This window comes from Passer montanus, unplaced genomic scaffold (genome assembly GCF_014805655.1).
Source record: "Passer montanus isolate IOZ18808 unplaced genomic scaffold, ASM1480565v1 scaffold38, whole genome shotgun sequence".
NCBI lineage: Eukaryota > Metazoa > Chordata > Aves > Passeriformes > Passeridae > Passer > Passer montanus.
The window spans coordinates 174,736-307,929 of NW_024368596.1; the positions used below are offsets into that span (position 1 = coordinate 174,736).

General features: G+C 53.5%; 12 protein-coding genes across 21 annotated transcripts in view; 6 read left to right on the forward strand and 6 right to left on the reverse strand.

The window, feature by feature from the left end:
• The first annotated feature begins 10,800 nt into the window (after positions 1-10,800).
• LOC120506163 (glycine receptor subunit alpha-4) lies at positions 10,801-19,849 on the forward strand. 3 transcript variants are annotated; one of them, XM_039717395.1, is made up of 10 exons: positions 10,801-10,974; positions 13,364-13,497; positions 13,845-13,912; positions 14,596-14,819; positions 14,950-15,032; positions 15,234-15,374; positions 15,457-15,671; positions 15,914-16,063; positions 16,859-16,963; positions 19,192-19,849. In XM_039717395.1, the coding sequence occupies exons 1-10, from the start codon at positions 10,892-10,894 to the stop codon at positions 19,477-19,479; spliced, it is 1,491 nt and encodes a 496-aa protein (XP_039573329.1). In that variant the 5' UTR covers positions 10,801-10,891; the 3' UTR covers positions 19,480-19,849. The 3 variants fall into 3 exon arrangements, with proteins under 3 accessions (XP_039573329.1, XP_039573331.1, XP_039573330.1); XM_039717397.1 differs by lacking the exon at positions 19,192-19,849 and adding an exon at positions 17,096-18,054; XM_039717396.1 differs by lacking the exon at positions 16,859-16,963.
• Positions 19,850-25,733: 5,884 nt separating this feature from the next.
• Positions 25,734-31,168, forward strand: GLA (galactosidase alpha). The gene is made up of 7 exons (XM_039717399.1): positions 25,734-25,917; positions 26,030-26,204; positions 26,373-26,550; positions 28,033-28,124; positions 28,956-29,117; positions 29,695-29,892; positions 30,043-31,168. Exons 1-7 carry the CDS (start codon positions 25,748-25,750, stop codon positions 30,304-30,306), a joined length of 1,239 nt encoding a protein of 412 aa, XP_039573333.1. The 5' UTR covers positions 25,734-25,747; the 3' UTR covers positions 30,307-31,168.
• Positions 31,169-32,214: 1,046 nt separating this feature from the next.
• RPL36A (ribosomal protein L36a) lies at positions 32,215-35,224 on the reverse strand. The gene is made up of 5 exons (XM_039717400.1): positions 35,168-35,224; positions 34,825-34,930; positions 34,134-34,201; positions 32,370-32,492; positions 32,215-32,284 (listed from the first exon to the last, which is right to left on the reverse strand). The coding sequence occupies exons 1-5, from the start codon at positions 35,168-35,170 to the stop codon at positions 32,264-32,266; spliced, it is 321 nt and encodes a 106-aa protein (XP_039573334.1). The 5' UTR covers positions 35,171-35,224; the 3' UTR covers positions 32,215-32,263.
• A 935-nt stretch (positions 35,225-36,159) lies between these two features.
• On the forward strand, positions 36,160-47,134 carry BTK (Bruton tyrosine kinase). 3 transcript variants are annotated; one of them, XM_039717394.1, is made up of 20 exons: positions 36,160-36,223; positions 37,176-37,253; positions 39,104-39,284; positions 39,447-39,545; positions 39,790-39,858; positions 40,387-40,468; positions 41,892-42,020; positions 42,127-42,194; positions 42,780-42,961; positions 43,245-43,307; positions 43,564-43,618; positions 44,033-44,115; positions 44,225-44,352; positions 44,501-44,575; positions 44,930-45,101; positions 45,371-45,587; positions 45,839-45,903; positions 46,370-46,488; positions 46,595-46,752; positions 46,859-47,134. In XM_039717394.1, the coding sequence occupies exons 3-20, from the start codon at positions 39,144-39,146 to the stop codon at positions 46,928-46,930; spliced, it is 1,977 nt and encodes a 658-aa protein (XP_039573328.1). In that variant the 5' UTR covers positions 36,160-36,223; positions 37,176-37,253; positions 39,104-39,143; the 3' UTR covers positions 46,931-47,134. The 3 variants fall into 3 exon arrangements, with proteins under 3 accessions (XP_039573328.1, XP_039573327.1, XP_039573326.1); XM_039717393.1 differs by having other exon boundaries at positions 36,169-36,223; positions 38,977-39,284; XM_039717392.1 differs by having other exon boundaries at positions 36,171-36,223; positions 38,838-39,284.
• Positions 47,135-47,947: 813 nt separating this feature from the next.
• TIMM8A (translocase of inner mitochondrial membrane 8A) lies at positions 47,948-49,187 on the forward strand. The gene is made up of 2 exons (XM_039717468.1): positions 47,948-48,112; positions 48,443-49,187. Exons 1-2 carry the CDS (start codon positions 47,990-47,992, stop codon positions 48,602-48,604), a joined length of 285 nt encoding a protein of 94 aa, XP_039573402.1. The 5' UTR covers positions 47,948-47,989; the 3' UTR covers positions 48,605-49,187.
• Positions 49,188-50,069: 882 nt separating this feature from the next.
• LOC120506188 (magnesium transporter NIPA2-like) lies at positions 50,070-54,573 on the reverse strand. Of its 2 annotated transcripts, XM_039717464.1 has the most exons (6): positions 54,422-54,573; positions 54,274-54,330; positions 52,844-52,934; positions 52,630-52,720; positions 52,326-52,395; positions 50,070-51,328 (listed from the first exon to the last, which is right to left on the reverse strand). In XM_039717464.1, the coding sequence occupies exons 1-6, from the start codon at positions 54,537-54,539 to the stop codon at positions 50,700-50,702; spliced, it is 1,056 nt and encodes a 351-aa protein (XP_039573398.1). In that variant the 5' UTR covers positions 54,540-54,573; the 3' UTR covers positions 50,070-50,699. The 2 variants fall into 2 exon arrangements, with proteins under 2 accessions (XP_039573398.1, XP_039573399.1); XM_039717465.1 differs by lacking the exon at positions 52,326-52,395 and having other exon boundaries at positions 52,560-52,720.
• Positions 54,574-54,596: 23 nt separating this feature from the next.
• TAF7L (TATA-box binding protein associated factor 7 like) lies at positions 54,597-60,163 on the forward strand. Its single transcript, XM_039717463.1, has 11 exons — positions 54,597-54,765; positions 55,670-55,748; positions 55,905-56,038; positions 56,365-56,491; positions 56,672-56,730; positions 57,739-57,811; positions 58,210-58,326; positions 58,428-58,616; positions 58,718-58,830; positions 59,108-59,167; positions 59,751-60,163. The coding sequence occupies exons 1-11, from the start codon at positions 54,700-54,702 to the stop codon at positions 59,793-59,795; spliced, it is 1,062 nt and encodes a 353-aa protein (XP_039573397.1). The 5' UTR covers positions 54,597-54,699; the 3' UTR covers positions 59,796-60,163.
• A 139-nt stretch (positions 60,164-60,302) lies between these two features.
• LOC120506189 (aryl-hydrocarbon-interacting protein-like 1) lies at positions 60,303-63,133 on the forward strand. 2 transcript variants are annotated; one of them, XM_039717466.1, is made up of 6 exons: positions 60,303-60,740; positions 61,338-61,517; positions 61,709-61,897; positions 61,971-62,147; positions 62,270-62,411; positions 62,759-63,133. In XM_039717466.1, exons 1-6 carry the CDS (start codon positions 60,645-60,647, stop codon positions 63,001-63,003), a joined length of 1,029 nt encoding a protein of 342 aa, XP_039573400.1. In that variant the 5' UTR covers positions 60,303-60,644; the 3' UTR covers positions 63,004-63,133. The 2 variants fall into 2 exon arrangements, with proteins under 2 accessions (XP_039573400.1, XP_039573401.1); XM_039717467.1 differs by lacking the exon at positions 62,759-63,133 and having other exon boundaries at positions 62,270-62,658.
• A 3,450-nt stretch (positions 63,134-66,583) lies between these two features.
• DRP2 (dystrophin related protein 2) lies at positions 66,584-95,101 on the reverse strand. Of its 2 annotated transcripts, none has more exons than XM_039717596.1 (24): positions 94,689-95,101; positions 86,602-86,723; positions 82,588-82,721; positions 81,638-81,794; positions 80,483-80,603; positions 79,608-79,876; positions 78,582-78,728; positions 78,000-78,078; positions 76,660-76,720; positions 76,191-76,252; positions 75,862-75,936; positions 73,762-73,963; positions 73,045-73,130; positions 72,071-72,228; positions 71,780-71,946; positions 71,362-71,473; positions 70,851-70,987; positions 70,535-70,600; positions 69,785-69,850; positions 69,358-69,501; positions 68,503-68,740; positions 68,246-68,366; positions 68,005-68,091; positions 66,584-67,264 (listed from the first exon to the last, which is right to left on the reverse strand). In XM_039717596.1, the coding sequence occupies exons 2-24, from the start codon at positions 86,692-86,694 to the stop codon at positions 67,245-67,247; spliced, it is 2,802 nt and encodes a 933-aa protein (XP_039573530.1). In that variant the 5' UTR covers positions 86,695-86,723; positions 94,689-95,101; the 3' UTR covers positions 66,584-67,244. The 2 variants fall into 2 exon arrangements, with proteins under 2 accessions (XP_039573530.1, XP_039573531.1); XM_039717597.1 differs by having other exon boundaries at positions 66,584-67,887; positions 67,961-68,091.
• An 8,577-nt stretch (positions 95,102-103,678) lies between these two features.
• CENPI (centromere protein I) lies at positions 103,679-120,986 on the reverse strand. The gene is made up of 21 exons (XM_039717495.1): positions 120,830-120,986; positions 118,686-118,996; positions 117,891-118,028; positions 117,436-117,554; positions 116,237-116,344; positions 115,095-115,143; positions 114,736-114,782; positions 113,977-114,066; positions 112,410-112,538; positions 111,996-112,160; positions 111,637-111,757; positions 111,345-111,433; positions 110,918-111,035; positions 110,755-110,819; positions 110,147-110,232; positions 109,597-109,732; positions 108,730-108,854; positions 107,638-107,686; positions 107,246-107,479; positions 105,384-105,425; positions 103,679-104,595 (listed from the first exon to the last, which is right to left on the reverse strand). The coding sequence occupies exons 2-21, from the start codon at positions 118,882-118,884 to the stop codon at positions 104,464-104,466; spliced, it is 2,241 nt and encodes a 746-aa protein (XP_039573429.1). The 5' UTR covers positions 118,885-118,996; positions 120,830-120,986; the 3' UTR covers positions 103,679-104,463.
• A 2,402-nt stretch (positions 120,987-123,388) lies between these two features.
• On the reverse strand, positions 123,389-127,048 carry TMEM35A (transmembrane protein 35A). The gene is made up of 2 exons (XM_039717472.1): positions 126,711-127,048; positions 123,389-123,920 (listed from the first exon to the last, which is right to left on the reverse strand). The coding sequence occupies exons 1-2, from the start codon at positions 126,828-126,830 to the stop codon at positions 123,534-123,536; spliced, it is 507 nt and encodes a 168-aa protein (XP_039573406.1). The 5' UTR covers positions 126,831-127,048; the 3' UTR covers positions 123,389-123,533.
• A 1,595-nt stretch (positions 127,049-128,643) lies between these two features.
• TRMT2B (tRNA methyltransferase 2 homolog B) overlaps positions 128,644-133,194 on the reverse strand; it is a 6,383-nt gene continuing 1,832 nt past the window's right edge. For all 3 annotated transcript variants that reach the window (XM_039717615.1, XM_039717614.1, XM_039717613.1), the window contains 9 exons: positions 132,716-132,815; positions 132,497-132,567; positions 131,911-132,057; positions 131,693-131,787; positions 130,953-131,167; positions 130,753-130,854; positions 130,466-130,585; positions 129,474-129,573; positions 128,644-128,901 (listed from right to left, as the gene is read on the reverse strand). In XM_039717615.1, coding sequence (XP_039573549.1) covers positions 128,775-128,901; positions 129,474-129,573; positions 130,466-130,585; positions 130,753-130,854; positions 130,953-131,167; positions 131,693-131,787; positions 131,911-132,057; positions 132,497-132,567; positions 132,716-132,815 — 1,077 coding nt within the window. In that variant the 3' untranslated portion in view covers positions 128,644-128,774. The remainder of the gene's footprint in view (positions 128,902-129,473; positions 129,574-130,465; positions 130,586-130,752; positions 130,855-130,952; positions 131,168-131,692; positions 131,788-131,910; positions 132,058-132,496; positions 132,568-132,715; positions 132,816-133,194) is intronic.

Consider the following 133,194-nt stretch of genomic DNA (forward strand, 5'->3'; position numbering starts at 1 on the left):
CCCTGTGCCTGTCCCTGTGCCTGTCCCTGTCCCTGTCCCTGTCCCTGTCCTGTCCCTGTGCCTGTCCCTGTGCCTGTCCCTGTCCCTGTCCCTGTCCCTGTCCTGTCCCTGTGCCTGTCCCTGTGCCTGTCCCTGTCCCTGTCCCTGTCCCTGTCCTGTCCCTGTGCCTGTCCCTGTGCCTGTCCCTGTCCCTGTGCCTGTCCCTGTGTGTGCAGCCACAGTCACCACGCACTGTCACCTGTCCCATCACTCTGGTGGCACAGCACAGCCTCCTGCTGGTCCTCCCCACTCCCAGCACAGGCTGGGCGGGCAGGCAGCCCTCCCAGGGCTGAGGCAGGAGGCCAGCTGCCAGAAGGGCTTTTCCTGCACTTTCTGGGAGGATTTGTATTCCCTGCTGACTGATTTCTTTGCTTACAGCCCCACAGGGGCTGCACTCCTCATTTTCTGCACTCCCCTGGGCACGGGGCTGGGCTTTCAAAGATGCCAAAATCAGTGTGTGCTGACCCTGCAAAACCCAGCCAGCACCTCCACTGTGCTCCCCCACAGGCAGGCACAGCCCTGGGTACCCCAAGAGGCAGCAGCAGTGCCCTGATCCATTGTGCAGTTCCTGATCCATTGTGCAGTCCCTGATCCATTGTGCAGTCCCTGATCCATTTTACATCTGTCAGCAGGAGAATTCCCAGCCCATCTTGTCACAGCTCAGAACCTTGCTGCTATTTTTAGCCACTCACTTCCCCAGTCAGGATGAATTTCTCGTCATCTGCTGCTGATTTTAACTCTGCTCTGGAGCAGCTCCCTGCCCCATCTCACCCACCCGAGCAGGGGGATTTTCCTGCCCTGCACTCCTCTGATTTCCCAGGGGATGTAGGAATGCATCCCTTGTTGACTGAGTGACAAAATTATCTTTTGTCTCTTTGCAAAGGAAAAAAAAAAAAAAGCCTAGAAGTTTCTCTCTTTAATTAGGTAAAAATACAATTTATAGGACCTTAGGAACTTCATCTCGAATTTAAGGATAGCCAATTGGACAGGAGCCAAAAATTCAGTAGAAAAAGAAGAGAGCAAAGGAAGTGATGGCTTTTGTGAGGTGTTTTACCAGGGGCAAGAGGCTCGGTTTTTCTCTGTAAAGAGCTTTGCTATTTTGCCTTTTATGAAAACTTTTCCGTTTCCAGCAGTGCCCCAGGAGCCATCCTGCTGATGTGGTGCCACCTGAGGTGGCTGAGCTGTCTCGGGTGTGACACAGATCTCCAGGAGCTTATGAGACCTGCCTCCAGGAGATCTTCATATCAAGGTGGCTCTGACCGAACCCAGAGGAGGCAGTGCCCGTGGGCTGGCTGCAGATCTGTCCGTCTGTCCGTCTGTCCATCCCTCCGGGGCCAGCCCCGCTCCCGCTGCCCGCCTGGCTGTCCTCACTGTCCTGTTGGTATTCCCGGCTCGCTGCAAGGCTGCAGAATGTGCTAATAAAAATTAAATTTAAAAAGGAAGGAGCTGGTGGAGGCTGTCAGAGGACAGGGGAGGCGTGCTGAAGGACAGACAGACAGACAGACAGGGGAGGGGAGAGGAGAGGAGAGGAGAGGAGAGGAGAGGAGAGGAGAGGAAGGGCTAAACCCTTGTGAGGCTCAGCAAGGGCTGAGCACAGGGTGGGACCCTGCATCCTGAGCCCCCCAGGGATGCTCTGGAGCTCTCAGGACCCTCCCCAGCAAGCAGGGCTGCAGGCAGTGCAGCAAAGCCCAGCTGGATAACCGGGGGCAGAGCCCTCCCTGGCACCAGCACTCACCTCCTGCTGCCCAGACTTCACCTGGGACCACAGGGGCAGCCAGGAGGTGCTGGCCAGCAGGGATGGCACCGAGCTGAGCTCACCTCCATGCAGTCACCCTCCAGAGGAGCTGAGCAGATGTCTGCCCTTCTGTTTTGGTGTCTCTGGCTGATGTTCCCCTCTGCAGGAGCCTGACTTTTTAAACATACTAAATTTTTCAGTTTGGAAGATCTTGTCCAGCCCGTGCACCGTGCCTGGGCTCGCTGGGGCAGCAGGGAGCACCAGGGGCAGGGTGACACTGCAGGAGCCTCCCTGCTGTCCCCACAGGCTGTGTCACCCATGTGGGTGCGGGTGCTCAGGCTGTGTTTGTGCCTGGGGGGGTCAGCTGCTGGCAGCAGAACCCAGGGTACACCCAGGAGGTGCCAGCAGTGGCACCTGCAGTGCCCTCACCCAGGGCCCAGGCACTGGAACATTTCCTGGCTTCTCACTGCTCCTTTTACCCACCAAACATCCCTGTTATTTACTGCAGAAACCAGGGATAATACAGTGGTGCAAACAACTTTCTGAGCCTGGTTTCTAATTTCGAAAGAAATCCCCACAAAGCTTCTCACTCGGTGCAGTGAGTCCCTCAGATTAATTACAGGTCTGTGGAGAAGGTGATTTCTTTTCCCCTGGCTCCTTTTCCAGCAGATTTGCCTTTCACTTCCACTGCCTTTCTCCTTGATTTCCTTCCTGCTGGAAGGTAAACAGATGCCTCACTCTGATGTTTTCCAGGCTGTTCATCACTCTCCCACTCTGCCATCCGTGGGGTCACATTCTTGAACTGCTCTCATTTACTTTTCAGAAAATCCTGCAAGGAAAGACAAATGTCATGCTGGCTGCTTGAGGGGGATGGCAGCCAGCAGCAAACACAGCCCAGGATTGCTGTGGCCCCTGAAGCTGCAGTGGAGGGAGGCTGCAGGCAATGCCAGCACAGCCTCAGCTCTGCGTGTCCCCGTTTGCTTCTTGCTGCCCTGGGGACCCACCTGCAGAGGCTCAGGTGAATTCCTGTGCTCCCAGAGCCAGGGAGGTGTTAGCCTGGCCCACAGGGCCCCGGGATGCTGAGGGAGGGCTGGGTCAGCCAGAGCAGCCCCTGAGCACAGAGCTGTGCCTGCAGGGCTCAGTCCTGGGTTGCTGCACACACAGAGCCTGTCCTGCACTGCCCCCGAGCCCAGGGGGATGTCCCCGTGCCAGCCCCATCCCCACACCTGCCAGGGTGGTTGGTGCCCCTCTCAGGACCAGGGGACAGTGCCCAGGCACTGTGAGCCCTCTGCCCAGGCTGGCAGGGTGCCCAGCAGTGCCAGCTGCTGCAGGGCTCTCCTCAAGGATGAGCAAGGGAGCACTGGGAGGGGATGGCTGGGCGGACAGTGACAGCCCCAGGGTGGCATTGCTGTCACAGCTCCCTGTGCCTGAGCCACAGAGACGGTGCTGTGGCGTTTCCTGGAGAGCAGAGCCAAGGGCAGGGGCAGGAGGTGGCTGTGAGAGGGGCAGGCATTCCCCAGCTGGCACCCACTGCCCGTGCCCAGGGCTGCAGACCCAGGCACTGCCCAGAGAGGGGCTGGGGACAGCAGCCATGAGCCCTCTGTGCCCCCTCCAGGCAGGAACTGCCCTTGGACCCCACAAGGGCCTGGGGGGCTCCTTTGTGGCTGCAGGCATCCCTGTCCCTGTGCAGCCCTCCTGTGCCAGGGCATGGCACCTGGCATGGCGAGGAGGTGACACGGGGACACAGGAATGCTTTGCCAAGATGCCATTGCAGCAGGACCCCAGACAGACAGCCCAGAGCCCAAAGCAGAGGGAGGCAGAGGACAGGGGGATGATCCCAGGATCCCAGGAGGATCCTCATGGCACCATCCTCTGCAGCCACACCAGCACCACCCGAGTGGCACCAGCGTGCTGTCCCCTCCAGCCGTGCCCTCCCTGGCACAGTGACATCTTCCAGCTCCTTGGCATGCAGGTGCCACCGTGGCAGCTCTGCACTCTGACTCCCACAGCCAATATTCCCCTGGAACCTGCTGCTGTTTTATCTGTCAGCAGTGGGAGCATTTGGAATAAATCCTCCATCTCCACCACAGAGACCGTGCTGGGCAGGGAGGGGAGCAGCAGGGGCACGGGGCACAGGGCCTGGTTGTTCCTTCTTATTCTTTCTTATTCTTTCTTATTTCTTATTCTTTCTTGTTCTTTCTTATTCTTTCTTATTCTTTCTTGTTCTTTCTTATTTTTTCTTAATCTTTCTTATAATTTCTTATTCTTTCTTACACTTTCTTATTTCTTATTCTTTCTTGTTCTTTCTTATTCTTTCTTATTCTTTCCTATTCTTTCCTCCCTGCACTTGCCACCTGATGTGCAATGTTCCATTTTCCAAACTGTCCCTCCTGGGGGTCTCCAGTTGAAGGCAAAACCAAAGCCAGTCCCATCCAGTGAGGTGGGGCAGGCAGCCTGCAGGGAATGGCACAGAGCCACCCCAGGTCTGCTCCTGGTCATCTCCTGATGTCACCACAGGACACAAAAACCACGACGCAAACACGCTGCTGTTCTTGAGGTAAAAAAGGGAAGTTTAGTTTCTGACTCCAACATTTATAGATTTCTAAAGGTGATAGCATATTGGAAGGTGAAAGTGACACTGGACCAACCAACAGTCCATCAAATTTCTCCTCCTCCATAAAAGAATGTAAAACAATAAGGTATTTACAGAAAGGGTGTGAGAAAGATTGCTACAGGAATGTAAACATCAGAAGGCTTAGAAAAACTCAAACAATCAGAGCGACATCCTTCTGCTTTGCTGCTTGGAGACTGCAGGGCTGAGGGCAGGGGAGCTGTGGAAGCCAGAGCAGTGCACAGAGCTCAGCAAACCCCAGCGCTCCTGCTGCAGGGAGAGATGTGCATCGCCATGGCAACCGCGGCCAGGGATGCACAGAGCCGGGCACCCCAAACTGGGGACCACGCTGAGCTGTCCCCATCCCCAGTGCCACCCCGAGCCAGCCTTGCCGAGGCACTGGCTGGCACAGCAGCTGCTCCTTCCCCTGCTGGGCAGGGCACAGCTTAGGGCTGGGGGGAGGCACAGCTTAGGGCTGAGGGTCCTGCACTGTCAGAGTCCGTGGATTTTCTCCAGGGACACTGGAAATGCTGGAGGCAAGCAGAGCAGGGGTCAGGGCAGCACCCTGGGGAAGCGAGGTGTCCTCTGTGGGTTTTGGGATCTGTGCCAGGCGTTGCTGCTGTCCCAAAGAGCCTTGCCTGACACTTATCTAAATGAAATCTCCCTGTTCATCCTGCTGGCTTGCCAAGGTCACGGGATCAGGCAGCCTTGCCTCTGTCTGCAGCTCTGTCTGCAGGTACAACCCACAGGGTCCCCCAAAGCAGAGCAGCTCCAGGGCACAGACACGAGGTCTGCAGCCCATGGACAGGCAGAGGAAACTTGGACCTTCCAGGCCATGCTTCAGGCCAGGGTGGGAGCCACTTGGTTGTGTTAGGAAAATTAATCCACAAACACCAGAGGTTTGTGTCCAAAAAGGAGACAGAGGAGTCTTTTTGACTTTATTTAAATAAAGGGAGAGGCCATGGGGCATTCCCCTGGGACATCTCAAATTTTTGAAGGATGCAGCCTCCTTTTTATCCCAATTTCCCGGCCACATTTCCCTTCTCTCTTTCCCCATTGGCTGAGGTACTCGAGAGGTACAGGCTTCCCAAAACACCTGATACCAAAGATTTCCCTCTAATGTATAACCCTCCCTTTTCATTATTAATTCTTACAGAGTTTAGGGGTTTTTCTTCCCCATTGTTTCTTTCATCTTTCAATGTCTAATTTCATTTATCAGCACACCTAAAGTTTATTTGTAAAAGCAAATATCTTTTTCCATTCATCAATCAGTGGAATCCTTCCCATTGTTTCTTTTATCTCCCAGTGCTGGTTTTATCTACCAGCAGACCCACAGCTTGTTTGTAAAGACAAATCTGCTGCTCCTCTCAGCTGGATATGATGGGTGGGATGTACACAAAATAACTCCTTGAGGACCTGCCATAAAATAACAGAATATGTTAGATGAGGATAAGCACCTGTTGGTGAGGGGGCGGTTTTGAAGAACAAGCCCTGGACTCTCCTTTCTTTGGTGGCCTTCAGAACAGCTGAAAGCCCTCCAGCCTGCAGGGAAGGGGCTCAGGGGCTCCAGGATGCTCTGAGTGCTCTGTCTGGAAGGGCAGGGAGGAGCAGCACTGAGCTGCTCCCACACTGCTCCCAGGAGGGCACTGGGTGGGATGGGGCTGGCCCAGCAGGTTCCTGCCACGCTGGGATTGCATCCCAGCCCCGGAGAGGCTCCAGCAGCCACTCCAGAGCCCCAAACCCAGCTCCCCAGCAGCTCAGGGGACACACAGGGACAGGGAAGTGCCCTCTCAGCCCAGGGATGTCCCCCACAGCTGAATGGAGGCTCTGGGGCACATTTCCCCAGCCCCCACAGCCACAGTGATGGGCTGAGTCCTCAGGGCTCACCTCACTGCGCCTCGCTGGGAAAATGAGCCCAGTCACAGCATCCCACCCCTGAGATGAGCCAAAGGGACCCTCTGGGATCGGCAGAGACCCCGTGTGGCCTGAGACACAGCTCAGAGTGCTCGCTGAGGGTGCTCTGCCCCCACACAGTGTTTTGGGGACTGATGGATGAGCAGCTGTGTCCTGGAGAGCCCTGGAGAGAGGAGCCAGGTCACTTGGAGAGGGAGGAGAGGTGACCTTTGTGCCTGGCTGCTCCCAGAGCACAGGGGCAGCCCCGTGGCTGCTGGCAGGGCTGGCACAGCCGCCTGGTGCAGCTGCCCTTGGCCAGTGCCACAGCACAGAGCATCCCCTGGCAGCCTGTGCACGCACAGCCCACCCCAGCACCAGCAGCAGGGGTATTTTTAGCCTGGAAAAGTGCCACAAAATCAGAGAGCAACATTTGCTGGAGTTGGGACCGATGTCTCCGTTCACCTTGCAATCCTCTCTGGGTCACCCTGCCCTGCTTGGTGAGGCACAGGGCCCTGCTGGCACTGCCACACCAACCCCGAGCCCCCCCTGGGGTCCCCAGGGCCACCTGTCCCCTGCTCTACACCACGGTGCCACCTTCCTTTGGAGCAGCTCCAAGCATCCACACAACCTGTGACCTTCCAGGCCCCAGAGAGGGGCACCCTGCCCTGTCCCTCTGGTGCCTCCCCTGAACCCAGAGCCTGCTTGTCCTGCTAAGGAGCAGGGGCATGTTTGGGCCCTCTGCCCACGCCCTGGTGCCCGTGGGGCCCTGTCCCTCCACCAGAGCACCACTACAGCTGCTCATCCCCTCACTGCTTATTGCAATGAGATGATTTTTGCTCCTGCTGGGGAAGGAAAGCACCCACAACCTATGACACAGCCTCTCCAGGAGAGGCAGGGAGCAGCAGGACTCTGGAAAAGCAGTGACATTAGGTGACAGCACGGTGCCCAAACCAGGCTCACGCCAGGCAGCGTGGAGAGCTGCAGGCTGCAGCAGGGCACAGCCACCCAGCAGGATGTGTTTTCTCCAGCATTCATTTCACACCCCATTAAGTGCCTCAGAATGTTTGCTTTGGGGGAGTCTGCCTGGGTGAGGGGATGTTCTCTCCCCCAGAGCAGGCACGTGGGGTTTCCTCTTTGTTTTGCTGCTTTCCTTAGAAACAGTGAGGAGACTGTGCCTGCTCTCCCTTATTTTCTCTTGTCAGAAGATTAAAAAAGGGGAAGGAGAGCTGACATGGCCCTAAACTGAAGGCAAGAGAGAACCTGAATCTTTCCCAAGGACTGCTTTGCTCCCCAGGGCTCATTAAGCATTTAAGCAGTTGGTCCAGAGCATGCACAGCAGCCCTTGCACGCTGCCTGGCAGAGCCCTCTGCAGCTCTGTTTCACACCTTGGCTTCTGCAAAAGAAAATCCCAGTCCTGGGGGGAAAAGGAGGATGTCCAGAGCTGGCTGGGCTGGCTGGGATCCTTGGGAGAGGGGGAGGAAGTCAGGAGAGAATTAAGAGAGAGGATGGAGGTGCCTGTGATGTGGTGTGCTCTAATTACAGCAAGCACAGCCTCCCAGAGCATCAGACTCTGTGCCTGATGAATTGCAGGGCTGTTACCCTGCCCAGCCCTTCACTGGGTCTGGGGCTGAAGGATGCAGAGCAAGCAATGCCCCCAGAGCAGGAGCTGCTCTGAGCTGCTCCCAAGCCCTCCCCAGAGCAAATGACCCACCAAGCCTGCTGGTGGGGGGCTGCTGCAGCAGTTTGCTCAAAGCCCACCACAAACCTGTGTCCCTCCTGATGCTTCAGGTCTTCCTGGCTCCAGGGCAAAGGCAAACCTGTGCTCACTCCAAGGAGGGACCAAGGAGGAGTAGGAAGCAGCAGGATGACTTTGTGCTCCTCCATGAAGAGCAGAGTGCCCTCCTTTGCCTGCTGTCCTTGCCCTCCCTCACCCCTCAACACAAATAGCACAGGGCTGGTCCTTATCCTGAAACTGAGCTTAAGCACCTGAACCTTTTCTCTGGAAAAAAGCCCAAACCTGTTTTCAAGGGGTTGAATGACTCAGCCCCACCTCACAATGGTGTTGTCTGCAAGTGCACCTCAGGGTTTCCTTTATCAGACAGGATTCCACCCATGGATGTGGCCGTGCAGGGCTGAGCAGCAGAGAGGGGCTGGGGTACAGGACTGGCACAGCCTTCTCCAGGCTCTGGAGCCAGGCAGATTTGAGGCAGGGAAGTGTCTGGCCTCAAAGAAGCAGTTTGATGTGAACTCAGAGACCGTGGAGGGAAGGGGACAAAAGAGATCCCACTTTTCTGCCCCTCTGAGCAAACCCAGCCCCTGTTGCCTGCGTGTCTCCTGTGGGCAGAGCTGGCACGGTGACAGGGACGGGGGATCCCCGGGGGGCTGCACCGGGCTGGCAGCCCCTGGATCAGAGCGTGGGCTTTGCCCCCTGCCCTGGCCAGCCTGGCTGCCTCTGGGGCTGGCTGCCTGGAGCCCAGCCCTGACAGCTGCCTGCTGGCTGGAACCTTGGCCTTTACACAAAAACCACCTCCAGCTTTGATTGGAAGGACGTGGGGGATAAGCCTATCCTTGTCACTCCCAAAAATCCTGCTCAGGAGAGGCACCACCCTGCATCCCCTGGGCACGGCTGGGGCTGGGGCTGTGCAGCTCCTGCTGCATCCCCGGCCCGGCAGCAGCAAATCAGCAGTGCCTTGTCCCTCCTGCCGGGATGCTGGCTGCCTTCGTGTGCTCAGAGCTTATCTTCAGCGCTGCTCTCAGCTCTCCTCGCGCTGCTGGCTGCAGAGCTGCAGGGCGGGCAGGGGGCTGTGCCCGAGCAGCCCCCTCGTGCTGCCCACCAGGGAGCCACGCTGGCTCCACCAGCCTCTCCAAGAGCCCTGTTAGCCGGCCCCAGCGCCCTGCCGAGCACAGCATGGGCACTCATGGCTTCTTGCCCCTTTCCTTGAGCTCCCATGCTCGTGGCCACCCGACTCGCTGGCCCCACAGCCGCTCTGACCATCCTCAGCCCCCTCAGCTGCTGCAGGGACACCGTGCCCGTGCCTCAGTTTCCCCAGAGAGCAGAGAGGGTGCCGTGGCTCCCCTCCTCCCCGCAGTGTCAGTTCTGCTTAGCTCGGACAGTGTCTGGGCGAGGAGCTGTCACACAGCGTGCGTTTGCTGTGCTCCCCGGGGCTCCGCGTGGTGCCCTGCGCCCCCCAGCACCGCGGCACCGCGAACATTAATGGCAACGGTAATCAGAGGAGACTTCTCCAGCTCCTGCTGCTGGGAGAGCCGGCCACTGGGGACGAGGAGCCCTGCACAGCACCCCGAGCCATGTGCCCGCTGGCCAGCAGCCCCCTGTGCCCTGAGCAGCGCCCCGGGGCAGCTCCACACAGCCTCACCCACGCCAAGCCACTGGGACCTCTCCAAGCCCTGTGCAGCCCCTGCCTGCCCTGCGAGAGCAGGCACAGGGGGCACCGTGCTCTCCTTCCCCCTGAGATCCTCCTCTGTGCCCCACTGCAGCAATGGCTCTGTACAGCAGCTCCCAGCCATTACCAGGCTGCAATTAATACAAATAAATGAGATGAGCCAGCCACAGCGGAGTGAACAGAAACCTGACTGACACATCTGCCAGGAATCATTTATTCTGCGCTTTTATCTTTTTTAAATACTGTTTACTTCCTTGCAAATTAATCACAGATTGCCTTGGACCAGAGGCGACTCTGCGGCTTGGCCGGGTGGCCTCAGGGGACAGGGCAAAGGCGGCCGAGCAGCCCGAGTGCCGGCCCGGGCTCTGGTTAACCGGCAGCTCCCTCCCTCTGCCTCGGTTTCCCTCTCCCTGGCGGCCGCAGCAGCTCCGGCATCTCGCAGACATGACTGTCGAGCTCGCCCAGGACCGACCTGTCCCTCTGCCGAGCCTCGGGGAAAGGCACGGGCAGGGTCCCAGCAGGAGGAACCCGAGCTGCGGCCCCAAGGCCGGGCAGAAGGGTTTAGGAGCCTGGTTTTCCCCAGGCGCGCCCCCCCATCCGACGGGCAGTTCCTGTGGGACATCCTTCATCCCGCACATCCCTCATCCCGCACATCCCTCATCCCCGCACGTCCCTGATCCCGGCTCGGTCCCCGTGCTCCGAGCGTCCCCCGCCATCCATCAGCGCTGCCACATCCCGAGCCCCCCGCGCATCCCTGACCCCGGTGCGCCCCGAGACGCCCCAAACCGCGCAGGGCTCGCTCCCTGCCGCGCCCAGGAGCCCCCCGGGGGCCGCGGGCCCGGGCTGGGCGGCAGCGGCCCCGAGGGCACGGGGAGGGGGCGGGCACGCACGTCCCTGAGCCCCGCACGTCCCTGATCCCGGCTCGGTCCCCGTGCTCCGAGCGTCCCCCGCCATCCATCAGCGCTGCCACATCCCGAGCCCCCCGCGCATCCCTGACCCCGGTGCGCCCCGAGACGCCCCAAACCGCGCAGGGCTCGCTCCCTGCCGCGCCCAGGAGCCCCCCGGGGGCCGCGGGCCCGGGCTGGGCGGCAGCGGCCCCGAGGGCACGGGGAGGGGGCGGGCACGGGAGCCGGCCCCGGTGCGGCGGGAGCGGGAGCGGGGACGCCGCCGCCGCCGGCCGGGTCATGCCCGTGCGCCCGGGGCTGCGGCGGGATGGGCGCGCTCCGGGCCGGTGCCCTCGCCTTCCTCCTCCTCCTCCTCCTCGGCTGCCTCCTGCCCCGGCGCGGCCCGCTCAGGTGAGCGCACGGCGCGGTGCTCGGGGCTGCGGGACCGCTGCTCTCCGAGCTCCCCCGGCACCCGGAGCCCTCCCCCGGGAGCCGCGATGCCCCTCCGGCACACGGCCATCCCCCCTCGCGGAGACAGATCGCGGGCATCCCCTTCAGACCCGGGCGAGCCCCGGGACCCCTATCCCGACCCCCAGTCCGGACCTGGCTCCGGGCCTGATGCCCCGGACAGGACAGCTCCTACCTGGACCTCCCGCAAACCTGGCCTCGCTCCCCTTCCCCAGCACCCTGACCCAGCACCCCGGGCACCCCGCAGCCTTCCCCCCGCAGTCCCCCTCTGCACCCTGCCTGTCCCCGGCAGCCCCCGGGGGCCCCCGGGCCAGCGGGAGAGCCTTGCCCCCGTGGGAGAAAGGGCGAGCTAGCCCGGGGACAGCCCAGACAGCCTTCCCCGGAGCTGCAAAGCCCCTGAGATGTCCAGATCCTCTCCTGGCTCCTGGTGTTTGGGAGAGGAGAGCTCAGGATGGACCCTGACCCAGACCCTGGGTCACTCGGGACAGTGGGTGGGTGCCCCAGGTCCCGTGGGTGCAGGAACAACTCTTGGCCCACTTGGGTGGAAAATCTAAAGCCCCCAGGTCCCTTTTTCCACCTCTGTCCGCCTTGGGTGTTATCTGGGACAAGGTGGGATGCAGGGGAGAGGGGGTCAGGAAGGGAGGGGTTGGGGGCTGCAGGACTCCAGGCTGAGCCTGGTCCCAGTCCTGCTCCCACCGCTCTGCCAGTACGGCTGGAGCGCCATGGGGGGATTTGCAACATTTATGGCAGAATTGCTTCATGTGCAGAAACTGCTTGTCTCAGGGCAGCGTTTTAGGCAGACACCAGCGTTTTCCAGCCCTACCATGCACAGAGGTGCTGAGAGCCAGGGCCCTGCGGTGCCAGCCCGGGTCGGGGCAGAGGCCCCAGGGCGGGCAGTGTCCCAAGGCTGTGCCCAAGGGCTGCGTTCCAGCACGGCCCTGCCAGGGCTGCCGTGGGAAGCGGCTGCACTCTGGGCATTTTGGCATCCCCCACTGATGCCTGAGCATCCCCGGGGCTGCGGATCTGCTGTGGCTCAGTTATCTGAGCCTCTCCCAGGAGCTACCTGCCAAGGGAGCCCGGGGGCCTCCCTCCCACGTGCTCCAGGGGAGAACCCTCCCTGTCCCGTCCTGCTGAGGAGGAGGAGGACACGGTTCACAGCTGTGTGGCAGGCAGAAGCCTCACTTAACTCCTTGTTAGCCTCTTGCAGCCTCCTCCCAAAGGCACCACACCTTGCTCGTGCACCTCCTGGAGGGGAATTTCCCTCAGCCTTTCGCTCTTGATCAGGATGAATCTCAGGTACCCTCTGCTGCCCTTCTCCAATTCAAGGAAAACCTGCCCCACTAGAACATTTTGTTCACGGCCATTTCTAGCTGGTAAGGTGCATATAAACCCCTCTAGGATGAATTTCACCCCATTGAAAAGAGGTAGGAAGAAGGACCACAGGGTTCCCAGCATCATCCTCTTCTTGTAGTGATGGGGTTGTAGCTCCAAGCAGGAGTGAGATCCACCTGGGCACAGACCTGGTGGAGCTACAAGGCATCATGCAGCAGCACCAGCAGCATGCTCAAAGCTCCTTTTGTGTCCAGAGATCTCTGGCTAATTCCTTTCCATTGCAGCCACATGCCTGGCAATGTGGTGAGTGAACATCTCTCGCATTGTTCCTTGAAATTATCATTATAGACTGACAGGAGGAGACAAGCTGGCAGGCTAAGATGCATTCACAAAAATATCCCCTCCAGAGTCAGTTTGAATAAATCTCCATCGTCATTCGGAGCGCTGTGTGGGAGAGCTCATCACCAGGGCTGGTGTGGAGGTGGGCTTTGCTGCTCCTCTGCTGCCACACCTCCCTGGCCCCTGGCAGGGTGTCAGAAGCCAGCTGTGCTCTGGACAGCTCACTCAGGCAGGGCTGCTGTGACCCCCAGCCCTGCCAGGATGTGAGTCCGTGACAGGCACTGGGTGATTGTTTGCTCAGCAACTCAAGCTGGAGCTGTAGGTGGAACCTGAGAAGGAGCTTCCCTGCTTTCCCCTCCAGCACTGGTTGTGCCCTGTCCCCACCACAGCCCTGGAGCCAGGAGACACTGGCCCTCATGCCAAGGGAAGTGGTGGGGCAGGGACAGGCAAAATGTGGGCATGTGACACTCAGGCTGTTGCAGGTGAGGGGAAAAGCCACCAGGATCCCAGCAGAAGGGATGCTCCCACCATGCTGAGCGGGCACTGGAGTGGATGCAGCACAGGCACAGCCGCCTGCCCTGGCAGCTAAGCGTCCCCAGGGAAGGCCAAAATGTGCCTGCAGACCCCTGGCAGCAGCTGACCTGCCTCCCCTGCCCCGCAGGCTGGTCTCAGGGCGGGAGGAGATTAAAGCTGGCTCCCGAAGCTCAGCCCAGCCCATGTCACCCTCTGATTTCCTGGACAAGCTCATGGGACGAACCTCAGGGTACGACGCCCGCATCCGACCCAACTTCAAAGGTAAGAGGGGAGATGTGAGGGTTCCAAAGCTGGCAGATCCACGCTTCTGGCTGCCCAAACCCGGGGGCTTTGGGGCAGGACCCTGACCATATCCCCATCCCAACACCCTCCCCAGAGCCCCGGCTGCTCCTGCCAGCCCTGTGTGCTCGCTTTGCCTGGCAGCAGGGCGGCTGCAGGGCGTGCTGGGGTTACCCCCAGCCCTGGGGTGGCCCCAGCAGGAGGGGACGCCTGTGTGCCTTCAGGCACGCAGCGTGTCCCCGGTGTCCCCGGTGTCCCCGGTGTCCCCGCGTGTGCCCGCACGTGTCTCCGCAGCCGGCAGCAAGAGGAGGCTTCACGCTGTTTTCCAGGTCCGCCCGTCAACGTCACCTGCAACATCTTCATCAACAGCTTTGGCTCCGTCACCGAGACCACCATGGTGAGCGTTTGGCCAGCCTGTCCCCGTGCCTGGGGGCTGGCAGTGGCTGTGCTGGGCAGCGTGTGGGTCCCAGTGCCCAAGGCTGTGCTCACAGGGGTTCCTGTCACTCCTCTGGAGCCATCCCTGGCACCATGCTGGGGACATGCAAAGCCATAGCACATGGCTGTGGCTTTCCTGGGGTCAGCTAACACAAGCTTGGCTATGTGGGTCACATTTCCTGTGCCTGAGCTGGAAGAAAGACCCCCCGCAAAGGGTCACAGTGGGGTAGATGGATGTAACCCCCTGCCATCCTGAACCTCCTTGGGTGCATGAGGAACACCTCAGAGGAAGTCCCAGGGCAAAAATTTCCTATTGGTGCTTCTGCTAAAGCCTTAATACTATCAACAGGCCCACAGAGCCTGTGCAGAATGCTGCAGGCAGCACTTACTGGTCTCCCACCTCCTCCTCCTCCTCCTTCTCTCAGCTGCTTTGGCCTTGGCTTTTTAATTTCCCCTGGCTGCTGACAGCATGGGAAGGCTCCTGAGCTGCCTCGGCTCCCTGCTTTATTAGTGGCAGGCACGCAGCAACAGCAGGGCTGAGCCTCAACAGAGGCAGCCCTTCCTCCTCCTCCTCCTCCTCCTCCTGCTCCTGCTCCTCCCCGGGCACGCCGGTGCTCTCAGCTGAGGCGGTGCCCCGTGTCCCAGGACTACCGGGTGAACGTGTTCCTGCGGCAGCAGTGGAACGACCCCCGCCTGGCTTACCGCGAGTACCCCGACGACTCCCTCGACCTCGACCCCTCCATGCTCGACTCCATCTGGAAGCCAGACTTGTTCTTTGCCAACGAGAAAGGGGCCAATTTCCACGAGGTCACCACTGACAACAAGCTCCTGCGCATCTTCAAGAATGGCAACGTGCTCTACAGCATTAGGTAGAACCTTCCCCTCTGGTGCAGTGCCTGAGTGGGGAGGCAAAGCTTTCCTCTTGCCTTTCATGTGGTGACTTTCCCCCACTGACTGCCCCAGCTCCAGCAATTCTCTCCTTTCCTCTGCCTCCTCCAGGCTGACACTGATCCTGTCCTGCCCCATGGACCTCAAGAACTTCCCCATGGACATCCAGACATGCACCATGCAGCTGGAGAGTTGTGAGTACCTCGGGGGGTTCAAGCTGTGCTTCATTTCCCTCTTCCCATCCCATCCCCTCCCATTCCATGCCATCCGAAAAGCTGGCAGCTCACTTTTTCTGAGGGACATGAGCAGGAAGAAGCAGTTGTTCAGGAAGTTGTTCAGGGTGGGGTTGAACGGGGTACGTGTCCCCATCCCATGGCTCCCTACATCCCCTCCAGTTGGCTACACTATGAACGACCTCATCTTCGAGTGGCTGGAGGAGCAGGAGGCCGTGCAGGTGGCAGAGGGCTTGACACTCCCACAGTTCATCCTCAGGGATGAGAAGGACCTGGGCTATTGCACCAAGTACTACAACACAGGTGAGCACCCCAGGGACCTGCTGCCACCCCCTGCCATGGCCCAGGGGTCCCTCTCGCCCACTGGGGCCGCCTTTCCCTGCAGGCAAGTTCACCTGCATCGAGGTGAAGTTCCACCTGGAGAGGCAGATGGGTTACTACCTGATCCAGATGTACATCCCCAGCCTCCTCATCGTCATCCTCTCCTGGGTCTCCTTCTGGATCAACATGGATGCGGCGCCAGCCCGGGTGGGCCTGGGCATCACCACGGTGCTCACCATGACCACGCAGAGCGCCGGCTCCCGCGCCTCCCTGCCCAAGGCGCTGCCTGCCTGCCTGCCTGGCTGCCCCGCAGCGCCCCAGGGGCAGGGAGAGCCTTTCCCTGGGAATGGCTTGGCTTTGGAGCCTCATCAGCTGGGGCAGCACACGTGCTGAGGGGAAACGCTGGCTGCTCTGGCCAGTGCCCAGGCTGAGAGGGCTGCCACGCTTCTTGGAAGCTGGCAGTGGGGGGGACGAGCAAGGTGGGGGGCAGTGGGTCCCTGAGCCCCCTGTCACCCCGGCAGGTGTCCTACGTGAAGGCCATTGACATCTGGATGGCCGTGTGCCTGCTCTTCGTCTTCGCCGCCTTGCTGGAGTACGCAGCCGTCAACTTTGTCTCCCGCCAGCACAAGGAGTTCATGCGCCTGCGCCGCCGCCAGCGCCGCCAGAGGATGGTGAGTCCCCCTCTTGTGACATCTGCTCGTCCTCAGCCCCTGAGGGGACACCCCAGGGCTGCAGGGACAGTTTCTCAGCAGCCCCCAGGGCAGGGCTGCGTTCCACAGCAGCAGATGGCTCCTCCAGCACCCCGGGGACCCATGGGCACAGCAGCACAGGGCTCAGCACCCATGGGTGCTTCAGGCCCTGCTTAGGGTGCTGTCCTTCTCCTGCTGGGACATCCTCAGGCTGCAGAAAAAGAAACAGTGAGGATGGGGGAAACCAGCCTTTCCCCTTACCCAAACCTGGGCCCTTTGGCAGTGACAGGGACTCGCTGCCGTGTCAGGGAGGGACATGGTGGCACCAAGGGACAGGTCTGGGCTGCAGATGGGAGCACAGCAGGACTGGAGAGGCAGGATAGTTCACTCATGGAAATTGTCCTCCCCTCTGTCAGCCCATCAACACAGGCATCAGGCCTGTATGGAGCTTGGGGAAGGCATGGGCTGCCCCACTCTCATTTTGAACAATCTGTGAGGCACCAGATCTCCACAGAAGACAGGAGTACACACACACACACACATACACACACACACCACAGGCTCAGTACATCTCATGCAACCAAATCCCTTTGGCATGTGCTGAAGACAGACCCCAGTGCCAGGGCACACTGCGGGGCTTTTCCCCCCAACACACAGAGCCCCATCTCCCCACCATCCCCATCCTGGCGCCCAGAGCCGCTGCCCCGGGGCCGGGGAAGAGCCCTGGGTCACCCGCTGTCCTGTTTCTGTTTGGTGCACACTGCTGGATGCCACAAGGGCCTGAGCAGCGGCACGGCCAGCCTGGAGTCCCTGCGGCAGCTGAGCAGCCGGCACAGCAGCGAGCACACCTACGCGACGCTCTCGCAGCTCTCCAGCTCCCGGGTAAAGCACGACCCTGCAGCCCCCGTGCTTCCCCAGCAGCCTCACCCTCCCCTCCCCAAAGGAGCCCCCAGGAGCCCAGCAGGGTCTGTGGAAGGAGCAGGCCAGTGATTCACACAGAAAATGTGCCCGTAGGATGTGGCTGCCAGTGCCTGGGCTCAGAAGTGTTGAGAGGGATGGGAACGGAGCAGATTTCCCTGTGGACAGCCCCACTCCATACCTTGGGTTCCCCTTTTGGAAAGCAGCACAGGCACAGTCCCCTTTGCTGAGGGTGAGCTGATGGCTGCTGCCAGCTCTCCAGCCGTGCCCACAGCTCTGGCAGGGTGAGGGCTCTGCCTCCCTGCAGGTTCCAGGCACTCCCAGCTGCCTGCAGTCACTCCTGCACAGGCAGCTGCTCAGGGAACGCGAGCACTTTGAGGCACAGGGAGAAGTGTGGGGCAGCACAAGCTCCCAGGATGTTGGGGATAGGCAGGGGATCAACCACAGCTCCAGGAAGGAGATCAGGCCTGCTCAGCCTCACCTCCTCTACACCATCATCAGCCCTTGGATGCCAGGAGAGGCATCTTTGCACCCTGCCCTTCACAGATGACTCCTGGAGATCAACACCCAGCCAGGGCAGGGAGGGGGAGGCTCTGTCCAGCCCAAGGACCATGTGCTGGCTCAGAACAGACCAAAGTGCAGCTGCCCTGAGGTGGAGGCTGCAGAGCACCCCGGGGTGCTGCTGGCACAGCACTGGATGCAGCCAGGAGCACCCTGGGGTGCTGCTCAGTGAGAGATGGAAGCAGAGCCCTGCTACAGCTCCTGTGCCTGGGTTTCACAGCCTGAGGGCAAATCCCTCCCGCAGACCACCCAAATCCAGGCTCAGGAACAGGCTGGGCCTGCTGGCTCCCCGGGCTGGGGGAGCAGCTGCTGGTCCCCAGAGCACACAGAGCACCCATCCAGAGAGGCTGCAGGACTCAGCCTGAGGCAGGGAAATAAAACTGTACTGCAAATGAGAACTAACCTCAGCAATCTCAGCCACTGCTGCTCTTCCCACTGTAAAATCTTGCTTAGCTGGTGGATTGCTGAGTTAAATAAAGATGCCAGGGTACAAACTCTCTGCATGAGAGCCCCCGTGCCAGCCGAGTGCCTGCAGGGGCTGACCTCAGCAAGCAGCCCCTGTGTCCTGGAGGACAGTGCTGGCCAGAGATGGTGTTTGGGATCCCAAGCAGCACCCAGACACAAAGTGAGGCACTGACCTGCAGCAGGCCCTGGAAGGAAGGACCCACCACAGCCAGATACAGCACCAGCAAAGGCAGAGGGGAGCTGAGCTCAGCCACAGAGACCAAATGAGTCCAGAGGCTCAGCAAAAAGCCAGATGTGCTGCCTGTGCTTGCACATGCCCATCCCTCATCAAATCTCTGCACACATAACCCTCTCCAAGGCTAAAACAAGGCAAGCGGCTAACAGTGCACAGCTGCGGATGGGGAGGAGGGCAGGCACTGCCGGCCAGCCCCTGAGGCACCCAATCGGTGAACAGTGGCAGTGGGCTGCGGCCAGACACTCTCGCGGCAGTTTTGCAGCCTTGATCATGAACATGCAACTCCGTGGGCACGCTGCCCCCTCTGCAGCAAGGGGAGGGAGAGGGTGAGCAAGGGCAGAGAGACCAGCAAGGAGTCCAGCTCTCTCAGCCTCCCTCCTCTGCTGCCCCAGGCAATCTCTGCCAAGCAGCCATGGGGAGAAATGAGGCCCTGGTTCTTGGAGGGACTGGGGTGCCCTGCAAGCCCTGGTGGTAGCCAGGCTCCTGCATCTGTCCTGCTCTGCCCCAGCAAGCTGCCTGTCCCCTCCCATCCACCATCACAGTCACGCTCCCACCCCCCAGCAAACACAGCACACTCTCAGCAGCGCCTGCACACCTCAGCTCCCTGCACCCCTCTGTGTGCCCCCTTCCACCAGTTCACCCCCCATCCCTCTGGCTGCCGGAGCCAGGCTGGAGCTGGGAGGAAGCCGGGGGGCTGTGTCGGGCTGCCAGGGTGGGGTTGCACCCTGAAACACGTGCTGGACGAGAATGAGGGGCTCGGTGCCCAGCCCTGCCCCCTGCACAGCCCTGGCAGCCCGTGCTCCTGCCTGCATGGCCGGGGCTGTCTGACAGCCTGGCACGGGCACTGCCACCCAGCACCGAGGGTGTGCGGGACGTGCAGCTCACCCTGCAGCACCCGCCGTGCCCCGGCTGAGCGCCTTTCCCTCGCCAGGAGGAAGAGCTCAGCCGCGAGAGCCGCTTCTACCTGCGGGGCTACGGGCTGGGCCACTGCCTGCAGCCCAAGGAGGGGGCTGGGGAGGGTCCCGGCGTGTACAGCCCCCCGGCAGCCCCCGCCGTGCTGCGCGAGGGGGAGAGCCTCCGCCGGCGCTACATCGACCGCGCCAAGCGCATCGACACCGTCTCCAGAGCCGTCTTCCCCTTCACCTTCCTGCTCTTCAATATCTTCTACTGGGTCGTTTACAAAGTGCTGCGCTCGGAGGACATCCACTTGGTGCCCTGAGGCTGGAAAAGTACGGCTGCCTCTTGGTGTGACCCCCGCTGCGTGCCCAGGTGCCACAAGCTCGGCCAGAACTGCATTCCCTCTGTCCCGGAGCTGGGCTGGGCCGCAGAGCCTGGGCATGTGGCAGCCCCCGTGCCCCACTGGATCCCGTGGCACAGAGTGGGGGATCAACAATCACAGGTCCCCGTGGTCAGCTGGAGAGAGGGACCCCTCCTGCTTCCTGCATGGTGTCACCCCAGGTCCCCCGGGATGCTGTGCTGTCAGGGCACAGGGAAACAACTGCTCCCCAGGAATGCTGAGCTGCTGGGGAAGCCCTGGGTAGCCAGGGACACAGGAGAGCCCCAGGTACTCTGGCACAGCCAGAAAACATCACCTCCCAGAAAAATACCCTCCCCTTCTCCACACCTACCATGTTAGGCTGCTGCTTCTCCAGGCAGCATCACTGAGCTGTGTGCCCCAAGCAGCCAGGGATTAGGTGCAGTCCTCTCCTCTGGCCTGGAGCTTGGCTGCAGGGAAGAGCAGGCAGCACCCCTGCCTGCACCTGCACTGTACAGGGTGCAGGCTATGGCCCCACAGCCCCCTGGCCAGCAATGACAGGGCCCTGCAGCCCCAGCCAGCTCCAACACACAGCAAAGCAGCAGGGTGGGGCTGCTGCCCTCCCTGCAGAGCTCAGAGCTGCCCCTGAGGCCCAGGGCTGCAGGCAGGACTCTGGCAGGGACAGTGGGCAGGAGGCTCTGTTCCTCCAAGGAAAGGCCAGCCCTGAGGCAGGCAGCAGGCAAGCTCAGTCCTGCTGAAGGGGCCCAGATGGAGTCACTTGGCACTGGGGAGATGGCACTGCATTATCAGAAGGGTAGGGCCCACAGCCCATCTTCCAAGCGAGATCTCTTGGGATGAAAGCAGTGGGGAAAGCTTGGCCAATCTGTCTGGAGGAGCAGAGTGAGTGGTGGCATCCCCAGACTGCTGCATTCCCACAGCACCATGGTGCCAGAGGAGAGATGGAGGTGAGAATTGCCTCATTCCTCAGCCCAGCATCTGGGTACAGCATCCCCTAGGCAAGTTCATCCATAATACTCTTCCACTGGAGAGGAGAGCAACTGGAACACCAACAGGACAAGCTCAGCAAGGCTTCCAGCCCTCCAGACCTGGATACCCTCCATGCTTTGCAGGAAATAAAAGCAGCAGGTGATGCTTAAGTCCTCCAGAGAGGAGTGTGGTGATGCTCTCCTTTCCCTCTGCCCACAGTCAGCCTGGAGAAGGTTGCAGCCCAGCAGGCCCCAGGGCCATGGGTGCAGGAGAGGGCCCAGAGTCTTCCAGTCAGGGCAGGATGGAAATCGGATTCACCCTTTTTCTTGAGGCACAGTGAGTGCTCCAGTGACCACCTGCCATGGCAGAATGGACCCTGCAGGGCAGGGGGACATGCCAGGAGCCAGCACTGCCTTCTGAAAGCAGAGCCAGGCAGAAACCCCTGCTGTGATCCCTGGCCTGGCTCCTCAGGCACCACTCATCCCCCTCTTCCTCGCAGGACTGACTGGCAGCATCATCCTCTGAGCCCCCTGAGCCCCACAGAGTGCTCAGCCACAGGTGGGGCAAGCAGAGAACTGGGCCCAGGCCACCCCATGAGGGGACTGAGGGACCCACAGGGACAGGCTGAGCCAGCTCCATCCCATTGCAGCCCTGTGCATGCCTCCCCTGCCGTGGGGTTCCCCATGGGGCCCCACTGTGTGTCCAGGCAGACTTGCTTTAGGGGAGGCCCCATTTGGAGGCACCCTTGGCTCCCCAGCACCCGAGGCAGTGCCAAACAGGGAGGTGCCAGTGTCTGAGCAGCACCACAGGCACTGGGCAGCCACGCCAGCCTCCTGCAGTGGTGGGTTTTTAAACAGCATCGATCTTCCTACGCAAATAAAGCTTTCTGGGATTTTCAGTGTCGTGTGCTGAGGATTTGTCTCTGCCAAGAACACTGCAGCCAGCTCCCACTCACGGCGTGGGGAGGGGACAAGGGCACAACTGCCCTGTGGGGACAGGAGCCCTGACCCACCATTGTACCCACACAGATACCAGTACCTCTCCACGGGTGACTTTTCTGACACAACTGGTGCCTGACACATTTAACTCCCACGTGGGAGATGCCAGGAGGGCTGGGCAGGAGCCCCAAACCTCATCACCTTCTCTCCCCAGCCAGCTCTGTGGGGTGCTCCCCAGAGCCACCCCAGCCCTTTTCACCCACCCAGGGGACAGGAAGGACCGAGGATGAGGCGGAGCTGGGGCCGGGGGGTGCCAGCTCGGCGGTGGAGCTCAGACACCCGAGCATGCAGCATCCCCAGGGCAAACCTCCCTGCGCGGCCCCGCAGCCCCTTCACTCCGGCTCGCTGGGCGGGCGCCAAGCTTACAGAGCTGCCAGCTGTCCTGGGGGCTTACGCCAGCCCTGCAGTGCCACCCGGGGCCGGGGCTTTTGTCCCCAGCTGGCGCAGGGGTGGGCAGAGCCCGCAGCTGAGGGCTGAGCGCCCGAGCAAACATCAATCTCCCTCTGTGCTCCCGGCCAAGTGTCACAGAGCAGCTCTGTTGGTACCTCGCAGCCCCATCGCCCGCCCGGCCCCACCGAGGGCCTTCAGAGGCAGGGAAGAGGGAAAGCAAGCTGCACCCACCCCGCTTGGGGCTGGGGTTGTTCTTCAGGTGGGACAAACGAAGCTTCCCCGGGGTCTTGCTGCTGTCCCCACCCCAAACTGAGAGAGGATGCAGCCAAGGGGAGAGCTGGGAGGCATTTCACAGCAGTATGGTATCCCCAGTTCCTTCACTCCCTGCTCTGGAGTCAGGACATCACGTCTGTGCACTCTGTGTCTGTTTGGAGACAAGCACTGCAGTCAGCCCTGAGCCATTCAGCTCCAGGAAACAGCACACTACAAAAGAAAAGAAAAATGTAAAAACCCAACATATCCCTCCCAAGCCAAAGCCCCCAGGTCCCAGGCACTGCTCACAGCAAGGTGGGCAGCTCATTTCTGGCATCACATTTGAAAAGGCTTAAGGAAGTAAAACTGCCCCATGGCTCTGCAGGTTTTGTGGTTCAGGTACCCCTGGGAGCAGTTTCAGAGTTGGGAGCAGCACTCAGGCCCTGCCCTTGGTACTCCCAGCAGCCCAGTTTGAACTGGGAGCCACTGGGACACCCTCAGAGCGGCAGAGGGCAGGGGCTGCCACTGCCCTCCAGCACAAAGCTCCAGAGGGTCCCTCACATCTTGGGATGGGGGTTCTGAGCTCCATGCCCTCTCACAGCATGGCCATGGACCAGCCCAGGTGGCTCAGCCCCTCAGCAAAGCCCAGTCTTTGGACAGAATCAGTTTTTTATTTCCTGTTCAAGGCTGTGCAGTGGTGGGTGCATCCCAACCACCACAGACAGCAGCTGTGGGCACAGGACCAACAGCCATGGCCAAGTTAATTGCTGGTTTTGAAGGAAGTTAATGAAGTTAACACCAGGTTAATGAACTCCAGACAGTAAAATGAGCATCATCAGCACTGGCAGATTCCCAAGTCCTGCTTGCAGCATGCCCAGGGCCAGGAGCACACACAGGTTGGGGACAGCACAGCCCCTTGCCAGCCCCAAGGGCTCCTCGGGGGGCTCATGTGGGGCCAAGGCAATGTGCAGTGACATGCCAGCCTGGCCCCTGCCCCACCAACCACAGAGGGCCTGACCCTGCTGGCACTGAGCTCTGCTGCTGTCCCTGGCAGCACCAGGGTGTCAAACCTTCCCCTCTTCCCCCCCTCCCTCACCAGGGCCTGTCCCCACATGCACAGCCTGGAGCTCTTGTGGGGCCACTCCGAGTGCCAGTGGCTGAGCAATGCTGTGCACACAAAGCAGTGCCTGCAGGACAGCCTGTCCCACACTGACCCCAGCCCAGGGCACTGCAATGCCACAGCCACAGGTGACAGCTCTGCTGGGGCTCTGAGCAGCCTCTGCACATGGCCTGAGCACAGAATTCTTTCAAAGAAAACAGCAAGCTCCAAAAGTCAGCCAGGCAGTCCTGAGCAGGCCAGGGCTGCCCCTTTACAAGAGGAAAGGAGCTGGACTGGCATTGTGCCCTGCTGGGATCGGCCATGCCATGGGCACAGGACCTCCATGGGGACAGGAGCCTGCTGGCACAGGGAAGCTCCAGGTGCAGGATGCACAGCCTCAGCACAGCCCTGCAAGAGCTGTCCCCCTGTCAGAGCATCCCCTGCACCCCGGGGCATCCCCTGCCACTCAAGCTGTGGCATCACACCACAGCTGTCACCTCCACCTGCTCTGAGGCTGCACCCCAGCCTGCCAAAGCCCCACCACCACGGCCACATCCCCACAGCATGGCCTGGGGACCAGCCTGCCCCACTCTGGGGACACCGGCCAGTACCTGCAGGCCCCACTGCACCCCAGAGCTCCCCATCCCGAGGGCTGTGGGGGTGCCAGGTACTCCTGGGGACAGGCAGGACACCTGGGGAGCAGCAGAGGGAGAGCTGGAGCACAGAGAGCAGCAGGGGTCAGCCCTGCAGCATCCAAAGTGCTGGCAACAGGGGACAACTGCCCAGCTCTGGAGTGTCATTTGGCACAGGAGAAAACAAAGCCGTGAGGTTTTGCAGCCTCCAGAGCGTCTTGTTTTGCCCCACTTTGAGAGATCTCTGCGCCTCAGCTCCCCAGGGGACAGGGGGAGGACCCCAGCATGAAACAAGGAGTGATTATCAGCCCACGGGCTCTGAGGAGCTTTTGTTCCCTGGCTGTGCCAGAGCAGGGATGGGAGGACACCTAGCGAGCTGCCTCGGTGGCACCCGAGCCTGCTGTGCTTCCATCCTGCCCCTGCTGGGCCCACAACAACAGCTCAGGGGGCTCCAGGGCCGGCCCAGCCCTGGGAGAGGCACAGGGCAGACCTGGCTCCTCACATCCCATTTCCCACGGCTGCCTCCAAGCCTCCTTGACAGGCCACACGTGCCACCAAGGCTGTGTTTCTCCTGCAAACACAGGGATTCGATGCAGGGCTCACCCCAGAGGTGCTGCCTGGCACACGGGTGCCCTTTCCAGCTCTCCAGGCCCTGCTGGCACCAGCACTGCCCTTTCCACAGGTTCTCATCTCAACTGCCAGTCACATGTAACTGGTGCAGATGGGGTGATGCCCAGTGACCATGACTTATTCCTGTGGCTGAACTTGTTGAAGAGAGACCAAAATCTTTGAGTGCAGGGATCTGGATGGGCCCAAGCATCCCAAGCAGAGACAGGCTGGATAAAACACCACGGAGTGCACACATGCAGGCAGAGAGGCAGCAAACAGCCTGGCCATAATGCACACTCTGGATAAGGCAGGATGTGATCACAGGGACAGGTGCTCGGGAGGAGGGCTCATTCAGGAGCTTCTCACAGAGCTTTGGAGGCAGAGCTGAAAGCCCAGGGCCAAAGCCACGTGCTGAGCCCACGGGGTACAAGCCCCTCTTCCCCAGGACCCTGTGCTGACACAGAGAACACACAGAGCCACACGCTGCACTCACAGCAGCCCCCAGCCCCTCAGGCAGCCCCAGCACTGCTGAGCACTCCATCACTGAGGCCAGAAAAGATCCCTGAGATCGAGTCTAACCCGTGAGCAATCACCAGAGCACGGCACTGATTGTCACGTCCAGCCTTGAACACCTCCAGGGACCCTGACTCCATTTGCTGGGCAGCCCGTTCCTATGTCTAACGGGATACGTTCCTATTCCTTCTTTGTGTGAAGGAATTACTGCTGATGTGCAGCCCGACCCTCCCCCGGCACAGCCTGGGGTTGTGTCCCGCGGTCCCGTCCCTGTTCCCGGAGCAGAGCCTGGCCCCTGCCGGGAGCTGTGGGGAGCGACAAGGGCCCCTGAGCCCCCTTTCCTCCGGGCTGAGCCCCCAGCCTCCCTCAGCCTCTCCTCACGGGGTTTGTGCTCCTTCAGCAGCCCCACGTCCTTCCTGAGCTGAGGGCGCGGGGCTGGACACGGCTGCGGCCTCAGCACAGGGGGACAGCGCTGCCCTGGTCCTGCTGGCCGCTCTACTGCGGTCCCGGCCAGGTGCCCCCGCTCTCTCGGGCAGCTGGGAGGTGCCGCCCGGCCGCGGCTGCCCGCACCGCCCGTGCCCCTCACGGCCCCGCCGCCATGGGCACCCACCCGCTCACGTGACACAGCTACACGTGACCGAGGGGGGGCGGGCCGATGCGCGCCTCGCCCCTCGCGATTGGCGGAAGGGCGGGCGGCTCCCCGAGGATTGGGCAGGCGCGCTGTCAATCAGCGGCAGAGCCGCGGCGGGGCGATGGCGGCCGCACGGTGGATGCTGCGCTGGGTCGCGGCGGCGGCGGCCGCGGTGGCGGCGGCGCTGGCGCTGGACAACGGCCTGGCGCGGACACCGCCCATGGGCTGGCTGCACTGGGAGCGCTTCCTCTGCGGCACCGACTGCGCCGCCGAGCCGCGCCGCTGCGTCAGGTACCGGCGCGGGGCACGGGGAGCCCTCCCCGCCCGGCCCCGTGGCCGTGCCGCTGCTCACGGCGGGCGCTCTCCGCTTTCTTTCCCGGTGGCGCGCCCCGGCCGTGCGCAGCGAGCAGCTGTTCGTGGAGATGGCTGACAGGATGGCTGCCGAGGGCTGGAGGGACGCCGGCTACGAGTTCATCTGCATCGACGACTGCTGGATGGCCCCGACGCGGGACGGGCAGGGACGGCTGCGGGCGGACCCCGCGCGCTTCCCGGGCGGCATCCGCAAGCTGGCCGACTACGTGAGTGCCACATGGCACTGGGAGCGGGGGCACAGCGCGGGGTGGGCATCGCTGCCGAGATGCGGCCCTGCCTGCCGCAGTGGGGCTTTGCTTCCCTTGCTGCCCCAAATCCTGCTCCTCCTGCCTTGGGGCTGCCCCATGCCAGGCTCTGTTTCTCTGCACACACAGGTGCACTCCAAGGGCCTGAAGCTGGGCATCTACAGCGATGTTGGGAGAAAGACGTGTGCTGGCTTCCCTGGCAGCTACAACCACTATGACCTGGATGCCCAGACATTTGCTTCCTGGGGTGTGGACCTGCTCAAGTTTGATGGCTGCAACTCTGACTCACTGGAGCTGCTGGCAGAAGGTAGGCATGGGCTCAAGGCAGCTATTCCCATGGGTGGGAATATTCTGCAGGCAGCAGCAATTCCAGGCCCAGCATCAGGCTCCAGGGACTCGCTTTTTCCTGACCATACTCATTTAAGGGACTTGCTTACAAAACCAAATCTGAGGCTCTGTTCTCAAGCCCAAGGTTTTGAGTGTTGCTGTGTTAAGAGTTTTTATCTGCTCAGTCTCCTGGAGCTGTCCTTCCAGCACAGCTCAGGAAAGGAGCTCTCAGGCCTTTCTCAGTCATTTCTGGATCAAGCTGAGCACAGACACATCAGCTGTGTGCTCTGGGGGGGGCTGTGCTCCCTCAGCTCTTAACTCTGCACAGGCTTTGCCCTTCTGCAGGGGCTGTACTGGAGAGCCCAGAGCATTTCACACACTCAACCCTTAATCCCTTTGGTGGGGCCTTGTCAGCATGAATCAGCCTGAACAGTTTGTGTCAGCCATGAAAAGAGCAGTTAGGAGGGCTTTTAACAGATAAAAATGAAGGCAATTATGGCATAAAAATCCTACTGGGGTTTTCCTCTTAAAGCACACCAGTGTAAATACCACTTCAGAAGTTATTTGCACAAAGGCTGGCGAGCCAGCAGCTGGAAGCTCAGCAGCTCCCTGTGCTGAGGGGATTGGCTACAGCCTCATTTGAGGCACAGGCAAATCCCAGTGCCACAGGAGTAGATTTATGGGAAGAGCACTTTAAGTTAGAAAGCTTTTTGTCTTGACTGGGCTCTCTGGCTGCTGGCACAGTCAGCACCACCATGTTTGGCAGCAGGAGTCCTGCAGAAAGTCCTGTCTGTGCCTGGCAGGGAGAACCTGCCCAAGTGACAGTGCCATGAAGCCAGATGGTGGGGCATATGCCAACTGCCAGAGACAGGAGCACAGCTCAGCTCCCTGAGTGACACTGAGCTGAGAGCTCCTGCTGCCTCGTATGTGTGACCCAGATACAATCCAGTTGCACTGAAGCAGTTCCAGAGGAGAGAGCAGACTTTTCATTCCCTCTCTGCCAATTGGAAGGGACTTAACAGGGCTGTTTGGGGACAAGGACAGGAAAAACTAGAGCTTTTGCATTCCTGCCCAGTCCATATGGCGCAAGGCCCTCACGAGAACCTACTCCTACATCACCCAGCAGAGCTGCACTGCCTGATAGATACTGACTTGTGTTTCCTGGGGATCTAGAGGGAAAATGCCATACAGGAAAGCTTTTAAGCTCCTTCCCTGGCTGTATGTAAAAGGGATCTGCAGTGTTGGAGCGACAGCCTGCCCAAGCAAAGCTCCTGTCCCTGGGAGGCAGGTGACCAGCTGCAGACTTTGAATTCCCCTGTCCTCCCTGTGGTGTCTCAACCACAAAAATGTGTTCAGTCTTAGTTTTGTAAGAGTTGAACTGAAACCTGAACCTGTGCCATTGGCTTAGTTCTGCTGTGTGACCAAGGAGATTGGTTGTGTAACCTCTGTGCTCTTCCTGCAGGATACAAGCACATGTCTCTGGCCCTGAACAAGACTGGAAGGAGCATTGTGTACTCCTGTGAGTGGCCTTTCTACTTGAGGCCTGTGCAGCAGGTAAGAAGTGTTTATCCTGGGGCTCAAGTGGGAAGAAGAGAAAAAATTTTAACATTGCAAAACAGCACCCTGAGAAACTTGCTGCTCTCTGTTCTGACAGAGAACAAGGCTGTAAAATGGAGGAAAAAACCTTTTCTTCCAGAGCCCTGAACCATTGCTCTGCTGAAATAGATTCAGTAGGATTCTGCAGCATGAAGGCACAGCCCAGATGGAGCGTGCCAAAAAAACCACAGCATCCATCTGCTTCCTCCCTCCAAGGAGCCAAGCAGCAAACCATTGGCAATGCAGACACACAGCCCAGCAGACAGCTCAGTGCAATTCCTCCTGGACACAGAGTGCTGCAGGCTCAGCCTTACAGACAGCTCTGGGGACCACGAGAGAGGCTTTGTGACATCCTCCACACTGTTCAGTGACAGATTTCTGCCAGCCAGGGTCTGTGATTGACACATTGCCCTCCACCCACAGCTAGAATTAAATGTATTACTCACGAAAGGGTGTAAACCCAAGAAATGGCAATAATTACTGGGATATTACAGTTTAATCCCACTGGCCTTGTCACACCTTCAGTAAAATTGTGAAGGAATTTTGTAACAGAGCTGGTGGTCACAACTGTTCTCCCAAGGGGAGCAACAGTGTTTTCTGGAACATCAGAGTGGAGTTACTGGGCACAAAGCACTCAAGAGAATCGACATGCACTGCATCATCCAGAGAGCTGGTGATGGAAGGTGTTACCTGGTTCTCCCCCAAGCTACCTTTGGTCCAGTCTAGCCTTGCTGACACTCCTGTTGTACAGCCAGGTGCTCTGTCTAATCACACTCACTGTTCTGGCAGCCCAATTACACGGAGATCAAACAGTACTGCAATCACTGGAGGAACTTCTATGATGTCTATGACTCCTGGAACAGCATCAAGAGTATCTTAGACTGGACAGCACTTCACCAGGACACCATTGTGAAGATAGCTGGGCCAGGGGGCTGGAATGATCCTGACATGGCAAGTACAGCAACACCCACCCCACCTGAAGCATCAGCAAAAAACCTCTCCTCAGCTGCGGGCTGAGAATGGGAAGGGAGAGAACTGGGGGAGAAACATTAAGGGGAGGGACTCTGATGGGACCCTAGGATCAGGATCTTGGTGAGAAGGTCCAGGGTAGAAAGGGAAAGAGAACTGCAGCTATGGCAGTACCAAGGAAGCACCATCTTTGTGTCATGGCAGCCTCCACAAGCAGTACCAGCTCAGGACACAGGTGTGGCATTGGGGGACAGTCTCCAAAGTGCTGATGTCCCACCAGAGTGAAAACCCCTGGGTGCCAGCACTGCAAGAGTCAATCCAAAAGCATTCTCAAACACTGCCTAGCCACTTAAAGAGCTCTCTTCACTTCCACCAGGGACTCATCCTAAACTGTCACGCAGTTATGCCTTGCTTTTCCCAACTGGCTTGTCCTGCTCCTGGCCCTCAGCCTATCTAGCCAGGCTCCAGAGAGGTCCCACCCTGTGATTTCCTGGTACTGGTGGCCCAGTTTGTCCTCAGCAGTTAGTGTTACCAGGCACTTTTTGTTTGCTTGTCGTAGCTGGTGATTGGAAACTTTGGGCTGAGCTGGGAGCAGTCGGTGACTCAGATGGCCATGTGGGCCATCATGGCTGCTCCCCTGTTCATGTCCAACGACCTGCGGCACATCAGCCCCGAGGCCAAGTGGCTGCTCCAGAACAAAGAGGTGATTGCCATCAACCAGGACCCGCTGGGCAAGCAGGGATACCAGCTCTTCAAGGTACAGCAGGAGAGGGGAGGGATGGAGAGGTGCTCGGGGTTTGGGAATTTGGGAACTTTTGTTCCTGAAGCCTGCTGGAACAGACAGGCACAAAGACCACCACTTGAGCCTTGCACAGCCTAAGCCCTGGGTTTGTTTTCTCCTTGGCAGGACAAGAACTTCCAGGTGTGGGAGCGGCCCCTGTCTGACCGAGCCTATGCTGTGGCAGTGCTGAACCAGCAGGAGATTGGGGGACCCCAGAAGTTCACCTTCTCCCTCACCTTGCTGGGCAATGGGCTGGCCTGCAACCCGGCGTGCTCCATCCGCCAGGTGCTGCCGGCCAGCCGCGACTGCGGCGTGTACAGCTGGCTCTCCTCCCTCAGCGTGGAGGTGAACCCCACTGGCACCGTGCTGCTCAAAGTCCTGCCACTATAGGCAGCACAAAGACAATCTTTTCCTAAGCCTCAGGCTCCGTCTGAACTTGTGGCAGGAAATTCATCTCCTTCTTCCAGTCAGGTGCCTTTATTCTCAGGCATTCATTATCTGAACCTTCAGGCTAATGTGACAAATTGCCATCACTCCATCATCAGGAGGTGACAAGGAAAGGGTGAACAGCACAGCAGGGCCCTTTTCCCTGGCACCTCACCCAACTCCTCCTCCAAGGGGCTCGAAGGGCTCCAGCAGGGCACTGCCACTACCGAGCAAGGAAAGGCAAGGGATGCACAGGAAGCATCTTACAGCTGTCCTTGAGCACTTTAGGGACAATAGGGAAACATGCCTTGGCCACCTTGCCCTCTTTTCCAGACCAGGACACACAGTCCAAGAATTGCTGCTCCCACCCCCGCTAAGGAAACCAAACACTTCACTCAGAGCATGGACATGCACTTCCATCTTCTGACAACTCAGGGACTGACATGAACCGTTGCACTTCTTAGCAACTTCCTTGACAGCTGCTATCAGGACTTAGGACTCGAGTTTTTGAGGGTTTCCCCTCGCTCCAGGAATCTCTCACCAGTGGCTGTCACTTCCCTTTAGATGATAATTCCTTTTCCCCCCTTCATATGGCCACTGGAGTCCCTTTCTCCATGAATCCTGCCTCCCAGAAATCTCTTGAGTGCTTGCTTCCCACTGCTGGCAGCAGCCTTTAGGTTGAATAACATGGGCTCTCCAAGACAGGAGATGGATAATCACTTAAGCAACCATCATGTGCAAGTATATTATCTTGTGATTACAATGCAATCAGGATTTCTTTGTTCTTCTGTGATTAAGCACTTTGATTAAAATCCCTTTAAAAGGCTATGCTTTTACTTACTGGCAGTGTACAAGAGTACAGCATGGTATCTGAAATTAAATAATGGTTTAGGAAACAGGCCAGTTTGTTCCAGTCATGTAAGTTTTTGTGAAGTTTGTCATGATTACTAGAAACAGCACTCAGTGAAGCTGATGTAATACAGCCATACAGTCCACCCCACAGGCCAAAGCCACCACTGCCTACACAAATCTGAAAAGGCCATCACATCAGCCAATATTTAATAAGCAAAACCACAGATTCCCTTACAATTCAGTAACTGAGTGCTCTCAGTCATGATGAAGATGTGAAGAGGATCTCTCCATCCTCCAGCTCCACTTTACTACAACAATTCAGTGCTCTCAGTCATGATGAAGATGTGAAGAGGATCTCTCCATCCTCCAGCTCCACTTCTACTACAAGAAAGTTGCCTGTAAGGGTGAACTCTGCATTGCCTTCCCAGCACCTGCTAACAGCAGACTTCCTACTCACAGAAATGTTCCTCTCTAAGGGGAAGCTGTCCTGGAGGCTGTCCCCACAATCTACCACACTCTGGTTGCTGCCCATTTGAAACTTCACTGCTGTGCTTGGCCTTCTTCCTTCAAGGAAAATGCAGAGGAGCCAACAGCAGGGGAGGGCAGCTGAGGCTGTTACACCATGTGCCAGGAGCAGCCACAGGCACGGAGCTGTGCCTCACCTCTTTGAGCTGCCACAGCTCATGGCACCTGCCTAATGGTGCAGGTGCCAAAGCCACTGGCTGCTCCAAGGCCTCTGCTCCTCAGCTGTCTGTAAAAAGGGGCCTGGAGCCAAGTGCAGGGGCTGTTCAGGGGAGCTCATAAACGAGCCTGCACCATGCTCATGCACAGAAGTCACTGGCACCCATTACAGAACACCTCCTGGAAACACAGTAAAGAGATCCCAGCTACTGACAGGGATCTTCCAAAAGCCAGGTCAAAAACTGGTCTGTTAAATGGTTCTGCAAGCAACACCTCCCTGCTGAGCTGATGTACTCACAGCACCCACCCCAAGAGAAAACACATAAAGAAAAGCAAGGGATCAATCCAATTACTTTAATGTGGTCCATAACGATGATCAGGACGATGCTCAGAACTGGATCACCTGGCCCTGTAAGAAGCAAGGGACAAGGGTGAGTTTATTCACCACTGAGTATTGCCCCCCTTTCTCAGCCACTCACAGAATAGCAACTCACCTTTCTCTTCTTGTCTCCTCCCAGCTCAAAGTGCTTGCACCTCTTAATTGCCAGCATCCTCTTGGACCTGCAGTTGGGCTCCACACACTCCAGCCTCAGCACAATCTTCTTGGTGGTCTTGGCCTGGAAGGAGGAGGAGCAGGGTGTTTTAGTGAAACACACATCCCCCAGCAGACACACTCTCAGGGAGAGCTTGTTCCCTGCACTCCTGAACATTCAGTTTATTCTCAAAGTATAGACAGACTACAAACACAGTTAGGCTCCCTCCACTGAAAAGAAGGCAGCACTTTAAGGATCAGGAGGACTGAAGTGGATTGGTATCTTCACACAAAGGGTGCTGGCAAAAGCATTCAGTGGGGCAGGGCTGGTTCCTGCAGGATCAGCCATGCTGGAGAAATCTGTTTCACTGAACAGAGCAAGAAACTCACACTTTTAGTGTGGAAGCACAGACCAGCAGTGCTCAGGAGAAATCCAGAAGAAAATTGGGCAAAAGAAACACCTGGAAGCAACACCACTGGCAAATTTTCTCTGAAGGAGCAGTGACAGCAGTGACACAACAGGCTCAGTGCAGACCTGCAGCTACTCAGAAGCTGGATGAAACCTGAAAGACTGCAGAGGGAAGAATCCAAACCTGGGAGGCTGCTGTAGCAGCTGGACAGGGCTGTAACCACCAGCTAAAAACCTCAGCCAACCATCCATACAATGCTGACTGGGAAAAATCAGAAGTGAGAATTGCAATGTACAGGTAGAGAGTGCCAGCAATGCAGCTGCGTGGTGTACCCTGCTTGCAGAAGCATTTTCTGTGAGGTCTCTCCGCTTCCTGGCACGAAGTCAACTTGAAAACCTGCTGCCTCATTTTTTCCTTCTTGCTGGAAGGCTTCCTGTGCACCTCCAGCAGGACACCAGGGCTTCCAGCAACAAACCAAGCAGCTCTATGAGCATAACTAAATAATTCACACAAAGCAACAAACCCACCCACTGGGGTTTGCTTCCCTGCTGTAAATACACCGAGCAAGCAGACAGCTCCTTTCCCTTTGCCAAGGCCTTCCCCCTGGGCAAGCAGTGAAGGAAACGTTCCCTTCACTGCAAATACCCCTCCCAGAAAGAACCCACTCCCTTGCAGCATCCAAGCTGAGAACCTGCTCTGCAAACACACACCAAGTCACCCTGCAAAAGAGGAGCCTCTCCATGAGACAGGACAGCAAGGAGATGAGCAGTGCTCTTGATGGGAGCTTGAAAGGGAAAGGGAGAATGACTTTGTACAAGGGCACAGAGTGACAGGGCAGTGGGAAACAGCTTCACACTGACAGAGATTTAAAGAGTAGGAAGAAATTCTTCCCTGAGAGGGTGGAGTGGCCCTGGCAGAGGGTGCCCAGAGAAGCTGTGGCTGTCCCATCCCTGGCAGTGCCCAAGGCCAGGCTGGATGGGCCTAAACAGCTTCACACTGACAGAGACTTAAAGAGTAGGAAGAAATCTTCCCTGAGAGGGTGGAGTGGCCCTGGCACAGGGTGCCCAGAGAAGCTGTGGCTGTCCCATCCCTGGCAGTGCCCAAGGCCAGGCTGGATGGGCCTTGGAACAGCCTGGGACAGTGGGAGGGACTGGAACAAGACTGTCCCTTCCAACCCAAGGCATTTGTGATGAAGGGAGAGCTGAGCCAGCACAGCACTGCCCTAACACAGCCAGGAAAGGGCACTGAGGAACCCTCCCTCAGCTGGGCAGGGGCTGCCCAGGGCGTTTCCTGCTCCTGAGGAGCAAACCACTCACCTTTTTACGGAAGATGGGCTTTGTCTGGCCCCCGTAGCCGCTCTGCTTCCGGTCATAGCGCCTTTTTCCTGTGGGAGAAACAGCTCTGCTCAGGCAGCAGCCCAGGGGGTGCTCCAAGGCACTGCCTAAACCCCAGCACAGCCCAGCAGAACCAGTGCCACGGCTCCTGTGCTGTCCCCAAAAGTGGAGCCTTCCCCTCACTGTGCACCCAGCAAACACACAAGGTCAAGGCACTTGATTTACTCAGGGTTCTGTGCAGAGAAGGGTGCTGCGTGGTAAATCCTCTAAGGCAGCACACAAAGGGCTGGAAATATTTATACAGTCCTGTTCAGGTGATATTTCCATGATTAATCCACATCACTGCTGGTGGAGCCCTCATGGGATTCACTTTCTTTCACCTGGACTTGAAGGCCCAGCACATTTCAAACCCACAGCAGGGCTGGCCAGCCTGGGCTCCAGCTGTGCTTTCAGAGCCAGCCAGGTTCACCCAGAGCACATTCCCTAACTAGTTAAACATCTCCATACAACAACCATCTGAAACTACTTTGGGCTGACACGTCCTTAGTCTTTCTGCCTGTGTCTTATTTTTTCAGCTCCCTTCGCTGCCCAGCACATCCCTTGGGCCCAGCCGTCCTCCCCAGCCCCATGTCCCCAGCCAGGGCACAGGACACCCGGAGCGAGCCGTGCTCACCCTGCGCGTACAGCGAGTCCTTCCCCTTCTTGTACTGCGTGACCTTGTGCGGCTGGTGCTTCCCGCACTTCTTGCAGTACGTGCGGCGGGTTTTCGGCACGTTCACCTGGAGGAGAAGGAGGGGAGCCGGTCAGGGCCGCTGCGCATACGCCACATCCCGCTCCGAAGGCCCCGCTCCCGCCCTTCCCCTTCCCTCGGGCCCTGCGCTGCCATCCGGGGATGGGGAAGCCCCCGCGCCGGTCTGGCCGCTCAGCACGCACCCACGGCGGCGGAGGGAGCCCGGCCCGGCGCAGCCGCGGGGCGGATGCCGGCGGATGCAGCCCGGCCCAGCCCCAGCACTCACCATTTTGGCGGCGGCGGCCCGGAGAGAAGGAGCTGACCGGAAGCGGAAGTGAGTGTGAGCTGGGGACCATCGAGAGGAGCGCGCGGGGCACGGCGCGGGGCACGGCGCCCCCTGGCGGTGGGAGGAGCGCAGGCGGCGGCCATGGCGGGGAGGCCGGGTCGCGGTGGGACGGGGGCTGTGAGGGGCGGGGAACCGCCGGCTGCAGCCGACATCCAGGTGTGTGAAAGACAAATCGTGTGTCAGCAGAGGTCCTTGCTAAGGTTTAGGGCTTCACATGTTTCAGCGACCTCAGACCTGGCTGGAAATTAACAGCGCTTGGGAAGAAGGGTTTACCAGTGATAGCGGGCACAGAGAGTGCAGAGTTTGGGAGCACGGGAACAGCTGGCAGAACTCTCTAGACAAGGATGTCACTAGCAAAGCTAACTCACCGACTGCGCTGAAGCAGCTCTGAGTGGATAAGAGACTCCAGATCACAACACCAGCCCTGGACCACCGACCCAAGAAACCCACTGACCCAAACGAAGAGGAACACTGAGCATGTGGCCTAATTAACATAAGTGAGGGAATCATTTAACACTATAAAACAGAATATTAATGAACTATGTAATATGTAGTCAATGAAGATTAACGTTTTCATTTGCTAAATTGTATAAACAGTGAAAAGTTTTGATAGTCACTCTACTGGCTTTGTGAATTTGCCACCAAAACATCTTTCCACACAGAACTGCAAATAAAAATACCTCGGTTCTGTGTGGGGGTCAGCCCCATCGGGTGAAAGAGCCCGTTTTGGGACAACACAAGGGAGGCCAGCCAGCTCAGCCAACACCCGGCACTGCCCGGAGCGCGGGGCAGGCTCCGGCCACGGTGACCCACGGCAATGGCCCAGCTGTCTGCAGGAGGAAACACAAGCGCTGCCTTTGAGTCACAGAACGCAAAAAGGGGAACCGAAAGGGTGGGGTTGGCCGGCCCCGTCCTTCCTCCCCGCGCAGCCCGCCGCCCGTGCCGTCGCTGCCGCCCCGGGCGCGGCGGGCCCGGCTGGCCGAGCGGCGGAGCCCGGTGAGTGAGGAGCTTCTGCCGGGGCCGCGGCCGCGCCGGCGCTGCCTCGGGGCTCCCGGGGAACCGTGGGGCTCTGCTGGGGTGGCTGTGGGCAGCCGGGGCGGCGGGAGGCTCCGTGCGGGCTGCGCGGTGGGCTCACGCCTCTGCGGGGCTCCTGAGGGCAGGGCAGCCGCGCTGGGCTCGGGCGGCCGAGCGGAAGCTCTGCTGCTCCCACAGCCTGGCCGGGTCCAAGCAGCTGGCACTGGGCCTGTCACCCGGCCGTGGGGCTGTGGGGTGCCGCGGGCAGGGATGGGGAGGGGCTGCCAGGGGCTGTGCTGGAGCGGGGATCGCAGCGCTGTGAGGGTGCCGGCGTGGCCAGGAGCAGGGCTGGGTTCTGCCCGTGTCTTTGGCCATTCCTCACCGTGCTTTCACAGTGGGCACTGCTGGGTGCAGCTCTGGGTTCGTCAGGAGTCTCTCCCGTACAGGAGGTTAGCACCTCTGTCCCTCACACCCATCGTTTTCGACACCCTCGGGGCTCAGCCGGCGACATGAGGGCTGTGAAGTTTGTCACTCTGTCGCCCTTCCCCTTGTCCCAGGCATGCGAGGTCCCTGCCAGCCCCACATCAGAGCTGGCCTGTGGCGGAGGGTGGCCCCAGGGCCATGGTGGGACACAGTGCGCAGTGGCATGAGGCCAGCAGCATGTGGCAAGCCTGGTGGAGGTCTCAGAGCACGCTGGGCAGAGGTGTGAGCATGGCAGGAAGTCACACTGGCTGGAGGGGGGACACAGGACGTGTCTGTGCACACCCACTCGTCACTGCTGTCACAGCACACTGCTGGCTGTGGGGCTGAGCCCACCACACCGAGACAGGCAGGGACACAGCGGGTCTGGTGGCAGGGCTGGGGACAGGGAGGCTGTGCCATGATGGGGCACAACAGCCCTCTGAGACACTCATTGTCCTTTCTCCTCTGGCAGTTCCATCCAGAGCACACAGTGAGGACATGTCCCACCTGCCTGGCACTGCTGGCCATGACCCCACTGCTGTGACTCCAGGTAAAGCTCCAGGGAGCCAGCACTGCAGTTGGGATGGGCTGGAGTCCAAGGCCCTTCTGCTCAGCCCTGTGACTGCCAGGGAGGGCAGTGGGAGCCCTCCTGCTCTTGGCACACAGGATCAGCAGCCACACTTGATAAACAGGGAAAATGAGGCACAAGGCTACAGGGTGGTTCTGGGGTCACTGTGGGCTCATCCACCATCCTGCCAGCAGTCTGGGGGTCAGGGGGGCCACACCAGCCACCTGCAGGGACCCCAGAGCCCTCCTCCTGAGGCCTCAATCAGCACACTGCTGTTTTTTCCAAAAGACTCTAATAACTAATTTTAAGTTGTTTAAGTTGGGCTTTTTTTGACCACCCAACAAGCTGGAAGGGTCTGAGCCATAAGAGCCACAAGGAGGGAAGAAGGAAGCCTGGGAGAGGGAATCCTGCTTGTCCCCAGCCTCTGTGGGGGCTGTGGGGGCTGTGGGGCAGGGTCAGTACTGCAGGGGCAGGGGCTGTGCTGGGAGGGTCTGGGCATTGCCAGCAGATGGGAGGACATCTCTGCTCCTTGTCCCCAAGCTGGGGCTTGCCCTGGAGAGAGGCACAGTGTGTGGGACTGGGTCCTGGCATCATTGTTCCCCACCTGTCTGTGCTGTGAGTGATCCAATGCCCATCTCCTGTGTGTGGAGAATGAAAACTCAGCTGGGGAATGGGAGGCTGTTTCTGGTCCCTGTTTGTGGTCTACCTCTCAGCCTCCCCCTGAGGAGATGGGCTGTGGGGAGCAGGGGAGAAAAACAGCTTCTCCCAGGTTACTTTCCAAAGCTGTGCTTATAGGAGGAAAAAAGGGAACAAGGTGAGGGTGAAGGGGAAGCAGGGACTGTAGGTGGTCAGGCAGGAGACAGGGAGCTGGGCTCCAGGGGCTCACAGGTCAGCAGGGGCCCACACAGCTCACTCATCAGCTCCCAGACTGCAGTCAGGTGCTGGTCACAGCCCACAGCTCCAGCCACGTGGCTCTGGGGCTGCTGGGCCCACCTGGAGGTCACAGTTCCTGGGTACAGCATGGAGGGATGGGGTGAGATGCATGGGCTGCTCCAAGAGATGGGCCAGGGCAATTTCCAGTCCCTAAAGGCTGGGCAGCAGCTGGATGCAGGGCTCTCATGAGCCCTTTCCCACACTGCCCTTCCCTGGAGAGGCCATGGGGAGATTTCCTGATGGCTGGGGGAGGATTTAACCCCTCTGCCTGCTGCCTGGCCATTGAAAAGTGCTGCTCAGAGGGGAGTTGAGCTCCATCCTGCACTCCTGCAGGCTCTGTGGACACACAGGGGAAGGATGACTTTGGGGCTACTCCGTGCTCTTGGCAGCACTGTGACTTTTCAGGGCCAGGCCCTACCCACAGCTTTTTAGGGATTGGTCTCCCGTGACCAGCCCTTGCACGCTGCCAAGTCAGCACGTCCCCAGCACGAAGAGGCTGCGGTGGGGCAGGAGGAAACAGCCCACACAGGCTCACATGCACAGAGCCGAGGGGAGGAGCGCCTGCGGGGTGTCACAGCTGGCTCTGTGCTCCTCCCCGTGTTCCAAGCTTCCCCTGTTTCTCTCTTTCTCCAGCTCTCTGTCCATCTTGCATATCCTGGGGGCCTCTTCAGCAGGAGAAGGAGCCATCTGGGTGGTGGCTTGGTCTGCAGCCTGGTGTGGGGGAGATCACATCACAAACAACCCACACTGACCTGTCCTCACCCCTCTGCAGCTCCTCCCCCCCTGTGGGGGTCCCAGCACCCCCTGTCTGCCCCTGGGGCAAGGGGGAGAGTGCACTGAGTGAGGTCCAGCAGGTTTTGGGCTGAGCGAGCGCCGTGCCAGCATTGTCTTGCCCACAGCAAGCCGGTGAGCACAGCACAGGGGACACCAGGGGCTGACATGGCCAGTGTCATCCTGGAGAGCATCTTCTTGAAGCGCTCGCAGCAGAAGAAGAAAACATCTCCCCTCAACTTCAAGAAGCGGCTGTTCCTGCTGACAGAGAGCAAGCTGTCCTACTACGAGTATGACTTTGAGCGGGGGGTGAGTGCAGCCCCAGGGGCAGTGCCATGCCAGTGTCCAGGGGTCACCAGCTGTCCCTTGCCAGCACGTAGCCCAAGGGGTGGTTGAACAGGGAGAGGGGCTGGTTTGAGTCTCTCCAGGTCTCCACTTGGTGACCATTTGAACCAAGACTGTCTCTTGCAGCGCCGGGGCAGTAAGAAGGGCTCCGTGGACATTGAGAAGATCACCTGTGTGGAGACAGTGGCACCTGAAAACAACCCTCCCCCTGAGCGACAGGTCCCGGTAGGAGAGTCCCAGGGTCCCTGCATCTGTCCCTCTGTCCCCTTGCTGGGGGAGTAGGAAGAGTCCCTGGGGTGGTGGCAGTGGGGGACAACCCTGCTTGGCATGGGGGGCTCTGTCCACACCATACCAGGGGTCCAGCTTGATGCAGAGCAAGGGGATGCCAAAAGCTGTGGGCCTGCTCCAGAGGAGATGCCAGCAGCTGAGCAACAGGATGCCAGCATCCATCTCTGCCTCTCTCTTGCAGAGGAAAGGGGAGGATTACAACAACATGGAGCAGATCTCAATCATCGAACGGTTCCCCTACCCCTTCCAGGTGAGTTTTCACTTCACCCTCTTTGCTGGTCCACTCTGCCTGGTGGCAGGTCCTGAGGGAAGGACCCCACAGGGGCCTGGGATCAAACATGGCATCACTGCCCCGGTGCCAGGTGTCACTCAGCTGCTTGGAGGCACTCTGCTGCTGTCCATACTGCAGGGGACAGCCAGGTGAGCCTCTCAGAGCCCCGAGCCAGCTCTGTTTAAGATGGGAACCTGCTTCTGAGCTCTGTCCTGCCCCTTGCAGTCCCCGGGGTGATGCTGTAGGGATGCTGGCTGCACACTCAGCCCCCAGCCCAGCTGCCTGCCCTGCTGGCACCCAGTGCACCCCCGGCACACCGAAAGTCAGAGAAGGAAGTGGAAAGTCTCGGGGGAGGGGGCTTATTTTTAACCTCTGTGTCACGGTCCGCGAGCACCGTGCGGGGCCGGCAGACAGCGGCAGGGCTGGCTCGGGTGGCCGCAGGGCTCGGCTCCGCCCGTGCCTGCCCTGAGAGCCCTGCCCGCCGCACTGAGGTGAGTGTTCCTGCAGGTGGTCTATGACGAGGGGCCCCTCTACATCTTCTCCCCGACGGAGGAGCTGCGCAAGCGCTGGATCCATCAGCTGAAGAGCGGTGAGTGCTGGGCTCGCAGCTCCCTTGGGAAGCCAGCCCGGGCTCAGCTGTGCCTGTGCCTCACCCACAGTGCAGGCTCCCAGGGCTCGCTGGCTCATGGTTACCTGTCCTGTGTCTGAGGGAGAGAGAGCTGCTCCTGCCCAGTGCAGGTGGATGCTGTCACCTTCTGCAGCACCACAGCTGCCTCAGTGAGGCTCCTTGCCTCCTCACAAACCTGCTCCAAAGTAGATCAAGCAGGCTTAGAAATCATTGAGGGCAAGAGGAAATAGCAGATGTGGCCATACAGCTGTGCTGCCTTGGCATGTGAGGGTTGGGTGCCCAGTGCTTTAGGAAACAAGGACCACAAGCCTGCTGGGAGCCAGGGAATATTCCCCAAATCACCTCAAGCCTTGCTCAGTGCTAATGCCCAGATCTGGGTGGGTGCTCCCTCCTCGAGCTGGGAGTGTGTTGCAGCAGCACTGTGCCAAGGGGCTCCAACCACCCAGAATCTGCTGGAGCTGGCTGTGTGTGCCTCCTGGCACATGTGTGTGTGTCTTTCTGTGGCTTTGTGCTGGCAGGGTGGGATTAGCTGCTTGAGTTGACACGGGGAAGTTGGCTCGAGCGAGGCGGAAGAGGGGCAGGCTGATAACGGGGAAGTCGGTTATCTCACAAGAGCCCCAGCAGAGCAGCCAGTCCTCTCCCACTTCCCTGCTGAGGGAGGAGAGTTTCTGTGGCAGCTCCAGCCAGTGCAGAATCCACAAGGAAAGGAGAGAAAATGCTGCTTTTTTACTGACAGGTTGTCCTCTTACTCCACCAAAGAATGGGCTCTCTGCACCCCGAGCAGCTGCTGTGGGCCAGCCCTAGGCTGTTGACAGTGTTTAGGCAGATCCAGTTTTCTCTTCCCTCTAGAGAAGTATGAGGAAGCTGGTCAGCCTGCCTAGCCAGGGAATATTCTCCCTGCAAGGGAAGTCTCTGAGCAGGCACAGGGTGGTGGCAGTGCCCTCCTCTTCCCATGGAAAAGCCAGGCACAGCATTGGCCTCCCACACCACTTCTGGAAAAAAAAAAAGGGCTCAAAAGAGCTGTGAACCATGGGCTGGAGCAGCCTGGGGGTTATTGGATATTTTGGCTGGCAGGAGGGCCAGGTCCTTCTGTGACTGGCTCCAAGCATGCTCATGCTGCCCCTTTGCAGAGCTGCTCAAAAGCTTGAATCAGATCTGAGAGCCAAGCCTGGCCCTTCCCTGTGGCACAGGGCTTACATGGCCACAGCACTGAAACAAGAGTGGTAAGCTGAGGGAAACCTGAACATCGAGGCTCAGGGGGCAGCAGCACAGCTGAGAGGAAATGATTTAATGCAGCTGACCACTTGCACTCAGGGAGCAGAGAGCTCTTGCAGCAGGCTGGGGACACAGCCCTGGGTCACACACATCTTCCCTCCTGCCACAGTGATTCGCTACAACAGCGACCTGGTCCAGAAGTACCACCCCTGCTTCTGGATCGACGGCCAGTACCTGTGCTGCTCCCAGACAGCCAAGAACGCCATGGGCTGCCAGATTCTGGAGAGCAGGAATGGCAGTAAGACACCAGGCACCCTCCCACTGCCTCGTCCCCCTGCCCTGGGGACCACTGCAGCACAGAGCCAGGGCTCTTTTCTCATCTTAGCCCCTCCTCTGTTCTGAAGGTTTAAAAGTCGGGCGGTCGCATCGCAAGACAAAGAAGCCCCTTCCCCCAACTCCTGAGGAGGACCAGGTAAAGGCCAATGTCAGGGTTTGCTCCAAAGTGTTGGAGAAAAGATCTACCTGGAAAAAGCCATCATGTTCAATGACTGCTTAGAGATCTACAGGCCAGGACTCTGCTCTGGGGAGGGAGGTCAAGATGGTGACATAAGGGAGAAGGAGCTTGAAGCTCCTTGGGATGGAACCCAAAGGCCTATAGGGAAGTCAAATGATCTCAACCCTAAGGTTTCCCTGAGAGATTAAAGCCCTGATGTAGGCTGGAAGAGTCACAAGGGGATGGAGCCCAAAGGCCTATAGGAAAGTCAAATTATCAACCCTAAGGTTTCCCTGAGAGATTAAAGCTCTGATGTAGGCTGGAAGAGTCACAGGTTAAGCCAAAAGATAAAGAGAAAACACCTTTTTGTGGAGATGGGGGAAAATATTTGGATAAAAAGTCTAGGGAGAGGAAATGGGTGTTCTGGTAGAGATACACATGGGAGCTGAGACAAACACTGCACTGACCTTGCTTGAGACCACTGCCCTCTCAGCCTGGGAAGGGTCTCATGTGTGTGTGCCAGCCTGACTGTGTCCCATGCTCTCCCTCTGTCCCTGTGGGAAGATGGTGATGAAGCCTCTGCCCCGCGAGCCAGCCCCCAGCACAGCAGGGGAGATGAAGAAGGTGGTGGCCCTCTACAACTACGAGCCAATGAATGCACAGGACCTGCAGCTGCACAAGGGCGAGGAGTACTTCATCCTGGAGGAGAGCCACCTGCCCTGGTGGAAAGCCCTGGACAAGAACGGGTGAGAGCTCCCATGGCCATGGCCGTGGCTCTGCAGCGCTGCCCTGCCCTGGTGCTCAGGCACTGGGGGGCAAACACACCCCTTGGGCACCCCCCAGGGAGGGTAGTCTGCCTGACCACCTGTGGGCTGCCCTGGGGAGGAGGCTGAAACCAGCTGTGGTGTCAGCCCTTCCCAGATGGGTTTGCACCAAAGCTTTTGAGCCCATTTCTATCAGCCTCCTGAGACAGAAATATTCTTTCCCCTTGGCCTCCTCCATCAGTGTGACCAGCCCTTTTCTCTGCAGGAGGGAAGGATACATCCCCAGCAACTACGTCACTGAAACCAGAAATTCCCTGGAGATCTTTGAGTAAGAGAGGGCACGGGCACCTGGCGAGTTGTACTTGGTTGGAGACATTTTCCATTTGGTTGTTACCCTGCACAGCCCATGAGCCCAGCCTGGCTGGGTCATTCTCCCTCTTCCACATCCTCTGACAGCCTCCAGCCCCTGGCAGCCATCCCTGCCCTTCTCTCTGCAGTGCCTGTCCTGGCTGGGCCAGGGTCAGCCTGGGCTGGGGACAGAGGTGGCTGTGGAGATCTCCCTGATGCCTGTGTCCCTGTTCCAGGTGGTACTCAAAGAATATCACTCGGAGCCAAGCAGAGCAACTGCTGAAACAGGAGGTAAGCGTTGCCTCCTGAGGCTGGGTCTGTTCTACACCAGCCCTCCATGGGCTGTTCTCACATTGTGTCCAGCATGGGACCAACCCTGGCTTTTCTGGGAGAGGAGTGTTGACCCAACAGCCCCAGGAACCTTCCCTATCCCAGTGTGAGCTCCTCCAGGCAGCCACTTCAGGAGGTAGCCTCCCATGCAGGGACTGGAAGTAGGATTCCTCTGTCTCACTGGATCCTCTCCAGCCATGGATCTTCACTCCAGGTTTTGCCTGTTAGAGTCACACACAGTCCCCACAAACACCCAGTGCCCTTTCCCCTTTTCTCTCCAGCCATGCTGTGATCTTCACTCACTTCAAGTTTTGCCTGTTAGAGTCACACACAGTCCCCACAAACACCCAGTGCCCTTTCCCCTTTCTGTTGTAGGGTAAGGAAGGCGGCTTCATTGTCCGAGATTCCACCAGCAAGACAGGGAAATACACTGTCTCTGTCTATGCCAAGTCCTCCGTGTAAGTGGCTCTAAGAACAGCTTGTTCCTCCCTTGGAGTGCCCCTCCAGGCACCTCTCACCCTCTGCCTCTCCTCCCCATGGCACTGACCTCATGTTCTCCCTCTCCAGAGACCCCCAAGGCACGATCCGCCACTATGTTGTCTGCTGCACCCCCCAGAATCAGTATTACCTGGCAGAAAAGCACCTGTTCAACAGCATTCCAGAGCTCATCACCTACCACCAGCACAACTCTGCAGGTCAGTGTTCAGGAGGCAGAGTGAAGCCAGCAGTGTTTGCACTGGCACCACAGCGTCCCCACCTTCCTGTGCCAAAGGCAGGGGTTGTGTTCCCTGCTGGAATGTGGCAGGTAAGCCTAGAGTGGCAATCTCTGCTGCTGTGTTTCAGGGCTCATATCCAGACTGAAGTACCCCGTGTCTCAGCACAAGAAAAGTGCTCCTTCCACAGCTGGCCTTGGCTATGGTAAGGCAGCCTGGGCTACCTCGCAGTTCCCTGGTTAAAGTGTTTGTTTCTGCTGGCAGCAGCCTTCCCAGGCTGGGATCCTGGCTGTCCCATGGCTCATAGCCTTCCCAGGAGCCACTTCCCAACTGCCCTCTGGTGACAGTATTGACCAAAAGACTCCACAAGCTACCTTGCTCCTAGCAAGCCAGGGGATGCCTGGAGTTACAGGTCTCAGATTTTGTGGATTTTGTGGATGATTTATCAGGCAGCAGATGCTTGTGAGCTTTTCTTGGGCTTGCTAGATGGGATGACTGGGAGCACCAGGCAGGGTACCCTGTCACCTGTACCCACAGTACACTCACACTCTTGTCCTAGGCTCGTGGGAGATCGACCCCAAGGATCTGACCTTCCTGAAGGAACTGGGGACGGGGCAGTTTGGCGTGGTGAAGTACGGGAAATGGAGAGGCCAGTACAACGTTGCCATCAAGATGATCAGGGAGGGCTCCATGTCAGAGGACGAGTTCATTGACGAAGCCAAAGTCATGATGTAAGTGGTGAGCACCATGCAGGGCAGTGCTGGGTGCTCCTTGCCAGAATGGCTGCACTCCTGGGAGGTGTGGAGGGACAGTCTTGGGCAGTCCCATACTCTGCAAAATGCATCCAAGATCCCACTGATTTTGTGCTGATTCCTCAGTGAGGTTTTCCACTGTCAGCTGGGCCAGAAGCACCTTCCCTTCCCAAACTCTCCTTATTCACAGGTACTTCTTTGCTCCCTGGCTTTCTAGATGCTCAGAATTGCCTTTGTCCCCAACACAGGAACCTGTCCCACGAGAAGCTGGTGCAGCTCTACGGGGTCTGCACTAAGCAGCGTCCCATCTTCATCATCACCGAGTACATGGCCAATGGCTGCCTCCTGAACTTCCTGAGGGAAACACGGCAGCGCTTCCAGCCTGCCGAGCTGCTGGAGATGTGCAAGGATGTCTGTGAAGCTATGGAGTACCTGGAATCCAAGCAGTTCCTGCACAGAGACCTGGTAGGGCTCTGGCTGCTTTGTTCAGGCAAAATCCTGCTGGGAAGTCGCCCCTACATAGATAAACAGGATGCTTGGAGGCCTCAGTTGCTCTCTGTTGAGGGTTTTCTAGCTTGCCCCAGTCCAGGTGAACTTGCAGGACAAAGTGAGGTGAAGTGTTTGGTGGGTGGGGATGAGATGAAGTTCACCTGCTACAGGGGGATGGGAGAGACAAGAGCAGGGAGAAGTAACTGCCTGCACCTCTCCCTTCACAGGCTGCTCGAAACTGTTTGGTGAATGACCAAGGCATTGTGAAAGTGTCAGATTTTGGTCTTTCCAGGTCTGGTGGATGTGTTTGTGTCACTTTTCTGTCTCAGTACCCCATCTCCTCCTTCCATCAATTCTACACTTTGATCTTTGTCCCCACCACCCTCCAGCTCTGCTTTACCATTGTCTTCCCATTTCATCTGCTTGGCTCAACCTTCTGCCTCTCCACTTTCCATCATCCCTTTCTTACTTTCCCTGGCCCTTCCCCACCTCCCTCTGTATCTTCTTTCTCACCCCCAATTCTCCTGGCTGCAGCTTTCTCTCCACATCCCCTTTTTGCTGTGCTTCCAGCAAATTGTCAGCATTTGTCAGCAAATCTCTTCTGCAGTCCTGGCTAACACGCATGTACTGCTGAAACCCATGCATTGCTGCAGCCTCTGGTCATTCTGAGCTGCCATTCCTTTTGAGCTTGGTCAGTTGTGTGGAGGAGGGAAATGTGAAATGCAGGCGAGGCACCCTGATCCATTTTCCTGCTGCAGGTACGTGCTAGATGATGAGTACACAAGCTCCATGGGGTCCAAGTTTCCAGTGCGGTGGTCTCCTCCTGAAGTGCTGCTGTACAGCAAGTTCAGCAGCAAGTCTGACGTCTGGTCCTTTGGTAAGGGCCCAGCATTGCTGATTTGGAGGCTGGGAACCCCTCTGCAAACCAGCTGCAGGCACAGCTGCTCCAGTGCCATGAGCTCTCCGTGCTGTTCCCCCAACAGGAGTGCTGATGTGGGAAGTTTACTCCCTGGGGAAGATGCCTTACGAGAGGTTTAACAACAGCGAGACAACCGAGCACGTCATCCAGGGCCTGCGCCTGTACCGGCCGCAGGCGGCCTCGGAGCGGGTCTATGCCATCATGTACAGCTGCTGGCACGAGGTGAGCGGCCTGCACCCCGGTGACAGCCCTGGCGCGGTGACGGGGCTCCCCAGGGCGTGCCTGGGGCACACACGGGCTCCAGCCACGCTCCCCTCTCGCCCCACAGAAGCCTGAGGAGCGCCCCACCTTCACCGTGCTGCTGAGCAGCATCCTGGACATGGCCGACGAGGAGTGCTGACCGCGGGGACTGCCCGCTGACCCTGCCCGGCGGGACACACCCGCACACCGGGAGTGCAGGAGCCTGGGGGACGCCCACGGCCGTGCCACAGCTCCACCACATGCTCAGAGCTTCATCACATCCCTGGAGCTCCATCGCATCCCCAGAACTCCATCGCATCCCCGGAACTCCATCGCATCCCCGGAGCTCCATCACCATCTTGGAGCTCCATCACATCCCTGGAGCTCCATCACCACCCCAGAACTCCATCACATCCCCAGGACTCCATCACATCCCCGGAGCTCCATCATCACCCCAGAACTCCATCACCATCTTGGAGCTCCATCGCAGCCTCGGAGCTCCATCGCATGCCTGGAGCTCCATTGTGTCCCCAGAGCTCCATCACTGCCCGGGAGCTCCATCATCGTCTTGGAGCCCCATCACAGCTCCGGAGCTCCATTGCATGCCTGGAGTTCCATTGCATCCCCGGAGCTCCATCACCATCTTGGAGCTCCATCGCATCCCTGGAGCTCCATCACATGCTCAGAGCTCCATCACCACCCCAGAACTCCATCACATCCCCAGGACTCCATCGCATCCCTGGAGCTCCATCACGTGCTCAGAGCTCCATCACCACCCCAGGACTCCATCACATCCCTGGAGCTCCATCACGTGCTCAGAGCTCCATCACCACCCCAGGACTCCATCACATCCCCAGGACTCCATCACATCCCTGGAGCTCCATCATGTGCTCAGAGCTCCATCATCACCCCAGGACTCCATCGCATCCCCGGAGCTCCATCACCATCTTGGAGCTCCATCACCATTTTGGAGCTCCATCACAGCCCCGGAGCTCCATCACCACCCCAGAACTCCATCGCATTCCCGTGGCTCCATCACCGTCGTGGAGCTCCATCACGACCCGGGGCTCCCTCACACCCGCTCCGCTCCGCTCCGCTCCCGGACAATGGGCGGCTCCGCGGCCTCCCCGGCTGCGGCCGCTCCGCCGTGCCGGCAGGGGGCGCGCGGCGGGCGGGCGCGCAGGCGGCGCCGGCGGGAGCGGGGCACAGCGGCAGCGCCATGGACCCGCCGTCCGCCGCCGGGCTGGGCGGCGCCGACCCCCAGCTCCAGCGCTTCATCGAGGTGGAGACGCAGAAGCAGCGCTTCCAGCAGCTGGTGCACCAGATGACCGAGCTGTGCTGGGTACGGGCGGCGGGCAGGGCCGCCGGCTCCGGTGACCCGGTGGCGATGGTGGGGCAAGGCGGGCTGGGAGGCCGCGCAGACCTTTGTCCCCGGGGGGAGGAGGCTGATGGGGACAAAACGGAGCCGCCGTGGGAGCAGCCCCAGCTCCGGTGAGCACGGGGCGGGAGCGGGCGGCTCTCCGGGAGCCACGCGTGGGCAGCGCTCGGCTGCGCCCGAGGGGGGCCGGGGGTCCCGGGGGGACCGGGACCCCGAGGTGGCGGGAGAGGCCCGGAGGCGCGGCCCCGGTGGGGGGATCGGGCTGCGGTACCAACGGGACCCCGCTGTGTGCAGGAGAAGTGCATGGACAAGCCGGGCCCCAAGCTGGACAGCCGGGCTGAGACGTGCTTCGTGAACTGCGTGGAGCGCTTCATCGACACCAGCCAGTTCATCCTGAACCGGCTGGAGCAGACGCAGAAGTCCAAGTCGGCCTTCTCGGAGAGCCTGTCCGACTGAGCCGGAGCCAGCCCCGCGGGCCGGCCCTCGCCCATGCCCACCCCGGTCACTCCGCTGCCCCGGGGAGCCAGGATCAGCTCGGGGGGTAGGATTTGATTAAATGCCAGTCTCGGGGAAGTCGCAGCCAGATGAGAGCCCACACCAGACACGAGGACGCTCCGCGCTGGGGTGCTGTGCTGCTCCGGGCGGCCGCCTTTGTGCCGGGAGCCGGTGCCACGCAGGGAGCGTTTGGAACCCTCGGCTGGGCAGGGGGGTGCTGATGCTCGTTTCACGGATGCTCCCAGCTCTGGGTGAGGCCAGCCTGCCTTAAACAGTGCTGCACAAAGCAGCCCTCCTGGGCACATCCTCACCCATCGCTCTGCAGGCTGGGACAGGCACCCTGAGCAAGAAGAGCATGTTGGGAACAGTGACCATCCCAGGCAGTGCCACTGCTGGAAAATACTTCCAGGCTTCCATAGGTAAATCGTTCGTACGGCCAAGTGACCAATTCTCACACTGCAGCACAACTCTGTCGATGCTGACTTGCTCCATTAACTGCTTTCCCTGGGTAAATGTAATAAATATTAACTGGGTCAATTTTTAATATGAGATTCTCCTTTTTTCAGAAAGATGACTACTAAGAATGGAAAATCTGGCCTTCTTGTCACTCCCCCTCCTTCCCAGTTATCCTATTTATGGCAAAATTAGTAGGAAGAAGACATAACTGTCTTCTGGCTAGAAGGCCTTTTCTGAATTCTGATTTGTTGCTCAATTAATCTGTTCTCCTGAATCAGACTTGTTTCTGGGAGAGGCTGTGCCCTTTCCTCTTCTTCCCCAAAAGGTTAACAACTCCTGCTGTCCTGGAGAGTAGTTTCTTTAAAGAGACTAAATGCAGGGAATAACTAACTAGCTGCTTTATAACCTCGTGCACCTTCACCTGTGGAGGTCACTGGCCCGAGGCCTGTGGGTGTGTCTTCTGGACCTCTGCCCCCAGGACACCAAGAGGAGCTTCAAACTGGAAAAACAACCAAGTACTGATCAGCTCTCTGGGAAGGCAGCAGCATTTCAGCAGTGCTCATATGCTGCAGGGCTCTGGGAAGCCTGGAGTGACCCTGGCAGTGGTCTGGAGCTCTACACAGGAGCCTGGTAAAGCAGTGCTGCACACAACCCACTGCAGGGGCTGCTGGACAGCGTGGGAGCTCCTAACGTGGGTGGCTTGGAGCCAGCAGCCTTCCTGGGAACAACCTCAGGGTGTGTTCAGCAGCTATGCAGATGTAAACCCATGTCAGCGAGGACACAGCTGTCCAGTTACCTGTCAGAAACTTACCTCAGTAGCTAAGGACTAGGTTCCCAGAGTAGGTGGTTTCCTCTCCTGTCCTAACCTGAGTTTCTCTGGAGCACTCAGGAGTTCTACCTACCCCTGTGATCCTCCATGCCTTCCAGTGTTCACCCAGCTCTTGGTATAAATGTATCACTCACCACTGGATAACTGAACAGATCAGTCTTTAATAGAACACAGGAAGCTTCATCAACCTGCATTGCAGACATTGCACAAAGAGGTTGGTCCCTCTGTAAGAGCCACAGCAGCATGTGGCAGCACCACTGAAGTTTCCCAGTTTGGGCTGTATTCTGTTTTTGGATGTGAATCTGTAAATAAATTCTAGCAGAGTGAGCAAAATCAAGTACTTGACAGAGGAATTTTTGCATTAATACTCTTTGAATGTCACCTTTAAAGCCAGACATCCATCTTCCCTCTGTGCAACCTTAGCACCATGTTAGATCATTCTGTAACTGTTAATTCTGGGTTTTAAAAAACAGTGTGAGCCTCCCCAGATGTGTGATCTGCCACGGAGTCAGGGTTAGCACTGTGTTAGTGCTGCAGGCCTCTCTCTGCCCTGACGAGGGCAGATTCATTCCTCACATAAAAGAAGAGTGAAGAGGCACAGGACACCAGGAACTGGGCAGTTCCCGGGCTCCTTCCCTGCTGCTCTGCCAGCCTCTTGTCAGCATGGTGGTGCCTGGGGCAGGCAGAGGCTAACACAGCTCCTGCAGCAGCACATTCAGCCTCAGCAGTGGGAGCAGGAAGCCAGCAGATCAGATGCTTCCTCACCTGCTTTCACTTCTCCTCCTCCTCCTCCTCCTCCTCTGCACTCTGAGAGCCCTTGTCCTCTGCGGGCAGCAGCGGCTGGTGCTGGCAGGAGTGATGTCTGTCTGCACTGCTCCAGGGCGGGCGTGGCTCTGCCCTGGCTGGCTGCAGGGAGAGGGGCAGCAGGCTGGGGGTGAAGGGCATGTCCCTGAAGGCGTGCAGGAGGAAGATGCCGGACACGATGGTGAGGAAGCCGCTGATGGAGCCGGCGATGTTGTCCAGCACCACGTGCTGCCACTCCTTGAAGAGGATGGCAGAGCACATCATGACTGCCGTGGTGAACAGCACGTAGTAAATGGGTGTGACCACAGAGGTGTTGAAAATGTCCAGGGCTTTGTTCAGGTAGTTGATCTGGATGCTGATGCAGATCACCAGGCACACCAGGAGCACCCAGCCCAGGGGTTCCTTCAGCACTGGCTTCCCAGAGAACAGTTCTTTCAGGGCAATCCCCAGGCCTTTGACACAGGATACGGACAGCGAGCCAATGGCAGAGCAGACCAAAACATAAACCAGGACGTTGCTCTGCCCATAACGGGGTCCAGCCACAAAGATGAGCAGAAGGGAGCTCACCAGGACACACACAGCAAACACAATGAATCCTTGGGGAAAGAAGAATTCAAGAACTCCATCAGAACACAGCAGCACCAGTGACAGATATGACTGAACAGCAAGTAGAGATGGAGGACAGGCAGGTAAGTGCCCCATCAGCCTTTCTGGCCTCCATCTGAAGGGAACAGGGTTGGCAAGCCTGAGCAAAGCTGCAGAGACAACAACAGCTCATTACAGTGTGATCACAAGTCAGGTTGTTGGGGATACACTCTGCTGGGAGTGGCAGGGGCACAGCCAGGCTCCACAGCACTACCAGAGCTGGGGGGCTTTTGACCAGTCCAGCAGCAGGCCAAGAAGGTGACAGAAGGCTTGGGAAGCTGTGGCTGAACGCTGCAGACTGGTGGGATAAAAAGGAAAGTGCCACATCACAGGAATGCTCTGCAGTGCTCCCCCTAATGAGCAGCAACATCTGCCTGTTGTACCTGGCTGGTGTAGTCTGCTTTGATCCTCTCCTTATGCTGCCTTCCTCCATCTCTTTTGGCTTATTCTGCCATTTGTGCTATTGCCTACATCATATCCTTGTGACTTGATTCATCCTCTAACATAAATACCAGGACTACCTGATCTTGGGCACGACTCCTTGAATTCTTTTGCCTTGAATTCTCCTGACTGAATTTCCTCCTCTGTCTCCTCTCACACAACTTGAATTCTTTTGCCTTGAATTCTCCTGACTGAATTTCCTCCTCTGTCTCCTCTCAGCCACACCACTACCACTCTTATGTACAGGAATTCCCTCTGCAATTCCTGGCACTGCCACAGGCCAATCCCTTCTGCTGACAGCTGCACCTCATTTCCCTGCTCCTCACTTTTTTGCATCTGTACCTCACAGACAGTAAAAAAACAGCGCACTTGGTATTCCAGTGGGGTGTGCAGAACAAGAAACAGCTCAATTGCCATTCAGTTCAGTCTTTTCCAATCTATCCAAGTTGTGTCCCACCTCCTACTGTCATTAGCCTGAAGTCAACAGAAATCCTTTTATTTTAGTACCTGGATCTTTCAGCTTCTCTGCCATTGACTCCAGGCTGGAAACCTCTTCTTCCCGTGGAGCATGGATCACCATGACAGTGGAGCCCAGCATACTCAGGATGCAGCCAATCTTCCCATGAACATTCAGCTGCTCATTCAGGAAGTTTAGTTCAGTCTTTTCCAATCTATTCAAGTTGTATCCCAACTTCTACTGTCATTAGCCTGAAGTCAACAGAAATACTTTTATTTCAGTACCTGGATCTTTCAGCTTCTCTGCCATTGACTCCAGGCTGGAAACCTCTTCTTCCCGTGGAGCATGGATCACCATGACAGTGGAGCCCAGCATACTCAGGATGCAGCCAATCTTCCCATGAACATTCAGCTGCTCATTCAGGAAGATGGAAGACAGAACTGCACTGAAAAAGAAAAAAAAATCCAAAACCGTTTAGGACAAGAAATGGATACCTGAAGGAAGAGAGCAGAGCAACTGCTTTCATCACTAAGGTAGGTGAAGTGAGGCTGTTTCTGAGGCTGCTTACCTAACAAGGACACTCAGAGCACCCAGTGGAGTTACCAGTGTTGCAGGGGCAAAGGCATAGGCGGCGAAATTTGCAGCTTCTCCAACTCCCACTGCAAAAGAAACTCCTGTGAGCATCAAAGTGGGAGCAACTCACCATAATACAAGTTTGAGTGTAGTCAGAAAAGCCTCAGCTTCACGCCTCCTGAGCATGCTGTTTCTCTGAGGTATGTTGAGCAAGCAGGGAAGAACAGCACTAACAAGAACAAGCAGAAGGCCCACACAGGTTCTCTTGGGAAGAAAGGCTCAGTGTTATGCACAGTGATCCTTAGTCACATGTGCCTCTACAGTGAGCAGCAACCACAGCAAAGTATTTCCATAATGTCCACAAAGCTGAAAGGCACCTCTCCTTTTCCTGGAACACCTTTTACAGCTTTTTAAAGGGTAAATCAGTTACAGTTGGTTCTTAACATTGAAAAGTGTAAAGTAAAGCTGCTGAAATTGCTGTACTGGTGCTGGATGTGCCATTATCACTACATCTTCAGGGCAGGCCACTTCAGAAGCACTTAACCCAAACCAGCCAAACCAGCTCCTCAGCTCCTGCTTAGCAGAGAAACTTGGTAATGCACAAGACTTTAGAATAGTTTAATTACAACGAGACCAACATCATCATCAGAAACCTGGATAAAACTCAAGCAATCGAACAAAAATGGTAGTAATAAAACATGAAAGTGACTGGAAACAACCACAACCACACTCTTAAAAGGGAAGGCTCTGGAGTGACCTAATTGTGGCCTGCCAGTATGCAAAGGGAACCTACAAGAAAGAGATACTTTTTACAAGGGCATGTAGTGACAGGATAAGGGGGAATGGGCTGAAACTGAGTGAGAGTAGGTTTAGATAAGATGCCAGGAATTGTTCCCTGTGAGGGTGGTGAAGCCCTGGCACAGGGTCCCTGGCTCCTTCCCTAGGGAGCTGCTCTTGCTGCTCCGAGCAGGAGGCTCAGAGACACCTGGAGGGTTTGGTAGGACTTTCTGTAAGGGTTTAACCAGTGCTGGCTCTTTAGTTGCAGTGGCTGTACATCCCCTTGCTGCTGTTTGTTATGTGCGTAAAGCTGAGGCTCTTTTTGTGTCCAGTGACTGGATGATAGACTAAAACACAAGTTCCACCTCACCGTGAGGAACAACTTTCCATTGAGAATGGCAGAGCACTGAAACCGTGGAAAGGGAGGCTGTGGAATCTCCCTGTCTAGAGACATCCCAAACCCACCCGGCTGTGTCTGTCAGAGAAGCTGTGGCTGCCCCATCCCGGGAAGTGCTCAAGGCCAGGGTGGACACTGGGGCTCGGAGCAGCCTGGGATGGAACGAGATGATCTTTTAAGGTGTCCACCATCCCAAACCACTCCGTGACCCCACGGTAAGCGTGGTGGCACAGTCCGAGCGCGGTACTTACTGCACAGCAGCCCTGCCCACCAAAGCCACTCTCGCAGGTACGCGTGCCCTCCTTGCCCTGGGTGCGGAGGAAACAAACGAGAGACCTCAGATGAAACCAAACATTCTGTTCACAACCCAGCGGGAGCAGCGCCCGGCAGCGGCCGTACCTGCCCGGGCGCGGCCGCACAGCCGGAGCAGCCCCTTCTTCTTCAGGACGAAGCTGCCACCGATGAAGGCGCTGGAGGCCAGGGCGAGCGCCAGCCCCGCGCCGAACCCGGCCCCCATGGCCAGCGGCACCCCCGGCAGCGGGCCCGGAGCGGGCAGGGAGCGGAAGGGGCGGCGCGCCGGCGGCTCCGGCAGCCGGCCTGGGCTCGGGCCGCCGGGCAGCAGCCTTCCCCGGGCGAGGTGACGGCGTGTTTGTGGCGGAGCTGGAGGAGGCGGCGGCATGAGCAAGGGCAAGGACGATGCTCCGCACGAGCTCGAGAGCCAGTTCGTGCTGCGGCTGCCCCCGGTAAGAGCTCGCTCCGGGCCGGCCCTCGCGGCACACCGGGCTCGGCCCGGCTGCCCCCGGTAAGAGCTCGCTCCGGGCTCGGCCCGGCCAGCACCGGCTGCCGGAGGCGGGAGCAAGGCCGGGGAAGCTGCGGCTCTGGGGTGGGGAACAGGCTGGGTGCTTTGGGGCCTGGGTAGCCCCTTCCCACCCTTTTGAACGGATTTTCCGCAGCCTTCCGTAGAGGGGTGTTCCTGCTACTGAGAGCAGGAGGCTCAGAGACAGCCTAGACGGTTTGGGAGGACCTTTCTGTAAGGGTTTAACCAGTGCTGGTTGTTTAGTTGCAGTGGCTATAAGTGCCCTTGCTGCTGTTTGTCATGTGCATAAAGCTGAGGCTCTTTTTGTGGTGTCCGGTAACGGGCTGATAAACTAAAACACAAGTTCCACTTCACCATGAGGAAGACCTTTCCATTGAGAGTGGCAGAGCACTGAAACCGTGGCCAGGGAGGCTGTGGAATCTCCCTGTCTGGAGACATCCCAAACCCACCCGGATGTGTCAGTGTATCACCTGCTCCAGGTGACCCTGCCTTGGCAGGGGGGTTGGACTGGATAATCTCTTTTTCCACCCCCAGTTATTCTGGGATTCTGTGAGGAGCTCTAACTGCTCACAGTGCTGTGGAGCTCTGGCAGGTGTCTCTGTCAGGGACCTCACACCACTGTCACAGCTGTGTTGTGCCAGGGGCATGGAGAGCACTGGGAATAGCAGAGCCACATTAACGTGGTGTTGGGAGGAGGCTGCTGTTCTCCGTGGGTCCTGTGGTTGCTGTCCAGCATGTGGATGGCAGTGTTTAAAGCTGGGTGGCTTGGGCAGAAGCCTTTGGTAACTCTTGGAGGAGGCACACCAGCTCCTGAAGAATTCCCTTCTCAGGAATATGCCTCGACTGTGCGGCGAGCAGTCCAGTCTGGGAATGTCAACCTGAAGGACAGGCTCACCATTGAGCTGCACGGTGAGTGAGCAGCACCAGGGCATCTGCTCCAGCCCTGACCACAGCTGAAGCTGTGCCACCTGCACGTGTTGTCCTGTGAAGTTCCTGCTGCCCTGGGCTGTATTTCCCGGGGTGGCTGCTGAGGCACAGCCCTGACGTGCTCCTGGTTCTCCCCAGCGGACGGGCGCCATGGGATTGTCCGTGTGGACAGGGTGCCACTGGCAGCCAAGCTGGTGGATCTGCCCTGCATCATCGAGAGCTTAAAAACCATTGACAAGAAAACCTTCTACAAGACAGCGGATATTTGCCAGGTATGAGCTGTCCTTCTTGCTTAATTCACTGCTCCCCTCTCCAGGAAAACCCCTGTACACTTTGGCAATTGGACACCCATTATAACATACCCAATTCCTGTATCTCACAGTATTAGCAGTTTAAAATTCCCCATTCCACTTGGTTTTTAGAAACTTCATTCCTGAAGTGTGAAATGTGATTGTGACAGCTGAACTGCTGCTGTGTCCAGCTGAGCTGGGGTGCAGCTGTGTTTCCCACACCCTGTGCCCCTGAATCCCCTTGGCTGACAATGTGCAGTGGGCAGTCACTGTTCCTTCACATCCCTGTGTTGATGTGGGGATTCCAGATGCTTGTTTGCACCGTGGATGGTGATCTGTACCCGCCTTTGGAAGAGCAAACAGTGACCACTGACCCCAAGGCAAACAAGAAGAAGGACAAGGACAGAGAGAAGAAATTCATATGGAACCATGGCAGTGAGTAGAGGCTGTGCAAACCCCTCCACCCCAGCACCCCACATCTGAGCCAGGTACTGGCAGTGCTGCTGCTCCTTTCCACAGCTCTCTCTGTTGCAGAAGGGATCTTCTCCCTTCTGACACGTGCTTCTCTCACTGGGCCATCTGCCTGACACATGAAATCTGTTTCCTCTGTCACAGTCACTCTTCCCCTGAAAAATGTCCGGAAGCGGCGATTCCGGAAGACAGCTAAGAAGAAGGTGAGCTGCTTCTCGACCAGATGCAGATGAAATACCCAAGGGTTAGGAGAGCAGAGACATTAGAGCTGTAACTGTGATTGGTCCAAAAGTCATGTGTTTTATAACATTTGTTCACTTTTCCTTGCCTGAGATGAAGGTGAGGGTAGGATAATACTTCTTTGGGTGCTTCCTCTGTATTTTCCAAGATGCTCCTGAGGGGAAAGTCCTGTGTTCAGAGTACTGCTGGACCTCATTCCTGTGGCTGCCTTGCCAAACCACATCTCTTCCTGCTCATAGAGAAAAAAGGAAGAAAGACTCACATGGAAATGAGGCTTCACTCATTCCTGCTTTCCCAGCTCACATCTTCTCTTTATGCATGGCCCATTCCCTTCCCCAAATAGTACCACTGTCACTTCGGCTGGGGGAGTGACAACAGATGGAGCTCAGAGACTGTCTCTGTGCATATGCACAAGCCAGGCAAGGTGTTGGGGAGATGCAGCACCCTGAGGCTGGGAAGACTTGTTCTTCTCTCCTTTGCAGTTTCTGAGAACAGGGTTGAGTGTGATTTTGCATGACATTTGGGAATCAAATTACTTGAGACATTCTTGTAGCCCACAGGAGAGATTTGATATCACTGCAGTAAAATTCCTGACTAATTTAAAAGTGAAAAATGAAGTCTTTTTTTAAGTGGGATGGGAAGGATTTGAGTTCAGTTGAGTTCAGTTGAGTTGACCGTCAACACCTCAAGGGCTTTCTGCATAGACACAGAAAGTCTTATGAAATACGTAGTATAAACAGAAAAGTGAGAGCACTCAACCTACCAAGGTACAAAAAAGAGGGATTGTTTTTGTGGGGGGTGCATAAATTACTTCACAGTTAAATATGAGGAAATTCTGTGCAGAAATCAGAAGATAAGAAAGCCTTGAAACAGTGCTCTATCCAGAGGTGGATCCCTGTAGTTGGCCAGCACCAGCAGCACGCACAGGGCATTTAACAGTGTGTCTGTTCTCTTTCCCCTCTCTGGCCCAGTATATCGAGTCTCCTGATGTGGAAAAAGAGGTGAAACGTCTCCTGAGCACCGATGCTGAGGCTGTCAGTGTCCGTATCCTTCCGGTGGGGAAAAAAGCTCAGGAGGAGGACAAGGGCATGTGTGTGACCTGGGGGTTCTGGGAGGAGCAAGCTGAGCTGTGCATGGGTGTGGGACACTGGGACATAAACACACAAGAGGCACCGAAGTTTTGGAGCTTCATCTTTGCCTTGTTCAAAGTTAATTGTTTCCTCAGGGTGACCTTTCTTGTGGACTGTGCTGTTGTAGTGAGAAGGAACTGAAATAGTGGAGAAGTCATTAGAAAAGAGGTCTGGGATGTTTCATCCTGGGGATCTATAGGTACAAGGCCACACTGGTTGGAGTGGCAGTGATCTGCCATTTTTAGCCTCTTCCATCACAACTGCATCTTCCAAGTTCCTCTTTTTCCCTTGACTCACCTGTTCCTGCTTCAGGCTGGGAAGTCATTGCTGAAGATGAAACAAAAGAAGTGGACAACCATGGGTCACTCACCAGCCTGGACATCTCCTCCCCAGGGATGTCGGGGCATAAGCAAGGCCATGGCTCCTCAGGTGCAGTGGGGAAGGCTGTTTTATTTCTAGGTGTAGTCCCTGGCAGGCAAAGGGCACTGGCAGGTCATCAGCTGTGTTTTAACTCTTTTGCCCCCAACTAGAACACGATGAGCTGCGGGAGATATTTAATGACATCAGCAGCAGCAGCGAGGATGAAGATGAGAGGGATCATCATGATGATGAAGACCTGAACATCATGGACACTGAGGAAGACTTGGAGAGACAACTGCAGGACAAGCTGAATGAGTCTGATGGGCAGCAGCAGGAGAATGAGGGGTCCAACCAGATTGGTGAGTGGCCAGCAGAGCATGGCAGAATTGTTGGGATGCTGGGCAGGCTGTGCTTCCCAGCTCTGTTGCTGCTCTGGGCCTGAGCTCACTCTCCCTTCCAGCCATGGGCATCCAGAAACAGATTGACAACCTGAAAAGCAAACTCCAAGAGACTCAAGACAGGAGGAAGCGCCAGGAAGATCTCATCATGAAAGTGGAGAACCTTGCCCTCAAGGTGAGAGCTCTCCTGGGGTCTCTTCAAACCTGCTTAACACTGGCTTGCCATTAGATCCAGCAGGCTGATTTGGAGAAGCCAGGAGCCTTTGCCTGCTGGGTTAAAAATAGTTGTAATGTGGCCATACACACTCCAGCGTTTCCCTGTGGAGGCAAAGTAATCTGTGAAACTGGAGGAGACTGGGGGGTGGTTGTCACTGCACCATGTGACGTGTGGTAGCAGCACCATTCTGCTGAGAGCACACTGGTAGCTGTGGTCTCCTTTTTTGTGTCTGCAGACCCGTCTCCAGGCCGTGCTGGATGAGTTCAAGCAGCAAGAAGAGCGAGAGAAGCAGCAGGTGAGGAAACTCCCACAGTGGAGTGGGAGGTACTGGGGCACAACACTGCTCTAGGCTTGGTCTGGCAGAGTTCCCTGAGTCTTCTAGCACAGCAGCTGCTCTGAACTCCAGGTTGCACCTCAGGTGGGGGTGCATGTGTACCTCAGGTGGGGGTGTATCTGTACTTGCATGGAGCTTCCCAAGGCAGAAGGAGATACAAGGAGTAGGGTTGACTGCAGCCCACCTTCTGGAGGAGCCAAACCATGCCCAGTCAGCAGTCCAGAGCTCTCAGGATTGCTGCCTGGGGTAAAACACAGCACACAAAGCTGTTAGCACCCCTGTAGAAGGAAGGCAGTGGCTGGAGGGTTGTGGCAGATTTCCTGCCTGGGCAGCTCTGTTCCAGCCTGGTACCAAGGCAGGAGGTTCTCCCTCTCAGATCCCTGTGGGCAGTGCCAGTCCTGTCCCAGAGGAGCCCAAGCACAGCTCCAGGCAGCACCCAGGGAGAGCAGCCACTGGTGTGGGTAGAAGATGTGCAAGAACAAAACTGCTGGGGCTGCCTGGGGTCCCAGAGGTGCCTTACTGTAACATCTCTCTCTCTTCCCAGATGGCATCCCTGCAGGAGCAGCTGGAGTCCCTCATGGAGAAGTGAGCAGTGGGCCTGGGTCTGTGAGCAGAGCTGGGAGTGGTGGTCACCTGCCACACTGAGTCCTCACTTTAGTCACACACTGCTGCTGCCATGTGCTGCTGGGCAGTGCTACAGGGTCCATGTCCAGAGCTGATTGCACATCCACTGTGCTGGGTTTGGCTGCTGGAGCTAAAGAATTGGACTATGCCTGTGAGAGCAGCCAAAACAACAGATTTACTGTCAAGAGTCAGCACTGGCCTCCCAGGACAGCACGGTGCTGGTTTCTGCATCTTACTGAATCTTGGGTTTGGTGGGCTGTCGCCTGGTAAGAGTTTGTTCTTGTGTTTGAGTGCTTATATCTGCAAACCCAACTCAATAAAGTTTCCCTTTCAGCCCTGGTCTGCTCCTTTGTGGTCTCCCACCCACACAGCCCCTGGCAGGGAGCCATGCCTGGGCACCTTTGGTGGGACACTGCTGGGCTCCTTCCCCAAAGTGCTCTTCGTGGAGCTGGGTCAAAAGTGCTGGCACTCAGTGGGAGGAACGAGGCCCTCCTGATCAGGGAGTTCCTGTAATTCCTCACAGACTATGCAGGCAAATCCCAGATTAACCTGACAGGGTGGGAAGAGGATTAGAAGGGCGGTTACAGAAAGCAACAGAGGACACCAGGGGCTTCAGCAAGTGTGTGCTAGGAAGGGACACCCCTCACAACCCAAGGGCAGGGAAGAAGGCTCTGCCCCAGCACAGAAAGGAAAAGGGCAGCAGGAGCCCTGGAAGATGTGTATGTCCAGATAATCCAGAAAGAGACACCTAAGGAAGACGTGGAGCTCCAGAAGGGCCAGAGTGTACTGGGGTGCGTGTGACCTGTGAGCAGCCATGGAAGAAACCTACCTGCTGAATGTGGAAGGGGTCAGAAAGAAGATTCTGCATGGAGGCCAAGGGGAACTGCCGAAGTTGCAGGATGGGAGCAAGGTAAATGGTCTGGGTTGTTCCTCCAGAGCCCTGGGAGAGGGAGTGGGTCTGACATCCCTGCCCATTATGGTTCACGAGCCCAGCTCCAGGTCTGGGAAGAGTGAGAGCCCTCCCAGGGGTGCAGGAGGGGCTGGCTTGGGCACAGGCAGCCACATTTCTCACAGTGACATCTGGCAGTGCCCACAGCCTCACCTTGCAGTGGGCCTGGGACGCCCCCTCCCCCTGGCACCCTCAGAGCTCAGCAGCCTCGGTGGGTTGCTGAAATCTGTCTTTCCTGCCATGTGCCAATGGGTTATTCCTGGGAGATTCCCCAGCCTCTGATCACTGTGGGTTCCACCAGGCCCTGGGGCACACTGTGAGAGCTCTCTCTGCACGGGGCCATAAAGGGGACCCAGATGGAGAAGGGAGCTACAGCATGGATGGATGTTAGGACATTCCACCATCTGCTTGCTGTCTCAAGCAGGCAAGAGGCACAATCTGCTGTGGAGGGAGAGCTGCCAGTCAGACCAGCACAGTGCTGGGAGCAGGCTTGACCCCACAGCTGAGGTCGTGGTGGCTGCCAAGGGGGGTCTCACCCCTGGGCCCTCTCTGGGCCAGTTCACCTTCCACTTCCAGACGCTGAAGGATGACTTTGAGCGGACGGTGATCGATGACAGCCGGGAAGCCGGCATGCCCATGGAGATCATCGTGGGCAAGATGTTCAAGCTGGAGATCTGGGAGACGCTGCTCAGCTCCATGAGGATTGGGGAGGTGGCGGAGTTCTGGTGCGACGCCATTGTGAGTGAGGGGCCCAGAGATGCCCACTTCCCTCCTTCCTGCACAGCCAGGACACACAGCCACGCATCCCAGAGATGCTCTGGCCTTGTCTGGTGCAAACACAGCCTGTCACTTGGCCTCAGCACTGGGGGGGCTGCCCTGACAAGGGGGTGCAGCCCCCCAGGGCTGAGCAGGGTGCTCCCTCCTTGCAGCACACAGGCATGTACGCCCTGGTGTCCAGGGGCATGCGGAGGATCGCGGAGGGCCGGGACCCCCTGGAAGGGCAGAAGCACCGCTGTGGCATGGGCAACATGTTTGACTACCACAGCACGGGCTACGAGGACCTGGACGAGCTGCAGCGGACGCCCCAGCCCCTCATCTTCATCATGGAGCTGTTCCGGGTAAGGGCGCGCTGGGGATGGCTGCCGGAGCGGGAACAGCGGGACAGCCACTCAGCCCCTCCTGCCTGGGCAGGTGGAGGACCCCTCAGCGTACAAACGTGACACCTGGGCCATGAGCAAGGAGGAGAAGCTGGCAGCAGTGCCCGTGCTGCACAGCGAGGGCAACCGGCTGGTGCTGCGCAGGGAGTTCGCGCAGGCGGCCGCCAAGTACCAGGAGGCTGTCATCTGCCTCAGGAACCTCCAGGCCAAGGTGAGCAGCACCCACACCTCCCCAGCCCTGCCTGGCCACACCTCAAAGCCCTTCCCCGTGTGCCTCGGTGCCTGGGAGGGGATGGACACAGCCGTGAGCTGCCCTGGTTGCTCGGGGGGCAGGAGAAGCCGTGGGAGGATGGCTGGCTGAAGCTGGAGAGCCTGGTCACGCCGCTGGTGCTCAACTACTGCCAGTGCCAGCTGGAGCTCGGCGAGTACTACGAGGTGCTGGAGCACACCACGGAGCTTCTCCAGAAGCACAATGGTACCTGTGCCCTGCATCCCACCCCTGCTGTGCCCATGGCTCCCAGGGACTCCATCCTCTGAATCCCCCACCTGTGACAATGCTCATCCTGTGTCCCTCTGGCTGTGATAGTGCCTGTGTCATCTGGATCCCTGTGTCCCAGTTTGCCCCTACCCACCACCATCCTTCCCACAATGATCCCTGCACTCCCTGTGCCCTGCTGCCCACATTGGCACTGCACAGCCCAGGTGTCCCTGCCCTCCCTGCAGGTTTGTTCACCCCACACCCCACATGTGCTTGATGTCCCCTGGTCCCCAGGTCTCCAGCTCCTGTGGCTGGTGGCCCTGAGCTGCAGGACGCCCTCTGAGGGCTCTTCTCTCCTGGCAGACAATGCCAAGGCCTATTTCAAGCGGGCAAAGGCCCACGCTGCTGTCTGGAACGAGAGGGAGGCACGGGAGGACTTCCAGCGCGTGGCTCACCTCGACCCCTCCATGGCGGCCGCGGTGAAGAAGGAGCTGAAGCAGCTGGGGGAGAGGATGAGGAAGAAGCACGTGGAGGATCGGAAGCGCTACCAGGGCCTCTTCCAGTCATCCCAGGGTGTGAAGGGCCGTGAGAGCAGGGAGGTGGGTGATGGGGCACCTCAGGGGGCGGCTGGGGTCCGGGAGAGCCCCGGGCAGGGGGAGCAGGGTGCTGAGACCGGAGCCACAGCACAGCCCAGGGCTCCCCAGGCAGAACAAGGGACCCCCAGGGCTGGGGGTGAAGGGGCACCAGGAGGAGAAGAAGCCCGGGGAGAGCCTGTGGGAGAAGAGGTGGAAAGGAGGGATCACACAGCAGTGGGGAAGGAAGAAAACCTGGGCAGCTGTGGGGCAAAGCCAGAGAGCCTGGGAACAGAGGAGGGAGATGAGAAAAAGGAGGAGGGGAAAGAGGAAGAAGAGGAGGGGGAAGAGGAGAAGAAAGAGGAAGAAAAAGAGGAGAGCAAAGAGGTAAAGGTAGAGAGGGGGGCAGAGGAAGAAGATGGAAAATTGGAGGAGGAGAAGGAGGAGGTAGACAAGAAAGAAAAGGAAGACAAAGTGGAGGGGGGAGAGAAGATGGAGAGGAGAGCAGAGAAAGAAGATGAGAAATTAAAAGAGGGTGAAGAAGTAGAGAAGGAAGAAGAAAACAAAGAAAAAGAGAGGGAGGAGGAGGCAGTAGTGAAAGGAAAAGAGGAGAAGGACAAAGAGAAAGAGTGTCTACCAGCAAAAATGGAACAGCCTGAAGCTGGGCAATGTGGGACAACAGGGGAGACAAAGGCAGCTGGGCTACTGCAGGGCGTGGGGCAAGGAGCCAGCAGAGCTGAGGGAGCTGGCACAGGCAGTGGGGCCCAGGCTCAGCCAAAGAGAGCCCCACATCTGGGGCCTCCCAGCGAGGGCACCCCAGGGCTGGAGGATAAAACATCTGGGGAGGCTCTGGGAGAGGTGAGCTGCAGGGAGCAGGGAGCAGGCAGGGGACAAGAAAATGCTGGGGAAGGCAGCATGCCCCCAGAGAGCTTCAGCCCTGGGGAAGGCGAGGAGCTGAGTGGAGGGGCAGAAATACCCCCGTGCCCCATCACAGCCAGAGAAGGGGGTGCTGCACCCCTGGAGCAGTGCAGCAAAGAGCAGGGCAGTGCCCAGCCCTGAGCAGGGCCAGCATCCCTGCCCGGGGGGACAGCTGCCAGGCCACTGACAAAGGCACAGCAGAGGCAGCAGGGCTCCTGTACCCGGAGAGGAGCCCCGGGGCCGGGGACTGGCCCAGCAGTGACACGGGAACAATGCTGTCCTGACCCTGCCACCGCCGGGCACGCCCTGCCCGACTCAGCGGCTCCAGCGCCTTTCAGCTGGGTGCCACCGAGCTCTGCTGGCTGAGAAATAAAAGCTCTTCCCTGGCACCGTGGGCTGGATTTGTTGCTGAGCGTGAGCAGCTTCCCTGAGCACATCCCACAGCTCCTGCCTCGCCCTGAGCCCGTGGCACACGCATGGGGCAGGTTGTGCTGCTCCTCTGCAGTCAAGGAGGCTGCATTTCATCCCCTAAGCTCCTGAATCTCTCCTGTGGGAGTGTCCCCAGCCTGCCCTGCAGTGGCACCGTGTCAGGCCTTGCCCAGCGCTGCCAGCCCTGCCAGGCAGGGTGAGAGCAGCTCCAGCCCAAAAGCTCTGTCCTGGGCAGGCTTCACCATCAGCCAAGTCTGGGCAGGGGAGAGAGCCCGAGAGCCCCTGGCCTCACCCTGAACTATTCCTCTCTGAATCCCTTACTGTGCCACACAGGCACAGCAAACACGGGCAGCACTCGGGGCTGGGGCACCCAGACACCTCTGGGCACTGAAAACTTCCTGGGTCTCCAGGGAGAAAGGAGGGAGAGGACAGCCTTGCCCACCCAGCACCCCACTGCTGTCTGCCTCCTGCCTGGGGCAGAAGGGTTTCCCACAGCCGAAGTTCCTGGGGGAATGGGGACTGTCCCCACAGAGCCCCTGTCCCACCCCCCAGCAGACACATGGCCTGGACAGACCTGGAAGAGGATGAGGATGGTGGCTGGGGGACACGCTGTGTCTGGGGATCCTGGGGCTCTGCTCACAGCTCCTGCTCTGCCTCAAGTGCTGTGGGCAGCCAGGGTGACAGTGCAGGCTGTCCCCAGTGCAGGAGCAGTGGCAGCATGGCACAGCCACGGGGGCTGGCTCAGCAGAGACACACGGAGAGAAGAGGCCAGAGCACCGTCCAGGAATCAGTATAAATACAAATTTATTCTCTTTCCAGAGCAGAGATGCCACAAAGCAGTGAGGACAGCAGCACCAGAGTACATGGTTACCAGAGCATTAGCCAGCCTGCTCCCCTCCCTGACACATCCTGGCTCCCAAACACAGCCCAAGCACCCAGCCTGGCCACCTCTGCTCCCCACACCTGCCCCTGGGGCCAGCAGCCCTGCTCCCAGAGAATCCTGCCCTTTTCCTTCCTCCAGTGCCCCCCAGGTCTGGATACTCCTGACCACACCCTCAGGCCAAGCCTCACCCTGCTGCTCCCCACGCTGCTCCCACCCTGCCCCTGGGAGAGCAGAGGGCTCCAGCTGGGTCTCACAGGCTGGCCCGGGCTCCCTCTCACCCACAGCCTGACACAGCATGCCCAAAGCCACCCTAATGCCACCACACTGCCCTCCTGCCACTCACCTGGCCGGCACAGGGGACAGCAAGGACAGCCACCCGCACTGGAGCACTACACGCTGAACAGCAATGGCTGTAAGGCTCACAGCGCCTGTCCCTGGCGTGGGCACTGCTCCTCACCTCTGCCAGCCCAGAGCCAGCCCAGAGCCCTGCTCACAAGGTCCCGGGCAGCTCAGCCCGTGTCCCACCCCAGGCAGCAGCAGCAGCCTGGCCCTGTCCCTGCCAGCCCCGCTAACTGGGATCTCACCCTGCTAACTGGGATCTCACCCCACTACCTGGGGTGTCTCACCCCTCTAACTGGGATCTCACCCCTCTAACTGGGGTGTCTCACCCTGCTAACTGGGATCTCACCCCACTACCTGGGGTGTCTCACCCCGCTAACTGGGGTGTCTCACCCCTCTAACTGGGATCTCACCCCTCTAACTGGGGTGTCTCACCCTGCTAACTGGGATCTCACCCCGCTGCACAGCCCTGCCCTGCCCGAGGGCTCCAGCCTCTCCTCTCCCCACACCCTCTGGCCCAAGAGCAGCAGGGCCATGGCAGCCCCGGCTCTGGGCCACCCTGCAGCACCTGACTCTGCCTCTCTCGACATAACTCAGCCCAAGACAGCCAGCCCGCGGGACCCTGGGTGCAGGAGGCAGCCCAGGCTGCCCTGGCAGCCCCCTGCACTGCCCCAGCCCCAGCTCCTGGGGACAGCAGGAGCTGTCCTGCCTGTCCTGCTGCCACCCGCACTGCCAGGCACTTGCACCACACCAGGGTGGGCTCAGGGCTGGGGAAACCCTCCCTGCAGGAGCTGGGGCTCCCCAGGCACGGAGCTGGCTCTGTGCAGGCTCTGCCACGGCACAGATGGCCAGGACAGCAGGCAGGGTGAAGGAGCTGCTGGGGGCCCAGCCTCTGTGAGCTCCCTCACAGCAGCCCTGCAAGGCAGCACCAGCAGCAGGGAAGGTGCTGCTTCCCCTGGGCTGGGCTGGGAGTGAAGGGCAGCTACACTTAAGGTATTAGAGTTTAATAGAGTGAGTCCATGAGAGCATTTAAGTACAGTATATATATATAATATATAGAAATATATGCAAATTAAACAATAAGGCTCTGTTATAAAGACCCTCTCAATATAAGGCTACTAGCTGGGCTGAAGCTCTAACATGGACTCAATCCCTACTCCATAAACCTCACAGACTGTCTCCTGGTGGTGTGTGCCTGGCTGGCTGCAGAGCCTGGGGTGGCAGAGTTCAAACATAAGGCTGGCAGCTGGTCACTGTTATAAAGAGTTATTTTAAAAATTGTGTGGCTCCAGGAGTGTTTTGGTGCCCATAGACCTGGAGGCTCGCGGGCACAGCTGAAGAGTGGGATGCTGAGCTCTGCATCCCCCGAGGGCTACAGGCAAAGGCAGCAGCCCCTGGGTACCAGGGGAGACTGGCAGTTTTCATGGCTTCAGTTCTTTCTTCTCAACCATCCCACCCAGGCTTGGACACTGTGGCCAGTGACCAAACCAGCCTCCTGGGGAGCCCACAGTCCCACCCCTGCATGACCTATGTTCCCCTGAGATCTTCTGGAGCTGGCAAGCATCCTGCACCACCAGCTCTGAGGGAGTCTGTGTGAGGTCTGCTGCAGCACAGGGAGCATGGCAGGGACAGAGGGGAGGAAAGCAGCCAGGTAGCTGGTTAGGAAAAGCCTCTGGCTCACAGGAGGTGTTAGATAAGGGAGGTCATACCTGAAAGAGAAATAGACAGGTCAGGAAAACAGGACCCAGAGCCACCTGGTTAGAAGGGGGCTGCTGCAGAGCCAGGAGGATCCTGCTCAGGGATGGCAGAAAGTGGGCAAGAGTCTGCATGGGCACACACCACCTCGTGTTAGTGCTGGCACCAAGCAATGTCTCCCTCTGGCAGCCTGGGCAAGAGACCAAGTGCTGCCCCTGCACTGAGCACAGAGGGAAGGAACAGAATGACCAAGACCAAAACCCACTGAGAGGAGTGCCCTCCATCCCCGCTGGGGAGAGCTGTCCACGAGCAGCCAGGAGAGCCTGCACCATTGCCTCCATCTCACAGGCCTCTGGGGCCATGACCTCTCCTGCAGAGGGGTCTGGGCAGGGAGGAAGGCAGGAGGGGCTCAAAGCTGGTGGTGCTGGCAGGTCTGTCCATCCTCACGGTGGGAGCCCCGTGGGGTGCAGGTCCTGAGCAGGGCAGAGGCTGCCTTGCAGCTCATCACAGGGATCTGTTTGGTCTGTGCTCTTGGCAGCTCTGATGGCCTCTCCTTGCAGCTGTGAAGCCTCCTCCTCCTCCTCAGCTGCCAGGCCACACACCCGTCCCAGCAGCACTGCCGCAGCAAAGCTCTTGGCTGAAGCACTGCAGGTCATCAGCTGCTGCAGGGAAGCTGGGACTGGGGCAGGGCTCTGTGGGGCAAGCCTCACCTGGTGGAGCAGCAAGGAGAGAGAGGAGGATTTCACTCAAGTACCTCGGGAGCTGGGGAAGGCGCTCCGCAGCTTCTCCATGATGTCTTCCAGGCACATGCTGACTTCCTGGGTTTTGGCTTCCACCTCATCTGCAGGGGCAAGGAGGGCAGCTGGGTAGGAAAAGGCTCTCTGGGCATCCACCTGGCTGCCAGCATCCCTGCAGGATGGCAGGGTGCAGGCAGCTTCCTGCAGCACGGGAGCAAGGGAGCAGGGCTGGGAGCTCAGCCCCAGCACAAAGCTCACCTGCAGTTTCAGTGTCAGGGGTGTTGTGCTCTTTCTCCTTTGCCTGGCTGCTTTCTGACTGATGTGGAGATGAAGCCAAGGAGGAGGCTGCTGAACCATTGCCTTCTGACTCTGCTGGAGGCTGGAGCGAGAAGAGTTGTTGTGAGAAGGTTGTCATGACCCTCTGTCCTTGGCTTCCCCTTCTCTGCCCGTCCCCTCCGTGCCACTGTCCCAGCTCTGCTGTGGCACAGCCCACACCAGCCTTGCTCTGAGCACACCTGCAGCAGCAGCTCCCTCAGCCTGTGCAGCTGTGACTCCAGCTGCTTGTTGTGGTCCTCCAGGATCTGCATCCGTGTCTCCAGGCGGCTCTTGTGCTGCCGGAGGATCCGTGCTTCTGCCAGCAGCTCCTCGTTACGTGGGTCCTGCACTGACTCAGGAGAGCCTGTGGCCAAGCTTGGAGACTCCACTGCCTCGTCATGCTGCCATTTCAAACGTCTCAGCTCTCCCTGGAGGATCCTGCAGGACAGCCCAGGTCAGCACCCCCTCCATCCTGCCTAGAGGCTGCTGGAAGCCCCCGGGAGCTGCACGCTGGGCGTGGCCACGACTCAGAAAAGCTTTGCCATTTGTGAAGCCTCAGGGCCAGGATGCTGCACTGCAGAGTGGCCTGTCTGTGGTTCTGCCCCACACACGGGGTTCACAGATATGCAACCACTTCCCAAGAGGCTGAAAACAAGGGCAGGGAAAGCATCAGCTCCTCCTGAGCTGGTGTGCCCTGCCTAGAGCCTCACCCTGGTCCACAGCAGCAATACCACTGTTCATGAGGGGCTCAGGGACAAGACAGAGTGCCCTGGGCCCACGTGAACACATTTGGAGTTCAGGAGGGAGCAGGTTCTGTAGATGTAGGAAGGAATGTTTTGGGGAGCAGAGTCTTCTCCTTTCCTTGAGAGCAGACTCTCACTGAGTTTTAGTGCTCAGCTTAGCCACCCTCCAAAACTGCCCTCTCAGCACCTGCAATCCCCACCTCCAGACCCAGCAGCATCCCCTGCCTGCACTCTGAGCTCTGCAAGGCTTCTCCAGTCCCTTCCCCTGTCTCAGTCTACAACCCCCACTTTCAGGGCTGCCCATGTCTCTACCTGTTTTCATCCTCCAAGTGGGCCAGGACTCTCTCCAGCTCTCCCTTGTTGTCCATGTTGAGGCCTCCTGGAAGCTGCTGGCTGCCCCCAGGCTCTCTGTCTGTGATGGGGCTGGAATGGCGCAGCAGGTACTGGTCCTCATCCCTGTTCCAGCAGGAGGAGAAACACCTTCATGAGGAAAATCAGGGGGTTTGTGTGCCCTTGGGGAAGGACAGCACGAGGGAGGCAGTTTCACAGGGGAGCTCCTGGCTGCTCCAGAGCTCAGAAAGGGGCTCAGCATCCCTGATGTTTGTTGTTGGGGGTGCCCAAGAGCCTCTCACTCGATGGGACTGGGAACGAAAGCATTTCTGTACCCTGGCTAGGCATGGATAGAGCCACAGGAGCCCTGACCCATCAGGAGGTAAGGAGAAGGGAAAGGAGAACTCACAGGCTGTCATCGGGGGACAGGCTATCACTGAAGAAGGAACAGTTCTGGCTTTCCATCTCTGCAAGCCTGGAGGGAAGAGAAAAAGGTTGAGATATGGTCAGAGACACCCTAAATGTTTGCTCAGCTACTTGCAGCAGGCCCTGCAAGACCCTCTCTGCAGGGCTTCCCACCTGGCCTGCACCAATCTGTCCTGCACAGGCTCTAGAGAGTTTTGCCTTTTTAAAAACCAAAATACACTGCTGCTCTGGTACAAGTCTCTGGAATAAAGAGCTGCTGCTGTGCAGTTGGCTCAGCCTCCTCTCTCACAAGCAAAGGAATGGGATGTAAGAATTCATGTCCAGCCTAGGACCTGAGCTACAAGTACAGCTCCCTGTAACCCCCGAGTCCCCACAGCCAGGACAGAGGCAGCACAAACCCCAAGGCAGCAGCAGTGGGAAGCTGGCAAACAGCTCTGGTGAGGACACAGAGCAGAACAAGACACCAAGGGATGTGCCTGCTGAGAGCCCATCCAGCAGCTCATCCTGGGGAGAGCAGGACAGCCCATGGAGGCTGCTGCATGGTGAGACACCTGCTGTGAGGTGTTTGCTGCCAATTTACACAGCACCACCACGTCCCAGGCAGGTTTGCCTGGCTGTGCAGAGTGCTGGGGCAGGTGGAGGGGTCTGTGAGCATCTGTGTGCCCCAAAGCCTCCCACACCCAGCAGGGTGGTGCTCTGTGCCCCTGCAGGACAGCAGAGCCCATGCGGGTACCTGCTGGCAAAGTGCTCGATCCTGGAGTGTGTGTCAGCGTGTGGCAACATCGGGGACGAGGCTGGGCTGCAAGAGATGCACACTGGTCAGAAGCTGGGCACAGACTGACCCCACCTGGCTGGGAAGAGCCAGGGAGGGGCTGGACACAGAGACTGAGATCTCTGTTCCTTCAAGAACAAGGTGGCATATCACCCCCGAGCAAGTGCTCCTCCAGCCCTCCCCCAGGAGCCCTGCATGAGCTGAGATGCTCTTCCCATCCACAGAGCTCATGTCTCATTCTGGGCCCAAAGACATAACCCAGGGCCCTGCAACTCACGTCTCAGAGAAGTCAGCCTCGAGCACAGACTGGACGGGCAGGTAGCCTCTCTGTGGGTGCTTGCTGAAGTACTGCTTGGAGCGGAACTTGTTCTTCAGTGTCGTGGCAAAGTCTCTCATGTTCTCACTGGATGTGGTCTGCAGAGACACAAATGGGACACAGGCGCCTGTTTGGTGAAGAGTGGGGGACCACAGCTCAGCACCCTCAGTAAGATATCCCCTCAGGCTGGGCATGAGCTCCATGGGGGAAGGGCAGATAGAACTGAGGAAGCAAGGAGGGAACACAGCAGCTCTGTGAGCCTGCCAGGGGGCCTGGCACAGGCCAGGCTGGGCACTGGGGCCATGCATCCTCCTCATCACGAGCCCCAGGACAGGGACACAGCGTGCACAGGGTACAAAACTACACAAGGGATCCACCTGTGGGGCTGCACCAGCCTCAACACCACAAGGCTGCTGCCACCAGTGGGCCCTGCTCTGCACCAGGGCCCCCCCAGCCCAGCCCAGCCCTGTACCGGGGTGTAGTACTCCATGATGGGGTAGTGCAGCTTGTTGCCCTTGCTGGCTCTCCCCGTGAGGAAGCAGGTCTGGCAGATATCCACATTGAACTGCTTCAGGCTCCGATACCTGGGGAGGTCCAGGGAAGTACTGGAAGTCATCAAAACACGTGTTTAAAGCCCAAGAAGGTGTCAGTGGGAGGGGACAGAGGTGGCCTGTGTCGCTCTAACACCCCAGTGAACCCACAGTGCTGATGGCTGCACTCCCCAGGAAGGCGCTCTGCTCCTTCCCCTTGGCTGGCACCTGCTCTGCCCTGCCAGGAACACTGCTGGCTGCAGAGCTCCAGGCTCCCCCAGGAGCACAGAGCAGCTCAGCCCTGTCCTGCAGGACAGCACACTCTCCCCTGGGGCCGAGGTCCCGTGCCACAGCCCTCACCTGAAGCCCTTGATGGGGCACTGCCGGCACACGGAGCACTTGGTCTGGTGCTTCACCTGCTCGGCCATGGTCACCCGGTGCAGCACGGCCAGCCACACCATGGACTGCGGCTCCAGGTTGGCCCACTCCAGGAACTGGGACGCCTCGATGGCAGACTTCCCGTTACTCTGGGGGGACAGGCAGGGGCTGCTCAGAGCTGGGAGCTGGCTGCCGTGGGGAGCAGCCCCCCTGCCAGCCGGGGAGCCTGTCCCCAGCACAGACACAGTGTGAGTGCCGTGGCCCCGCACTCACAAAGCGGAAGCAGCTGCGGATGCTGGGCTCCACGTTGCTGCCCCCGAACGCTGCCACCTCCCCCAGCTGGCGAGGCACCTGGATGGCCTCGTGGAGCAGGACGCCCAGGTGCCGCTGGTCACACAGGCCCCCGGCGTTGGCCACCTGGCTGAAGAGATCTGCAGGCACACACACACAGCTGAGAGCCAGCAAAGGGCAGGAGTGTGGGGACACCAGGGACACCACTGCCCACCCTCTAATACAGACACAGCTGACAGCCAGCAAAGGGCACAGGGAGCAGGGTGTGGGGACATCAGAGACCCCACTGATCACCCCTAGAACAGACACAGCTGAGAGCCAGCAAAGGGCAGGAGTGTGGGGACACCAGGGACACCACTGCCCACCCCCAGCACAGAGCTCAAATATGAGTAAAAACCTGAGCTATGATTAAATTACTTTTACCAGTGTCCTTCCAGCTCCTAACAACCAGTTTAGTGTCTTTGGACAGGGGTTACATACATCATTTATTAAACAGCCCCAGCTAGCCTGTCCTCTATGAATCAGCCTAATCCCTTCGTTTAACCCCTTGGTGCTCCCTGTGCTACACAAGATTCCCCTCCACAATATTCCATGGTTAAAATGCAGTGAGGAAAGCAAATTGCCTGAAACCTACTTCCCCCAGCCATGCACCCCCTGGTATTTTCCTAATGGAAAGCACTGGATAACTTTCCTGTGTGCCTTCTCTGCACTGTTCCTTACAGTGCCATGCAGCAAGATCACTGCAGCACCAGTCACTCTACAGAAACACCTCCTAATTTTGGTGGCGTAGGCCTGGGGAGGGAGGGAGAGGTGATGATGCAAGCAGCTTAGTCACTGCAGGAAAGCTGTCTGTGCTCTTCCTGGGCAAAAAGGGTCTAAGCCAGGAAACAAAACCACTCCTGTTTTCCTGAGGTGAATTCACAGCAGGTTCTAGGGGAGGCAGACAAGGGACTCACACTGGAACTTCTCCTTGACCTCTGTCCCGCACAGACACGCGATGCCCGTCTTGAAGGAGAGAGCCCTCATCTTCCCGCTGCGGCCACTGCAGGACAAGACATTGCACAGGTCTGCTAATGCTCCAGAGTGGGGTTTTTTGGCAGGGGGGTCATCAAGGCAAGCACACAGCAGGCAGCCTCCCTCGCTGGCAGCCAGAACCTTTGTGCAGCACTGCCAGCTGGAAGAGCAGCACGGGGGTATTTTATTTGCAGGGACTCTCATGGCAGGGAGGAATGATGCATCTGACTCCATGTGCTCAGAAGGCTAATTTATTATTTTATGGTACTATATTATATTAAAGAATACTATACTAAGCTATACTAAAGAATACAGAAAGTATTCTTACTCAATGCCAAAAAGATAATAATGAAAACTCGTGACTCTCTCCAAGGTCCTGACACAGCTTGGCCCTGATTGGCCAAAGAGTGAAAACAACTCATACCAGAAATCCAATGAAACAACCACCTGTGGGTAAACAATCTCCAAACATACTCCAAAGGAGCAAAACACAGGAGAAGCAAATGAGGTAATAATTGTTGGGGTTTTTTTTCTCTGAGGCTTCTCGCTTCCCAGGAGAAAAATCCTGAGCAAAGGGATTTTTCAGAGAACATAAATGCCACACAGGGGTTTCCTCCCAGGCCTGGCAGCCCCACAGCTCAGGGGACACCCAGAGGTACCTGTCGAAGACGTTCAGCAGCCAGTTGAGGCTCATGTCCACGCAGAGGGGCACGTTGACCAGGATGCCGCGCTCCTCCTCCAGCCGCTCGTACAGGGCGGTCAGGCAGTGGATCACCTCCACCACGTCCATCGCCCGGTCCCCGGGCTGCAGGTCGTGCTCGTTGAAGATTTCCAAAGCCGTGCCCAAGGTGACCATGTCCACTGCACAGAAAGCACAGGCAGAGGGAGCAGAGGGGAAATGAGAGAGGTGAGAAGCAAGAGGAGGGAGATGCTGTCCTGCCCTAGCCTGGGGCAGTGTTAGTCCCACTGTGTTGGGAAAGATGCTGGAAAGGATGGGTGCAGCTGCTAGAATTTCTCTCCTGCCTGTGAGCTTCTCCCAAAATACCACATCTCCACCTTGAGCCACCATTCTCTGTGACCTTCCTCCCTCATTTCTGTGTCCAGCCATGGCCATGAAAATGCCCCCCAAGGAGGGCTCTGTGCAGAGCCCAGGGCTGGCCCCTCATCTCTGCAGGGGTCAGGTCACTGTAGGTGTGGGGAGGTGAGGGGCACAGACCCACACAGACCCTACAAGCAACTGCCCAGAGATGGGTCAGTCCTGTCTCCAGCTCTGACAGGCTGAGGGAATTAAGGCGCAAACCCAAAACAGGGCTAGGACAGTGTGAGCTGTCAGATTTCTATGGCTGCAGGTTGTACGTGCTACTGTGTTAGCAACCAGCAATATTTCTTTCCTGAAAGTCTTTCCATCTTTGAGACCTTTAATATTCACAGTACCCAGGGGACTGTGTGCCTTTTCCACACTGTAACTTCACTCTGTGGATAAATCCTCCCTTCTCCTGTCAAAGCTGCTACACTTGCACTGGGAAGCCCCAGTTTCCATGCCAGGGAGTATCACTCCTGCCCACCCTCGTGTCCACACTGCCCACGACTGCATATGGCTCTGATCTATCCCTCACTGCCTCTTTCCTACACAGCCACTCTACCAAACTTCTCATGATGGGAAAGCTGCCTTGGCAACCTCCTTGCCCTTTTCTCAAGTATATCTTGAATAAAGAGCATTTATCCAAGTCATTTCTGGAGTGTAAAGAAGGCGACAGTGCAGCATGTGAGGTGCAAGAGATGCACAACCAAAGATGCACAAGCAGCACACGGAGAGTTCTCCTTTGCTCTTCGCCCTTGTTTCCTCTCCACACCTTGCCTGCTGCTGCATGGACACCTTAACAGGGTGGCAAAAGCTTTCTTCCATTTGCTTTGCATCCTCCCTGAATGTCCCTGGGACAGGACAGCCTGATCACCACAGTGTTATGAAAATACTCCACAGCCAGAGTGTGACTCCCTTGAGAACCCAAACTCCTCTTCCCCTGACTCACTGCCTCCTTCCAGCCCTTTCACAGGATGTCAAGGAGCACAGCTCTGCCTGGGCCCCACTGCTGCTCCCCTTCATGAACAATTATTTCAGGAGGAGGAGTTCCCTCATCCTGCTGCTTAATTTTGACAGAGCCTTAGGTGAGAAGCTTTGTCAAAAGCTCTGAGCAGCCAAGGACGCTGCATCTATCAGATTCCCACCTGCCTGCTTGCCAGTTCCACCAGAAACTCCTCAGCAGTTTCCAGGGAGCAGCTACCTCTTGGAGAGATGTGTGAACTCCTGTTGTATCATATTCACCTGGCTACGAATCCTCCAGTTTTCACCAAGAGTGCAGAAGTCAGCTTTATTAGCTCCCTTCCTCCTCTTTAAGCAGTGCAGCCCTCTCTGTCCCTGACAGTGAGTCTGGTTTCATCTCCCAGTTACATCCACACCTCCTCCATGCTCCTTTGGAGCTGCTTGGTGAGCTCCTGCCTGGTGCCGCAGCTTTGTAACCCCGAGCTGGAGCACTTTGTTCTCACATCCCTTTGGACAGCACCTGCCCTTGGGTCACCTCCACCCAGGCGCTGACACAGCCTGGTGCATTTGCTCAGCTTCCCAGGCTCATCTTCCTGGTTTCTCGCCTCAGCTACCTATCCCCTGGTGCCTGCTGCCTTTGATGTGCTGATAAAAGCTTGTGTTGGTTTCAGCCTTCACTGAGGGGGAGCCAGCAGGAGGGAGCCCGTGCCTCACTCACATCGAAGGGCTTTTTGCACCCGCCGCAGCTTCATGGCCGTCCGGTACGCCGAGAACTTGATGTTGTTCAGATCCGCTGCAGGGACACAGGAAAACAGAATAAAACCACAGCACAACTTCCTTATCTCCAGGGCAGGAAGCAGCAGCTGCAGCTCTCAGAGCCCAGCAGAGCACGTGCAGGAAGGACAGTGAGGAGCAGAGCCGGGCAGGGGTCACACCCCGCTGCTTTGGGGGACCCTGAGGCACAGAGGGGAGCAGGTGGCCTGGGGAATCTCACAGGCACCCAAAAAGGCAGGTACTGCTCCAAAGGTTCTGTGACAGCCTCCTTACCCAGCGTCTGGTACAACTCTGTCATCTTTGGGTGGTCCCAGCACGTCGTCTGGGCCTGGTGGCTGGAAGCAAAAGAGATGGAGACCAAGAGTCAATGTGGTAACCAAAAGCTGCAGTGAGAAATTTAAAAAAAGCACCAAAAAAAAGGACCTGGCTAGTGCTGGGAGCAAGTGTTTCAGTGTCTGCAGACACTGCTGCATGCCCCGGAGCACAGTCCCCAGCCACAGCAGCATGAAGGATGCCCACGGCAGGATATCCCCACTTGCTGCCAGCCCCTCTCCTTCCAGCTGGGGTTTCCTCTCATCTTGGGATCCCAGCAGGCAGGGAAAGCCTGGATCTGCCAGGCTGAGGAAGCCCTGCTTCACTGCAGGTGAGTTCTCACTGCAGTGTGCCCCCCTCTCCTAACTGCCCAATTCCTGACCCCTCCAGGCCAGAGAGGACCTCGGGCTGTGTCTGGGAGCACACTCACTTGATGTAGTATGGCACTTTGTTGGGGGAAATGGCTCGCTCCCAGGGGACCTGGACAGAGGCTGCAGGGAGAGAAACACGAATCAGATCAACACCAAATGCTCCCCTAAGCTGCTGCTGTTTCTGATGCCAGCCCTGGCACGGCAGGACTGTGCCAGCAGGTGGGTGCCTCTGAAAAGGCTGCATCTTCCCAAATCACCAGCTGGAGGTGTTGGGGCAGGCAAGGGGATGCTGCCCATAAAAAAGGCTCAAGACTGCTGGTCTTGTTAGAGACATCTTGCCTCTTGAGCCAGGAGCTTTGTATCTGGCTGAGCTCAGAACTCAGGAAGAGACATTTCCTGATGTTTTGGATGATGCCCAAAGCAACCTTGTGGTGACCAGTGGGCAGGGCTCATAGCAGATGGGATTTGGGCACACAGACACAGCACTGCCTGTTATGACCAGGCTCAGACACCCAAAGCATCTGTTGTTCCTGCTCTGTGTGCCAGCTGCAGTACCTTGGGAAGATGAGGATTCGTCCCACACCAGCTGCCTGCCACCCTGTGTTGCATAGAGGATGGAAGCCAAGGCATGACCCTTGGATATTTGCCTTTTTCACAGGTAGAGTATCAATTCCAGCAACTGGAAAAGTCATTCTTCCTTTCAGATAGGAGTATTCAGTCTGCAGAGCAGCACAGGCCAACAAATCCCACTGACATCCAGAGAGTGCAGGGCTCAGCACTTCCAAGGATGGACCCCAGGCTCTGGAGCACAACTGCTGCCCAGCTTTTGCAGGCCTGAGAGCTGTCAGCCAACAGCTCTGATCTGTAAAAACAGCATCCCTCTGCCTCGCCACATGAATGAAAACCTCCCCAAAAGGCACATTTTTAGCCTCCAAATAACTAACACGGGCTATGAGGGACTGCCTTTTCCTGCCATCTGTTGTCTTGCTCTGAGGCTGACACAGTCCCAGTGTCCCCTGGGAGCTGCTGCTGCTGTGAGTGTCACAGCTCCGTGCTCTGAAGGGAAACCACACTCACATCGGTCCCAAAGGTGAGGCAGCACAGTGCCAGCCTTGGAGATGCCTCCTGCTTTGGTCCCAAAGGTGAGGCAGCACAGTGCCAGCCTTGGAGATGCCTCCAGCTTTGGTCCCAAAGGTGAGGCAGCACAGTGCCAGCCTTGGAGATGCCTCCAGCTTTGGTCCCAAAGGTGAGGCAGCACAGTGCCAGCCTTGGAGATGCCTCCATCTCCCGTGCACCAGGCACCAGCCTGGGCACTTTTCCAGCCTCAGGAAAAAGGACTTTGCACCCTGTTTTGCTGTGCCACAACAAAACACAGAAGCAGGGGGACCCACTCACGTACAGGAGAGGAAGTGCTGGGAGCCTGGTCCGAAGTCCCGGTGGGCATCTTGGAGCTGCTTCAGGCGTTCGTTTATGGAGGCCTGGGGAATTGAAAAATAACTCACTGCCAGTCCAGCAGGCATTTTGGATTGATGACCCATTCAGGAAGGCTTGTGGGTGGACTCAGACATGCCCCAGCACACAGATGCCCCTCCTTCCTCTCCCGTCTTGGTGTTTGTGTCCTCCTCCAGCCTGCTAAGCCCTCTACACCTCCTCCTCCTGGGGCAGCACAGCCACATCTCCAGCTCACCTGCATCCACACTCCCACAGGCATCAAAGCAGCCACAGCTGGTACTGACCCCCTCCAACACATCCTGATTCTCCCTTTGTTCCTCACACTGCCTTCTCCTGACCAAATCTCTGCAGATTTACCAGACTCTTTCTTCACCCTGAACTGATGCTCTTCTCTTCCAGGAACACCAGCTACAACGTCCTGCTGAGCCAAACCTTACTTTATCATCCCTGAAGGTCAGCAGTGACAGCCCTTCCCAGCACCCTCCTGCCCAGGGTTTATCTGCAGTGCTTGCTCCTGGCCCCTTCCCACCTGCAGCTGCTTCCAGCGGGTGTTGATCTGCTCCAGGGTCCGGGAGTTCTCCATGCACAGGTGCACATCTGAGATGGCGAGCTGGTGTGCAAGATCATTGACCACTTTCACCCCATCCTTCATGGGGGAGAGCTCCTCTTTGAACAGCTGAGTCCAGTGGGGAGGGGACACAGGCACAGAGCAGGGGAAGAAGGAAAAGAATCAGGTGAGTAGCCAGGACTTGGATGTGATTCCTTTGCTACAAGCTAGGGTGGGTTCGTGACTACCAAGCCACTTACTAGCTGACTAACCCTCCCACGGGGCACCTTAGCAGGGGAAAAAATACCCAACCAAACAAACTAGGCTGCAGATTACTCCTGATAAATGAAATGGGAGGTTACTCCTGATAAATTAAATGGGGGCTGCAGATTACTCCTGATAAATGAAATGGGAGGTTACTCCTGATAAATTAAATGGGGGCTGCAGATTACTCCTGATAAATGAAATGGGGATCTGCAGATTACTGCTGATAAATGAAAAGGTGATAATGACTTGACAGTGCTGAGCCACTGTACCTGTGTAGGTCTGTGCCATGACAAAGTGCTCAGCGTGGCCAGTTGCTCAGGACACTGCTGGCCAAACCCCCCCTCACGAAGCAGGGGGGCTGGGGAAAAAATACCCAACCAAACAAACTAGGCTGCAGATTACTCCTGATAAATGAAATGGGAGGTTACTCCTGATAAATTAAATGGGGGCTGCAGATTACTCCTGATAAATGAAATGGGGATCTGCAGATTACTGCTGATAAATGAAAAGGTGATAATGACTTGACAGTGCTGAGCCACTGTACCTGTGTAGGTCTGTGCCATGACAAAGTGCTCAGCGTGGCCAGTTGCTCAGGACACTGCTGGCCAAACCCCCCCTCACGAAGCAGGGGGGCTGTGGGAAGGAGGCCCTGGCCCTGAGATCCCACTGATGAGGCTGATGATCCCAGGAGCACCTCACCACCTCCACGGCCAAGGCTGAGCCTCCCCGAGCCAGCCGTACCTTGGTGGACTGGATGTGCTCCGGCAAGGAGTCGATGAAGAGGTCCCCGATGGGCTCCCAGGTGTCCCGCACGCTCTCAGCCTGGTCCAGGGTGGTGCTGAGCTCCTCCATGGCCCCTTTAATCTCCAGCAGCTGCTCCAGGGTGCGCTCGATGTGGCGGTGCTGGTCCACGCAGCGGGCCGTGAGCTTCTCCCACAGCTCGCTGGCCACGTTGGCCTGCTTCCACACAAAGCGGCTGATGTTCTGGATCCGGTGCCGCGGAGACACATCTGGGAGGGAAAGTGGGGAAACAGAGCAAAAATGAGAGCCCAGCCCGAGGAGAGAGGGCCAAGGGGTGGAGGGAGAGCAGGGAAATTGCAGATAAAAATAATCTAGGATGTTCTGGATCCGGTGCCGCGGAGACACATCTGGGGAGGGAAAACAGGGGGAACGTGGCAAAAATGAGAGCCCAGCCCGAGGAGAGAGGGCCAAGGGGTGGAGGGAGAGCAGGGAAATTGCAGATAAAATAATCTAGGGAAAACTGGGAAAAGGGAAGGAAAACAAGTGATAATAGTATCCATCTCTGCACCAGCTCCTCGAGGTGTGCAGCCTCTATATCCTCACAGGCTGTGCCCCAGAGCACATCTGGTGCTGCCCCATGAGGTGCCCCCACCATGGACTGCACCAGGAGCCTCTGCCTTTTCCTGGACAGTGACACTGCTCTGTGCCAGTGTGAGCTTTGGCCCAAGGACTGGGCACAGCCTGGGCACCGAGGTGTGAGGCAGGGCACTGATGTGCTGCTTTGTGCCGCCGCAGCCACCTCCACTCCACCCTGTCCGGGCCAGCCCAGGAGGAGCTGTGAAACCAGAGAACAAAAAGGGGGCAGCTGCACAGACCTTTGCTCTCCAAACTTGGTTCTTCTAATTCCTCAAATGGGTGCTGGGAAAGGAAAGCCTGTGCTGACTCCAGGACAGAGTAAATGTATGGCCCCCGAGACTTCACTTCTTCCATGAAAGCCTGCAGAGTAGAGCACAGAGCTGAGACAGCAGGCTGAGCCACAAAGCTGTGCCCTGGCTGCCCCCTTGCCAAATGCTGCAGTGATTTATTCACCCCAAGGCCCAAACCTCCCTGGAGGCACAGAGAGAAGTCAGTGTTAAGGGAAATATTTGTGTAGTTCAGGGAAGGAATGACCACCTGGCAGGAGGTGGCTCCTGCAGCTTTGCTGGAGTGGGCAGGCAGAACAGCAAGCCCAGAACAGTGTTGAGCCAGGGCTGCACAACAGGAGCTGTTTTATTTATGGTGCCTTCAGAGGCACTGCTTGGAGATGCTCTGCACTTGTGCATGGCCACGCTAACAACCCTTCCAGCAGCTGCTCAGCAACAGGTCCAGCTGCTGCAGGAGCAAGGAGAGGAGCAGCAGGATGCCCCAAAGCAGCACATCTGCCAGGGAAGGCTTCAGAGGCACGCTGGTCTAGTATGTCCTCTCCTCCCCTCCACTGCAGCTCCCACACCAGTGCTGTCTGCTGGATGGGCTGTTTGTGCACCAGAGAAACCCAGCAAGCATGAAGGACAGCAGCAGCAAACATCTTAATTTTGTTTTCAAGGTAAAAACAACTAAAGCCCAACAGCCACTGGCAGTGAGAGGAAAATGCTGTGAACCTGGGAGCAGGAAACTCTGATCCGCCTGGGTGTGCCCCAGTTTTAGGAATGATGATAACACGTTCCTGCAGGCATCACTCATGTCCCAGCCACAGGACTGCCCCTAGACCAGCCTTCCCAGGCTCCAGGATCCCAGGATTCTGGAGCCTGTGTCCTACCTCTACTTCCAGTGAGAGATAGGACAGGGAAGCCACTACAAAGGACAGGGTTCATCACCAGCTGCAGGTGACTGGAGGCTGTGATGTGGGTTTGTTGTCCAAAACCAGACAGGCTCTGCCTTTTCTCAGAGCAGAGATGGAGACCCTGAGGGACTGGCTGTGCAGGGCAGTGGCAGGAGGCAGGGCTGCCCACGCAGAGCCCGGGAGCAGGAGCAGGGCAGCAGCAGGAACGCACCGCGTGTGTCTCCTTCTCCTGCTGCACCAGCAGCACGTCGCCCCGCAGGGGCAGCTGGGCCGACAGCTCCTCATCCTTCTGCCCCAGCCAGTCAATGATCTCCTGCAGAGGCACCTGCAGCTTCCCACTGTGGTCAGAGAAGGCCTCCAGCCGAGCCCTGGCAGGAGAGCAAGGACAGTGAGACAACAGACAGACAGACAGACAGGAGAGGAGCAGGTTCCCAGAGCAGGGGAAGCACAGCACCACGGCTGGGGGCTGAGCCCCAGGACCCCCCCAGGGATGGCAGCACAGCTCAGCACGGGCTGTGCACAGCCCCAGCCAGCAGAGAGCCTACACTGCCAGGTGGGGTGAGGCACGGGGGCACTGGGGACAAGAAAGTGAAGCCATCCCTCACCCTGGAGCCCAGAGTGGAGGACAGTCATTCTGTGCTTGCCTGTGGGTCAGAACTGCTCTGGCTAGCAAGGGGGGCTTGGAATGGCATTTACATGTCTGGGCAGCTTCCAGGAGCCTTGGATTAAGGCAGGAGACAATTAACACGCCCCAGTTAAGCTCTCTGTCATGCTGGCTGTGGAGCTGCAGACTCTGACGGTCTGGAAGGCATGTTCCCCTCACACAGTGGGGATGGCTCCCCGTGAAGGGACGGGCACAGAGGAGGTGCAGGCAAAGCCATGGGGCAAAAAGAGACAGCTGCAGAGGTGGCAGAGGATAGAGAGAGCAGCAGAAAGCAGGAGGGAAGGAGGGGAGGGAGGAGAGGTTGGGATGGGTAGAAATGGAGGAGATGCTTTCCAGCAAAAGGACATCTGTGTACCAGAGGGGGAGCTGAGCCAAGGTCACTGTGAATTCATGTGGCTCATCAAGCAAAAAAGTTCAAAAACCTCCTGACAATCACAAGCAGCAGGCAAGGCTGGAGGGCCAGGCCAGCCTGGAGCTGCTGCAGGCAGGACTCTTACCGAAGGCTGTGGGATTTTTTTTTTATCTCGTTCCAGCAAAGATTCATCTCCAGAGGGGCCTGGGGCCCGGCAGCACTGCTTGGAGCCCGGGGGGTTACACTCGAAGGTCCTGCACCATCCTGTGAGGCTTCAACCTGGGCAGAAACAGAACCACACTGCATCCAGAGAGTGCTGCCTGGTGCTTTGGGGTCCTGCCTGGAGACACCCACCCAGCTCTGCCCTAACCCTGACTGGTTTTTTGACTCTCAGCGAGGCTGCTCTGTTCCTTAAGTGGTTTGTTAGCAGCTCCCAGGAAACTCCTGGCTGTCTCTGCAAGAAGGCTGCAGTGCCAGCTCCAGCAGCACCCAGAGCAAAGGTTGAAGGGAGGGTTTGCTGCACATCTCCTTTCTCCTCAGCCACCCAGCAATGAGCTTATCTTGCTGAGAGCTGTTAAGCCAGCGCTGGTCCCTGTGTGTCACAGTGCCTGCAGGGCTAATGATGATTTTTCCCGTGTTATACAGAGCTGCTGTGCTTCGAGAGGAGGCTGATCCTGCTGTTCCTAGGGACCAAGGGGATCTGCCAACATCCTTTATGCCATCCCCAATGCTGGCACTTGCCACCTGCTCCTCTACAGAGGCTCCAGGATATTCCCTGCCTGCATGGCAAATCTGAGAAGCCACTTCTCCTCCACAGATGCTGCTTCTCCTCCGCAGCTCTCCAGAATGAACAGCCGTGGGAAGGGTGCTGCAAAAGGCCACGGAGAGAAGACAGCAAATCCCAACCCAGCCAGGCAAGGGAAGCACATCCAGCTGGAAAAACTGGGTTCTGATCCCTGGACAGCAAATCCTTGCTGGAATCCTCTCCTGAGCCTTCAGCACTGTATCACAACACACTCTGCTGCATGTGCTGGTGACAGCAACACACAGGATCAAAAGCCCCTCACGCAGGACTCAGTGAGTGAGAGGGGATTTTCTCTCCAAAAAACACAGTTTGTTGAGCAAAACACATGGACACTTTCCCATAAGTGAGACATCAATGAGCTGTGTTGGAGAAATGGCAGCATTTCGATCGAATGCTGCTTTGATATTAGAGAGGTAATTATCCCCAGGTGCTTAATCAACCATAATTAAATGTGTTAGTACTTTCTAAGCAGCGTACAACAGGCCAGATAAGGGCAGCTGCCTTGGGGGAAAAGCAGCAGCTCTTTCAAGGGGAATGTGCACATACTTGTCACTTGTGCTGTCCAAGGGCTCGTGGAGGTGTCTGGAGAAGGGATGCAGCCAAGCCAGGGAAACAACAGGCAGGAGAAAACAACCAGACAAGGAATTTGGCTGCACAGCTAAAAATACCCCCTCCACACCAGTTCTCAGAGAAAAATCAAACGATCGCCAAGACTGGTGCTAAGTTTGATTCATCTAAAAACATCCAACAGGCTGTTCTCTGCCTCCCCATCCTGCCACTCCAGAAACACCAAGAAAACAGAGAAAACTATCACCCACAGAGTTCACAGCATTCTTGGGGCCACAGCTAATGATCCACTGAAGCTCAAACTGCTGCTTGCACACATTAAAACCAGTGCTCTGCATGTGCGGGTGCTCGTGGCACTGAAGTAGGTCAGTCCCAGGGAACGCTCCAGCCCTCCCCTCTGTCCCAGGGGACACCAAAGGAAGGGATCAGCTCTGCCTGGGGGCACCTGCAGCACAGCTCTGCAGACAACCCAGCCTTACTCCGTAAATTAAAAGCCCACCACGCCTGCAGCTCCCAAGGCTCGCAGATAATCTGGTAGCAGTGACCAAGCAGAGAGCAGGTGCCGAACACCAGCTTCCCCAGTGCGAAACCCCTGCAGGCGAGCAGGGGCAGAAATCAGCGCTTTCCCTCCGAGCACCCCTCAGCATCCCTTCCCCAGAGCCCGGCAGCGGCAGCCCGGACCCTCACCCCCCTCCCCTGCAGCAGGGTTATTTTGGGACTCACGCTGCTGTGGCAAGCGCCGCTGGCCGCGCTCAGCCCGGCTCGGCCCGAGGAGCGGCATCGCTGCCGCCGTGCCAGCGGGCACTGACCCCCCAGGAATGCGCGGGGGGCGGCGGCCACACGGCCAGCCTCAATCCCAGCTTTGTCCGGCGGCATTCCAGCAGCCTCCGAGCCGCCCTAACCCCGCGGCTGCCCTCCCAGCACCGGAGGGCAGGGATGTGCCCGCCGCAGGGCAGCCCCAGGTGGGACAGCAGCGCTGGCACAGCAGCTGAAGAGCCGTCCCTGCGAGGCCAGGGCAGGGGATGCTCTGCCATGACCAGCAGAGACTTGGCCCCCATGCTGGAGCACACAGGGGTGCTTGCCAGGAAAGGGATTTAGCCAGGAAATCATCCCATCAAGGCTCAGTGACCCAGGAGGTAAATGGGTTCTTGAGATCTAATCCCAAAAAAAGTCAAAGATGCCCTTGTTGTGCCCCAGCACGGTGTTGGGTACCAGCAGATGTTCATGCCAGCTTGGACCAAGTGCAAATAGTTTCTTTTTGCCAAAAAGCTCTGGGCTGGCTTCTTGTGTCCCCCACAGTCCTGACGCCCAGAATTTTTATCATGCTCTCTTCCACCTACAGGGAGGGAAAGAAAAGCTCCCAGTATCTCTCCCTCTCTTCTCTGCCTGCACATCTGATGGGTGCTGGCCCTCCCTCTGCGACCAGCACAGCCAGCTCCTCTCCCCAGCACCCTCGGGTCCAACAGATGGGAGGGCAGCTCCCAGACTGGAGGAGGGGGCTTCAGGGAGGCACAGCTAAGGACGGGCTGTGCAGCCTGCCCAGAGCTTTCAGGACCAGCAAGGACAGGACAGGGAGGCTGTTCCCCAGGTGCCAACAGCAGCCCCTTCTAACGGGGAGCTGTCATTAACCCTGCTCCTGCTCCCCTCCTCTCTCCCAGCAAATCCCACAGAGCTCTGATCCCCTCACAGAGGCTTGGGCTGCTCAGGCAGGTCAGGAAGGCTTTTCCCTGCTCATCCTGTTCTGTCCCTCTCCCTCCTCGCTTCATTTGCCAGGCTGTTTATAACCACTGTGCACTGGTCCACACAGCATGGCACCAGCCACCCTGGGGCCAAGGAACCCCGACACCAAGAGCCTGCCCCTGCCTCATTCCTGCAGGCTGGAGCCTCTCCAGAGACAGCTCTGCCTTCCCCCTGCAGATCCCAGCCCCCGAGGCAAACAGGCCCAGGCTGGTGGTCAGCCACAGTAGGGAGAAACCCCAGGCTCAGCCCTTGCTTCTCTTGAAGCATGACAAAAAAGGAAAAGGCAGAGCTGGGACCTGGTTTGTCCTGGCAAGAACACTGCCAGTGCCCAAGGGAACCTTTGGCACTGTCCAGACAGGTGAGAGGTACCCTGGGACCAAGAGCTACAGGCAAACAGGGATCCAGAGCCTGGCACAGCCCACTCCAGGGGTGCTCAACCACCTCATGCCAGCTCAGTGCAGAGCACAGGCAGCTTTGCAGACAGTTGCCAGCACCTTTCTGTTCTTCAGTCTGCTCTGCCATTCGCCCAGGGATCCCCAGAGACCTTCCTGCCCCTCTGGTGAGGAGCCTGGCCTGGGGCTCCGAGACCCTGGGGGAAGGAGGAGGGACACCAAGGTCTGTGCCTCAAGATAATTAGATTAGTGAGAGGTCAGATTCCTCCTCTGCCTTACAGCATCCACCAGGGGTTTATTTCCCAGCTCTTCTCTGCAACCAGGAAGAGTAGAAAACCTACGTTTTCACCAAAAGCTGACATTCTTCCAAGTTTCCAGGAAAAAAAAAAAAGCCCAACCAAATACATAAGAGCAGTTAACCTCTGGTTCTTCACTGTGGGAGAGGCTCGGGGTCCAGCCCTGCAGGTGCTCTCTCCCCTGCTCTGGGGAACGCTGTGCAGCAGGAGTGCCGGAGCAGAGCACACGCTCTCCTTGAGCCATGGGGGCAGGAGCTGGCAGCCCTCCCTCCCGCAGGCACAGAGGGCCTGTCTGCCCCACAGAAAGCTGCCAGCTCTGCACCAAGGAGCCGGAGGAGGCTCCCCGAGGCAGCTCTTACCTGGGAGAGCGGGCGGGCAGCCGGGGCCGGCGGGCGCCACTCAGCACAGGGAGGGAGGACATGGAGCCATTCCTGCATCACCAGGGGCTGCATCAGCGCTGCTGCTCACGGGCATGGAGCACCTGAAAGGCAGTGTTAGAGTCCCCGGGTCAGCTTGCACCTCCTCACGGAGCTGACCCCCCTCCCAGCTGCCGGCAGCGCATGGCAGACTAAAACGAAACATCTTTTAATTTAATGTGCTTCTGCTAGTGTTGCAGTCTTGTTTCATCTAAGCATCCAACTCTTTTCTTCCACCTGGTTATGCAATTTGCTGTTAGTGAGTCCCACAGACTACACTGCACTTCTAGAAAGAGTTGGGTTTCTTGGGCTGTACAAGATGCCCATGGTTTAAAGAAAGGGAGAGAAGATCTCACTGTCATGGCCATTGTTATAGTTTGATTGAGATAACATTCACTTTCTTCCTAGCAGGTGGTACAGTATGGCTTTTAATCCAGAACAACTTATGTTTAGACAGAACAGACATATCCCTGTAACAGACAACATTTTCAAACATATTTTTTCCTTTTATATTCAGAAGGCAAATTGCCTAGAGCCCCAGCTTCATGTATCTCATACTGTGAGCTAGCTTTTTATGAGTTTTTGCTCATTATGAGCTATAAAATTCCCTTCATTATCCCCATTTTTGAACTGCATGACCTGTAAAGCCAGTTAGCAGTGGCCCCTTGACTATTCTATAGATCAGAAATGCAACCCCTGGTCACAGTGCTGCTGGGTTTTGTTGTTTGGACTCTAAATGAGCTAAAAAAGGGATTCATTTCATTGCCAGCACCATCTCAGCTTTATGGAAAGCCACGAGAAATAAAGCTCAGAGAAAACTTGGTGACTGCTATCTTACTTTGAGAAGGTAAAAATCACCTTCTCCAGCAGACAGAGCTCACATCTGCCTGGAGATGAGGCTGCTTTGAGTGATGCTGATGGAAGAAGGCTGCTGGCTCCTTCACACCCAGCTCAGCTGGACAGCTGGGGGAGCCCTCCTGGCAGGGCAGGAGCAGGAGCAGGAGCAGGAGCAGGAGCAGGAGCAGGAGCAGGAGCAGGAGCAGGAGAGGCAGCACATCCTGCAGTGACAGCTGGGGGAGCCCTCCTGGCAGGGCAGGAGCAGGAGCAGGAGCAGGAGCAGGAGAGGCAGCACATCCTGCAGTGACAGCTGAGGAGAGCCCCCCGGCCCCGCGCACACTGCCCAGCTCTGGCACCCTCACAGCCCTCACTGCCTCTCTGCCCTCAATTACACACATTAAGAGATTATCCTGTGATTTTTTTTAATCTCTTAGTGATTTTTACAGCCATAATTCGCTCCCTTTCCAGCAGAACAGCCTGTGCTGAGCTCTCCAGCAGGCTGACAGTCCAAGGTCTCGTCCTCTCCTCTCCTGCCCATTAGCACCAATGAACGCTGCAGGCTGTGCATCCCTGCTCCTCTCCCCATGCAGCCAGGGGATTATGAGGGGATTATGAGACCCACACTAATCATTATAAATTCCAGGGTCTTCAAAGCCCTCCAGCCTCTCGGTGCAAATTCACCACACCCAGCCCCAAGGGTACAGAAGATTTCTGGCAGAAGGTAACAGCACCTCCTCTCCCTCCAGTGCTTGTGCCATTTGGGCTCTGTTCCTCTAAATTACCTCTGCATGACACGCAATGTAGCCAAGATACAATTCTCAGGGTGTGAAAAGTTATTTTTCCTCAAAGCCCCCAACAGAAGAATGCCAGTGAGCTCTTCCCCAGGACTGGGAAACCCATGGCTTTTGCAGAGGGGTTCTGTGATGTCTCCCTGGAGTTGCCATCCCGAGGCCTGGGTTTTTCTGTGGCACAGTGCAGTGAAGCTGCAGGGATGTGTGCTGGCCAGAGGAGTTCAGCCAGCCCTCCAACAGCACACCCAGGGGCTCTCTGCTCTTCGTCCTCCCAGCACTGCCTGGCCCCAGCTCCTGCCAGCAGCACAGAGAACAGGAGCAGTGGTGGGCAGCTCACAGTGCTCTGACTGCACTTTGCTGAGTGCCAGACGTGCATGCACGGGGCAGGTGCAGCTCTGAGATGGGGTGGGCAGCCCTGGTCCTGCAGGTGCCCACGCTCCCTGCCAGCATCGTGGAAACAAGGACAGCCATTGCTGCCCTCCTGAGGGCTGGCTCCTTGAACTCCTCCAGGGATGGCCAAGCCCATCAGGACACAGATGGCACAGGGAACTAAAGCCTGCCCAAGGCAGCAGTCAGAACAAGCTGAGTGCCAAGCAGAGGGCACTACCCGGTCATGTCCTGTGCAGCCCCTTGCTGCCAGGAGCACTAGAGCAGGGTGGAGGGCAGGGGCTCAGCTGCCCTTTGCCACTCTGCAACAGCAAAGACAAAACCCAGGGGCAGAGAACCCAGGTAGTGTGGAACTGCCTGAGCTGCTCAGCAGCACAAAGGAGCACATTTGGGGAGAGAGAGACAACCAGACTGAGAGGCACGTCTGCAGGCAAGCCAACAGCTCCATGTGACCCCTTGCCAAATTCCCTGCTATTACTGGAACCAAGCAAGGAGAAATGCTCTTGGATCTGCTCTGCTTCTCTGCTGAGGCACACAAAACAGCTCCAGTTCTGGCACTCCTACTTCAGTGCTTCCATACAGCTCTGGGGCTGGGCACTGCAGCATGTGGAGCAGAGATTTTGTGGATGCTTCCTGGCTGAATTCCTCTTGCCTGATGCCTATGTCTGTCAAGAGCCAAACCTGGGATCCACTTTGCCTCTCCCACACCACCATTCACCCTCTGCACTCTGCTTCAGGCTGGTGCTGGAGACTCAGCACACGACAGCCAAGGTTCAACACCGTACAAACCAGACTGAAATGCAAACAAAAACTATCATCCCCACAGCCCACTGCAAGCCTCTGATTGAAAAGAGTTGAGATTCTCCTTTGGAGGACTCAGGGAACAACATGGTCAGGCTGTTCAAACAGATATAAAGTGAGCTTGGTCCCCTGGGCACAGAACAAACATCAAGGCTCAGGTGAGCAGAAGCAGGTGAGAATTTCCACAGGTGGACACTGCAAGAAGCAGTGGCAGAGTCACCATGGAGCACTGGGGCACTGCACTCACACAGTGGAGACAGCAAGGAGGGAAACCTCTTCCTCTGGTGTGCCTCAGCTGTCTGTGCAGGCACAAAGGTGTCACATCAGCCCTCAGAGGCACCAGGTACAACCTTCTTACCTGGTGCTGTTTTGCATCCTCCCCCAAGCAAAGCACCCAACACTTGCCTCTGCTCTCAGAGCACCCTGAGAGATGGAGCAGGAATGTTCCACAGTGCTGTGCTAGAGCTTCCAAACACTTCAGCACCCAAACCACTCCCGAGGTGAGACCTGGATGATCCTCCAGTTGAAAAATGAGAGAGCCAAAAATCTGGATGTTACTTTTCAACAGTTGAATGCCTGGGCATTAAAGGTATTAAAACCAAAATAATTGCCTTTTTTTCTCTTCCTCCATGAGCTGTTACAAATTCAGCCCTGGAGAGCCTGTCCCACTCCCTTCTTTCCAGGCAGTCTGACAAAGGCAGCTGGAGTAGCCTTGGCTCAAGCAGTCCTGTTTCAGCTCTGTCACACAACTCACTGCACCCCTCAGGGACCTCTGTGCTCTCTCTGCTTTCCAGACTTGCTGCAGAGCATCCCTGCTGGCTGAGGGGCTGTCCCAGCTCCTGCAGCACCTCTTCTCCACCCCAGCCAAAAGGAAGGCGACAGCTTGCCACCAGGGCACATTCTCCAATTCTGCTGCATTTGTTTAAAACCCTCCTGATAGAAACCCATACCCAAACACTGAGGGAATTCACACTGCAGCTGACCCAGTGCCTGAAGCCAGCCCCCAAGATTAGAAACCTGTCACAGGCAGTAGAGTGTAATGTTGAATTTCCAGCTCCCTACCACACATAACAGCAGCAAACACAGCATACAGGTCAAGAGGTCTCTCACTCACATGGTCTATGCTTTGAATTCCTAATTTCCTCCTAAACATTCTTCCCTGAAACTTTCCACTTCAGATCTTGGCCTATAAGGAAAAAAATATGGGAACATCTTGAGGCAAGGCAGCTCAGCTCAGCCTTTATCCCATGAGGAGAGTGGAAATACAAACATGTTCCCTGCTGCTGGAAATGTTAATGACTTTGTTGTTGTTTAACTTACTGTACAGAGAAGTAATAACATTTCAGCTCAGCATGTTCAGTGTCCTTTCAGGGGAAAGGTGGGAGGCTTGTGGATATTTCGGAGTTCAGCTCCCATGTAGATGCTAACAAAGGCAGCATTCCCAGGCTGGCAGACAGCAGGACTCCCTAGACAGCTTAACAACACATCCTGTTTCAGCAAAAAATTATTTTCTGCACTTGTAAGTAAATAATTTAAGCCTGAGATCGCAGGCCAGACGACCTAATTCCCAAGACCCCACTGGTCAAGGTTTGGTGAGAGAAAAGCAACCTTTGTCCCACTGGGATCAACAAAAAACAACACAGTTCCCTCTCAGAGCACGGGCCCTTCATCTCCACCTCTTTACAAACCCAGAACAGACACCCAAACACACTCCCACAAAAATCATCCCAACATTCTCCTGGCTGCTATGTGCTCCCATGCACCCTGGAAGGGGACTGCCAGCAATCTTCCACATGTGGGAGCGTTTCCAACCCCAACATCTGAGGGCTAAAAATCCCAGAGGCCAAAGCAGCCACTGGGCTTCACACTGCACTTCCACCAAAGAACCAGCTCCCCTTCATTAATTAAAATGAAGGGTGCTTCAACTAAGCACCTGTCCATGAGAAGTAGCATAAAACCTTGGCTGTACCTGGCAGTGAGCAAGCAGCAGAAGCTGAGTTATTCACCGAGGGTGGGTGAAGTGGGGACTCTCACATCTAATGAGCTCCTTTCTTAAATGGCCACTTGGACTTGGAGCTCATAACCAAAATGTTGTTTTAATTCAATGGATAAACAGGTGCCACACATCTTAATAAGGAAGCAGCATCCTTTCCCCTGGCTCGCTCACTCTCCATTTTCCTAAGCAACAGAATATACACACTCACACAACCTCAAACTGAAAAATTTCACCAGTTGGCTTTGCACTAGGAAACTGTGGTGATGGTGATGTCCCCACCTCACCAGGTGAGTGTGGGTGTATGCCCACAACACGGTCATGCAAAACTGACTACCCCTCTCTCTGCTCAAAAATAACTTGGGGGATTTTTCTTAAGGAAGATTGAAAACCTCAATTTCCTTTGCGTGTCGTTTCAGACTCCCAGCTGGGTTTTAAGTTGCTCCCTCTAAAGCTCACTTTTCCTAGGAACTCTTCCCATCTCTTAGCAGCTTAAAGTACTGAAATAATGAGTGGAGCAGGCAGAGGAGCCAGCTGTGAGCCCACAGCCCTGCTGGGCTGGACACAGAGGAGCTGCTGCCTGCTGGACCTGACAGACAGAAGGAGCAGGAGAAGAGTAAGCAGCAACCTCCCAAAAGGGACAGCAGAATAGGGGGCAAACCACTTGCTTAATGACTGAAAGAAGGTTGCACTGAGCATAAAAATTGAAGACATTCCTTCAGAAACGTGGCTCCTGGAGCCCTGAAACCTGCCAGTTTAAACCAGTAAAAACCTCAAGCCTTGCCTTTGCCTTTCTCCTCTAAGCACCTGAACCTTCCCTTCCCTGCTGCTGGAAGCAGCAAACAAGTTTTGCTGCATTGTGAAAAGCACATCACCCAATTGCCACGCTGTGTAACTGATCAACAGCAGTGGGAAGAGCACACCCACACTCGGTTCTGATGGCCAAGGCAATGCTGCTGACTCTGGCTGCCTTGGCACTTTGCTTCTCATTCTCACTGTAAACCTGGCACCTGCTTCTCTAAACTGAATACTCTGCCTTGCCCCCAAGGTCGTTTTTATAATAAACTCCCTGCCAAAGCACAAGGCTCCCTGGCCTTCTGAGGCCATGAATTTTATGACCAGGCTGTGTGCCCCGTGGAGTCACATTTCCTTTCCCCTACTTGAGATGTGTCAGAGTGACCTTATTCTTATGCAAAGGGAAACAGCAAAGGCAAATGGGATGGAGCAATTTTGGCTCAATTCTGAAAAGATTGGTTTCATCTTCATACACCTATGAAAATGAGAGTTTTTTGAAGACTGAGTTCTTTCTGGTCAGTGTGTCTTATTTCACGAGACTCATAATTCCTCTGTTATGGTTTTATCACAGACATCCAGGCTGAAGTGGAAGCCTTGAATGTATTTCTCAAAACATGATTATATTCATAAATTCACCATATGTCTCCAGAACTCAGGACTTTGCTTGAACCCATCCATTTAATCCCTTCCCTGTCTCACTTTGTTTGGTTTTGCAAAGAGCCACTCCAACCTGAGCAGCCCATTCACAGTTACAGCCCAGCCAGTTTTAGAGAGCAGCATTGATCTGACTCAGGCATTAATCCAGAGACATGATCCTCATCCCATCTCAGCTCCTTCAGCTGACAGAGAGGACCTGAGCACAGCATCAATCACAGCAACCCTCCAGCACCTCCCCTCCCTGCACCCCAGGCTCCCACACTTCTGGACACAGCTGCTAAATGAGACTGTGGTCCAGTTCCTTTCCAGAGCGGCACCACATCCTTGCTGACTCCAAAAACCTGCCTGGACAGCTCCACAGCAGCACAGAAAGAGCTTTCAGCACAGGAGCTGGCAGGGGAGGGTGTGAGATGGCACCAGAGCCACACGTGAGTGCCAGGAGAGAGGAAACCCCCCAGCACAGGTGAAGCTGGTGGCTGGGACCTCACACAGCTTCCTCAACAAGGGCACCGTGGTCAGGCAGGAAAGGCCATTAATGGGAATAACCAAACAAGAACTCTCCCAGATCCAGGACAGAGGTGAGCAGCAGCAGGAGAGGTGTGAGGGACCTTGGATTAGGGCACGGGGAAAACAAACTGACAAAAAACTGACTAGACTTTTTTTTTTCATCACTAAAACTCAAAATACAAACAAACACTGCTTTCTCCCAGAGAAAGTGTGGCATTTAAGGGTATGGGAATAACTGCTCCCCACCCCTGTCACTGCACACGGGCAACCTCAGCATTAAAACCCCACAAATACAATGCTGGCACTTCCACCAGTGGATCTCCACGGCTGTGCTGCTGTGCTGGAGGGAAGGCTGAAGGAACCAGGCTGGACTGGGCACCTGTAATAATCTGTGGCACTAAACCTTGAGACACCACAGCCCAGGCTGTGCTGCATGGCAGGGAGAGGGAGGCTGAGCCCTGGGAGCAGGAAAGGTCCTGTGCTTGCTGCAGGCCATCCTGCAGCCGGCCAGGGCTCATCCAGGGGAAGGTCAGTGCTGGCAATAGAAGCCCTTGGGAGGGGAGGAGGAGGAGGAACGATGAGTGGAAGGAGCTGGGGAGAAGCTGGGGGAGGGGAGGGCGGACACACGAAGGAGCAAGGCTGGCCCGCGTAAGGTGCTGAATGGAAAGGGCAGAGCCGGGGCTGTGGGCTGATCCTGGCTCGCTACGTGAGGAATATCTGGGTGCCTGCCTTGCCCTGCTGCCTGATGCTCCCAGGAAGGTGCTAGAAGGCCACCACGCTCCCTGCCCGGAGCAGCCCGGGTAAATAAACCTTCAATGAGCGGAGCATCACAGCGGCGTGCGGGAGGCGGCTGCTCCCCGGACCCGCATCCCTGGCTGCTCCCCGGACCCGCATCCCTGGCTGCTGCCCGGACCCGCATCCCTGGCTGCTGCCCGGACCCGCATCCCTGGCTGCTGCCCGGACCCGCATCCCTGGCTGCTGCCCGGACCCGCATCCCTGGCTGCTGCCCGGACCCGCATCCCTGGCTGCTCCCCAGCCTCTCCCTCGTGGAAACGCTCTCGGCCGCCTCTCCGGCTCTCACCCCGACACCCTTCCTTCCTTTCTTCTCCGCAAGTTTCCTCAGCCGCACATGCATGGGCAGCGCTGCTGCCGAGGGACACGCACACCCCCAAAGAGCGCATTTCCCACCTTGAACCATCCCTCCACATCGTCCCCTTTTGCAGCCCGGGCAGGAGTGGGAAACAAGCGTTGCCATGGCCTACCTTCCGAGCCGGCCGGGTCCGAGGCGCGGGGGCAGCGGGGCTGTGTGAATCAGCAGAGGATCCCTGTGACAGGGATGCATGCTGAGCCTCAGCACCGCTGCCTCTCCTCCTCCACCGCCCCGGCTGCTGTGTTGCTATGCGATCACATCGCCGGCAGCTCGCCCGGCTCCGGAGAGATCCCCTTGACTCGGCAAAAGGCGGCGGGGAGCAAGGACCAGCCCTGCAAGCGGCGGCCCCGAGAGCCCGGGCGGCGGAGGGAGAGCAGCGGGGAGGCAAAGACGGGCACGCACGGGAGGAGGAGACAAAATACACACCGAGAGGGGACAGGGGAGGGAGGAGGGGGGATGCACACGCTGAAAGAGCCGTGCTCTGACCTCCGGAGACCTGGCACGGGCTGCTGGGCTCAGACACGCTGCCCGCCGGCATCTCCCACCGCCCCTCGGGACGCGCGGCTCTCATTTTAGGTTAGATAGGGCCAGGCGGGTGCTGGAAAATGCCAGACACATTCGACTGCTTCCTTAAGCGCAATTTGGGTATCTGACACAAGATTTTTACAATTTAAGAATAGCCCGTTTTAAAATTAAAGGAGCAAAAATAGGATTTATCATTTAATTTCGGATGTGCGTCCCGTTCTTCATAGAAAAGAAAAATAAGTGAAGGAAGGAGGCATTTCTCTAGGCTGGGGAGATCTTTTAAATGTCAGGGTATCTCGTCTCACAAGAAACAGGAGGATTTGAGCTGCTAGCTTGGATGAGGACACAAACAGACCCAGAGCTGGGATTTTGGTCCACAGATAACAGTTTACAGTTCTTCAGATCATTCCACCCAAGAATTTCAAATTGCTCAAGCCACCAACTGATGTTATTTTCATATAACACAAAAAGAAACAGAATTAAATTACTTGGTGAGAAAGAGGATTCAAATGTAATCCCAGCTCTCTGTTTTAAGCACTAGACTGTCTCAGCCTCTCCATGGGAAAATTAAAAGTCAGAAAATACAATCTTCCTGGTCCTTGTCAGAACAGTCTTTAATGAGTCTTAGCCCATTTTTCCCCAGAGTTGACAGACTAAAGACATTATTTTTCTGCTCACAAAGTCATGTTATCCTGAAATATCAGTGCTGTTTGTAAACATTTTACATTTCTATACATTTATTCCCCATCTCAGGTGTATTCCAAAACGCAGGTTCACTCAGACCCAGGAATAGAACAGCTTCACAACTCCAACATATTCTTGAAAAATCACTCCTGGTCAAGGCAGCACTGGAAATAACAACTGGCAAACTCTCTGCAGCATCACAGGGCTTCCTGTGGGTTTATGGACAATGGGCAGAGGATGCAGCACCGAGGGACAGTGCCCAGGCCAGGGCTGTGCCCAGCAGGGTGGGGAGCCCACCACACCTTTCAGCCAGTTTGGGCACCTTACAGAGCAAAAACTTTAATCCCACTCCATGGGGATGCAAACAGATCAAAAGCTTTTATAGGTCACCAATTTAAACATGGAGAAGGTTTAACATTCAAAACATAGTTAATTTTGTGTAAAATATGCTTGACAGAGTCCTCAAGAAGCAGTGAGCTCCTTGGGGTGGTACCAGCTAGAAGCTGCAGCAGGTGGGTGGCTGACCCTGAGGAAGTTCTCCTTCATCCCAGATGGGTGCACCAGGAGTCAGGAGCAGAGCACAGTGAGGCAAGAGAACTCCTGCAACTGCACTGAAAGGAGATTTTTAAATAGCAACCTCCTCATCGTTGGTTCCAAAAGGAGCAACACTGAATACTGGGAGTACCAACCCAAGAATACTTATTCACTCCACACCTTCTGCTCTTAAAAGCTTCTTCAATAGCTCCTGCTTCCACAACAGCTGTAACATTTCTATACATTTATTCCCCATCTCAGGTGTATTCCAAAACGCAGGTTCACTCAGACCCAGGAATAGAACAGCTTCACAACTCCAACATATTCTTGAAAAATCACTCCTGGTCAAGGCAGCACTGGAAATAACAACTGGCAAACTCTCTGCAGCATCACAGGGCTTCCTGTGGGTTTATGGACAATGGGCAGAGGATGGTGCAGCACAGAGGGACAGTGCCCAGGCCAGGGCTGTGCCCAGCAGGGTGGGGAGCCCACCACACCTTTCAGCCAGTTGGGCACCTTACAGAGCAAAAACTTTAATCCCACTCCATGGGGATGCAAACAGATCAAAAGCTTTTATAGGTCACCAATTTAAACATGGAGAAGGTTTAACATTCAAAACATAGTTAATTTTGTGTAAAATATGCTTGACAGAGTCCTCAAGAAGCAGTGAGCTCCTTGGGGTGGTACCAGCTAGAAGCTGCAGCAGGTGGGTGGCTGACCCTGAGGAAGTTCTCCTTCATCCCAGATGGGTGCACCAGGAGTCAGGAGCAGAGCACAGTGAGGCAAGAGAACTCCTGCAACTGCACTGAAAGGAGATTTTTAAATAGCAACCTCCTCATCGTTGGTTCCAAAAGGAGCAACACTGAATACTGGGAGTACCAACCCAAGAATACTTATTCACTCCACACCTTCTGCTCTTAAAAGCTTCTTCAATAGCTCCTGCTTCCACAACAGCTGTACTGATGCAATAAAATCCCTCCTGGAAAGCTGTACTTAGACCAAAAATCCCAGATATGGATCAGAAGACAAAAATGAGCAGAGACTCTGCTGGGCTATTTTTGTCCATACACACAAATAAGAAATCTTGGGTTAAATAAGGAGAGTGAGGGGAGAAATAACAGCAGAGTCTGGAAGGGCTGTCCAGGCAACTCCAGAGACACCATTCTCCAGAGAGACACGAGCCAACCCGATGGCAGCATGTGTCTGTCAGCACCAGCAGCTGCAAGGGACATGACAACATGGATAAACATATCAAGGCAATTTACACATGCACACAAGACAGACATCAGCACAGAGATGTGAACAGACAGCATGAACCTCAAAAACAAGGTGCTTTCCTGTACAAGCATTCTAAATTATTGATTGTTTAAATGCAGAAGAGGAAAAAAAATCTCTTGTGTCAGTTTAGTTTAAATTATGAGGCAAACCAGAATCTCTGCTGGGAGAGCTGCTTCCAGGGCTGGGAACATCTTCCCAAGTCCTCCAATACTTTCTGTTTTAAGGATAAAATTAGGGCAAGGAGAGGAGGAATTCAGAACTCAAGGGGAAGGAGGGAGACCAGCTCGGATGTGTCATAATCGCAGCTTCCACATAAGCACTACAACTTTTTTAAGTGTATGGGAAGGTTTCTGAGATGAGAGGCTAAATTTGGTGTACTTTGAGTTCTGAAGAGAACTTAAGCCAAAAAAATCTCCCAAGGAGCTCCAAGAGCTGAGCTTCCAGAAGATACAGTGGTACTTACTTTATGTATTCCCTTAATGAAACATTTCAGACATTTTCTGGTTTATGAAACAGCAAATATGTACCTTGTTAGGAAAACTAACAATGTCCTCCCTCCCAACAGGGATATCTCAATATGCACAGTGCTAAATACAGTGTACAATCATACAATAGGTAAAAATTGGGACAGGTTTTATAAGGCTTGAACATAAAATTGACAAAGAGAGAGACAAACACAGAGACAATATTTTTAGTTTGAAAGTTTTAAAAGCTAGAAATAAGGGCTGTGTTTTCTTTCAGCCTAAATTCTGTATTACATTCTCCATATTTATTATTATTAAAGCCATTATTATTAATCACTTGTAAGCTGGAATATCCATAACACTAACTATTCTTGTATTACTAACCAAACAAAAAACATTACCTAAAATTCTGGCTTTCATATTTTCAACATAAAACTTCAGGGTTCAATATAATTAAAGGCTATTACTTCTACATTTTTCTTCCCATAAGTTCCCACCAATTAACTTTATCTTCTAAAATAGTCCTTGTCACAGGGAATTGGTTCCCAAAATGTGCAGTGTCTCTTCCTTCCTCTGAAATATCACATCTCCTGAAAGTTCATCTCTCTGGTACAGAAGAGAAAGTATTGTTACCATCCTTTGGAAACTTTGGTACATTCTTTCCCTTTCAGAGTAAAACTTTATCCATTCATCCCAATTAAAGTGTTTTGGAGAAAGATGCTTTAGCCAGGAACAGAATGTAGACTTATCCTTGTTAAAAGGAGAATACAGGCAGACACCAAGCAGAGCACTTTTCCTGGAGCCATACACCCACAGTCCTTGTGGATCCATCTGCTGAAGAAGAGTCTAGTGAGAGGCTTGTGAGCCAGGACAAGGTCCCTTATGGCTTGAAGAACTCCAGTTTCTCCCCAAGAGCCTACAAATCCCTGTTTTCCTGAGACACAGGGCTCCCTCACCTGAGTCTGCTCCTCATTAAAGCATCAGACAGCACTGTGCTCTCTCACAGCTGCCCACACCCAAACAGCTGCAGCTCTGTTTTGATTCAGGATCACTGATCTCAGTGGTTGTGCTGTTCCTGCCTGGGAAGGGGAAGCCAGAGGAACAATCTTGCACAAAGGGACAGACCTGCCCATCAATTCCAGTACATTAGACAGGCCAGCAGGTTGGGAGCAGAGCACAAAGAGCCTCCCTTCAACAAGAAGGAACAAAACTAGAATTTGGGCCCTAAGAAAATAATTTAGTTGACTGGATATTTTAACATCCTGGGGGCTTTTTTTTCTTGTTTTGTTTAAATAACTGATATAAAATAAATAACTGTACCTCTTTTGCTAGCATCAATAAGCACAAAAACCTTCCCAGAGCAGATTCTACCCTGCTGAAAGCATTTAGAAAAACAGCAGGGTACTTTCTAAACACATGGTACCTGGGGTGAGAGAGAAGAATGGGCAGAGAACTGATGCAAGCCATGCACTCAGAAACAGAATTAATCCCCCTTTTCATTTGTTCCCACACAGGCCTTGAAACAATCCCCCCAAATGAGAAATAGAGATTATAAGGGAGGAAGGAAATCTTTTCAGAGCAGCAAGTGCCAAAAGAAAAGAGTGGGTATCAAAAGAATGTAAAATAATTTGGGAGAAGAGATGAAGAAAAGATAAAATGGTAGAAAAGAAAGCAAAAGCATGCAGAAGAGGAGGGTAAGGCAGACAAGGCAGATTTCAGGGGCTGTTTTGTTCTTCAAAAGCTGTCAACACATTTACAATGTGCTTTCCATCCCCCTCCTTATTTACTGGGCCGTGCACTCAAAGGAGCAGGAAAGCAATCACACAGGAGATGCTGCAGATTCACTTGGACACAGAGCAGAGGTGCCCTAAGAGAAAGGAAACTGCTTAGTGATCCGTGCACAACAAACCATGATGGGGATGGTACAGGCCCAGAGATGAGAGAGGGCTGGCAGGAAACCTGCAGAGAGCAGCCTCTTCCTGCAGAGATCACACTGGCAGCACAGACTGGAGCAGAGCAAGTCAGGCTGCACAGGGATACAGCTGCACATAAAATATACGTTCACAGCAGAAGCTTATCCCTTAATTCTTGCAAGGAAGAGCCCAAAGGATTTGGGCAGAGAGTAAAATTTTTCAAAGTATCTGTTGCAATTTGCAGCCTAAACCCAGTGCCTGAAGCTCAGGAGCTCAGTCACATTACAGTGACTTAAATATCCCATGAGTGAGGCTGTGCTGGAACAGCCCATCCTGTGTCACGTTCCTGGCAGGTACCACAGCTTGTCTGATGCATGTTCACTCATTCCACTGCAGAAGGGGATCACGCCTCAGCCCACAGATTTCTAAACACTGTCAAGGTTAAAATGGTATTTAGAGCCTGTGTAGGTACCTGCAGGGTTTTTTTGGTATTTTTTTAAGATCAACTGTTTTGGTTTCTACATTTGTGCAAGAGCGAGCCTGGAGATTAAAGCCTTTATTAAAAAAAAAATCTTACCCTCTGTTATGCAGACTTTTTACTCCTACAAGACAGGAAGCTGAGAGGCAGAGAGGCATCCTCACAAGGTACACACACCTTGCAGGATGTGATTTGTGTACTTCAACACCTCCCTTGCCAACTATAATTACTTGGACAGGTCTAACAGCTACCTACAGTTCTCTCAGGAATCCTGATGCCCAAAACCACACCACCAAATGCTAAGGACATAAAAGGCATTCTTGGTCAAAAGCAAGGTTTGGTGGCATCCAATCTTCATCAGAACATAATTGTTGCTTCCATTTTAAAAAGCAGAGCTGTAATGAGGGAAACCCATTGGTGCAACATAAGTCATCTTTCCTGGAAGAAAATACTTGAAGACTTTGTTCTTTCATCATCCAGAGCACGATTTTTACCAATCTCTGTCATTTTTCATCCAGACTAGATGCATCCTCTGACTAAAGAGCACATAAAGAGCTCCCTCACACACTCTCTCAGGAGCCATGGAGCTACAAATCAGCCCAGTGTGTATTATTAATGACAAGTTATCAGAAGATCTAGGACAACAGCCAGGCAGGAGTTTCACTGAGCTGTGATTCTATGGAGAAAATGAACCCTTTGCCAGGTCAGATCCCAGTTTTCCCTGCTCCTGTGTCCACTGTGCACAGATTTGTGATAAGCCATTTTGTCCCAGCAGCCAGGAGGTGATTACCCTGCCCCAGAGGCCTCACAACTGAGCTTTGCCTAAAAGACAAAGGTAACCAAGTGAGGAGACACTGGGTAGAGGCACAAAAATCTCAAAGATTGTATCAAAAAAAGGGAAAGTGAATTTTATTTTGGTAGCAGTTAAATGTTATTAGAAGAGTTCAGGAGCACCCATATTGGCAGTTGTTAGAGCTGCAGTACAAGCCTCAGAGATTCCATTTTCTGAGTGGTTACAGCTGTACCACCTTCTAAATCCTTGGGTCCTGATTTATTCATGGCATTAGGAATGCAAAATGCAAGCAGAGGGAAGTAGGCCAACAAAAGAATAGAAAGCAGGGATACAGAGGAACCAGTTTCTTCATTCCAGCTGAAAACAGGTTGAAATTATTAACTCTTTCAGAGCAAGCTCTCTCTGAAAGGGCAGTAGACTCTGATGCATAAAGATGCACAAACGAGCCTCCCACCACAAAATCAAAATAATGAACAGAAACACAAAGCAAACATGGCTTCAGAAGAATAATTCAGATTCACTCTAGCCCAAGGCATTTGGATTTTCAGATGCATAATGCTCACTGTGTCTGACAGGGAGGGGTTAATGGCTTTGCTTGTGTGAACTGGGGACCAGATGTTCAGCTGGTGCAACTCCACACAGACCCATTAGAAATCAGTGGAGCTGTGGCTGCTTACCCCAGACAGGCTTCTGGCCCAGTACCTTGAAATCCTATTTAATACCCACTCAGATTTTTCCAAAGGGAGAGGCCTCACTTTTTGAAATCAGATAAAAAGCTACTAGCAATGCCACAGGATGCAGTTAAACTGAAACGGCCACTGGCATGGCCTGTTTATGATGTTACAAAACCCCTAAATCAAAAGCCTGCAGAAGCCTTGTGATAACACCCAGCACTGTTGTTTCTGCTACAATTTCATAGTGTCCACCTACCTGACAATGGCAGAAATAGGCATGAGAGGTAAATCACTCATTTGTCACTTACCAGGAAATGGATGGGTCTTGACTGTGTCCATTTTAGTCCTCAGAGCAGCTTTGGTCAGCCAAGTCTTTGAGCACATGCTTTTAACTGAAAATGGTCTGCAAAATTTACTGTGATGATTCAAATGCAAAGAGCAAGCAGGGGAAAAAAGATAAGAAAATAAAAAAGATACAGTAGCACATTCCTCCCTAAAAGGGCCATTCTTGCACTCAAGTGAAATACTACTCAGATAGTTAGAGGGGGAAAAAGAGAAGAATAATATTCAAATGTCAAAAAAGAAAAGTTACCACAGCATAAAGAGGCTAAAAGTCATCTCTGGTGCCCAGTAATACCAGGCACATTTTTGCTTCATGGGATGGATTTTAAACAGGCATCTTGTCCATCCAGCAAAACTAACAAACAACCCATAAAAAACAACCTGACAATAAAATCAAGTTATCTGCCCTGTTGCTGTAGTTCTGCACTTCTAAGTGCCCAGCCTGTGTACTTGAATGTCAAAAGTGTGCACAGTTTGGTTAAATACTTTCACAACACAGGGTATAGCAAACACCTGTGATGCTGCAAGTCTTCCATGACATGATTCTGTGTTTCCTCAACCAAACACCAATCCCGAGAGAAAACTGATCTCAGGACCAGTAACTGTAAAACATTCAGTATATCCTAAAGGATTCTGCTATAAGCCCCTTTAAATACATTTACACACATCACACACACTCTTAAGAACCCTGGCATCTTTCTCAAGTGAAATGAAGCTTCTGGCAGCACCTCCAGTCTGACAGGAATGCACCTTCCACAAACTCCAAACAGCACCCAGCTAACAAGAGGCTTTGTCTTCCTGGCTATTGCTTCTTTGGGATGTACACAGCCTTTCCAGCATAAGTGGAAATAATATTTCCAACACCTTTTTGAAGGTAGCTTCACAGAAAAATTATAATACTCATTGTATGTTAGGGCCACATCTTGAAACATATCCACTTGGAGGAATTTTTAATGCATGGAGTTTCTCCTGTTGAAAAAACAGAATCGGGGTTTTGAAGATCTGTTTCTCTTGACAAAAATTAGCAAGCTGCACTTGTACTACTTGGGATAACACAGATGAAAGAAAAGGGCAGTACTTTAGACATTAACCAAATGTACTTGAGCTGAGAACCCTGGTACTCCACCAGTCTGATTTTGAGGGGATGAAGAAAGCAAACGTCTTGAGTGGCTCCAGAGTCGCTCTCAAGACTGATTCCTTTACTGAATCAAAGCAGAGATTCACAATGCAAAATTCACTATAATCTAACCCAACTCTCAAGTGGTTACAACCCTGTTTCATGGCAGAAAAATAAAGTTCATTCAGATTTTGGAAACCTCAGTTCAGCTTCTCTCAGCTACTCAAGACTTAAAATGAAATGACAGGAGAAGACATTTTGTAAAAGAGTTTTTTCAATATGACACATAAGAAATATTTTACAGAACATATATTATACATATGTACTCAAATAATATACAACACCTATGGAGCTAAAAACACAAAAAGGAAAGTTACATTTGCACTTATCAATATCCAAAGTGGTGAGCTGGTGGCAACACTGTGTAGGTGCTTACACCAATAAATCATCAAGTGAACACCAAACCTTCCAGCTGTACAAGATCATTATAATCAGAGTTCACACAGAAACTGTTCCGTAAGCCTCAAAATGCAAATTAACTTAATTAACTAATTCTTCTTTAGGAAGATCAGTTTGGTCAGCCTGTTAAAAGTCACACAGAGTACAACAGGGAATTGGGAAACTCACATTGCTCCAATCCAAGACGGCACAGGACCCCTGAAAGGCTGATTAAGTTGTTTCCCATTACCTGCTGCTGAGGAAAGCAAATCAAGACAGGGGTCAACATTGCTTATAAATGAAGCACCACTGTTCACTGCAGTTTTGAGATGGAAAATGTTTGTTTCTCAATCAGAACAGATACTGCAACAGAGACACACCAGGAGAAAAATGTGGATGTCACATCACACAGAGCTCACCAGCTTCAGACCAGAGAAGTTTAGCAGGGACAAGAGGGGGCTCAGTGTTAGTGAACCAAGCAGCTCAACATCTGTATCTTCACTTTCACAAGAGAGATGTCAGTACAAAAGTGCAGGGAAGAGTCAGTGCTCTGTTTCTCTCCTCTGAGAAGGGAAGAATTAGTGACACAGTCTTTTAGAGTCTGCAAGTCTGCTCCAGATGACAGAAGAAGTCCAGTGAGCCCCAGGTCACCCCTCCACATTCCCAGCTTTGCTGTGAGAGGCCTGGGAAACCCGACTGATGCTGCTCTCAATAAAGACCTTCAGCCCCTTCAAGCCTTGGGTGTAGAGATATTCCAGATACCAGTCCCACTTCTTCCCCTGTAAACCAGAAAGAAGAGTCAGATGTGCAGAACAAAGCTTTACAATTCTTAGGACAATTTGGAAAGGTCTGCAAGCTCTGCCTTCCTGTGGGACAACATCCACATGTTGGGTGACATCTGTAAATACCCACAGGTACAGGGTCACCTGCTGTTCCTAAATGCCCACAATTACACAGTACACATTCTTAGACTGAATCATGATCTTTCTTTAATACTGAGAGTTTTTATAAACCCCACTTCCAGAAAAAGGAAACATCTATTGGATCAACAGGGAATATGTCAGGAACTAAAAGAACATGGCTGTAAAAGCCTTCCTTCCATCACTAGTGGTGATTCCTCCAGATCAGGTTTGAAGTACACTGTGGCATAGGAAAGGAAACCAACTGCCACTGTATTTGCTCAGTGAAGGATTCCTGTTCAAAGCTGTAACAAAGCTACACATCTGTCTCAGAAATATAATATGAAGCAGAATTTGTATTACCAATGTACTTTAAGTGCATCAAGAATGTAACTTTTCCTGGAGCCTGCAGAGAGCAATAAACAGCCCTGCACTGACTCATGAAGGAAATACATAAAACCTCAAATCACTAGCCACAGATACTTCTCAGGTGTTGATGCTTTCTTGTTTGGCCCTGTTAAGAGACTGAATCAAAGCCTACAGCTGTAATTTTCCCACTTCCAAAATTTTTCTAGAGCATTTGTGAGTTTGGTGAACACTAAACCTGACACTCTTCAACACAGCTGCTGAAAATTGCCTGCTTTATTTACTAAAACAAGAAATCTTACCTTAATGAATTTGAAGTTGAAGGTGGTATCATCAGGACAAATCTTAAGGAAAGGGAATAAAACAATATGAAGTCAGATAAAAAGTATTTCCAGGGTTGCTGGATCTCTGCTAAGTCCTCTCCTAAATCAGCAAGTGCAAGCATGCAAAGAAATTCAGAGATTTTTAACCCTGTTTCCAGCATCATGCCCTGTGCATAAGTGGCAAGGTGACATCTGGACTCTCTTGTCCTGTGCTGCAGCATTACAGGATTGCAACAGGGAATATTCACAGGTATCTTTACTACTCTCTGTGCAGTGTAAAAGTCTCCCTTTCTAAACATCAGAAATTCACAATAAGAGCAAGAGGAGAGAAGTGGCACTGAGATCAGTGCTGCAGAGCACTGCCCTCTGGTGCTCAGCACTGCTAAGGAAAATGAGTCCCTGCAGCTCAACATTATTTCCTCCTGCCTTAAAACACATTTGTCATAGCTGCTAAGCAAAATTTCTCCTGGTTCTACAGTAGAAAGAGAATGCAAGAATTCCCCACCAGAAAGTTTTGGGGGTTTTTTAAGGGATTTTGAGGTTGGGTGTTTTTTGGTTTTGTGTTATGGTTGTTGGTTTCTAGTTTGGGGTTTTTTTAATGTGCAAAACTTAAAAAGAAGAGTTAGGAACCCGTGTCAGGGAAAGTTTAGGTTGGATATCAGGAAAAGGTTCTTCCCACCAAGGATCACTGGGTACTGGAACAGGCTCCCCAGGGAGGTGGTGACAGCACCAAGTCAGAAAGAATGCAAGAAGTGTCTGGAAAACACTCCCAGGCACAGGGTGGGATTCTTAGGCTGTCCTTTACAGAGGCAGGAGTTGAACTTTATGATTTTTGTGGGTCCCTTCCACTGCAGGATATTCCATGATTCTAGGAAGCCTCAGAACAAAAATTACGAGGACAAAAGATATGAGATGTATACAACTTTCCTTGGTCTAACAAAACCAAAATAGCTTCCTTAAGCAAAGACAAAATCTGAGTTTAATCAGCAGTAAGATATAAATTAGCTTGATTCAGGACACTGAGCACATAACAAAGGCTAATTTGTCAAGTGTTCCTAACCAGAATTCTTTGCTTCAACTTCTCAGGTGCCCCTTGCTGCATTCCAGGAGTCACACCTACACTTGCCTTGAGCCTGCCAGAGTTTCTCACAACAAACTGGCATCTCTGTGCAGCCCTTGGACAGCCTACAAAACCTGGTTTCTTGGAGCAGCACACACATCTTGGGACAATAACAGCTCTGGCAAACTGCTCTCTCCACTCTTCAGCAGCTGCACTGAACACATGAGGGCACCCAGAGCTCAAGAGAACTCCTGGCAGAACTCACACCAGACAATGCAAGACAATGTTATGTTACCTCTGTACTTGAAGCAGCTACTTGTATTTCTATTTTAGTAAGCCAGAAAAACTACCTCAAGAGCTAGAAAATACTGCTAACAAATTCTAGTACAAACAGCTGTATATAATTTAACCATGCATTTCTTGACTTTCTAGAGTTTAAATATTTAGATCACACTGCCTATTTTGTGGGGCAGAATGCACCTTTGGTAAGCTTTTACTGAAGTGTCATTTATTTCATTAATTTGCTATTTTAGTTCTATCTCAAAACTATCAGGAGTACAAATTCACATCCAAAACTGCTACATTCATACATACAACCCTCTCACACCACACAAAGACTTTCCAATAGCCAGTAATCTAACAAACACAGAATGCCACAGCAGCTTTTGAAAGCTCAGTTGCCTCTACCAGTCAGCCAGGACACAGAGACCCTTCTCTACAGAAACAGTCAAGACAGAACATCTGGTGCCATGAAAGATCCAAATCTTGGCTACACCATTACCTGCTGCAGGAATTGAACAGAGTAGCCCATCATGGCTGGATGATAAACAATGTTAAAGCTGGTTTTTAATTCCTTCACTGCAGTTTTACTCAGCAGTTTATCATCCATACAAAGACCTTGAGGATGAATATCCTTCTGGAATGCACTGGATGTCCACAGACAGCCCACCATAGCTACTATGTACTGGTTGTACTCTTGATATGTCTGGTTACTGAACTTGAACTGCAGTATTTGCTGAGGGGAAAAAAGAAAAAAATTAATAAATAACATCCTCAAAGCAGCTGTGTGCTCCCTGCAGTCCTTAAAAGATGGCCATTAGTACACCTCCCCTCCACTCAACCCAATTACTTGCTACAGGCTGTTCTAGCTCATAACAGATGTGCCCACAGTACCTTTTTACTGAGCTCATTTTGTTTTGCAGCCACCAAGTTGGTTCGATACCTGAAAAAAAACCCAACAAAATAGAGAAAGTTAGGGGCCTATAAATTTTTACTACATGGCTGTGTTGAAAAAAAGCTGGAGGAATGTATCAAGAAAATGTATTTCCACCATGAGAAAGATCATCAAACTTTACTGGTGAAAGAGACATGAAAAAGAATTCAAAGGGACTATCACTTGGCAGAGTAGGGACATACCTAATAATATTAGTACCTTAAATGATTCACACATGACCAGTTTGCCTGGGACAGTCACCTTCATAAGTGCAACACACAAGAATGGACATCCAGCCTTTAAATCAGCAGAGAAATGCAGTGTTTTTAAGAAGGGAGACTTTCATTCACTAAGCAAAGAAACAGAAGCCACTGGAAGTAATGCAACTTGACAGTTGTTCTATATAATAAGCACTAGCTCTTCTTATTTCCTGGAGACCTTCCTGTCATGTTAATTACCCTGCAGATTCCTTAGAGAAAAAGCCACATGGAGAGCCCTGCACCAGCTGTCAGCTATTGGCCACTCTTCTCCTCAGATGCAGCCACTGGAACTAACAAGGCCAAGAAGTGCAGCCTTGGTGGTGGATCCTGCAGAGCAACAAACAGTGCTGTCTTTGGCCTTGCACAAGGCAGTCCCAAATTCCTGGAGTCTGGAGGTGGAAGAAGTGCTTCCTACCCAGCACATGGCAGAATTTGTAAGGAAAAGCTCAAGTGTAGTAGCCAAAGAACAGGAGTGAGAAGTTGTGTAGTTACTACCATTAATCCCAGCTGGCTGACTTTAGTTCCCTCAAAACAATAGGGGAACTTCTTTCATATCAAAGATATGGAAATAACGCCAGGAAAGAGGTCAGAATCCTGCTATCTTGGATAACAGACTGAAAAAAAAGAGTAGGAACTACAGCTATAAAATCCTTCATCATGAAAGCTGGACACAAGTGGAATTTTTACCTTGCACAGCAAGAAGATCCCAGATTTTTACAACAAAGTCATTTCATTTCCAAAAGACTGAAAGAGAAGACAAGGAGTTCCTGCAGCCTACACCTGTTGTAGTACCTGTACATAATGTAGCAGAGCTGATTCAAGTTGACAGAATCCATGCTGAGCAGTGCTGGGTAGAAAACCCCAGCAGGAGGCATTATCAGCAAAGGCAGGTTGTACTTCAGGTATATGTCACACACCTGCAGAAATGAAACACATCCAGGCTGATTATTACTGCCAAAATAATGATTATTACAAACTACCACGGGGGTGAGAGCAACAGAGAGCACAACACTGAATTCCAGCCAGATCCATGCAGAAGGGAAGGCCAGGGTGTCTTACACAAGTGTTGTTGCCCATCACTTTTGTGCATTTTTAGTGGACAAATTCAGTTACAAATAGATCCCAGAACCGTCATTGTTTTTTCAGCTATTCCCAACCTGAACTGTAGGAGCCATTGCTGTTGTTACAGCATGGCTGGAGTTCACAATAAGCACAACTACAGAGAGGACATGAGGAAGCTGGAGAATACTTAAGGCTATTTGATGCTGTTCAGTTTGCCTACAGCACAAACTAGAAAAAAATCCCACTTTTTTAAGGAAACATTTAAAGAAAAAAACCAAGATATATTATTTGAAATTGAACTGATCACTGTTCTTTTAAGTCAGCATTAAAAAAAGCAGGTTCTGGCCTACTGTTACTTCTTCCTCAGTTCACCTCTGAATTCAGAGCAACCACTTTCTAGCAGCACATTTATTTCTGCCTGTGGATGCAACAACAGCAGCTTTCACCTGCAGATCGACCAAGTATGTGGAATATTCTGGCATTTAATCACCAATTCTGTAAACTAGAATGAGGAAGATGCTTTTATGCTTTAGCTTAAAAATGCAAACAGGCCTTAGGAGTACTTGAAAAGAAAGACAAAATCGCTGGGATACACACAGTCCCATAGAAATCCAGAATGAAGTAGAGCAAGAGCGTGGAATTGTTTTCCAAACGCAGTGCAATTGTTGAGAGCCGTCCCACAAAGTGAACCAGTTCAGCCACCAAGTTCACTAGCCCAGAGAGGGTGGTGTTCCTGCAGCAAAGACATGGCACAACATTACAGAAACCTCTTTGCAAACAGCAACATGGAAAATGGGAAAACAAAACTGAAGTTTATGCTTTTGCCCCATCAAATACTCAACAACAGACACTTGTGCTTCAATACAGGCAGTAACACACTGTTATCAGCACCATTATGACCACCCAGCTGTCAGTAGTATGAGGATTTTGAATTCTGGACACCTCAATTTCCAGTGTCACCAGAAATACTTCTAAAGAAAGACAATGAACAGGCCTGACAAGGTAGCTCACAATATAGCAGAATCATAACTGCATTATTAACCTTCTGGTTGGTCTTTAAGCTGGGTGTTAGGGCTAGAATACAGATCTAAATACACCAGTGAGCAATGCACAGAACACGGCTAACATTCTTTAAAGACAAACTTACACAGAAGAAAACTCCAAATCCATTTGAATCACACTGCAATTTAACCAGTTCTGCAACAGCTCCTTCAGGCTCTCCAGAACACTGCACTGCAATAGGCAAAAAGAAATCAAGTTGATGACAATTTATGCAAGAGAATAATTTCAAACAAAGAATGCTTTGAGAAATGGCATATCCAAGGAAAGGTACCAGGAGTTTCTCAGGAGCAGTGACATAGCTGCATGGCCCCTAGAACTGAATGTATGTGTTGTATATAGCCTTTCCTGAAGAATGTGAACTTCAAGTTCTGAAAAACTGCAATAAAACAGTTTAAACAAATAGTTAAAACTGCAATAAAACAAATGAACTATTGTGTTGTGTGCTGTCAGTTATTTTTATCTCCAGTGCCCCAGCTTAATTCCACTCAGAAAAGGAAGATATCTTAAAGCAACTATTCCCTAAGGAAGTTAAACTCTAAGTATATATTTTATCCTGCTTGGGCACAGACTTCTCAAAAAGATGTTTCTTATAGAATCCCTCAGACTGCTACACCTAACACAAGTACAGATAGTAGTATCAACCAGATGTTTAGTGAATACAGTCATTGTATTCAATGTAATTAATTAAATTACCTTAAAGTAAATAGATGATGTGAAAAAGAGCTGTGCCAGGGGATCAAAGAGATATGACTTAATGTCTGAAAAAAATGAGAAAGCAGTATGATATCAGTGCACAAATTCTATGCCCTGAGATATCCCACTGTGCAAGCTCACCCAAAGGATCTGAGGCACATACCAGAGAAACTGCTGAGGGGGATCCAAGTCAGGAGCCTGAGGATTTCTGAGCGGCAGCAGAAGCCATCCCAGAGAGGAAGGGTCTTATACAGGAACTCTTCACAGGCAGAAAATCCATCCTGAAAAGCAGAAGAAAAATATTCAAAAAGCCATCTGACTGCATTTTGCCACACTCACATCACTCTGCAGAAAGCAAGAGGCTCACAGCTCCTTCCTGCCATACTTGCCAGACATTCAAATTATCATTCTTAAGATTATTTTTCCTGCAGAAACCAAGGCTATTTCCAGAATATTGACTTGCCATAGGTAAAGGTATTTTTATCACTTGAGTCATTGTCTCAGAAATACTACAGGAAACAAGTAACTGCCAGAAGCTCTTTAAAGGAAGACTTTGTGAAACCCTTGGCTTCCATAAAACATGCACTTACCTGCAAGAAACATTCTGCCTTGTAGATTGTTTCCAGGAAGCTCTTGAATTCTTCTTCATATGGGTTATCAACCACACACCAGGTGCATTCTGAACAGGAGAGAATACTGTACTTGAATATGAGCACAGCAAGAAAAGCACAATGAGAAACCAAATTCAGCTCTCCTCCAGTAGCTGTTTTAACACTATGCTTATCTCTGTAAATCTGAATAGCAAAGAACCATTACTGAAAAGTGAAAAGCCTCAGACATCCTTTAGCTCCTTGCCTCACAAGATAATACTGAAGTTTTTACCTTCCTGGAGCATCTGGCCCATCCAATAGTAAAGCCTCAGGTAAATAGATTCATCTTTCACACAATTCATGTAGTGAAGCAATAAGGGGTTTGCTAGCACTGAACCCATCTGGGAAGGAAACTGCAAGGAAAAAAAGAAAATAAAGAATTATTCAGTATTTACATCAATAAACTGCCAGAGAACCTCATGTCCAATCTTTTTACCAGCAACAAGACCATTCCCAGGACTCATTCACCATCCTCAGTTAGGACTAGATGCTGTTAGAATTAGGTAGCCCACACATTACTCACATAAATAGGGCATAGAGGAACACCCTTTGGTCTCCCAAAACATTCACCAAGACCTTCATGAAACTCACCTCTAGATGGTGGATATTCTGTAGAAGCTGAGGGAAGGTCTGCAGCTGCTCCACTGGAAAAGACTCATTTGTACTGTACAAATAAAAATAGTTATTTTCTCTGTCCTCTTCTAAATTATTTATGTTTGCACTGCTTGCAGGTATAACCAACTGGGCATTCCATTTCTGTAGAAAGGAAACACAAATGGTTCAGCTTCCAATGCAATTGGCTGCACTCATGAACAGTGTTCCCAGAAAAACCCAGTTTTACAAAAAAGGTACCCAGGCTTTCATTATAATTGATTGCTGCATTTCTCTACAGTTACTCCCCCCTTTCCAGTGCCAAATAAAGCCAGACTCCCATTATGTGCCAATATTCATAAAGAAAGCCACTCCTTGGCACCTTCTGGGATGTGCCTCAGGCCCATGACATACCCTTTTTCGTGACTGAGGTTGAGATATGCCTAAAAACACTGCCTTGGACAGGGGAGAGGTTCCCTGGGTTCTCTGCCTCACTGCAGTGATTGCTGCTTTCCATGGGCCTTCAGGGTTCTTGAAGTAAGTCTGGAAACAGAAATCAGACATCCATGCAAGAAGTCAAGCTAGGATAAAGCAACAAAAAGATCATTTTCTATTCTGATAAACATCACCACAGTCATGTAGAGACACTTAGCTCTACTTGACAGATTTTCACAGCACAGAACTCTCATCATTCCTCAGTTTCATCACCTTTGGTCTACAATTCAACAGTTGAGCTTTTATTTCCTTTGGAAACAACTTCCCCCTTTTCAGAAGGGATCTCCAACACTTCTGTCTTATCTTAATTCAAACCAATCATCAACTCATAGATTAACCCTCAAGTACACCTTCAAATAAACATGACATGCTCAGTTAATAGAAAAATTTCCTGAATTCAGCAGCAGTGACACCCACATAACAGAACAATGCCATGAGTAACTAAATACTCACATTACTGTAGATATTACTACAAAAAATTGGAAAAGCTAACACTTTTTTGCACTTTTTTGGACATTTCAATGCCAATCAGTCTTTAAATTCTAATCAAGTGCCAAACCATTACAAAAGTATTTAGATTGGCTTGGACCTAGTTAATCAAGCTTTTAGTACACAATACAGTGTGTTCATAAAAACAGTTGAAGAAATATTTGGGATCTAGTTGCTAGTAATTTACTGCACTTCTAAAAAATGTAAATGTGCATGCTAAAAAATGTAAATTCTCCAGCAGATGACTGTGCAGCACAATGCAAAATAAAAATTTAGAGAATAATATAAATACACACACAGATTGAAACAAATTTTATTGAAACTCAACTTGCCTGCATATAAATTAAATGTCTGTTCTAAAAAACCAACAAAAATCTCAAACTTTTAATTCGCTCCCACTGAAATAAATTTTTGTTGCACAATTTAGGTCTTACCAGCTGCTGTTTTCTCTTATAGATCTGGTTCTATTACATGTTTCTACTTGGTCAAAGGGCTGAGCACACAGGCCTCTCTAAAAGGGGAGTAATTTCTTGTTGTTCCTTGCAGCTCTGACAAACCAGTTTCCTACATTTTTTACCTGCTTTTTTCTCTCTCCTATGACAAAGACTTTCCAAGTGCAGAGCTACTTACTGATTTCCACTGTCATTTGTACTTGAGCATGGCAACAATTAGAAGAATACCTTGACAAATTAGACAGTTTGTTTCCTTCAGAAATTAATATTGTGTGAAACAAGTCAAACCCAGCAGGAACACAAAGAAGGATTAAAGTAATCCTCATAAAATAAAGGTAGATGTCATTCCTTACCAAATCATCTCATTGTGCTGGAGAGGAAACAAAACACAAGGCAAAGAATCCTCATCTAAACCTGATTTTACTTAGTGAAAAGAGGAAATAGAATTAATTTTCACCAGTAAATCTGCCATAGCTTGAATAGAAAGCTCCATACAAATACTATAGTAAATCATGGTTTTGAATTGACTAAATCTAATTCCTTACCTTCATTTTCCCAGGAAGAGTTATGGTAACCTGTTGTGGGCAGAAAAGTTTGTAAAGTGATAGCAGAGCTTGCAGATGAGACTGCATTCCCTGTAAAGTAACAGAACAAGAGAGAAAACACGTGAGGTATGTTTTTAATATAGAAACTGAATGCTGTGTTTCAGAAGTAGAAAATATCAGTAAAAGCTAAATTCCTAGAGCTACACATGATCAAGTAACCATAGATAAACAACTAAAACTGACAGAAACAACAGAAATTGGGTCAATTAAATAACAATAGCAAGAGGACTGAAGACCTTTCTGTAGTCATAACTGAGAGAAAGGAATTTAACAATCAAAGTGATAAAACATAGTCTTCTGCTGTCTAAAAACATGTTATTATAGCAATGTTTTTTTCTAAAAAAAAAAAAGCAAGGTCCTCTACAATCTTACATTTTTCAGTCATTTTTGGTACCACTTGAAAAAGGAAGATGAACAGAAAATTAAAGACTGTAATAGATAAATGAAGCTGCCCCTTGCTTCAGAGATTTCCCCATACCTGATCATAAAACATTGAGCTTTGCATATATCACTGCATGTGCTCACAAAACACACATGAAAATTAGGAATGCACATGCAAGAGAGAAACTTTAATGCTACAAAGACTAAAACCTACAATTCCAGGTCCAAGTCACACTTCTCCATTGTGTAAGGACATTAGTCTTACAAAGTACATTATTAATCACAGTTCAAACTCTACAAGATCTGAAATAAACTCACCATTTTTGCTTGGAGGTCAAGCAGTATCCTAATCCGAAAAGGCTTGACTGGAAATACAATTAGGAAAATAAAGGATTTTAAAAATACCATATTAGACATCTAAGCAAAAGTTATATAAGTAACATTTTTATTATAAAATCATGACAAAGCAAGTAGAACCAATAATTCTTATTTCTAGGGTAATAGAGAAGTTTCCAATTCAGCAAGTGTTACACAAAGCTTTGCCTGAACTACCACTCATTCTTCCTTGCATTAAAAGCACAATATTGGCTAATCATTGTATCAGCTGCACTAGAAGAACGGGCAGCAAAGAGAATCAGAAATAAAATGGTATTTCAGCCCACACAGATGAGACTCACCATTTTCCCTCCTGGTCAGCAGGTAGAGCACGTGGCAGATGTAGGGGCACTGCAAAGCAAGGGCAGCCATGAGCTCTGCTGCTGCTGCAGACACAGCCAGGACACACAAAGAGCAGCACAAGAGACAGCCCCACACAGCAACTCCATCTAGAACTTCACCTGCACTGTGAGCAGTCCTGACAGTAACCAAGCTGTTTAATTAACTTGGATCATTTCTTTTGGAACATGGTCTAGAAATTACAAGAGCCAGCAGTGAAAGTGCAATTGCATTTTCAAAAGCAAAGGCACCTTTGAACCAACATACTTTTTTAGAACTTTTAACTGCAGTTGAGGCTCTAAAGAGCCTTAAATTAGTTTCAAACCAACTCTGATGCACTTTCCAACTGATCCATCATGTCTGAAAAAGCTATTTCAAACATTAAGAACTTAAATCCAGTTTTATGGAAAGATTATAAATTAAGTTAATCTAAAACCATTAAAAACATTACAAGACGTATAACTCAGAATTTTGGGAAGTTGTTTTAACCATAAAATATAGAGTGAAAGAATATTAACAATTTCATGTCTAACATGACTGCCAAGATTATCTTATTATGCCCTGAATCCAAACACTTCAAAATTCCTGGATTTTACAGTTGCCATATGGCAGAAATTGCCTGAATGCTTGTTCTCTTTTAAGCTATATTTCAAATTAATTAAGTAGAACGGCAATTAGTTTTTCACCTTAAATAAACACTGCACTATTTTTTTCCTTTTTTATTTTTTGCCCATGGTATACAAGTCAGTTTCTGCCCAAGAGCCGGAGACTCCACCTGCTGATGTCTGACAATCCCAGAGACCACTGTTACTCTTGGGAATTTAGACAGAAAACATGGTCACACTCTCTGTGATACAGTGTAGCAGTTCTTGAAAACATGTTTAAGCAGACAGATCACAGCAATCTCACAGTGCTTGCCGGTCTATGGATCTAAATTACCCAGCAATCTTATAATGCAAAGAGAAAATAAATAAAGAAATCCAGCCATCAGAAAATGCTCTCTAACCAACACCTACTCCAGACTAATTCTAGCATTAATATGTATATTACTAATGAACATTTAGGTTTATTTTATCAGTTCCATATGTTCTTCAGTTCTCCTTACCAACTTCTCATCTTGCAGGAAGGAGAAGAAGAAACCATAGAGGGCATGAAGCTGTTCCTTGTGATCAATGAAGTCAAACACTGTGATCAGCCACTTTAAAAAAAGCAGCTGCAGACAGGAAAAAAAACCCACATTACATTGAGTGATGGGCAAAAGCAAGGCAGGGGAATCAAGAGCCAGCTCCAGAGACACAGTCAGTAAGGACACACACCATTCTCAGAGATAACCAGGAGCTACAGACAAACAGTTCAGGGGTATTTAAATGAAGAAAGTCTGCCAAGGGATTCACCAGGCAAACAACTAGCCCCATCACTGCTGTTGGGAACTGGGTTTTGGTTTTCTAGAACCATGGGACCCTATTTGTGTATCAGTGGTGACTGGGAGAGAGGGAATCCAATAAACAGGGCACAAGTGGGCTCAGCCTGGAGAAAAGGAGGCTCAGGGGAGACCTTCTCACTCTTCACAGCTCCCTGAAAGGAGGCTGAAGTGAGGCAGGGGCTGGTCTCTTTTCCCAAGTACAAAAGTGGTAGGTCAAGAAGAAACAAACAACCAGTTCTGCAAAGGAGGTTGAGATTGGAAATTTCATCACAAAAGGGTTGTCATGCAGGTTGAAATTGGAAATTTCATTACAAAAGGTTGTCAAGCACTGGAACACACTGCCAGGGAAGTGGTTGAATCACCATCCCTGGAGGGATTTAAAAGGTGTGCAGCTGTGGCTCTTGGGACATGGTTGGCTTGGCAGCATTAGCTTAATGGTTGGGTTCTGTGGCCTTCATCTTTGCCCATCTAAATGATTTTACCACGTAAACCTTTGAGCAGGCCATGTGAACATAAAAAAGACTCTTTTCCTAATGTTAAGTCATGTTGCCACAACCAAGGTGCACATAACCTAAGGGACACCTCACTGAAATTAAAGGATGCCTCACAGAGCAGAAGTATTTCACAGAAGCGTTGGAGACACCATTCCTGAGGAGTTCAAAGATACAAGACAAGCAGGAACCAAATCTCCACAGAAACTTAATGTGTCTTGGTTCCCATTGCCATTCTAGCAATGGGCATCTCTGCCAGTCTTGGTAAATGACAATATCTTCTGTAAGACCTTGTACAATAAAACCTCAGGATTTTTGATTCCTCAAAATAACCTGTTCTTATGGTTCCTGTGCAGAAGCAATAACTACTGTAAACACCTACTAAGTTACCTGAGTGCTGCCTGAGCATTTGCTGACACAGAGCCAAGACACAGCTGTAACCACAGAACTTTCTGGTACCACTGAGGCAGGAATCAGGCTCTTCAATAAACGAGTATTCACTGTATCAGCTGGAAAAAAGACAATTTCAAGTAAGATGGTGCTCATGTACCAGGTTCTTCATTATTCTTTTTCAGCTTAAGTCAAAATTCCCTGTGGACAAAATTATTTAGAGCTTCCTTGCTCAATGTAATGTTGTATATGAATTTAGTAAGGACCTACGTATACCTCAAAATGATGACAAATAATTCATTTCAGCTTAACAAAGGAAAATGGAAACTACACCAAATTATGCCAGAAAAATTAATTTCATGCTACGGTACCATAAGCACATTATCTGAGCAGGTTTGATTAGGGGGGAAAGGCACATTCACAGAAGCTACACCAGCAGTATAGAAATGCTGTACCAAATCTGCCACTGAGCGCCACGTTCAGCAGTATCTCAAACCCTTCAGGGGGCAGCCCTTGTTTCAGGGCAGTGCTTTCCACAGCTTCCAAGTGTTTCTGCACAACACTCTTCTTCTTCAGTGCAACACAGTCTTGAACTAGGAAAAACAAACAGGACAAGCACATGATGAAACTACTTCTGGACAGAAATTAATTTGAAGCTTCTCTGGACTGTCCCTGCACATACTCCTTTTTCTTGATATAGTAACAAAGTAAAAAGAAAAACTTCTAAGACATTAAAGAAACACTACATAGCTCAAGTGTTAAAGAGGGAAAAGAGAAGTGAAATTATTCTAAAATTATTCATATTATAATACAAAATATGTAGAGAGACTTCTTACAAGAGCATGTAGTGACAGGACAAAGGGAATGGCTCCAAACTGAAGGAGGTTTACATGGGATATTGGGATAAAATTGTTTCTTGTGAGGGTGGTGAGGCCCTGGCTTAGGTTGTCCAGAGAAGCTGTGGCTGCCCCATCCCTGAAAGTCTTCAAGGCCAGGCTGGATGGGGGCCTGAGCAATGTGATCTACTGGAGGGTGTCCTTGCCCATGGCAGGGGGGTTTGGTCCTTCCAATCCAAACCATTCTATGCTATTCCTTTTTTTTTTACATGGTAGTAACACAAAACTTCTAAGACATTAAAGAAATGATACATAGCTCAGGCATTAAAGAGAGAAAACATATAATTTTTTTTAAATTAAAAATTTATCTGTCATCTTCTCAATTCTAGATAGGCACCCAAAAAACTCCCTCACCTTTCTCAAAGTAGCTCAAAGCTTGCTCTAGAGACCCTTCCTGGCTGTCATATTTCCCATCATTAGCAGACTGATTATTCTGCAAACTTTTTTCAGAGTCAATTCTCCCTCCTTTTCGCCAGGCAGAGAGATCAGTTTGGCTTTTATGGTGACTGGGCAGAGGCTGTTTTGGGGTCCTGGAACAACTCCTTCGCTTCATCTTTTCAGACTCCCAGCTGAGAATGGAGAATTTTACTCATTTGTCACGTGAGAGCCAATCCTTCCTTAGGTAAGAAAAGTGATCAGCCGAGCAATGTCAGAGAGCTGGTTCCCTGCAAGGAAAAGAAACATTTATTTTCCTGACAAGCAGATTTTAGAGGGATCCTGCATAACATGAGAGTAAATTCAGAAGAAATAGTTTAGAGCTGACTGCTCCCCAAGAGATCAGACAAGATCCTCAAAGATGCAAAGACAACAGTGTATCAAAACTCTCATTTTACATTAAAAAGAAAAAAATTCCCATGTAAAAATTAACACAAGCTCCTTTCAAGTTAAACATTATCTGATACAATCTTTATAGCATTTTGATTAAAAAAATCAACATAACCAGAAAGTTAATATAACACAACCAAGATTTCTTCTAAGTTAATTATTATTTTCCTTACTTCTATTGTGTATGACAATACAACCAGTCAGCAAGTGATGATTCTCTGCAAGGGTTATGTACAGATGTTAGAGGATCATAACAACACTTCCTATTTCACAAAAATTACATTCCTCTGCAGCCTTCCTACTAAACAGCTTGGATTGCAAAAACTAAGAAATTTTGGTAAACTTCCAAATGAGGCACAAGAGCTACCAACAGTGTCAAACTGCACAGCTGTGGGTGAAATACAGCTACAAGAAGTGGCATTTTCTCCTCAGTATGCCGGAGAGATCAACCTTTTATCCACAAAATAGGAAATTTTGCTACAATTTCCTGAACTTGGTAGAGTGTGCACCCCTGTCCCTGGATTGCTGGAACCTATCTTTCCTGACACAATCAAACAGAATGACTTTCACTTCTTACTCCCTCTCCACCTCTCACTTCCTTCCGAGCTTACAAACATCATTATTTCCCTAAAGGTTGGTTTGTCTCTTTCCTGTGCAGCAAAGCTCGGTGACCACTCTCTGAAGTACAGCACCAGCTTTCTCTCAGCTCCTTCCCTACATGTGTTTTGTTCTCTTTTGCCCTGCAGGAGTTCTACCAGAAAGGTCTGGTGAAGGAGAGAGCAGCTGGAAGGGCAGTTCTGGCTGACAGCAAGCCCACACACGAGGAGTGTGGCACCAGCAGCCCTCACGCTGCTCCCCAGCAGCCCCTTCCCCTGCAGCCCCCACCGCGACCCCCAGCGCCCGGGGCACGCCGAGGGCACGGCCGTGGGGAGGCCTCCCCAGCCCGGCCCGGCGGCCCCGGGGCGCCCAGAGCGGCGGCGGAGCCCCGGGCCTGGGGGAGTCACTGAGCACCCCCGGGCACTGACCACCCCTTCCCGGGGCCACTGACCATCCCCCGGGCACTGACCACCGCTGCCCAGGGCCACTGACCACCCCTGCCCAGGGCCACTGACCATCCCCAGGCACTGACCATTCCCCTCGCACGGCACTGACCATTCACCTGCCCAGGGCCACTGACCATTCCCCTGCCCAGGGCCACTGACCATCCCCGGGCACTGACCATTCCCCTGCCCAGGGCCACTGACCATCCCCGGGCACTGACCATTCCCCTGCCCAGGGCCACTGACCATCCCCCGGGCACTGGCCACCCCCTCCCAGAGCCACTGACCAGCCCTGGGCACTGACCATCCCTGTCCAGGGCCACTGACCATCCCCGGGCACTGACCACCCCCTCACACGGCACTGACCATCCCCTCCCAGAGCCACTGACCATACCCCGGGCACTGACTATCCCCTTCCTAGGGCCACTGACCATCCCCTCGCACAGCACTGACCATTCCCCCACCACTGACTATCCCCTCGAATGGCAATGACCATTCCGGGGCAACTGACCCTCCCGCTGCCCTGGCACTGACTACCCCCCTCACGCCGCCCCCTCACGGCCACTGACCATCCCCTGGGCACCGACCCCCGCCGCCACGACCACTGACCCTCCCGCCGCTCTGGCCACTCACCATCCCACGACCGCTAACCGTCCCTGTGTCGGGCAGCACCGACCATCCCAGGGCAGTCGGCGCTCCTGCCGCCGCAGGCACGGATCGCCTCCCACAGCCGCCAGCCCTCCGGGGCCGCCGCCCGCCGCCTCCAACCGTCCGTGCGTTCAAACCCCGCCGCCAGCGCCCCGCACATGCGCACTGCCCGGCGTGCGCCCTCCCACCCGCCCAGCCGCGCCTGCGCGGAGCTGCCACCACGGGCGGTGGGCGGGCTCCGCGCATGCGCGGTGCACGGTGGGCGGGAGCCCCCCGTGAGGGGAAGGAGTCTCTCCCCTCAGGTGTGTCCGGGCGGGGAACGGCACCCTGAGGTTACGTTTTAAAACAGAGAGGCAGGGAAAAAAATGCACACATAAAGCGAGGCAGTAACCCTGAGGCCGACCGGAATGAAATGAGGGGCGTGGAGAAGAAATAAAGAATTAAAGAAAACGAAAAAAAGGAAGAGTAAATTACCATCGAGGCCTTAGAGAAGGAGAGGATCTCTACTTGTCACTTCCAGCGAGCACAGATGGCTGGAAACGTCCAAAAATAGCTGTTTAATGCCAGGGGGCAGTGACAGAGGTCAGCCCGCTAAGATAAATACAGAATTCTTGATACTGGGCTCCAGGATGAGCTGTCTTTGCTTTCTGTATAACAAAGAATGCAGCCACTGCTGCGGGTCAGTTGTTCATATCCATGCAAATGTGGAAAAGGGGTTTTTATGGTAGTCACTGAACAGTCTGAAGCTTTTACAGAGAGAGGCTTTGCTCCATGGGATGCTTTATTATCATCATCTCTACAAGGTTCACTGAGGAATGTTACAAAGGATAAACACAATTGTTCCCAAAGCTTTCCTGGGTTGGATGCCCAGGTGAAAGTTCAGCAGTTCAGTCATGTTTCTTGGGAATACACAGTATTTTTATTTGGTTTTGAATTAAAACACAATTAATAACCCCAGTTGGGGCATGGTAGTTAAAGCGGGAAGTGAAGGGAATTTTGTGTATATATTTTGAATGATCTTGAGATAGTCTGTGAAGATGAGATTGTCCAACAGAGGTGGCCTGCTGCTTCCTTTGCTCAGGGTGCACATCTGATTAAGAGTTAGTCCATCTGGAGCTCTGGGAGGAGGCTTTTTCAGCATATATATGTATATTTTGCTGCTAAAACAGATGCAGCCCTATATATACACATATATACACATATATGTAGGGCTGTATCTGTTTTAGCAGCACAATTCAGGAGAAAACTGTGTAGGAATATCCAGCATCAATTTTCATAGAGATACAATGTTTACTGGAGTTACCTTTTCTCACTGCTGCATTGAACTGTAGCAGAACTTTATTTAAGACTGTGTCAGTAAAATACCCAAATGTTTCTTTTGAATGTCTGTGGTTATTAATATGTAACCAAGTAGAGTTTATCTGACTTCCACCCTGCATCACCGTGTCTCTCAAATTGCCCGACATAGTTCTGCCCATTTTAGCTGGAGTGTTTAACCAGAGGGAAATGTTTTCAGACCCGTGTCTCAAATAAGAAATTTGTTCCTGTAAAGACATTTTTCTCCAAATTTCAAAAAGTTTATTTTTGTGACTAATTAAAAAAAAAAAAAAAGGAAAAAAACTGAGAACAGACAAACATTAAGAAAACCAGTCAAATTTCAGAGGTAACACATGCTCCTTATGACACTCTAATATTTCAGATACAACACAGGGATTCGGGCTCTGGTAACAGGATTTATCCAGCTCGCTGAGGCTGTATGTGGGAGGAGCAGTGAGGTCCCTGTGATTGTTCAGACCCTCATCTTCCAGAAATGGACAGCAAATCTATAAAGTCACAGTAGCTGTGGGAGGGGACAAAAGGAACTTGCAGGGAACTGGGGAGCACAATGCTACTTGCCAACATCAGAGAGATACTTTGGAGTCCTTTGGGCAGTTCCACTCCCCATGCCCTCTCCAGGCACCCTTACTCTCTGCCAAGAAGGGTAAAGAGATAACACTGCCTGGTGTGAAGCAGGCAAAAAATTACTGTTATCAGGCCATTGTCCCAGTTTTGGAGCCTCTGCACAGAAATACAGAAGATGTAAACAGAGCATTCCATGTTTTCTCTGGACAAGCACTCCATAGAAGGGACTGGGCACAGAGGAAGCAAAGCCCAAGGAATCCCTCTCTCCAACAATTTTTGGTAACAGGGTCCCTTTTACCCCTTGACCATGGAAAGGGAAAGGCAGATGTGTGTGTGGGGCTGCACAGGGACACTGGTCAGGCCTGCCCAGCCTCTGCTCCGGGCAGCAGCAGCACCCAGGCCAGCTGTGCTGCTGTGGGCTCGGGGCTGCTCTCAGGAGCGATCTCCCCACTGCAGCAGGGCCAGGGTGGCCTGAGCGCCTGCCCAGATGAAGGGTCCCAGGCTGGGTTTGCAGCTCCTGCTGAGGCCAGCACTGCTCCAGCCGGGTTGCTGACTGCCTCCAAGCTGTCCCTGCGGAAGCTAGCTTGTGTTTTTCTGCATTACAGGGCAGCAGCAAAAGCAAGACTACAGTGTAGACATACCTTGTATCTCTCAGACCCCAAGCGCAACTTTATTTAGACAGACCAAAAAACAAAAAAAAAATGCAAGTAGGTAAATAAAACCAAATTTTCTGGGTGATTTTGGAGAGAGCTGCCTCGAGGGTCCGTGTTTCCTCACGTGCACTCAACTAGGACACCTTCACTTTGCCTTTCTCGGGGGCTGCTTCGTGGATGAGTGGCTGCTCCTCCCCGTTCACCGACAGCATCCTCTTGTCCGGCGGCAGCTCCTCGGGCTGGCGAGCGATCAGCAGGCGGCAGGTGAGCAGGATGCCAAAGACCAGGGCGTGGGCGTAGCGCTTGAGGGGGTCCCCCACGAGCTGGTGGAAGAAGAGCACAGCCAGCACGAGGAGGAGCAGCAGGAAGTTGGCCACGTCCTTGGGGCGGCCAGGCACCAGTGTCATGACAATGCCGCACGCCACTTCCAGGGCGCCGATGCTCTTGCGGAGGAGGATGGAGCTGACTCCCATCTTCTTGAGCATGGGCAGGGCCCGCACGTAGCTTTTGTAGGCTCGTTTCTGGAAGCAAGCAGCCAAGGACATCATGAGAGAAACCAAAGGCAAAGGTGACTTCCATTGAAAAAGACTGATGTGCAACATGACCTAAAAATTATTCCACTTGTCACAGACCCCTCTGGCACAATACCCCAATCTGTAAAGCTTCTGTTTGGGGGTATATTAAAATGCCAATCTGCAATTTCCCCTTTCTGAGCTGTTGTCTCCTCACTGGAAAACAGTTCTGCAACCTCTCATCCTCCTTTGGAACTACAACCAGGCCAGGTGTACCTTACCCCAAAATCTGAAGTTCCGATTGCTGAAATTAGTAGTGCAGAACCCTGTTATTAAAACAAACAAACCTCTTTCTAAGAGTACACTGTGTTTTAAAATTGACTAATACACGCAATCCCTGCAAAACCAAAGCTCAGCAAGTAAATACAAGTATCTTTCTACTCCAAAGCAAATTTACAATATTCCAAAACAACTTAAAGTAGTTATGGGCAGTGCAGGCTTAGGGTGGGACTAAACATCAAAGCTGAGATTCACCAGTCCTATCCTGTGCTTACATACCTTCATGATCCTTTCTTTCCTCAGGTGAAAGCAAGCTGACATTAGACATTACTTGTTCCCTGGTTTATGCTGGATTTAGAAGCACTGTAAGCTGCAAGACTCAGCCTGCTTTTGGGGAAAAAAACAACCTTTGTCCTTACACATGCCCAGGTTCTTGCATTTGAACACTGGGTTCTGGTGGCCTTACTGTTTCATTTGGGTTTTTTTTTTCTCTTTTTGTTTTGCAATCAAGTATTTCCTTTATATTTATAGATATTTTAATAAGGCTCCTATATTCAGTGTGAGCCACTGCAATTATTTCCACTTATACTTGAGGATAAAATCCCTGAAGACATTCTTGCCATTGTGTTCTCTGTTTTCCAATCAGCGTGAGGGAAATGGAAGCCAAATCTCAGTTACAGGATTGTTCAGCTCTCACAGGCACTGATCAGACTGTGGATTTACTTCCATACAATTTTGGAAACCTACATTACAGGCATACAGAACTTTCCCAGGTCTCCATAGATTTTGATGCTTCCTTCTGAGAGGAACTGATGCTTCATAGGTGGTTAAAAAATATCCAGCATTGTCATTTTTGCTACAAAATAACTGAAGATCTCATGGCATGTTTACTCAAAGTGTTTGCATTGTAAGGATGTATTTTAAACCATCAGTGACTAAAACCTCAGAGAAGAGTATTTTTAGACACTTGTGAAAAATACAACATTTTTAAGAAATGTACTATAAGCATGTCCTAGAGTACTCTGGTATTTTAGGTATTTTAATAGGCAAGCTAATGTAGTTTTTTGCTGAATGAAAAACTACAGGTTTGCTGTTTTAGATAGATAACAAAGGTTCTCTCTTTGCTGGGGGCAAAAAGCCATCCTTATGGCTTAGCAAGGTCAGGTTTTTTCCTAACTGTCTGAATGACCTGACAGAGCACCATAGGATGTAGCCCAGCAAAGGCAGGAGAGCCTAATATGAGCCATGAATATGTAACATGAATATGGACTATGAAGAATAATGGTGCTGTGTAATACCTGCTTTATAAAACCAGAGATCATTTCTACCTGCAGGCCTGACTCTTGATAAAGCAGCAGGGGACACAGAAGTGAAATATTTTACAGAACAAGCATTTTGCAATGCTCCTAAAGTCTCTGTGCTTTTTTTTTTTTTTTCTTTCTGTAGGAGAAGCTTAAGAGCTTTGTTTTCTAGGGGTTTTACCTCATGTGTCTCTTGCCTATGAGATACTTCTTGGGGATTTTCCTCTGTGAGATCCCTGAGCTGGGCTGCAGACTAGGCACTGCAATTCAGATGTTATTTGAGAGCTAAGGAAAAGCAGCTGGGCAGGTGGAGCAAAGGGAGAGAACAGAATGTGCTGGAAACTTCCAGCACTATTTTTTTAAGGGCACAAAAATTATAGTAATCTTTTCAACCACCACAATAAATAACTGGGGAAGGGGGTGGGGGGGAGCAGGAGAATAAATAAACACAGATGAGGAAGCAAAATGTGGCAGCCAGTCCCTCACCTGCCTGCAGCTGGCAGAGCTCTGCAGCAGGGCTGGCCCTGAGCAGAGAGGAGCATAAACCAAGTGAGAAACGAACACAGGTGAGAAATGCACACAGTGACTTCTCCCTCCTCTCCTCACCCCTTTCCTCTTAGGTGAGAGGGGGAGAGCCTCATTTCCCAGGCCAAAGAGAATAATAAGAAGACTGTTAATAATACCTTCCTCTGCCAGCTAAGAATCTCAAAGCATTTCACAATCATTAATTAATCCCTGCACAAGTCTGCTGAGGTAGGGACAGTAAGTGTCATTATCCTTGCTTTAAAGCACGGAATTTTCAGGATGAACATCTGCCAGAGCTGACATCTGCCTTTCCCACCCCCATCCAGTGGCTAGGTTTCCCCTCGGGGATCAGCTGCATGTCTGGCCCTCCTGCAGGCCTTGCTTTTCCAGACCCTCGTGTCCCCACCTCCTGCAGGCTGTGTGTGCTGTGCCACCCCATCCTCCCTGCCTCCCCTCGCCATCCTTTTCCACAGAGGTTCCTCCGTGCATCGGCTCAGCCGGAGCCAGAGGGCTGCCAGGATTTGCTGGGCACTGCTTTTTATTGGCTTCTCTCCATGTCTATCAAGCAACGGGTCAGATCAGCTTCTTCCCGCTCGGGGCCCTCGCTCGGGGTTCCAGGGCGGTCTGCCACCCCCCCGTCCCCCGCTGCAAGGGGTGAGCCCTCCGGCACCTCCCTGCGTGCTGCCCCGCTTACCATCTCATTGTAGGCATCCCTGCTGAGCCGGGGCGTCAGCTTGATCGTCCCCATGAAGACGAAGAAGAGCCCCAGGGCCACCGAGAGGGCGACGATGGTGATGGTCCTGGGAGATGCCATAGAGCCGCAGGGATCCGCTCCTAGCGAGGCCTTGTGGCTCTGGTTGGCAGCCCGGGAGGGAGCGAGTCCGTCACCATTGAAGGCTGTAGGAATAAAGCTGCAGAGGCAGGAGGATGACAGCGGGAGGGGATTCAGCCTCCTCCACTCGGCAACCCCTGGGTCCTAAAGCCCTGCAGCCACAGCCAGGCAGCGCCAGGCGGGAGAGCAAGAGGAATTCACCTGCTTTTTCCTTGCGTGCTCCATAAACCGCCCACAGAAAGCCGAAACGGAGTCAATGCTAGGGATGTGGGATGGCAGCCAAAGGCAGAGCACAGTGCTCATTAGTGGGAAAACGAGGACATGTTAGCAGAGGGCACAGGAGGAGCGTGCTGTGGAGGAGAAGTGGGCAGGGGTCTCTTGTACGTAGAGAGCTTTCAGTTTCAGATATTCGGATGCTCGTACACAGCAAACAACATATTGCTTCATTTATTTGCACCAGGAAAGAAAAATAAATGTTTTGTCTCTGTGGTGCTCCTGGAACCTGAGGCTCAAAAGGGAAGGTGAGGCCACTTGTGTCACCTGCCCCCACTGCTGATAAAACCTATCCTGTAGGTTCAGCTATCCAGAGGCTAGTGGAAAGGTTTTATGATCCTCTGGTACTTTCTGATTTAAAGTAATTTTCTCCCCTGCAATTAATGCAACAAATTTCCTTTTGACCAAAACCTAGTAGAAATCTATTCAGATCTCACAATGAGAAACCAAGGTATAATTACACAAAACAGAACTGCAGGAATGTTGCATCCTTCGGTATAAAATGAAATCAAGAGCCTGCAACAGTGTGTAAAAACCTACACTCATGGGATAGTGCAAGAGTGACACTTCCTATGCCTGTCAGGAATCTCATCATCATTCCCTTTATGGTGCAGTAATCCTTAAATCCTAAACACATGTATTTTGAGCCCCCATGGCTTGAGAACTGGTTGCTGGTATTATTCAAAGCTGAGGTCTGGAATTAAAAGTCTGAAAAATCTCCTAGTTTTCTTGGCAGTTTATCAGCCTTGACTCAAAATATTCTGGGACACACAACAGAAGGGAATTCTGCTCAGACTCCCCTCCACATTACAGCAGCTCCATCTCTGGAAGAGCTGGAGAAATATAACAACACTGTAAGCAGGACAGGACACATACAAAACAGAAGAAAAATTTTAATTAACTATTGCAGAACATCCTGAAGAGGAAAAATATTGCAGCTGACATTTTCACAGGGCACTTCATACTTAGGCATCAGGAATCATTAGTGGAGAAGGGGGAGGCAGATGTGAAAAGAGAGATGCTGAAATCTGTTCTCTTTATTTTGTTTTATAGAAAAATCTCATTGTCGAAGCTGGTGCCTCCTCCGGGCAGGGACCCCAAGTAGGAATCCCTGGGCTTTCATACTCTTCCAACTTAAATCTCCCACAACAGCTCTGACCAGTGGAAAATTAGACTCTGGTGTCTACTCATTGCTCTCTGGTTTGTGCAGAGTCTGTGGGTGAGAAGCCACCCACACCCAGCCAGCGCTGCACGTCCCGTGTCCTTTGTTAGGGACAAGGTCAGCGCCCATTCACGGCTCCTTGCCTGGGGCTCCAGCGATTTCCCACTACCCAGGGCACAACTTGCAGCTCGAATGCCAGCTACAGATTCCTCAACACAGGGAGAGAGTCTTTTCCAGGCTGCTTTAACTAGCAGCCCGAGGTTTGCAGGGGAAGGAAGGGTGATGAAGTGCTACAAAGAACCTTTCACCCCAGAAATCCAAGTAGATCTTTACAGAACAGTGTTGCTAGGCAACCCAAAGTAAGAGAAAAACCAAAATTATTTATTTTTATACAACTTCACAGAAAATAAGTTAAAATCCTAACTACATTGGCTCTTCAGGACAGGAGGAGGTTGCTTCCCAAGCTCTCAGAGCTCATTCCTGTCTCCTTGTCAGCGGGTGAACAGCAGCACCAGCTCACAATGAACAGTGTGAGGAAACAGGTCAAAAGGAATGGCCATCACGGGGGCAAATGGCTCCCCTGCCAGCTTCTTCCGTGGGTCAGGTGGGCAACACAGCCTGTGGGAAGCAAAGAACATCCTTTAGACCAGTAGCAGAAGCCTTCCCACCACTGGTATCACAATCCAAGGGGAACCCACACAGGAGGTATCAGGTGTTTGACTAACATTCCTCAGAATCTGCAGCTGACACTGGCTGAGGTGTGGAACTGTCAATACAGAATCCCCAACCAGCTCGGAAAACCTCAGGGAGAAGCTGAACAGTCAGTGGCAAGTTCAAAGCTCCTTTTCTCACAAGCCATCCCAGCTGACAGACACTCAATTTTCAGTTTTAGGCAGACCTTATGGCTACCTGCAGACAGATTTATCACCTGGGTGTACCCCAGCTAAAGGCTGGGGTAAAATAAAGCTACATGATTAACCCCTAGGCAGGTGACAAATCCTCTTAGCTTCCCTTTCTTGGAAGGGTCAACCTTCCCATGGACTCTGCATCTCACATACAGATGTGCTTTTTTTTCAGAGGGATGCACAGTGTCATTGTGCCATGTTTGAATTATTTTCTATTCCTCACTGATGCCTTGTCTAGACTTAAGAGGGCCTGTCACTGAGCTCCAGAGAAAGGAGAGTGCTCACTCGAGGAAGTTCCTCATGGCTTCACCCTCGGGCTTGCAGGAGATGTAGAGCAGCCTGCGGATGGCCCTGCAGTTCCGTATGGCTCGAACGACCCTGTAGTCTGCAAAAACAAAGAGCCTGCTTTCCCTCCACCACCCTGAGCTCTCCAGAAGGGATGACTGCACAGCACAGAACCATCAAAAATACAGATGCATATTTTGCCATGTTCTGTCTCAGATGAAGGCTCTCAGGAGGCCACGGGTGTGACCACACTGCTGACAGCTTAGCCAGTTTGGCAGGCAGGGCAGAGCAATGGGAGAAGTCCCTCTGCTTCCCAGGGGGATGGAGGATGAGAGAAAAAAATGTTAATTAAGCAAAGGCATAGAAAACCTTCCACACACATTTGTGAGAGTGCATCTGGGCACCAGGACCAGTGTGTGACTTCCCAGCACACACTCCAGGGGAGACCACTGAGACAGTTTGAGGGCTGGGTTATTCAGCCTGGGGAAAAGAAGGTAAGCAAAGATTCATTTACTATCTCCAGGGACCTTATGGGGCATTACAGATAAATGAGAATCTTCTCAGATGGGCATGAGAAGAGGATGAGAAGCAACAGATGTATGGCAGCAAGGAAAATCCTGATTAAATATATTAGGGAAAACATTTTCAGGAGAGGGGATACACCCTCAGCTAGGCTTTATATCCCTATGCAACCTCATACAACTCTGAAGTTGGCCTTGCTATAGTTGGAAGATTGCACCACAGACCTCCAGAGGTCCCCTCTCACTTAAATAATTGTGTGAGCCTGTGAAAGATGGGAAAAGGGTTAGAGCTAAAGAGAAAGCATGATGAAAGCACTGAAAACAGCAGACTTTATGGGATTTGAGCTGCTGTCAGTAACAAGAAACAAGAGACTAAGCAAGGGAAGGGTTTGGAGCCAGTATAACAGGTCTCACAGCACTTGTTCAAAACTTTCTGTTTACAAGATAAAAATAAATAGCATTTTCTCTCACGTAGGCCAGCCCGAGAAGGGTTCACCACAGCAACAAGCGGTCGGGCATCCTCCCACGATGCCAGGAGCTGTGGTAACACAGCCTCTGCCTTTCCACTGTGGAACTCACAGTTTGAGATCCCTGTGAAACAAAAAAGCAACCACATGAACTGAGTCTCACCCAGACTTAAGTATGAACCACTCTTTGCTGTGTGAAGGTAACTGGTTAGGGTCCCCCTGCTCACTTCTACTCTGATTTTTCAGCATTTAGTTTGAAACTTTTTTTTGCCACAGCAAGTTTGAGCTCACCATTGAATGCTGCATTCCACTCAGCATCCTCTATTGCCTTCTCCACCACCTCGACACCAATAACCTTGGACACTTGGTGAGCCAGAGAGAGACCAATTGTGCCTGGAAACAAAGAACTCCATACATTCATGCTGAAGAAACGCCTTCCCACCGCAAGGATCAGCTCTAGAATGCACAGCTCTAGGAGCCCAGGACCCCACCTGTTCCACAGCAGATGTCAAGGAGGACAGTGTCCCCAGTAGGCTGGCAGAGCTCCCTGACTGCCTGGTACAGAAGTTCTGCTCCAGCCGTGTTGACCTGGAAGAAGGCGTCTGGAGAGATGCGGAACTGCAGGCCCAGCAGCTCTTCCAAGATGTGCGGTGCTCCGTGCAGGAGCTGGAAGGGGGACTGCTCGTGGGGACAGCGTGTCATGGTGCTGGCAGAGCACACAAAAACAGCTCTGAGAAGGCAGCAGAGAGGAGCTGGTTTCCATTCCCAGGGTGCTCATGGGCAGCAGAGGATGGTTCATCCCCCCAGCAACTTACATTTCATGTGAGCCTTTCAACAGGATTAAAGCATTTTGATTCTTTGTAAGGGATCTGGGACTTGCACAGTCTAAATTTTATTAAAAGTATCAAAATGACTTAGCAGAAGGCAGCATTCCTCAAGTCTATTCCCCAGTTTTGCTGCTAATGTGATTTACTGTTTTGGGATAGTCACTGGAAGTTTTTTCTTTAAGTTTCCCAGACTCATAATTCCCAGAGGTAGACCCATAGTGTGTTCAAGTAAGTCTGGAAGTATAAAAGATAGGCCCAACTTAAAGCCACATCTTCAAGAGGGATGCAAACATCTCTCATTCTCTTCCAGCACTCCCTGAACTGGTGGAATTTGAATTTGGCCAGAAAGGGTAGAAGAAGGAGGTGTCTTTGTTTCCACTCATTCCCCCTGTTGAGGCACTTACCTCTCTTGGAAATAAAGTGAAGTCAAGGCACAGACTGCTCCAGGCCCACATGTGAAGAACTCCTTCAGCAATGCTTTCTGAGTAGCCAGTGCCTCCTGTCAGGAGTGAGAAAGGAAAAGCTGCCTCCTTGGGTACCCTGATGGGACCCCTCTCCCAGCAGCACAGCCAGCAGGCTCAGCTCAGCCAGATGTGCCTCCTGCCTGCCCCCAGGTGCTCACCTGGCCCAGCTGCTGGGGGTGGAAGGTGATGACAGCCATGGTGTGGCCACAGCGGGTGGTGCGAACCACGAGCTCTCGCCAGTGCCCGCCTTCATGGAAGAGGATGCAGGAGTCCAGGGGGGAGTGACAGATGAACTCCTCATAGCACTGAGGGAGGGGAAATGGCACCCTTAGCACCATGAAGACAACTGCCCTGCTCTCAGCCCCCCAGGCAGGCAGCCCTTCCACCACTGTGCTCTGCTTTTTCTGTTTGATTTCAATACACTGGCTGAACGCTCCTTCCAGGCTCTTGAAAGACAACGTGTCTTAATAACTTCAATTTGCAATTCTTATGTATTTTAATAGATTGGCAGGAATTCATTGTCACTTGATTAACTTCATTACTTGGCACACTTTATGGGCTGTAATATCAACATGTGAATTTATATAAAAGTACTTATCCATCAACTAGAATCAGGCATGAAAATTTTCAGAACATGAAAATGGACTTGAAAACACAGCATAAGTAAAATTACAGTGTTCTCCCAAGTAAGAGTTACTGCAGTCTCCATATTCCACAGTGAAGGAACAGACATGACTTATTTACCTGAGCTACTTGTTTGTGTTTTGAGGGTATGTTCTCCACATGGTTGGCTTTCACACAGACAATATTCCTTTCTGTTGAGAGATGGATAGAAATTTAACTGCTCTGGTTCTGGGCACGTAAACCACTGTAGCACCTGACGTGATAAACTGTGGAGAGTCCTCTCCCCATTTCCACAGCCCATGCCAGCAGTTTTCTCTGAGTTTCTTGTCCTGCACTGACCTCTGCCAGTTCCCACATACATCCCCACAGTTTTGGGGTTCCCATCTGGCCCTCGGTTCACAGAGAAAGTCGATTTGTTTCGGTAGCCATTAATGATGGGCTGAGGGAGAAAAGAAGGAAAAGCAAAGCCTTGGATTAAAAGAAAAAGCAATGGAGGAAAGCCAAACCCCAGCCTGGTTATTCTGTTGCCAGCATTGAAGATGTATGTGAATGGGCAAAACACAGAAACAGAGCTTGTGCACAAGAACCCCAGTACTACCCCTTGGGGACAAGAAGTGGCTCTGTGACAATGGTGACAGGTTTAACAGGAGGCCTTAGGCACAAAAAAAAGGGTTTCTAAGCACTGAGCTTATGTCACTCTTGGGCAGTCACAAACTGCAAAGCACAAGTTAGCAAGGACTGACTCAGACACACTCTCTGCAAGCAAATGATGTCCCCCATGAGACTCTGAGCTGTTGAGTAAGGACTGTTCGTGGCTC

Coding starts and splice junctions, on each gene's coding strand:
- LOC120506163 (XM_039717395.1), top strand. CDS start 10,892: ATGGGCGCGCTCCGGGCCGGTGCCCTCGCCTTCCTCCTCCTCCTCCTC. Junction 10,975..13,363: donor CCCCGGCGCGGCCCGCTCAG/GTGAGCGCACGG, acceptor CCTGCCCCGCAG/GCTGGTCTCAGGGCGGGAGG. Junction 16,964..19,191: donor CGCAGCTCTCCAGCTCCCGG/GTAAAGCACGAC, acceptor TTCCCTCGCCAG/GAGGAAGAGCTCAGCCGCGA.
- GLA (XM_039717399.1), top strand. CDS start 25,748: ATGGCGGCCGCACGGTGGATGCTGCGCTGGGTCGCGGCGGCGGCGGCC. Junction 26,551..28,032: donor ACTGGAGCTGCTGGCAGAAG/GTAGGCATGGGC, acceptor CTCTTCCTGCAG/GATACAAGCACATGTCTCTG. Junction 28,125..28,955: donor ACTTGAGGCCTGTGCAGCAG/GTAAGAAGTGTT, acceptor CTGTTCTGGCAG/CCCAATTACACGGAGATCAA.
- RPL36A (XM_039717400.1), bottom strand. Junction 34,202..34,824: donor GGACTCGCTGTACGCGCAGG/GTGAGCACGGCT, acceptor TTTCTCCCACAG/GAAAAAGGCGCTATGACCGG. Junction 32,285..32,369: donor GAGGAGACAAGAAGAGAAAG/GTGAGTTGCTAT, acceptor TGCTTCTTACAG/GGCCAGGTGATCCAGTTCTG.
- BTK (XM_039717394.1), top strand. CDS start 39,144: ATGGCCAGTGTCATCCTGGAGAGCATCTTCTTGAAGCGCTCGCAGCAG. Junction 44,353..44,500: donor CCACCAGCACAACTCTGCAG/GTCAGTGTTCAG, acceptor GCTGTGTTTCAG/GGCTCATATCCAGACTGAAG. Junction 45,588..45,838: donor AGTTCCTGCACAGAGACCTG/GTAGGGCTCTGG, acceptor CTCCCTTCACAG/GCTGCTCGAAACTGTTTGGT.
- TIMM8A (XM_039717468.1), top strand. CDS start 47,990: ATGGACCCGCCGTCCGCCGCCGGGCTGGGCGGCGCCGACCCCCAGCTC. Junction 48,113..48,442: donor AGATGACCGAGCTGTGCTGG/GTACGGGCGGCG, acceptor CGCTGTGTGCAG/GAGAAGTGCATGGACAAGCC.
- LOC120506188 (XM_039717464.1), bottom strand. CDS start 54,539: ATGGGGGCCGGGTTCGGCGCGGGGCTGGCGCTCGCCCTGGCCTCCAGC. Junction 52,721..52,843: donor GCTCTGAGTGTCCTTGTTAG/GTAAGCAGCCTC, acceptor TTTCTTTTTCAG/TGCAGTTCTGTCTTCCATCT. Junction 51,329..52,325: donor AGAGAAGCTGAAAGATCCAG/GTACTAAAATAA, acceptor TCTTTCCCCAAG/GATTCATTGTGTTTGCTGTG.
- TAF7L (XM_039717463.1), top strand. CDS start 54,700: ATGAGCAAGGGCAAGGACGATGCTCCGCACGAGCTCGAGAGCCAGTTC. Junction 56,039..56,364: donor AGACAGCGGATATTTGCCAG/GTATGAGCTGTC, acceptor TGGGGATTCCAG/ATGCTTGTTTGCACCGTGGA. Junction 57,812..58,209: donor TGCTGAGGCTGTCAGTGTCC/GTATCCTTCCGG, acceptor TTCCTGCTTCAG/GCTGGGAAGTCATTGCTGAA.
- LOC120506189 (XM_039717466.1), top strand. CDS start 60,645: ATGGAAGAAACCTACCTGCTGAATGTGGAAGGGGTCAGAAAGAAGATT. Junction 61,518..61,708: donor AGTTCTGGTGCGACGCCATT/GTGAGTGAGGGG, acceptor CCCTCCTTGCAG/CACACAGGCATGTACGCCCT. Junction 61,898..61,970: donor TCATCATGGAGCTGTTCCGG/GTAAGGGCGCGC, acceptor CTGCCTGGGCAG/GTGGAGGACCCCTCAGCGTA.
- DRP2 (XM_039717596.1), bottom strand. CDS start 86,694: ATGCAGCCCCTGGTGATGCAGGAATGGCTCCATGTCCTCCCTCCCTGT. Junction 76,721..77,999: donor CTCCCAGCACTTCCTCTCCT/GTACGTGAGTGG, acceptor CTCTCCCTGCAG/CCTCTGTCCAGGTCCCCTGG. Junction 68,741..69,357: donor CACTTGGAGGATGAAAACAG/GTAGAGACATGG, acceptor GCTGTCCTGCAG/GATCCTCCAGGGAGAGCTGA.
- CENPI (XM_039717495.1), bottom strand. CDS start 118,884: ATGAAGCGAAGGAGTTGTTCCAGGACCCCAAAACAGCCTCTGCCCAGT. Junction 111,036..111,344: donor AGGCAGAATGTTTCTTGCAG/GTAAGTGCATGT, acceptor TCTGCTTTTCAG/GATGGATTTTCTGCCTGTGA. Junction 108,855..109,596: donor TTCTGGATTTCTATGGGACT/GTGTGTATCCCA, acceptor TCATTTCTGCAG/GTGTGTGACATATACCTGAA.
- TMEM35A (XM_039717472.1), bottom strand. CDS start 126,830: ATGGCATCTCCCAGGACCATCACCATCGTCGCCCTCTCGGTGGCCCTG. Junction 123,921..126,710: donor GGGATGCCTACAATGAGATG/GTAAGCGGGGCA, acceptor GCTTGCTTCCAG/AAACGAGCCTACAAAAGCTA.